Source organism: Lepidochelys olivacea, assembly GCF_965140295.1.
Source record: "Lepidochelys olivacea isolate rLepOli2 genome assembly, chromosome: 1".
Classification (NCBI taxonomy): Eukaryota; Metazoa; Chordata; order Testudines; family Cheloniidae; genus Lepidochelys; species Lepidochelys olivacea.
In genome coordinates, this window is record NC_140411.1 from 263,847,270 (window position 1) to 263,982,911 (window position 135,642).

At 42.5% G+C, this 135,642-nt stretch overlaps 2 protein-coding genes across 4 annotated transcripts; one reads left to right on the plus strand and one right to left on the minus strand.

Moving 5' to 3' along the window:
* Positions 1-2,818: 2,818 nt before the first annotated feature.
* UBN2 (ubinuclein 2) lies at positions 2,819-104,535 on the minus strand (the record flags this gene model as incomplete). 2 transcript variants are annotated; one of them, XM_084629500.1, is made up of 17 exons in its annotated part: positions 2,819-4,612; positions 6,894-6,983; positions 7,891-8,137; positions 19,502-21,040; positions 23,053-23,095; positions 25,102-25,152; positions 33,271-33,414; positions 35,459-35,572; positions 36,388-36,506; positions 37,967-38,096; positions 38,897-38,967; positions 56,168-56,666; positions 66,957-67,069; positions 68,852-68,989; positions 88,605-88,706; positions 96,760-96,852; positions 104,074-104,535. In XM_084629500.1, 17 exons carry the CDS (start codon positions 104,527-104,529, stop codon positions 4,563-4,565), a joined length of 3,999 nt encoding a protein of 1,332 aa, XP_084485626.1. In that variant the 3' UTR covers positions 2,819-4,562. The 2 variants fall into 2 exon arrangements, with proteins under 2 accessions (XP_084485626.1, XP_084485625.1); XM_084629499.1 differs by having other exon boundaries at positions 96,760-96,849; positions 104,074-104,529.
* A 290-nt stretch (positions 104,536-104,825) lies between these two features.
* On the plus strand, positions 104,826-116,017 carry LOC311515352 (uncharacterized protein). Of its 2 annotated transcripts, none has more exons than XR_014710115.1 (2): positions 104,826-109,207; positions 115,796-116,017. XR_014710115.1 is itself a non-coding variant. In XM_084618339.1 (2 exons), the coding sequence occupies exon 2, from the start codon at positions 107,810-107,812 to the stop codon at positions 108,776-108,778; it is 969 nt and encodes a 322-aa protein (XP_084474465.1). In that variant the 5' UTR covers positions 104,826-105,666; positions 106,860-107,809; the 3' UTR covers positions 108,779-109,527. The 2 variants fall into 2 exon arrangements, 1 of the variants encoding a protein (XP_084474465.1); XM_084618339.1 differs by lacking the exon at positions 115,796-116,017 and having other exon boundaries at positions 104,826-105,666; positions 106,860-109,527.
* The last annotated feature ends 19,625 nt before the right edge of the window (positions 116,018-135,642 follow it).

Below are 135,642 nucleotides of genomic sequence, written 5' to 3' on the forward strand. Positions count from 1 at the left end.
CCCCACCTTACTATACTGTCATCTGTGCCCAAATGTCCACCTTTCAGAAGGAAAACAGGATTCTTAGGAATACTGCTTTGTGTGTGAGAGAGCATACAGAATGAATGCCATGGTACAGCAGCTATAACATTACACACACACACACACACACACACACTTTTTACAAAAGGGAAAATAGTATAACAGCATAAAGTCATCTTGGCAAGTTTAAAATTTTTCTCCCAAATGCCTCCCAGCACTTTAGGATCTCTGAGAATAGTTTAAAGGAAGGGAGAGGGGAAAATAAAATAAAGAAAAGGCACTTAAACAAAGGACAAAGGCCTGAATCAAGTAAGTCATGGAGGGGTAACAGCCATTTCACCAGAGCTAGGACCAATCAGAATCTACCAACTTTTATTTTTAAACTTCTATAAAATTAAAATTGCATAAAGTGTTAATTAACCAGTCATTTACCTACCACATTTACCTTCTGGTTCATTTTAAGAAAACAAAACAGCAAGTGTCCCTATTGTGATCCCCATCTTAGCAAAAAATGGGGAGCTGGAGTCCGGGGTGTAAACCTTCCAGAGCTTTGCTTGACTGCAGGTGTTGCTTTTTCCTGCAATTCCATCTTCAAAGAAAGTCCAAAACTAAAATAGAAGAGGGATCACTGTGCCTTTAACAATGCACTCAAAAAAAAAAATCAAACACCCCATCACTCCTAATCCATCTGTGGGCAAAAACTACTCCAAAAACGAACTGTAAACTAGATTAAAATTTGCTAATAAATACAGCCAAAAGTTCATTTTACAAATGTAGCAGCAAAAGTGATAAAGTTAGTTGGAGTCTTAAGAGACAACCCCCAGAAGGTTATGGTTTGCACAACTGATGGCAGCTTGGGAGAGTTGAAGGATTTCTCTGCTTTCATGTCCTGGACCAAGTGGAGGAGGAGCGTGGAGGAAGTGTCAGGCAGTTGGAGTGGGGGAAAGGAACAAGACCCTGTGTGCCTGTTTCACCCAAAATCTATGCACCAAACAGCCTTGACAGGATTCAAACAAAAAGCAGAACCCAGGTTATTAAAAGTCACTTCTGATTAGCTGAAAACAGATGTTAAACCCACAGCATCCACTCATGACTTGGTGACTCAATATTACTAATTCATTTTAACAGCAAAATAATAGAGAATGATGGGCAAAAAATAACGATTTAGGTCATCAACATCTATCTTGGGGAGGCGGAGAACACAGCAATAATGATCCAAATTATTAGAAATTTTGCAGGTTGTGGTTCACCTAGCCTAGCTCCTTTCTCTATTTGCAAAGTTCCCAGAGGATTTAAAATTGCTACCTATGCCTTTTGGAGCTTTGGAACATGTAGCAGAAGGCATTACCCAAAGGGTTTTTAGCATCTAAAACCTGTGTTTGAAATTATTGCTTGCATTATTTGAGGCTCAGAGTGAGCTTGATAATCCAGCTCACGAACAATCCCCAAATTAAGGTCAGCTGCCCAGAAAGACAGCTCAACTGGCTCTTATTGCTTGTGAATACTGAGGGTTTAGTATGTACAACAGCTTATATATATTACCAAAGGCCCTTAAAAATAGTAACTCTTGAAAAACAGCTTAAACAACAAGTTGCTGTGCAAGAAGTGTATTAGTCTAATTTTGCACTGGGATGTTGCAGATATCCTTCACTGCACATCTGCTCATGCTCCCCCATTCTGCAAAGATCCCGGGAATTACTCTGTAGTTATCTTTTGACCTGGTCTTTCTGGGTTGAACAAGTGGAGCATAGAGAAGGCGTTGAAATACAGAATCTTTCTCCTTTGGGTCACTTGATTCCAAAGTGGCCCATAAGACTGGTAGTGACTAAAAATAGTTACTGTTTCAGTGGCCTATATGAAGTGAGTTTGTGACCTCAGTTCAGTTTCACATCATACAACTATTTCCAAAACTAGTACTAATATGCCTTCTTGTTACCATTCTCAACAAACAGGCCAATGATTGAATGGGCTGTGGAGACTGAATTCCCCTCTCAATCCTAGAGATGATGCTCTGCAAATGAGGCACACTTGCGGAAGAAAGGAAACTTGTGCTGTCATTGTCTGTGCTGTACGGATAAGGGGCTCCGATCTCCAGGACTGTCAATTGTGTACCTGTCACTAGATCTAGAATTTCACTTAAAAAAAATAGTAGTATGGAAGTAAAGGATGGCAATATGAGCGAGACACTTTGAGGGAGGAAGTATAGAAGAGGGCAGAGTTCTCTTGGAGCGGGGGGTCTTTTCCACATATTGCTGCTGGGTGGCTCTCCACTTCAGCCCCTCAGCTACATGCATTATTAGAAGTGTGGTACGTTTGGCATAGGTCAAAGAATTCTGGCCTCACAGAATCTGCTTCCTTCCTCCCTTCCTGGGGTAAAAGATCACACAAAAGCAAAACTTGGATGCTACCCTCTGAATAGTTAATGGAGTCTTATGCCTTGGAGAATTTTCATCTGAGTAGGAATGCCAGGGTCTGTATGAATATATACACCCTTTTTGAAATTAACCTTGATGCTAAGAGTTGTAATTTTGTCTAACCAACATGCCACCTACAGAACACTTACATTAGCAGAAAAACACAATTTGCCTAGTGCCACAGGGGTGAAATTCAAAACCTAATGGATCTTATTTTGGTTCAATCTGTCCTTTACAGAAATTCCTTGTGCAAAATCCTTTATTGCTGGGCTCAACCCAACATTCATTTATTTTTATATGATATATACAATATATATTATTTTAAATTCATGTTTATATATAATTTATATATATAAAATTAAAGAGATCTAAATAGAAAAAAGAATTGTTGTCTGGTCTTAAGAAAAATAGTTCACATGTCAAAGAAAATGGAAAGCTAAAAGTTGGTCTAGCAAAAACACTAGAGATTTAATAGCCAGAGGTCAAAGTTTGTACTTGGAAGGTGTGAGGTGACGGTCAGTCACAAGTACAATCTCAGATCAGAACTACTGGAAAGTTCAAGACAGACTAGAATTCCAGCATCTTTGATCACAGGGATATACTGGATTTGCAACAGAAAGGACCTCAAATCAGAAACTGTGATATTCCAGATCAGAAGATCCCATACTTTCTTACTTTTACCTTGCAATTTCTGCCATGCTTTTCTTTCCGCTTATAGAAAGATGGGACTCAACAATAAAGTTTTAATCTAAGAACCTCTTCTATCCTATTATCAAAAGTGCAATGTGTGCTAAACGTTTCCTAAACATACAAACGGACTACCCAATATATTGCTATCCAAAAATGAAAGCCAGCCTTGCTGTCTTGTAATACCATGCAGGGCAGAGTTCAGGTCATGAGTACCCCAGGCCAGAAGGGGCCAGGAACGCTAAAGAGACAACACATTCAGCCCCAGGAGGAGAAAAGGCACCCCAGATTGCTTTTGAACGATTCCTCTTTGGCTAATGCTTGAAGCAGTATAACTTGGCTCTGAAGTAAACCACATCCAGCTCTCCTGAGCTGAAGGGTTCACTACCATGTCTAGCTTTTGAAAGTAGTTGGATGGAAGAGGGAACGGATCCAGCAAGGATGAGGAAGTGCCCTTGTGTTTTATGAAGGATGTAGATTCTATACGGTAATAGCAGAGATACACAAGGAGAACCAATTGAAGAAATGAAACAAGTTTAAGGGTGGAAAACCATAGTGTCCATCTTCCAAAAAAATTAGGTGTGGGGAGATAAGAATGCTGTCTGATCTGAAACAAAATTTAGATTCCATTTTATGTAAAAAAGACAGAATTTTTTCTTTAAATACCAAACATTCTGTGCTAAAATTAACTTGGGAGTAGAAACTAATGTAAACCGCTCTTTACTCTTCTCCTGCCTCTCCAACAGGATTCTCTCTTTGAAAGGGAGCTCTGCCTGGGGAGTAATGAGACTGCTTTAGCCACAGTACCCACAAAACCAAACAAGGCCTGTATTCATTAGGCTTTTCCAAAGAGGTAATGTTGGACAAATGTCTGTATCAGAAACTATCTGTGGAAAGTTTATTCTTATTTACGTCAGACTGCCCAAGCAGCAGACCGTCTCTGGTCTGTACTACGTAAGGTCCACAACCATATGATACACTCAGGGCCCATTTATATTCTTTTGCATTCTTTTGCAGGGCCCACTTATATTCTTTCAAATTGTTAAAGTGGGTGGCTTCCTACCTCCCAGGATAGATGGAGAAATTTACTCCATCGCTCTTCATGCTTCCTCCTTATCATTAGGCATTACCCAGAAAGTAAACATTGTGCCACTGTGGGTTTGACAACTGAAACTTGCCAGTCAGAATAGATTTTAAAAGGCTGAGTTTCTTTAGGTAAGCTCAAACTATGATCAATCTGCATGAAAGCCTTTCCTCCTTTTCCTCCTCTATTTGATCGAGTATTTTCTTTTTCTTCTTTCCTCCCACCACAGTGCTTGGGATGAGAGTATGTAAACATTGACAGAAACAGCAGCCCTGTGACCATGTAAGCACTTTCCCAACTGGGCAGATTCCATCAGCCAATCAGAACCGCTTCATGCTCCCTTGCTCATCCAGAAGTCACTGGGTTTTCCGCTGTAACTTAGTGTCCCCTTTACTTTGGCCTCCATCTGGAATTTGGGGGTGGGGGTAGAAGGGGGAAAGAAGAGGAACAAAGAAACACAGGTATAAAGTTCTCTTGTGATTATGTGAGTTACACTATAAATAAAGCAACCCGCACTGCAGAATACTGAACTGTGTTCCTGTTGGTTGCCCCAAATATGTGAATTCCAGCAGCTAGTGAGAGTGCACAACTGTGACTTGCAGTAAATGAATGTACTTGTTTGCACCAAAGGCTGTGACTGACTGATAAGTTGTCTACAGGATGTGGGTGGCTTCTGGTTATTTTTTAAAACTAAAATTTAAATTGGGGATGCCCAGCTCAAACACTACTATAATGTGCTGTCTTCACGGAGTGGAGTCCCTCATTATCTTCTCACCAACTTATTTAATTTGCATTAAAATTGTTGATGCTTAACACTCAGCACAATACACTATTCTTTCTTGAAATAACAGCTAAATTGTCATTTGGGAGAGTGCTAAGTCTAATCCTCAGGTGTCTCTAGCACTCTTTGCAATAAAGCACATAAAAATCAACCTATGGTACTTATTGCCACAAGGACTTATTGAAGCAAACAGATGAGTAAGAAAGGTTTAACTGCTTTCACAGGCTCTTGAAACAGCCTAAAACCTGTGGAGCTCAAATAAATTGGTTAGTCTTTAAGGTGCCACAAGTACTCCTTTTCTTTTTTCCTAAAACCTGTGGAGCTGAGCATTGTGTGGGTGGAATAAAGAACACTCCCAGCTCCACTCTGCCCACTTCAGACCCCCATTCCCTGTTTGAGCCACAACTCATGAAGTAGCCAAGAAAATTCCATGTCCTAAATTGCACGATCCTTTACAACTGTGGAATGATTTTTCAGCCATGCTGAGCTTGTGGACTGTAACAGGGTGTAGCAGGGTCCCCCTTGGTCCTGCCTGTGCTCTGCTCCGAAAACCACTCAGAGACCCTCAGGTTCAGCAATCACTGGTGCAGTTTATTTACTGGGTGCAATCCCACCACCTTCTCACTCTACACAGCTTGGGGTTTTCAGCCTTGAGGATTCCTTAGCCTCAGCACCCGGAAGGGAAGAGCTAGTGGCTTCCCTCTCTGGCTTCCCCCCTTCCTTCCTCTGGGTTTGTATATAGCCACAGGCTAATAGTCTGGCAGCTGTTTCCCCTTTCCCAATTAGGTGCAGGTTTCTCTAACCAGCTCCAATTTACCTCCCTTAATTGGAGCTGGCATGACAGAGGGCCACTGTTCTAGACCAGTTTTCAGAGTAGCAGCCGTGTTAGTCTGTATCCTTAAAAAGAGAAGGATTACTTGTGGCACCTTAGAGACTATCAAATTTATTTGAGCATAAGCTTTCGTGAGCTACAGCTCTAGACCAGGGGTGCTCAGACTTCATTGCACCGTGACCCCCTTCTGATCAAAAAATTACTACATGACCCCAGGAGGAGGGACTGAAGTCTGAGCCCACTCAAGCCCCACTGTCATGGGCAGAGGGGCCAAAACCCAAGCCCCACTGCCCCAGGCGGGGGTTCCAAAGCTGAAGGGCTTCAGCCCTGGGTCGGGGGGTCAGTAACTTGAGCCCTACCACCTAGGGTTGACCCTGAGCCCCAGCAAGTCTAACGTCAGCCCGGGCGATCCCATTAAAACGCGGTTGCGACCCACAGTTTGAGAACCTCTGCTCTAGACCATACTGCAAAAAAAAAAAAAAAAAAAAAAAATCAAACTAATCCTCTCAGGGAAGGGAAAATATTTGTCTGAGCTAATCTGTCAGGAGTTTTCAACCTCCTGCTCCTATTGGAAGTATGAGGTGTTGTACGTATACAAAGGAATTACAGAAAAATCAAGAAGCTGGTAAATGGAAGTTCAGTGTCACCTCCAAAGGGGAAGAATGGCTTCACAAATAAGTCCCTCATTCATCTTGTAACCAATAAAATTATTTAATGGGTACTAATAATTCTGTTTCATTGCAATCTTTGGTCTCTAGCTTCCAGTGCAAGAAAGTTCACTACCTCCAAGATTTTTGACCTTTTGAGTCAATAGTAGTGACAATTTATGAATGAAAGACCCACCATTCCATTTCCACACATAAAACTGCAATAGCATGAGCACCATTTGCCATTACTGCAGCCTGAGAATATTCCAGCCACTTCCTTTGTTGTCTTCGTTATCTTCAGATCATCATCAATCTGGTCCCCAGTAAGGAAGCTGAAGCCCAGACAAATTCTCAGGCCAAAAACATAAATTTGGCCTTTAGGTTTTTAACTTCTGTGAAAGGGAGGAGGGGAAAAGGATTTCCTTACCTGTGTAAGCTTGCTGCAAATGAGCAGGCAGAGGTGAATGAGACAGTGTTGCTGCATGCTGGGCACCTGGCTGCAAACCCTTCAGTAAATCTGAATGAAATGAAAAGATTGGGGAAAAAAGCAGGAATTCAAATCCAATGTATACAAGAAGGCTGTCATGTTTAAAAACAGCAGCCTCTTATTTTCAGAGCTATGTTGATGGGCGCTACATAAATAACTAGATGCACATCAGCACATTCCCATTACTTGTTTTAAGCCATACCCCAAACCTTAAATGAGATATCAAGAATTACATGATAGCACTGTCACATGTGGGATAAAGGGCCAATGGGTTAACATCACCAAAAGCTGGTCCATTCAGCCATGGGTTTATTCAGTACCTGTGCTCAGGGCATGTTAGAGATGCAATCCTTCGGACTGTTTCAGTAAACAGAAAGGCCCTATTGCCTCCAATAATAATCCAAGTGGAAAATCTAAAGGCTTTTTCTACACTAGGAGATAATAAATCCTGTCTTGGTCAATATTCTCCCTTGCAGTTAAAAATGGTTCTAGTATCAGAGGCTCTGTGTGAGCTGCTACCGAGAGGAGCATGGCTCTGACCTAGACCAAGTGTCTCTGCATTACCAGTCTTTTGATTAATTGCTTTGTAAAACTTATAGCACAGAAACTACTGTAATAAAACTGTGTTCTCTCTTCTAAAAAGGTGGGACAAACTAATACAAAAAGTAAGTTCAAATCCCATTGTATACTATGAACATGTTAGTGCTGGTCATCATCTTGAAGAAAACTGACTAATTTTTAGAAACTGTGATTAATTTTTAGAATCATACACAATTACAGAATTATATAACACATTATAACACTGTACTTTGCCCAGTCCAACTTTAAAGTAACTCAAGCAATGGTGTTTCCATCACTTCCTTCCCAATTTGAGTTCGCAAGTGGTGAAGTAAGGACGCTGAATTACATTGCAGTGTGAATAACTAGCTTCACTTACTCTGAGCTAGGCTGTGGTGGAAAGCCGCTGAGGTAGATCCCGAGGTGGTTGTTACTCCAGCTGTGTCCGTCCCAAAGCCAAGCAGCTCCAAGGGAAATTGGAAGGGTACAGTCACAGGAACAAGGCCACCCAGCATCCCAAAAGGAGTCAATGGTGCAGATGTCACATTCTGATTGGTTACAGACAGGGGTGATGTCATAAGCGTCAGAGGTGAGGCATTTGCCAGTAATGATGCTCCTGCTGTTGACTGTACAGAGACAGGGGTTACAAATAACAATAAGCAATTTTTTGAAAGTATTACTGTAGCACCTAGGAGCCCTAGTCATGGACCAGGACCCACTGTGCTAGGTGCTGGTGCTGTACAGACACAGAAAAAAAAAAATCAGTTCCTGATCCAAGGAGTTTACAATCAAAGCCGTACTGAGACAAAACCAAGAACAGAAAGTTAAAAAAATTTAAAGAATTGAAATGTTTGTGTTATATCTGGTGTTCCTTAAAATACCAAGCTTAATTCCTTAAAACTATCTGCTATCAATGTTTGAGTTTTTCCTCACATTCTTGGCTTGTTATATAAGCACAATTTTCAATTTTATAAGATTCAGGCATAATGACATTCTTGTTCATCTCTTGTGATTGCCTTCAGTCTAGGCATAACACCATTTCTTTGCTGGTTGTACATGAGAAGGAGGGTAATCAGAGCTCTAAAGAGGAAATTTCCCATTAATGTTTTGCATTGTTATTTTTAATCTAGTAAGAGTAGCTCTGAATTTTTTGGAGATGTGGAACCTCTTCCCCTTCAAAATATATACTTTAAAAACACTGAGTACACTAGTAGATTTTTTATTTCATAACAAGATGTTTACAATAAGGAGTCCTGAAAACCACAACTATATTTAAAAATGGCTCCATTTCAAGAGATACATGGCACTGCAAATAAGTGGCCATAATCACACTAATGAGAATTTCAGAGGGAAGGCAGAAAAAAAAAATCTTGCTCAGAGAAAATATAATCTCTGCATACCATCTGATATCCAAATTACATTTGTGTTAATTTCATCTCCAGGATGGATAAAGAAGAGCCAGGAATATTCAGAATATTCCAAAATGCATTAATTAGCCTGCCATCTAAATACCAGCAACTGTCCAGCTCATTCACCAATCTTCCTCCTTCACCAAATAATTCTTATTCATTCAAGAATCAAGGTAAAAAGGAAAAACAAAAACAAAAAACAGGAGAGCCTGTCTGAATGGAAACCAACATGGACATGTAACAGGCATCTGAGTCACAGACATGTACTGAATATAGTACGAGGAAATAGGGTGTTTTCGAATAGTAAACTTGGATTAAATACATAATAGTTTTAAAAGGTGAACTGAGATCACCAAGATGTAGGGGAAATCTCCTTGAATGTTAGTAGAGACTCTGGTAGGAGAAACCAAGTGAGGACAGTTCTTGACAGAATGGTGAAAGCTTCTGCTAACTACATCAACAACAAAACTAAGATGAAGGTGGTTAAAGAAAATACAAAGCAAGCAAGTGGAATGCTAGCATACCTGGTGTCCCAGAAGGGCAAAGAAATAAGCCTGATTGTTTATGGAAAGCTTTATTTCTACTAATTCATTCGGACTAGCCTTAACAGTGAAAGATCCTAACTAGATGGAGGCCTACTGCATCCCACAAGAAACAACAAACAGGGATAACAATTGCTTTTCATAAAAGAAAGTACAATTCCTGCTCTGGAGTTGTCAAGGTTCTTTCCCCACTCTGACCTCTAGCGTACAGATGTGGGGACCTGCATGAAAGACCCCCCTAAGCTTTTTATACCAGCTTAGGTTAAAAACTTCTCCAAGGTACAAACTTTGCCTTGTCTTTGAACAGTATGTTGCCACCACCAAGTGTTTTAAACAAAAAACAGGGAAAGAGACCACTTGGAGACGTCTTCCCCCAAAATATCCCCCACAAGCCCTACACCCCCTTTCCTGGGGAAGGCTTGATAATAATCCTCACCAATTGGTACAGGTGAACACAGACCCAAACTCTTGGATCTTAAGAACAATGAAAAAAATCAATCAGGTTCTTAAAAGAAGAATTTTAATTAAAGATAAAAGAATCACCTGTAAAATCAGGATGGTAAATACCTTACAGGGTAATCAGATTCAAAACATAGAGAATCCCTCTAGGCAAGACCTTAAGTTATAAAAAGACACAAAAACAGGAACATACATTCCCTCCAGCACAGCTTATTTTACAAGCCATTAAACAGAAGAAAATCTAACGCATTTTCTAGCTAGATTACTTACTAACTTTACAGGAGTTGTAAGGCTTGCATTCCTGATCTGTTTCCAGCAAAAGCATCACACAGCCAGCCAGAACCCTTTGTTCCCCCCTCCCCTCCAGATTTGAGAGTATCTTGTCCCCTCATTGGTCATTTTGGGTCAGGTGCCAGCGAGGTTACCTAGCTTCTTAACCGTTTACAGGTGAAAGGGTTTTCCCTCTGGCCAGGAGGGATTTTATAGCACTGTATACAGAAAGGTGGTTACCCTTCCCTTTATGACAGGAGTCTTTAAAAATAACCCATATATCATATGCAAAATCACTTAAGTCAACTGTTTACTGCCTATATAATTATAATCACCAGTTCTCCAAAGACACAGAAGTCATATGATAATTCCCTGCCATTGCACAGGCCTTAGGCATTGGTGCACCTCGGTCCCTCCTATTCTCTGCCTGTGGCACATGGTCTAATTTTGGTTGTTGGCTTTAGTGTGTGAGTGTTGGTGGCCTGTGATATATAGGAGATCAGGCTAGATGATCTGGTGATCCCTTCTGACCTTAAACTTTATGACTCTAATCTCTTCCAACTGTTCTCTTGTGAAATGTCTGAGAAACAGAGCTGAGCTTTCTAGCACATTCAAAAGTAAACAAATCCAGGCTCTGGCAGAGCAAAGGGCAGGGAAGAACATTCTGGGACTGAAGACATATACAGAGAGAGTTCCAGCTCAAGTGCCTCTGATCTCACCTACAGCTGCAAGGTACAATGAAAGAGGTGAACTCTGGTAACTCAGACCCAAGCCATTTACAGCTTTAAAAGGTCAAAACCAACAGCAGCTCATGAAGTAGCAGTAGTAGAACGAGCTATCAACATGAAGCTACACTTAATAATCAGACTGCCATTATTTTGGACTAGCTTCAGCTTTGAAGTGCCAACACTGAAGTGCGGTGGAGAGTAGGCTTTTGGCGGTACATAAGGTGGTGGGCTTTTGGCAGTACATAAGGTTCTCTTTGGACTCCAAAGAGGATTCTTCTCTCGGCAACAATGGTGGAGCGGTACCCACTTCTGCCTCCATATGGTGCTGGGAGTCTGGGGACCAGTGGCATGCCAGAGATAGGGATGCTGGTATCAGGTATGGCTTGCTCCTAGATGGTGCTGGGGGCCCCAGTGCCAGGAAGGTTCCTGATGCACCCTGTTCCCTCCTGCTTCTGGACACTGGAGCTGGTAGGTCCCCCGCTGGGGTTGGCGGAACCAGAAGAGAGGGAAGGTCCCTAGTCACCTGAAAAGCCTGTGGGGTCAATGGCATTATCAGTCCATTAGCACCATGGTGGCTTCCTTGTGTTGATGGAGGGTCCCGCACCAGGCTCAACGCCCTCAGCGTTGGTCCGGGGGTAGAAGAGTGGCCCAGCCTGGGTCTCACTAAACTCTGTTCTCTCCACTTGCCTCTCTTCTGCACCAGCAAGTACCCTCTCTTAGTGCACTGCTTCTTATGCTTCTTCCTTAGCACTGGACATGGAGAATGGCAACAGGAAGAGCTCAATGTCAGGGGAGCACTTCACACCGATGCCAAAGTACTCTGCTCCAAATTGGAGTGGCTTGGCTCTGAGACAGGTCTGAGCGCGGCTTCCTCGGGGAGAGCCTTCAGTCTGATGTCCCCGTCTTTCTTGATGCAGGATCTGAAGTCCCAACAGATCAGGTACTTGTCCTTCACACGAGCGTTGCCTAGCCACCTTAAGCAGTTGGAGTACGGTTCACTCACGGGCATAGGCTTGCAGCCCAGGGATTGGGGCATGCCGATTCACTGGTGCGAAGATGACCCTCTACAATGGGAACTAATTATTCACACTAAATATATACACTAAAACTACTTGAACTATATACACTACAACTATGACAACCACAAATGTAGAAAAAGTCTGAAAATCACTAGCAAGAAGCCTTTCTGAAGTAAGGAGGATTGTTCCAACAACTACCATGGGTGGTAAGAAGAAACTCCGAGGGTGCGGGGCCAGCAGCACTCCTTATACCAGCGCATAAGTGTGTGGCTCCAGAGGGTGCTACAGCAGCCCAATGGATACTATTAAGGGAAAAATCTCCAGCAATGGTGCACACCCCCCTAAGATGGAAGGGACATGAGCAATCACTCAAAGAAGAAAAAGTACTTTTCAAACATGGCTGCTAGGTGCCAACACCACCATTGCCATAGATTTTATGGCCAGGAAGACCATATTTTGATCATCTGTGGTGACGTCCTGCACAACACAGCCCATCCTCCTTTTAGAAGGATATTCTGTCTTAATTTAGTTACTTCAAGCAACAGAGAATCCACCAATGGCTAATTATTCTAACTTAAAATTTTGTGCCTCACTTCAAATCTGAATTTGTCGAGTTTCAACTTCCAGCCATTTGATCTTTTAATGCCTTGTATGCTAGATTAAAAAACCCTCGACTCTCTGAAATCTTCTTCCCATGAAGATAGCTAGATAGCGATCAAGTTATCTGGATCCAACCATCTCTTGGATAACCTACATGGATTGATCATTAATGTTCCACCATAAAACTGATTTTCCAGACCTTGAATTGTTCTTGTAGCTCTTTTCTGAATCATTTCCAATTTGCCTTTTTTGAAGCATGGACATGGAACTGAACACAGTAGTCCAGTAATGGTCTCACTAATGCCATACATCCCTTCCTACTCTACCCAATATTCCCCTGCGTACATTGCCTTTGCTTTTAAGTAGCTGCACTGCATTGTGAGCTCACATTCAGTTGGTTATCCACCATGACCCTGAAGTCCTTTTCTTCAAGTCACAGTTGCCCAAAATACATTTTCCCATCCTATAAGTGACTTATATTCTTTGGTCCTGCATGGATTTAGCTGCACACATGTTTGAGTAAGCCCAGCTTACTATACAATCCACATTGCTCTAAAGAACTAACCTGTCCCCATTATTTACTGCTCCACTGATTTTAGTGTCATTTACAAACTTTACCCACAATCAAGTTTCCCTCCAGATCATTGATAAAGATATTGAATACTTACTCAAGATAGTTAAATCCAAAGCAGACTGCAGAGTTACAAAGGAATCTCACAAAACTGGGTGACTGGGCAACAACATGGCAGATGATAAATGCAAAATAATGCACACTGGAAAAAAAATTCCAACTAAACATACAAAATGATGGGATCTAAATTAGCTGTCAACACTCAAAGATCTTGGAGTCATTGTGGCTAGTTCTTTGAAAACATCTGCTGAATGTACAGCGGCAGTCAAAAAAATTAACAGAATGTTAGGAACCACTAGGAAAGGCATAGATAAGACAGAAAATATCAATGCAATTATATAAATCCTTGGTATGCACACTCCTTGAATACTGTGAGCAGTTCTGGTTGTCTCATCCTAAAAAAGATACATTAGAATTGGAAAAAATACTGAAAAGGGCAACAAAAATTATTAGGAGTAGCTTCCATATAAGCTTCCACATAAGGAGAGATTAAAAAGACTGGGACTGGTCACTTTGGAAAAGAGATGACTGAAGGGGGATATGATAGAGGTCTATAAAATCATGAATGGTGTGGACAAAGTGTTATTTACCCCTTAAGTCACCCAACGAAATTAATAAGCGGCAGATTTAAAACAAACCTAACGAAGTACTTTTTCACACAACACACAGTCAACCTGTGGAACTCACTGAGAGGGATGTTGTGAAAGCCAAAAGTAAAACTGGGTTAAAAAACAATTATGTAAGTTTATGGAGGATAGGGCTATCAATGGCTTCTAGCCAAGATGCTCAGGGACGCAACCCTACTCTCTGGGTGTCCCTAAACCTCTGGCTGCTAGAAGCTAGGACTAGACAATGGGATAGATCACTCAAATTGCCCTGTCTTGTTCACTCCCTCTGAAGCTCCTGGCACTGGCCACTGTCGGAAGACAGAATACTGCGCTATATGTACCACTGGTCTGACCCAGTATGGTCATTCTGATGTTCTTGTGCATAGTACTGGACCAAAAACAGATTCCTATGGGACTCCACTAGAATTACTGCCCTTGGTCTCAGATTCCCCATTTTCAATTCCTTTGAGAGCTATCAGTTAACATGTTTTTAATCCATTAAATAGGATTGATTTTGTATAGTGCAACATTTTTTAATCAGAATGTCAAGTGATATCAAGTCAAATACCATTTAGAAGTTTAAGTTACTTCAACTACCTTTGTCAATCAAGCACCCTGTCTGATCTGATGGATCAATACAGGATTGTGTATGTCACTTGGACCACTAAGGACAGAGTTCAAGACAGTTACATTGCTTTTTTCCCCACCTGATCTCAGATTGGTCATACAAGAAAACTTTGATTTTCTCAACAAGAGCTCGGTGGACAAAAGGAGACAAAGCCTCCATACTTAATCTGGAGAAGCTAAAATAATCAGAATGATCGCACCCATAAGGCATGAAGGTGTATGAACCACTGTCAACTTTCTGGTATCACTCATGGCTGGTTGGTTGTTTTAAGGGCAGGAGGAGGGTTATAATAAAATATAAACTTTCATTTAAAACAAGTTACTAGCTTCCCTCATTGTAGAGAAAACCTTCCCAATGTGAACTGCAATTCTGTCCTGAATCTACAGACAGACAACCACCACCACTGCAAAATGTGATCCCCCTTATTATTCTGAAACCTAGTTGTATTCATCCTTTAAATATTGCTGTAAATGCATCACTGCCAAACATAACACACCTCTACCCAAAGGGCTCATCAACTAAAGGCACAAGTGAAAACAAGAGAGGGGAGGAGACACAGTTAGGGTTTGGCCACGAAGCTCAAATGTTTCACAGAATATATTTTGGCTGTAGTACTTTCTTAATATAGAAGTTGAGGGGAGATTATTGTTTATTAATGGAAAGGGTATTTCAGACCTATGAGGTGGTGCAGAAAGCAGCAAAGAAGGTAGTGGAAGGAGATGAAGACAAAAAAGACGAGGGTAAAATTACTGAGAACCATTAAGGTGAAGAGAAGCTTGAACTTCATACAGGAAAATAGCAGGAAGTAATGCAGAAATTCAAGAAGCAAGAGACATGGTTAAGAAAAGGAAACTGCATTTTAGATTAACTGGAGCAGGAAGATATCAGAGTCTAACAAGCTGGAGAGAAGGTTACAGTAACTATGCGGACATTCAAATGGTCATCATTCACTATTTCACATTTTGGAAAAAAAATCAAGCCAATGTAGTTACGCAATATGGCTGTATGTTCATTAATTGGAAAAGACATTCCATAGGAATAAAACTTCCAACCTTCAGCAGGTAATAGTTTAATGGAGAAAGCATCAAGTATGAAATACCTATTCTTCCAGAAACCACAGGTTCATATTCTTACAGTCAGCTCAACCAGCCCCTTATCCTTCTGAGACAGATAAATTAAGCGTCAGGCAGTTTACTTTCTGTTGATCTGTAGAGAAAACCTTAATAATCAAGCTCCTGTCTGCTTCATGAGCATTTCAGTAGATTATGTGTATTTTTACATGCATTGTACTTTAACAAAAGTGCATGTGTCGCAGAACTGAAGCCTTTAATACTTTGTGTATATCTGTACACATACATAATACATGCTTTCATTAGTTGGAGTTATATAATGTTGTATATGGTTCTCTTGATTTGTTGTGCAATAAACAGCATGTTTTAAAAAGCGTATCGCTGCCTATGACAGATAGCATATATATCCATCCCCACAACAAGTCATATGTTGTAAAATGCCACAACTGTTTAACAGAAAGTAAAGAATCTTTCTAGGTGTAACTGTAGGACTAATTTTTGGTTTAGGCAGGCAGAACGTAATTACCCTAATTGGAATTTGGCCAAATAACCAGAGCTATTGTCCCTATTCTTCAAAAAGTAGCATGGAATCTTTAACGGTGATGAGTGGTCAAGCGTTCTATTTTACATCCCATTCAAAAGCTGACACTTCTACAGCAATCCAGCACCTCACAACAGGGTACTGTGCTACTGGTACGGTAACAGCTCAGTGGGAAGAATATCATGAATTTTTTTTTTTTTTTTTAAAAACACAGAAGCCTGGGTATTCTTTAATAAAAATTAATAACTGAATTTTGCTCTTATATAAATGCTTTTCATCTGTAGATCTCAAAGCAATTTACAAAAGGAGGTATCAGGTCTACCCAGCAAGCCAGTGGCAGAACCGGAAATGGAACACAAGTCCCAGTTTAGTGTTTTATCCACTAGACCACACAGTCTCCCAGAAACGAGTTGTTGGATCTCCTCTTTGGAAGTTTTTAATGCAAGTTCTGATCAGGTACGACCATTGTGGTTTACATCTGAGGAGATTACAGCATCAGATGGAAGGGGTAAAGGCCATACGGGAAAACTAAGCAAAAAAAATCATACAGCCCCAGCAAGCCCAAGTGTTCTACTACAACTAGAATGCATACGTCAGAATAAATCACTGAGAACAATAAGGGAAAATGTCAGTTTCAAGCTTGCAAGAGGATGACTAAACAGAAAGAATAAAGCTATTTTGAAAGCTGGGAGAAGGATCTTAGTGCATCTTAAAAAAATTCAAATAAACTGCTGCTTTAGGTTCTACGGATATGTTGTTAAAACACAACAAACTTTCTCAGAGCTCTCTGATCAATACCATGGGTACGCAATGGCAGTTCGTTTAAAAGGATTTCTTTGTTCACACTTTCAGAACAGACTTGGACAGCTGGCTTGCTGGCTGGTTTGTAAGTGCTACAAGTTTATGCTGGCTGGATGAGTTAATAAATAAGAGGAGGTTATTTACCTGTAACTGGAGGTTCTTTGAGATGTGTGATCCCTATTTGTATTCCAATCATGGATGCGTGTGCAGGCCATGCACTGGAGGGTTTTTGTAGCAGTGTCCGCTGACCCATACATCATGTGTCTCCTTGTGCTCCCAGCCGAGGTTATAACAGGCCGTGCAGGTCGATGCCTGTCGAGCAGTTATTGGAATACAAATAGGGACCACACATCTTGATGAACCTCCAGTTACAGGTAAGTAACCTCTTCAAGTAGTGGTCCTTGTATTTATTCCAATCATGGATGAGTAGCGAGCAGTAATCAGTATGGAGGTGGATACATGGATGCAGAAGGAAACGCTGTTTGCAGTACAGTACAGCACACAGCAGCGTCCACAGCCATCCACTGTGTCCTCCTCCAAAAAACAACAAGCCATATGGGTTGACGCCTCTCCAGTTCCCTCTTACCGCCACATGGCTGGAGTCAGAACCGCTGTTCCTCTGCGATCTTAGTGTTTACGCAAAGAGAACTTTTACTCTACCTCCTATATAGTTCTTTGTTGTTTTTCGTAGTGTGTAGATAGTTATAGTTTTCACTGGTTGGAATCTGATCTCCTCCTCCTCCCATGGACTGTGCCTTCCAGTCCTGGGTTTAAGAACTGTTTTTCCTGCCCTCACTCATTCTCTATGAATGACAAGCACCAACACTGTCTCTACTGCCTCAGGGAAGCCCATATTGCTGTTCGCTTTTCCCGCTGGAGAGCCTGGAGGTGCTTTCTGAAGTGAAGTTGTCGCACCTCCATAGCCATAGCCAGAACTAAAACATTCTTGGAATTTCTAAAATTAAAGATTACAATTTCTTAATTTTTTTTTTTTTAAAGATACTCTAATTCAAACAGGAATTAATTCAGGGAAGTCCTACTATGGCCAGACTAGATTATCACAATAGTCCTTTCTGGCCTTATCTATGAACCATAATCCTCTAATTCAGTGGATGGCCCCAGCATCACATCCCCTTCCTTGGTGGGGGTACCACATAGGGCAGGTGCTCCCTCAACTCCTCAATCAGGAAGAAAAAAAATGGGCCAGACTCCCCCATAAACCTCCAAATCCAGCATATGGTGCCTGTAAATCCCTTCTTACTGTGGCATAAACAAATTTCTCTTGCTGCCAGCTAATAAAGTGAGATCTGTAAGTGCTACAAGTCTTCAGCATTGCAGCACAGATTTAGGGTTCAAAGAATGCTGATGATGCTTTATGAAGGAGGCCATTACAGATGTACATAATATATCTGTTTTTACTTTTTTCTTAAAAAACAAACAAACAAAACCCTAGGACACTACATACAAAAAGCCATGTTAAAGGAATATTATTTAGGTTGCAAAGTCAAGCTCTCAAGAAGTGAGAAAAAGTCAAATGTATGGTTGTCTACTATGCAACTTTAAGTCAGCACAGTTGTGCATATGCATTACGATATAGTGTTTAATTACACGATCACAAGGTCTTTTATTTCCTACTTTCTTCAGTTCTTCTGTGCAGCAGGGATAGTAGAGGAAAGATGTGTCCCATGAATTTGGCACACAGAATTGTAAAAGCATAAACAATAGCCTATGGATAAGAGTGTGGAGAACCATATGCTAACAAAAGGTAGTTATTTACACTCCAGCTTTACTCAAATGTTAACCTGAGAACTGAAAATCTCAGACCTGAAGAGACGATTAATCTGAGAATCTGTTTTGCCCAAACCTGCCAATAACCTAATTATTCCTACTAAGTGGAACAGAATACTCTGGAAATTGTAAATTCTCTTCCCTGGTTAGTGGTACCAGAGCTTCCGCAAGTCTGGCCAGGGCATATTTTCAAACTCTCTCATATGAGCAACTATGAAGCGTTGTTTTTATTCATGTACAATCAAATCTTGCCCAAGCCCTTTTTACTTAGTTCATTTCCAGGATGTGTACACACTCCTGGGCTTTCATATGCCTTCTGAAAGTATTCCATAGCATAAATATTAAAATTATGCTGGTTATCCATCAATTTAACAGAGGTCATACTTGTTATTCTAACCCTACACAACTTAATTTTCATTGTACAAGTCAATCCTGGAAGAGTGGCTAGTAGATGTACTAGACACCCTTCTTTATCAGTGCCATTACAATAAAGGAAATCAAACACAGAAGGAATGGCCTCAGTTCACCAATGCTTAATTCCACTGCAATCTCCAGAAATACCATTAAGTAGTTGTAGTCCACAAAAATCTAATATATCTCTTCTCAGTATTCCAGAGAAGACAAAATCTGCTCCATTACACCACAGACGTGCCAATATATGTTGTGCTGAAAATTCCTTCCCTCCTGAACCCTAAGGTCAGTTGGAACCCTGCCCCTGTGAGGAAGCATCCCTTTCACCAGTGTGAAACCATTTCAGCATATGCATTAGAAAGATTTAGTGAAAACATGTTCACGACCAATATTCAATCACATTTATGGGAAAGGATAGTGACAAAAAGAAACTTCAAAGTAAATCACATTATGAGTCCCACAATTAAGTCTCATTAGATACATACCTGCACGCTGGCTGCTACAACTGGAGACCCTGAGGCAGAAGATGGCCTGTGTGGCGTTGACAATTGTTTAGTAGCACCCTGTGTTCCACTTCCTGCTCCCCCAGAGAGACTAGTCCTACTTGTTCCGCTTGAATTAGGGTTACTGCCCCTGCTGGCAGGTACATTCATTCCGACTCCACTCAAGTTATTTTTGCCAATAGTCCCAGAGGGAGAAGAGTTGGGCAACTTTGAAGAGGCCTGAGGGTTCTTTGCAGGCTGAAGGCCTGTGGTGCGACTAGAGGGCAGCAAATTCATTGTTGGAGACTGCCTGCTGATATTTACTCCGCTGGGCTGTTTATGAAGGGGGCTGCTACTGGAGTGACTACTCTGGGATACTAGTGCATTTGAACTGGAAGAAGTGTGTGATGTTGTGGGCCTGGAGGATGAGGTTGATTTAGATGGAAATTTAGATGATGCTGTGGGCTTGGGTGTGACAGAGGGTTTGGATGCTGTGGACTTGGGAGAGGCAGCAGGTTTAGGAGAGGCAGCCATGGAGAAGGGAGGCTTGAAACCCTGGGAAGAACCCTGCGACACCATAGTCTTGGCAAAACAGTTACTAGAGGTAGAGGTGCTGGATGTTGTCCGAGAAACTAGAGGGTGGGATACTTGAGAACCACTTCCAGATGAGGGGTTAGACAAAGGAAGGCGGTACATTACTGGCTTATCTGGACTCTTGATGACTGGGGATGAACAGGAGAGTTTGGGATTGCTACTCAGTTTCACCACTGGATTGGTCTGTGACTTACTAATAGTTGCTTGTAGAGGAGACACATATTTCTGTTGGACAGCTGAATGCTGGTGCATCTTTGTCACTTGTAATGTTGAGGAAGAACCACCTTGGCCCTCTGAAGAGGATACCACGATAGCAGCATCCTTGCACTTCTGAGAGGAGGAGGAAGTAACTGCTTGGGCCTTGGAGGAGGAAGAAATATGGGTCTGCGAAGAGGAAGCAGCTTGGATCTGGCTTGACCTCTGTAGTCCTTGCTGAAGTAGTTTGGCTGGCAAAGGTTCCAAGGAAACCTTGGGGTTTTGAATTGAAGAGCCAGCAATAAGGCCTGAAGAGATGCCCGTGTGAACTAAGTCCTGGGGCTTCTTTGGTACTGGTCCTGTGTGACCAGCGATAAGACTGGATGAATGTGGAGTCTGAGCTGGCTCTACCTTCTTTGAAGTTGCTAGAGGCAACTTACTCATGATGCTTGCTAGTTTCTCTTCTCTCAGCCCAGGGCGAGGTCTTGAGGTTGGTGTGTCTATGGTGGACCCCACGGGCAAGATCTTGGCTCCATTGTTGATAACTGCCAAAGCATCAGATATAGAATCCAGAGAAGGTGGGTGGAAAGAGAGGTCTTCATCCAGTGAGTCATCCAAACAGATGGTCTCTGGAGCTGATGTACAGATAGAGCTAGCTACTGTACTGATAGGTGCGCTGGAATTCAGTGTAGTAACACAAGCTGAAGTCACCAAAGATGTACAGGCTTTCTGCTCTTTCTTTGGACTGGAGTCCTGGTGGGGGGTTGGGGGTATGGGATAAAAATATAGAAAAACAATAGGAAGTCACAATGCCCTCTCCAAAGCAGATCAACATAACTTTATTTAGCAATGCTATCATTCTGCAAATCCAGAAGCAAAGCTCTATTGTTGTATTTTTCCTTTAAAGATTTCCTTTAATGCATTATCTGATACCTAGATGCTGCAGTACAGAATACCTTGTTCACCAGGTAATAGGGTACGGGAAGGGGAAAACATAATATTCAGTTATGAGGAACAGGTATTATGCTCTGCAAGCGATCATATTAAGAACACTGAATGTAAAAATGTGAGTTAAGTGGTAAGGCATTGGGAATGGCCTCCATGCCATCTTGATGCAAAATCCCAGATAATGACCATGCTATGAACAGGATCCAAGATCCTCGAAAAGTATTTAGGTGCCTAACTCCCATTGTTTACAATGGGAGTTAGGCACCTAAATACTTTTCGAGGCTCTGGGTCAGAGTTTGTAGGAGACCTATAAAGAAACTGACATTTAGAATATGTAAGGCACTCACCCCTTAATATCTAGATATCAATAAGGTTACACATTATGGCATACTGTCCCACCTTTCTCTGCCTGCATGACTGAACACACACAGGAAGAGATGGTGCAGCAAGGAAGTGGTTCTAGAATGCAACATTTTAAAATGGGTAGTTTCAGTCAAATTCAGTCCTGTGTACATAATGTAACAAAGTGACAACATGATCTACTGTACCAGGCCGACATATTCCTGGAGTATGTTAGCAGTATACTCAGTGTTGCTCACAGGAGCAAGACCTAGAGCTGTAGTTCCACTTGGAATATGAAAGAGTAAACTGTATTATAGAGGCTTACAGAGCTAGTCTTCAGTATGCTGAAAGTTAAGGCAAATCTGAGCTACAAACATAACTACAATGGAACTCAGATGAAATACAGTCAAGCCTAGTTAGAGGCTACATCAGCTTACTACACAACTTGTCCACCCAAATATGCAAAATTTTCCAGTGCTACGACCTAATTTAAGACGAAAATGAATTCACCAAAGCACATGCATTTTTAAAAAATTTGTAATACTTTAACGCATTTAGTACCTTCTTACAGCCCATTTGAAATGGCTTTATAACTTAAAATTACAATAAAGCCAAATAGTATATTACCCACTTTAAAGCCTATGGCATAAGTCTCTAGAGTGAGTAACTGCATGTGGTGCCACCACATGCAATTAAGTGCTGTTTGAAACAAGTAACCAGTGATTTTTAATTGATATAAAACAGGATCATTAGCAATATATTCATGATAAATGGTTTAGTATGTGAACAAAGATTGCATTGTGCAAACTGATGTTAACTGGATTCCACCATATTTCCTCCTTGTCAACAGAGCCATTAAGCCAAACACTTGAGAGGCCACAACGAACAGGAGGCAGATTTTTTAAAAATGTGCATATGCTCTTTTAGGGAGGTTACCAAATGGGTCCACTCAAAGAACCTGGATCAAGTGTGTGATAAAAAGAGCTGGTCAAAAAATGGAATTTCTAGCCCATAGGAAATTCTGAGATTCCAAAATTTGATTTAATCCCAAATTGGGATGAAAAATTGAAATCTCAGTATTTTTTGAGAAATGAAATATTCTGAAATATTTCAGTTTGATCTTACTGAAATTATACATTTCATTTTTACTTTGTTTTGACTTTCATGTATAATTTATGTCAAAACAGACTTTTGTTATATATTATAATTCATAATATAATAAGTTGAAACAAAATTTTGACCTTAATGTTAAGTTTCATTTTCTGTAGAAAATTTCGACAAAATCAATGTTCCCATGAAACATTTTGATTTCATGAAGTCAGCATTTTCTGACGGAAAACTGTTCCCTTGGAAGGTTTTCAACCAGTTCTAGTGATTTAGCTATGGAAAAAGGTTTTTTTTGTTTGTTTGTTTTTAACATGCACCATGTTCAACATCACTTCCTGAACATTTGTATGGGTGGCTACAATATTTACCTTCACTTTGGGTTTAGGTGCCAAAATCACCTTCTTCTTTGCCCTAAAGCAGAGGAGAGAGAGAGAGAGAGAGACACACACAAATCAAGAGAAAAGACAGAGGGTTAGTCATTCTAATTCTAAAAGACATAATCATCAGAGCAGTAAGTTCACAGGACCACAGAAGACTGTTCCTCCCCCAATCTAAACTGCAAAAGTCCCTGAGACAAAAGTTCAGTTAAGGATGGGACGGAATGGGCAAAAAGGAGGAAGTAGAGATGATATGTAGTGCAATATCATGCTTGTCATGCTTCCCTGTGCTTCCTTAGATACATCTAATATGCTTGCTGACTATTAATTCTGCCTCAAAAATACCAAGTTAAAAGAGACTCATTTTGCCCTTTTGAGGCAGAGAATATTTTTATTCCAAATTATAATAGAGACTACACAGTTTAATGTAAACTCATATTTCAGCCTATTTCAGTCACAACTGTGTTTGCCTACTTGGTAGCAGGTATAACTTTGTGCAATCTGGAGTGATCTATGATAGTTATACCCGTAGCTGAATGCCTGTACTGCTCCACAGGTGTGGCAGTTGGGAGAAGTAATTGACCAATGTGCAATCTTCCTCACACGATTAAGGAAACTATTCCATGCAAATTAGATATACAGTAAAGGTGGCGATTGGTTGAGTTATCACTGATATCACAATGGTCTAGAACTCTTGATGTGGCATAGATACATGCTTTGCTGTTACATGAGTTTAGTTGTAAGTCAAAATGACTGAAAACTTGTGAATTGGATGGTAATAGACTGCAAGTCCTAATGATGATTGAACCTGGTGATAATCTGAATAAAAAGAACTCTCAAACATGCTTGTAGCAGTTTGTCACTTTATATTGTCACTTTGAAGCCTAATGTCCGAGGCAACCATGAAATCTTATTACATAGATAAAAGTTCCTCATACACCTGCTATTAGATTGGAGAACAACCTATGGCATCTGGGTGCCCTGAATGTTTTCACATCTGTATTTTGTTATCAAACCATACAGGAAAAATAAATATTAAAAAGGACAAAAGAGCAATAAAGACTGAACTTCTGTCTGATTAGCTTATAAAATGGCAAAATGTCGATAATTAACTTTTGGAACTCTGTGATATTATTGAGGCAACCAGTTTAGTAAGATGCAAAAAAGTTTAAACATTTAAATGAATATGAATAGCATCTGCCGTTATACCAGCTCGAACAACAATAAGGGCTAACAACAATCCTCAGCTGCAAACTCTGAGGAGTACCATACTCCCACCTGCATCCTCCTCCACACACATACCTTTGCCCTTCCATTTCCTCAAAAGTATTAAATAGTTTAGTGCATTGTACTGTTTTTATGCCCTGCTCTGAAACAGGATACTATACTTGATGGACCATTAGTCTGTTATTTGTAAGATTAACATAGAATTTTAATTTATTTATTTTTGCTTATTACAGGAGTTACAATTTGCTTGGTGCTCAAAGTTATAAATGACTATTCCAGTTCTGTCTGAACTACAATGAGTTCTCACAGACAAGAGCAGCAGTGTTTGAGGGTTAGGGAAGGTAGAGTTTCACTCAAATCAGAGTGGATATCTTAGTAGATGCGTTTTTGTGGAGTGGAGTGAAGAGAGAAAGAGTGAAAGAAATGCCCACATGCTATAATACCTATTTGCCAAGGGTGGTGTGAAGTTTAGGATTCATAAATCACTGTGAAATCCTTGGATGAAAGGCATTATACCAGTATTAATATCTGTTTCAGCTGTTTAACCACTTCACACTTGAATTACGCAAACCACAGTGCCTCAAGAACACCAAAGTGGTAGGTCAGAGAGTTAAATCATTAAAAGACAAAATCCCATTGTATTCTAAAGCTCCTCAAGCAAAACAAACGAACAGCAGGAGGTAGAAGCAGTGAAAATAAGCCAGAATCAGTCTGAACTCCTAAGGAATAGAGCAACACACAAGGCTCACCACAGCTACCCAGACAACTGAAGCACAAGGAAGGGATACCAGCAGGTGCCAGCTTTGTACTCACGGAGCAGAAGTGAGATGATTGTGAACACTTCGGCTTTCTTTAAAGAGCATCCTGAAAGAGAGGGAGGGAGAAAGAGAAAGACATACAGTGATTCTACATGAGCAACTATGACATGGTTACTCGCAACTCATCTACTACTGGATTTTCAGATAGGCCATTTGTTTATCTGCCCCCTAAGCACGAAACAAGCAATTTATTTGTACAGTTGTCTTGGTATAGTTAAAAACAAACAGTCATCCATGAACGGAAGCATGCTGCAAAACAGATTATAATTCACATTCGATATAGATAACTACTGAGCTGGCAGAAAGCAATGTAGACAAATATTACCTTCAATGGGATAGAAGTATTGTATTTTAAAATGTCCCCCTCCCCTTGCCAAGGCTCTCAGTGCAACGTACAACCAAAAAATCCCATCAATACTTCAACACATTGTAATGGAGTAACACCATGGTCCTTGATTTAAATTAATTTTTGGCACTGCAAGGGTCTACACACCATAGTTTCCTTACCATGGGGGAGGAGGAAAGCAGAATCCAAAAGACATGCTAGCTCCCAAACATCTCAGCATCACGTACAGAATACCAAAAAATTGCTACTCACAATTACATCACTTAGGCTGCTTCGACATGGTCAAAAATTCACCAATGGAATCAACAAGTACAGCTCTACCAATGAGAGCAACAGTGGATGTTTTAATGTAGATAGGGTTCAGGTGTTATCTTGTCATCAGATCCTACTCTGAGATGGGTTGAACAACATGGTGGTAAAAATGCCTACATGCTGTCTACACTAGAACTTCCACTGATGCTACCATTGATGGAGCTGCATCAGCGGTGAATTACAGTCCCTCCTCCTTCCCGTCCCGTCCCCCCAGGCAAGGCATTTACACTAGGATAACGAAGCATTCTTCTGTATGGCTTCTATCAGGCAACTCACCCACCATTTCACCTAATCCTCAACAGCTGTCTAGAGCTGTGTGTGTAGAGGCACACCACAGCAGAAAAACATGTTTCCTAGTATATAAGAAGCATTGTAGCATGAGGCAGGTCCAAGAGCAGATCATCATACATCCCATAAGAAAACTCAAATCCCATACAAAAACTCACCCAAGTGTCTTTTCATTACAACTCCAAACCTCTTCCCTTCCTCAATTCCATTGTTAATTCTTTTGACTCCATTCTCTCGGCTGCTCTCTAGTCCTACGCTCCCTTTTACTTCCATCAATTTTACTAGTCTTCAACCTTGTCTCACATCCCATCTACTGTTCCTGCTCCCAAGCCACTGAACGCCTATAAAGAAAATCCAGGGAGAATATGAATGTCCTCCTCTACAAATTTGTTTTGTTCTGCTTAATTACTACTATCGTATTCAAACAGTTTTATCTCTCCTCATTCTCCTTCCTGTGCACTTTCTTTACCTTAAGATCCTTTCCTCAACTGAGACACACCAACCACCATCAACCTGGAATCTGGGGTGGAAATTACAACGTTCTCAAGATGCAAAGTAATGGGTCTATATTAAAGGAACTGAAATTAGAGGCAATACTCAAATGACAGGGCAGCATAAATTCTAAAGCAAAAAATGAACTGGAAATATTGAATTTTCTGAACAAAAATACTGTGCTCAACAATATATAAAAGTTTAAGCTAACTAGAACATTCAGTTTAAGACACTCAAAAAGAACTCTATGCAGTTCAAAGAACATGCACAGGCTGCAGCAGGGCTCCCATAACAGCTATGCTAGTACACTCAGCAAAAGCTAACTGCAAAATCCCCTCCAAGAAAGATGAAAGCCTCACAACAATGAAAAAAACCACTTTCTCCACCCCCCACCCACAACATACAATGCGGGTAGGGATGGTGGGGTTTCCAGATGAAGAAAAAAAGCTATCAGTAAACTGAATGTTTATCAAGTATATTTTACATTCATATAATGCCTTTCATCCTGAAAGATCCCAAAGCACTTCATCTATACACATGTACACCAATGAAATATAACCCCTGTGGGGGAGAAAGGCAGATGGCATATAAACACAGCACATCACATGACAGTGGGAGCGGGTAGGGGAGCGGTGACAGGTTTTGGCCAGTGACACTGGGGCAACCTACTAACCAAATGCCAGGAGATCTTTAGTGTCCAGGCAGAATAGACGAAACATTGATTTGAATGTTTCCTCTGACAGTCTCCCTGAAGCAGTAAACTACATGGAATTCAATGTATTATTTAGTTCATAAGAGCAAAGAACTGAGCTGAACCTGTCATTCCACAGAATCTAGATATTTCAGACCTCTTGTTTATATCCTCAAACCATTCTCATCTGGAATGTTACATGCTTATCCACCTATCCATGATTCAACATAAAGTGCCTCATTAATTTTCAGTTTATATAGTTCCTGCCATTGAACAAACACCAATCCAAAGCCAAAAAATGGCATAAATAATGGAACATACCAAGTATAATTACAAACACATCAAATAGGCAGGCTGGTTAATAAAAGAGATACTCCACATGTTAAGTGCTAATTGCTTATTTACACCACAGTATATGGTTTGTAAGAGGTCATCTTCACCATTGTCAGACAACAGGAACCCTCCCTCCCCCCACTTCTTCCTTCCTATGTACACCTTTAGATTAAAAGGTTCCATGGACAGCTTTCTGAATATAAAGGACTACAAAGTACTCTCCTTGGAGTCTGCTGATGCCCATTCTTACTTAAAGAAAAAAGTTTCTGTAAAAAGTTATATTGAAATTTCTTCCTCTTCCTAGTCACTATGTATAGCCTTGCCAATATTCCAGAAATTGTACAGATAGATATTTATCTTCCAGGGCAGTAGCAAATTGCACAATTTTATCTCCTACACAGCTGAATCAAATTTTTGTTGGCACAAATTTGTTTACTATACCCATTAGAATATACTATAGCTTGACTGCTGACCAGTCCACCAGATGTAGTAAAAAATCTCTGGCCAGCATCACCCCAAAACCTTATTTGCATGCACCCTCCTCTCCCCCTAAAATTATATTTTATAGCTCAATTAACTGAAATGCAAGCCAATCAGAATGTTATGTATCAAAAATGGTACAACATTCAAAAGTCAAGCTGTCACACCAGTATGAATCACACATAATAATGATCAAGTCTACATTAGTTATTCTGTTTCTTATAATGTCACTGCAATGGAACATGCGTTACAAGATCAATTTCTCCTGTTTTGCCTTAGCTTCTTTTTTCCACGGACTGGTAAGTATAGCATGCAACTGGGAGTCAAGAGACTTAAGTTCTCTTCTTGTCTCTTTCACTGGCTTGCTGCAAAACCTTTGGCAAGTCACTTAGCATTTCTGTGCCTCAGTTTCCCCATCAATAAAATATGGGGATTGCCTATTTCACAAGGGTGCTTATTAATGTTTAGAAAACAGATTTTTGGACAGAAATACAAGTGCATTCCCATAACGACAGCCATATATACCTGTCTTTGGATCTTGTCTATTTTGGGTATTTGGTCATCTTTCTGAACTGCATTACAACCTCACATTTCAGAGAAGGAGCTATGCCACACCAGAGTATTTTCATTCCTCTACGGCCCCTCAGACTGATGGACTGTTTCCTGCTAACTGGTGTAAAGAAATGCTCAACTTTCCCTTATAGGAGTGTTGGAAGAAATCGATCAGCTCAGCAACTGCTATTATCATCCGTGTTACCTGGCTTTAGACTGCTTTACTTATATAAACTTGGCTGCCTCTTATGCTCAGAGACCACCCTGGTTCCATCTGTGGGAGCTGAAGCAGCTGGGGGCAGAGATTAGAGATGATGGCAGGGAAGCATCCTGAAGTCAGATTATTTCCTGTACAAGGAATTCATGGGGTATACATAAAAGATAGGACTGAACAAAAATGATCTTTATCCTCAGAGACAGACACACCATGAACTCTTGTGTCTAGTTAGTGGTTCCTACAGTCAAGTATGCTATGTTCTTTGTAGATAGGACTGGCTTCAGGCTGGTCTTTCTGTATTCTCTGATTGCATCATTTCTTCCTGTCTCAGAGTAGCAGCCATGTTAGTCTGTATTCACAAAAAGAAAAGGAGTACTTGTGGCACCTTAGAGACTAACAAATTTATTTGAGCATAAGCTTTTGTGAGCTACAGCTCACTTCATCGGATGCATTTTCCACTGACTGCATCCGATGAAGTGAGCTGTAGCTCACGAAAGCTTATGCTCAAATAAATTTGTTAGTCTCTAAGGTGCCACAAGTACTCCATTTTTTCCTTTGTACATGTTGGGAAGCTGGGGATACCTGTGGTCTTCTGGGCTCATTAAGACTTACCATTGAGAACTATGACCATCATTCAACCTGGCTAGCCTTAGCAAATAGTCTGAATATGATACCATCATCAACAAAATGCTTAATTATGGGTGCTGGTCACCCTCAAACACATAGAGGCCCACCCCCTCCTCAAAAAGGTACCATTTGATGCTGGAGTGACAGTCAACCACCCAATCTGATTTGTCTATTTTGGCTGTTGAGAAAACAGCTATTCAGGTTTATAGGTAAACTTAAAATTAACAAACTGGGTAGATTGGTCCATTCTTTTTCTGGAACTGAAACCATGATTGAGAGTATTCTGCTGGTTTTAGAGCAGGGTCAGATGGGCATGCTGGACCTCTCAGCAATTTTGATATGACTGAAAGTAGGCTGTTTTGTGACTAAATCTTTGTTGATGTGTTCTAAAACTACCCAGGAGTGGGTGCAGGTCATATTTAATAGTGATGGAAAACTGTCATGTCTGATTTGATAGGACACATCCCTGATGTATATCACATATCTTCCACATTTTTCAGTATACATGAGCTCTCTTGGTGAAATAGCCTCTAAATGCAGGATACAATTGGGTCAGCATGTGGATATATAATTATGTATGTCTTTCTCTGTAGACTCAGCAAGCTATTTTTCTGTCACGTAATTACCAGATGAATATATAAAACTGCTTAGTCCTTAACTCTGATAAAACAGAAATCTTGTTGTTGGGAAGAAGTAATTGAGATGAGACGACTCTTCTCCTATGTAGCCCCACTTGTTGAGACCACTCATCTGGAGGTAGTAAGATTAAAAATCTTGAAGACACTTTTCAAACATTCATTGCATCGAAAGCCATATGTCAGAAGTGGTACAATGTTTTCAGTAGCAAAGTTTGCACAGGTTTCGCTTTAATTTATGCTAGGATGACCTTGCAACAGTACTCCGGTACTTAATTTTCCTCACCAATAATCTCTCCTGACCCTCTCTTACCTAAACTGTTGTCCTGTGTCTTGTCTATCTTAGACTGTAAACACTCCTGGACAGGGCATGTGCTTCACTGTTTGTAGAGTCAGATATATTTACAGCAGTATATAAATAATAAACACATTAATAATAGTAATAGACAGGTTTCAGAGTAGCAGCCGTATTAGTCTGTATCTGCAAAAAGAAAAGGAGTACTTGTGGCACCTTAGAGGCTAACAAATTTATTTGAGCATAAGCTTTCGTGAGCTACAGCTCACTTCATTGGGTGTATTTTCCACTGAATGCATCCAATGAAGTGAGCTATAGCTCACGAAAGCTTATGCTCAAATAAATTTGTTAGTCTCTAAGGTGCCACAAGTCCTCCTTTTTTCTTTTTTTTAGTAATAATAGACATACCCATGTAAACATGAAAGTTTTTATCCATTAGCACATTTACTCACTAATTTAAGAAAATCATTACATCCTCCCTTGTATTCTTTACATTGGCTGCTTATGCGATGGTAGACAAGTTAGAATAGGGGTGGGCAAACTTTTTGGCCCAAGAGCCACATCGGGGTTGCAAAACTATATGGAGGGCCAGGTAGGGAACGCTGTGTCTCCCCAAACAGTCTGACCCCCACCCCCTATCCACCCCCTCCCACTTCCTACCCCCTGACTGCCCCCCCCTCAGAACTCCCGACCCTTCCAAACCCCCCTGCTCCTTGTCCCCTGACTGCCCCAACCCCTATCCACACCCCCGCCCTCTGACAGGCCCCCTGGGACTCCCACGCCTATCCAATGCCCCCTTCTCCCTGACTGCCCTGCCCCCTTTCCACACCCTTGCCCCCTAATGGGCCCCCTGGGACTCCCACACCTACCCAGGCCCCCTGTTCCCCATTCCCTGACTGCTCCCTGCTTCCTTACCATGCTGGAGCCAGCCACGCCGCCATGCTGCACGGCAGGAGTGGCGGGCCAGAGCACCGGTGGTGCAATGTGCTGAGGCTGCGGGGGAGGGGGTACAGCGGGGGAGGGGCCGGGGACTAGCCTCCCCAGCTGGGAGCTTAGGGGCCGGGCAGGACGGTCCCACAGGCTGGATGTGGCCCGCGGGTTTTCCCTACTCTGGGTTATAAGCTAGTTAGTTGGTTACTTATTTTTTTCAGTCATAAGTAGTGTTGGCTTTTGGCTACACTTAGGACCTCCTTGAGTCTCAGATCATCACCCAAACTCTGACACCACCCACCTTTTAGAACTCCAACTATTATGTTTAAGCATGGCAGAATTCATATTTTAAAATAATTTTGATGGATAATATTGATGTTTACTTTTAAGCTTTTTACAAATATTTTTATCAATATTCACAGTTGCAGAAAGTATGGGGTGGGGTGTCAGTTATTTAACGAGAGTAAATGATGAGATTCAAAGGGTTAAAGCATTATCAATGTTAAAACAAATTGTCAACATCACATGTCAAAATATACAAAGTATATATCCTTAAATCAACAAAACATATATGTTTTTATTTTTCACTTGCTAGTCCATTTGTAATAAGCCTAATTCTGAAATCTAAATAACTGGATTTTAACTCTAAAAAGTTCTCATGCAGCATTTTTCTTACTTTTCCGATCTGTAAATTTTCATCATCTATGGAAATATTTTTCATTTTCTGTATGTATGGTGAAATCAACATTTATTCACAAAAATCTTATCCTTCCAAGACTAGTTATGTCTTAGAATTCGCAGGCAATTATGCCTTTTCTGCGATGGGCCCTAAAGTATGGAATTTACTCACCTCTTTACCATCTGACTCTGTTTATCTCTTCCTATTTTTAGAGAACACCATAGGACTTTATTTCAAACTTGCATTTTAGCCTCATTATTACCATCCCTTTTCCCTTCTGCATGGTACTTGGTTCATTGGTTTATTTGAATTTTAACAAGATTAAGAAATTGTTGTACTTTGGATGATGTGCAATGACATAAGTGCCTTAGCAGGGGACAGTTTAGAAATAAAAGTACAAAGGATTATTAATAAAATGTTCTGTGCACTCTCGCTATAATATGAGATCACTGACCTATTAAAACCATAATCTAGTCACACATTAAATTGGTCAGAGATTACACAGACAGCGCTACTTCCTATATCACCCTAAACATCACAGGAGAAGTCTCCCCAGCAATCACCCCATAATTTCCTGTATATCTCCAAAAAGATGCGCCTTGGACCATGCTCTGAAGGTTAGTAAACTCAACCTCTGGCAGACCAACAGAGAGAATAACTCTCCACTAAAAGCACTCTTCTGTATTTACACAGAATCTTGAGGGCTGGAAGAAACAAATTAATTTGTAAAATCTGTCAATCTTCCTACAACTCTGTTCCAATTCAGCTGGCACAGTTTAAAGCACAGCTGGTAACTTTACATGACCTTCACTACTTTAACAAGGTAATGCGAAAGATGCCTGCCAGCCACCCTTTAAAGTGACAATGTCACGTAGTATGGCACAATATTTAAGTATATTTAGAAGAGATTTACAGAACATAATTGAAATATTTTTAGGAACATTTCATTTCAATTAGGAGATGTGTTACCAAAACATTCCCCTTAAGGGAACCTAAATATTATAGCATCATGTTAGTATACAAGAGCAAAGGAGAAAACCTGAAGTAGCTACATTGTTCAAACCAGGTGAAATGCAAAAAAATAAACTGCACCAGTAATGAACGTTAGATGTTTTTAAACTTTCAGTTTCAATGACATAAAATGTTATCAGTAATAGGATATATACAGTATTTTAAAATTATGACAGTGTCCCTTTATACCAACTGTCTGTAGAAACATGTCACCCTAAGTGAGACTCAAGAAGCTGTTACACGGTGGCAATCAGAGATACTAAGCAAGTATCTTACCTAGCCTGCATCCAGCCTTTAGGCCAGAGTGGTTTCACCTCTGTCTCCATAAAGGTCTTGAGGTAATCCTCAGGAGACTGACTTCTATTTGGCTCTAGCTCATAGCATCCCAGCTTGATCTTGACAAGGTTACACAACAAAGCCCTATTGAGAAAGAGAGAGAAGCCAGGCATGAACCATTCAATGGACTGCAAAAGTCAATTTGAACGCTCAGCAGAAAGACTGAGGAATGGAAGAGTTGTTGCCATGTAATGGGCTGTTCACTGCACTCTGTGAAAAGAGCTCACGAGTCTCAGTCCACTTTTGTAGGAAAGATGCTAATGTAAAAGACAACCATTGTAACTGGCATTGATGACCCACCTCTCCACTTCCCTCTTAATTCCCTCCAGGCTTTATGACTAAGGCTACGTTTTAGTCCCGGATATTTTGAGTAAAAAAAGTCATGGACAGGTCACGGGCAGTAAAACTTTCACAGCCCGTGACCTGTCCATGACTTGTACTATATACCCCTAACTAAAACTTGGGCCGGGGGCTGCAGCGGGTGCTGGGGGAGGGTAGTCCAGGACCGCCACAGGTGCTGGGGGGGCGGGAGGGAGGCGGGGGCGGGCAGCACACGCCCTGGGAACCCTGCTGGTGCCAAGAGGGAAGGATTGGTGGGGCTGGCAGACTCCCTACCTGGCTCCGTGCAGCTCCCTGGAAGCAGCCAGCCTGTCCCTGCAGCTCATAGGGGGAGGGAAGGCCGGGAGGGGCTCCACACGCTGGCCCTGCCGCGAGCTCTGGCTCTGCAGCTCCCACTGGCTGGGGACCGCAGTCAGTGGGAGTTGCAGGGGCGGTGCCTGCAGACAGGGGCGGTGCACAAAGCCCCCTGACCCCTCCGCCTAGGAGCTGCAGGGACATGCCGGCAGCTTCCAGGGAGCCCCCACAAAGTAAGTGCCACTCTGCACCCCAACCCTCTGCCCCAGCCCTGAGCCCCCTCCCACACCTAAACTGCTGCTGCTGGGGGTGGAGGGACCGCAGTAGCCCAAGATTACCCCAACAGCAGCTGGTGCAACTGGCCTAGGGGCTGCCTGATCTGCTCAGGCAACCCTGGAGTGCCACTGCAGAAGTCATGGACTCCGTGACAGATATGCAGCCTGACTTATGACTGACTGCCTCTGTGCCCTCCAATTCTTGACATGTCCTCTTTTATATGGCATCCCCATGTCTGGAACGTTCTCCCTCACCTGGTCTGTCATGGCTCCAATTTCTTCTTAGAACAGAGGATGCCTAAAACTCTATTGATACACCGTATTCCACATCACAGTACATTATTTATTGAGACCACAAGCTCATTTGCGCAGGGACCTTGTCTTTTTACTGTCACTGAAGCACCTGACATTGAGCTATACCAAAAAAATTGCCTTTTTAGGCCTTGGTGGACAGACTGAATGAATGGGACAAAAACTGAACTCCCTTCTTGACTCTACAGGTAGTCTCTCTAGGTCAGCTTGTGATATATTGGCCACAGATGTAGATGGGCAAAGACCTCATCAGTGTCCAAGAGCTGCAAATCCAGCACTTTTCACTAGTGCTAGTTTCTGCTCTGAAGTGAATTTAAGTCTTGCCTAAACTGGGATATTTTTACCTTTTTAAATACTGATTTAGTGAAATCCATTTGCTAAAAAAACCAAACAATTTTCAGTAACTGTTAAATTTCCTGGAGTAAACAAGTCATCATTATGTCAGGTGAGGTTCTGTGCTGTCCAAAATCAAAACAGTGCTATGTGATGCAGCCCACCCCCAGCACATCTTCTTATATTAAAGTTTTTAAGGTAAGTCCTTGGGATGCAGCTTTTCAACTGTCTTCTGAAATTCCTACATCAGGGATATCCTCCCTTTGGCTGGATACAGGATTTTACGCATGGCCTTTTATACTGCTCCAGCATTTTTATGTGGTATAAAGAGACTGGAGTGGGGATTCAGGTCTCCCACCCCTCAAGTTTCAGAAACAAAGCTGCATGGGAAACTGAGATGCCTTCCTTCATACCTATCTTTTTTTTATAAAGCCATATTGCACCTGTCCCTTTCCAAACCTCTATCAAGTCTGTTTCTGACTGGGATTGTTTACTAGATGGTGCTGTGGCTCAGTGTCCACACAGGTGTGTTAAAAAACTTGTGCAAGGTGAAAAAGGGGAATGTTATGTCACACCTCACTGTATCATCCCAGTGGAATTTCTTTCTTGGCCCAATAATCCTCTTTCCTGGCTTCTCATCATCATCTTCCTCTGACCCATTTTTCTCTCGTTCATCTTCTGCTTGCAATCTAGAACAAATTTTTTGTGAGAGAATTAGGACTTAAAGACACAGACACATGGTGTATTCCCCTTAGAAAGGCACGAATTCTCTCTTACCAGGCTGTAAAAATAGGGGCGCAGCCCTCAGGTTCTCATTATACCGTTCCCAAAGAGGCAAACATTTGACCCTCCCACTCCATCTCTCCATGTGACTCGCACAACCTCTGGCTGCCAGGGCAAGTTGTGTAGACTCCTTCAGGACTGCTCACTGTCAGTCTAGTGCTGTGAATGTGATGACAGATGGAGGATTGGTCCTGCTTTGACCAGGGGGTTGGACTAGATGACCTCCTGAGGTCCCTTCTAACCCTGATATTCTATGATTCTAGTCTATGATTCTATGATGCTCACCAGTCAATTCTTACTCCTATACCAAAACCCAAGCCCAAATCAGTTTCCCTCATGCAGTGAAGAGATAAGAGTTTTAATAATCAGGACAAAAATAATCAAGAACATAAAAAAATACATCTCAATTCCATCTTCTTCTTGTTTCCCACTCTTTATATGTTACAGCCTCCTTTTCCTCCTGTCCTTAAGATCTTACCTCAAAGTCACTTAATGAGACTTCTTTTCAGAGTTAGTGGATAGTGTTACTTAATTAGCTGAAGGAATCAAAGAGTACTTTGCACTGTCCCAATTTCCCTTTACACCCCTATATGCATATGGTCTGAGTACACTGCCTTTGCAGTATTTATACCCCAGAATTGAGAAACATGGAAATTTAACCCATGTTTCCTGTATGAATCCCCTGGCCAAATACAAATATCCCGACTTCAAAAGTACGCACTTTGCATTCTTGGCTTGATTGCGAGCCTGACAGTCCTCCTGATACTTGAATAGTTGTTCAGGCATGACATTGCTGACAGCCAGTCTCAGCTTTTGCAGTGGATCCCTCAAACGGTCATCCTGGGAAGAGGCAACAACACCAAAGTAATCTTGGTACATGCACTGCAAAGGACATACCCAACATGTTTTATGAGCTGCTGCTCAGAGACTGCAATCAGACCTTAACGGTGATTTCTAATCAATATTCCCATCAAAACGTATGGAAACTTTAGAAACAGTTCAAGCAGTACCTGCTTATTGGTAGTAACAAAAAAGCATGGGAAATTCCAACATGGTTCTCTAAAATGGCACTGAACTACCACATTTTGGTTAACAATGATACAAAACAATGGTATACTGTTTAATTGCTAATACAGCTGAGATGTTCTTGAAACCGAAAGACCAAAAAAAAGGCAAATATCTAGAAAGAAAAACATTTCTATCTTTATGCATTTCTCACAGCATTACTTCTTGGTCTCTTCAGAGGACCCTTTTTACCAAAAAGGGGCTAAAAGTGTTTGATAGAAAAGAAAGAAAAATGGACTGAAGTGGGTACCAACACTTGCTAGTAAGTAATTTAAAATTAAAGTGGCCAAAAATTCCCAGTTGTATACAAGCCATTCGGGCAATATGCAAGACTGCCAAATTTTGAGGAATGATCATCTTCACAGCAAAAGATCTCCAGCAAATGTTAAGCTGATATTATATTATGCACCTACCATTTTCCCTCTCTTAATTATTTTATGCCTGGCCACTGCAACCATTTGCCGAGAAAGGCTTTAACAACATTCCTACAACCAGCAAGAGGACGTTTTAGCATGTAACATGTGGCATTTATCTACTCATCCTCCCACCCCCGGCCCCTCCTCCATACCACATAGGTGACAAGCCGTCTACCTCCATGAACGCTTCCAGATCCTGAACAAGGCTTGGTCCTGAGCTCTTCCACCACCAACTCTAACTACTCACACAAGTAGCAATGCATTAAACAGACCACCAGGGCAGCTCTACTATTCAATCATAGATCACAAAATACCTTAATTTACTCATCTTCACAGGGAAAATAGACACACCCATATTTAAAAGCAAAGCAACGGTGAAAATGGAGCACGAAAATCACCTGACAGTCATAATAAGTACAAAAGGGGGTTAAACTAGACGATTCTTGTAGTCCCTTCTAACCCTATGATTCTATGAAAGCAGCATATTTAGACTCACAAAAAGGGTTAAATTGGCTAACCTCCTATTACGATAATGGCTTATTTGCATGGAATTTTGTACAATCAGGTACCCAATTTTTTTGTCCATTCATTGTGTGTTATTATCTGTGTAATCTACCATTAGAGCAGAGCTAGACACCAGGCACAGCCACAACCTTCTTGACTTCTGATCTCATCTAACCTTCAAGATGAAGCAGTTCCATCGCCATAAAGGTCCTGAAATAATACCTGGAAAACTAGCTTTGCCTTCAGTCTCTCACACCCTGCCCTTACTGTTACATACATGACTCCTGCAGAAGCCACTCTCTCTCCCCCTTTTACCTGGACATTGAGGTGTAATTTCTTCAGACGCTTTATCAGTGTGTCCTTATTGCATGGCACAAAAGCCTCAAGATGGGAGTACACGTTGTGACGGACGATAGGACTTATCTCCTGTAATTGCAGCTCAATACTGACAGAAACAAACAAAGAGATAGCTAACTAGTGAGGCAATCCTGGGTGAGGATGGAAACTGTGCAGACACCTAAGGCGCTTTGTGTACATCACATACTCTAGTTATGCATACAAACACACATGAAGGGTGGAGTGTTTTTCTATAGGTGTGTCAGTAAGACTAATTTTTGCAGAGAGATTAAAGTCCATTAGCATATTTTTCTGAATGTACTCTCATTGTTAGCTAATCTAATAAATATTACCCTGGCAATACTAAACATGGTTTGTATGCCATTCAAATTTGCAATTACTATGCCAATTTCATGCCATGAATGAGTCAACTGTGGCTGTTACATTTATTCAGAAATAATTTAACATTTTCTAAAATATTTCTTTTTAACCTACACTATGATCATATAAGGACCGCCCCCCCCCCATACAAAATCACCTTCCCACACCAGACACTGTGCTGCAAAGATTAGAGAATTAGAATGGGCTAGGTTTCTCCTTCTTAATAAAATCTGAAATTATTCATTTTATTCAAACATGGGACTGTAGGGAAGTGATATGCAAACTTCCACAGAACTATGCTAACGAACTCAAGGCCAAGGGCACTGAAAAATATTTTACACTGGATAAACCATACAGATGCATCTCTGTATTGGAACTTGTCACCAGTACAGATCTTCCAGCTGGTCACTAACTGGCTGAGATTAACTTGTCTTCCCCACTTGTTTAGTTTCCTTTTTTAAGGTCTTTGTAGGAGTAATTTAAAGATAACATCCCAAAACATACAGAACTGAAGAGGTGAACACTTACTCCAGCAGAATATTGTTCATATCCTGCGTGAAGAATTTCTTCCTGCCTTCTTCATCAAACAGCTTGGCAGCCTGGAAGGAGAGCAATAAAAGTACTAAGAAATTTATAGCACATTTTACCCTAAAGATCTTTACAGACTTAAATGATATACAAACTACCTTTATGGCCATATATCACCCTGCCCTGAAATACACCCACCATAACAGTGTAATACAAAACCACTACATGACTATTTAGAATAGGAAGTGAAGAATATTACTATATCCAATTGAAACTGCAGGAGAAGTGCAGACAGGCAAAACAATCATTCAATTTAGACTGTGGCCAGGTCTCTGGGGTTAGTACCCCATTCTTGCTAAAAGTGCCAAAGGACCTTTCAATGAAAAGTTATTAGGTCCTTTGTTTTAATGTCTCCTCCAAAAGATACCACCAGCAATGATATCCTTCCCCCATAAAAAAAAATAAAATCAAATCATACTGGGTCAGTGGTTCACTGTTCACTTGAAGGGAAAAACACGACTCGATAAATTATACCAACAGTGAAATCCCTCATCTCAGTTCATTAAGGATTCTCTTCCTCCCTAGGATTACAAACCATCCCGATGAGTCGAAAGAATAGTAAATATGGCAGGTGACCAGCTTGGCTTAATGGTGAAATCCTAGCGGATCTTAAACATAAAAAAGAAGCTTACAAGAAGTGGAAGGTTGGACATATGACCAGGGAAGAGTATAAAAATATTGCTCGGGCATGTAGGAATGATATCAGGAGGGCCAAATCGCACCTGGAGCTGCAGCTAGCCAGAGATGTCAAGAGTAACAAGAAGGGTTTCTTCAGGTATGTTGGCAACAAGAAGAAAGCCAAGAAAAGTGTGGGCCCCTTACTGAATGAGGGAGGCAACCTAGTGACAGAGGATGTGGAAAAAGCTAATGTACTCAATGCATTTTTTGCCTCTGTTTTCACTAACAAGGTCAGCTCCCAGACTGCTGCGCTGGGCATCACAAAATGGGGAAGAGATGGCCAGCCCTCTGTGGAGCTAGAGGTGGTTAGGGACTATTTAGAAAAGCTGGACGTGCACAAGTCCATGGGGCCGGACGAGTTGCATCCGAGAGTGCTGAAGGAATTGGCGGCTTTGATTGCAGAGCCATTGGCCATTATCTTTGAAAACTCGTGGCGAACTGGGGAAGTCCCGGATGACTGGAAAAAGGCTAATGTAGTGCCAATCTTTAAAAAAGGGAAGAAGGAGGATCCTGGGAACTACAGGCCAGTCAGCCTCACCTCAGTCCCTGGAAAAATCATGGAGCAGGTCCTCAAAGAATCAATCCTGAAGCACTTGCATGAGAGGAAAGTGATCAGGAACAGCCAGCATGGATTCACCAAGGGAAGGTCATGCCTGACTAATCTAATCGCCTTTTATGATGAGATTACTGGTTCTGTGGATGAAGGGAAAGCAGTGGATGTATTGTTTCTTGACTTTAGCAAAGCTTTTGACACCGTCTCCCACAGTATTCTTGTCAGCAAGTTAAGGAAGTATGGGCTGGATGAATGCACTATAAGGTGGGTAGAAAGCTGGCTAGATTGTCGGGCTCAACGGGTAGTGATCAATGGCTCCATGCCTAGTTGGCAGCCGGTATCAAGTGGAGTGCCCCAAGGGTCGGTCCTGGGGCCGGTTTTGTTCAATATCTTCATAAATGATCTGGAGGATGGTGTGGATTGCACTCTCAGCAAATTTGCGGATGATACTAAACTGGGAGGAGTGGTAGATACGCTGGAGGGGAGGGATAGGATACAGAATGACCTAGACAAATTGGAGGATTGGGCCAAAAGAAATCTAATGAGGTTCAATAAGGATAAGTGCAGGGTCCTGCACTTAGGACGGAAGAACCCAACGCACAGCTACAGACTAGGGACCGAATGGCTAGGCAGCAGTTCTGCGGAAAAGGACCTAGGGGTGACAGTGGACGAGAAGCTGGATATGAGTCAGCAGTGTGCCCTTGTTGCCAAGAAGGCCAATGGCATTTTGGGATGTATAAGTAGGGGCATAGCGAGCAGATCGAGGGACGTGATCGTTCCCCTCTATTCGACATTGGTGAGGCCTCATCTGGAGTACTGTGTCGAGTTTTGGGCCCCACACTTCAAGAAGGATGTGGAAAAATTGGAGAGAGTCCAGCGAAGGGCAACAAAAATGATTAGGGGTCTGGAACACATGAGTTATGAGGAGAGGCTGAGGGAGCTGGGATTGTTTAGCCTGCAGAAGAGAAGAATGAGGGGGGGATTTGATAGCTGCTTTCAACTACCTGAAAGGGGGATCCAAAGAGGATGGCTCTAAACTGTTCTCAATGGTAGCAGATGACAGAACGAGGAGTAATGGTCTCAAGTTGCAGTGGGGGAGGTTTAGATTGGATATTAGGAAAAACTTTTTCACTAAGAGGGTGGTGAAACACTGGAATGCGTTACCTAGGGAGGTGGTAGAATCTCCTTCCTTAGAGGTTTTTAAGGTCAGGCTTGACAAAGCCCTGGCTGGGATGATTTAACTGGGAATTGGTCCTGCTTCGAGCGGGGGGTTGGACTAGATGACCTTCTGGGGTCCCTTCCAACCCTGATATTCTATGATTCTATGATACTGGTTCCTGCTGCAAATCCATTGCCTTCCTGAGCCCCGGTCTACACTAGGACTTTAGGTCGAATTTAGCAGTGTTAAATCGATCTAAACCTGCACCCGTCCACGCAATGAAGCCCTTTATTTCGACTTAACGGGCTCTTAAAATCGATTTCCTTACTCCACCCCTGACAAGTGGATTAGTGCTTAAATCGGCCTTGCCGGGTCAAATTTGGAGTACTGTGGACACAATTCGATGGTATCGGCCTCCGGGAGCTATCCCAGAGTGCTCCATTGTGACCACTCTGGACAGCTCTCTCAACTCAGATGCACTGGCCAAGTAGACAGGAAAAGAACCGCGAACTTTTGAATCTCATCTTCTGTTTGGCCAGCATGGCAAGCTGCAGGTGACCATGCAGAGCTCATCAGCAGAGGTGACCATGATGGAGTCCCAGAATCGCAAAAGAGCTCCAGCATGGACTGAACAGGAGGTACGGGATCTGATCGCTGTATGGGGAGAGGAATCCATGCTATCAGAACTCCGTTCCAGTTTTCGAAATGCCAAAACCTTTGTCAAAATCTCCCAGGGCGTGAAGGACAGAGGCCATAACAGGGACCCGAAGCAGTGCCGCGTGAAACTGAAGGAGCTGAGGCAAGCCTACCAGAAAACCAGAGAGGCGAACGGCCGCTCCGGGTCAGAGCCCCAAACATGCCGCTTCTATGATGAGCTGCATGCCATTTTAGGGGGTTCAGCCACCACTACCCCAGCCGTGTTGTTTCACTCCTTCATTGGAGATGGAGGCAACACGGAAGCAGGTTTTGGGGACGAAGAAGAAGATGATGAGGTTGTAGATAGCTCACAGCAAGCAAGCGGAGAAACCGGTTTTCCTGACAGCCAGGAACTGTTTCTCACCTTAGACCTGGAGCCAATACCCCCCAAACCCACCCAAGGCTGTCTCCTGGACCCGGCAGGCAGAGAAGGGACCTACAGTGAGTGTACCTTTTAAAATACTATACATGGTTTAAAAGCAAGCATGTGAAAGGATTAATTTGCCCTGGCATTCGCGGCTCTCCTGGATGTACTCCCAAATCCTTTGCAAAAGGTTTCTGGGGAGGGCAGCCTTATTGCGTCCTTCATGGTAGGACACTTTACCACTCCAGGCCAGTAACACGTACTCGGGAATCATTGTACAACAAAGCATTGCAGTGTATGTTTGCTGGCGTTCAAACAACATCCGTTCTTTATCTCTCTGTGTTATCCTCAGGAGAGTGAGATATCATTCATTGTGACCTGGTTGAAATAGGGTGCTTTTCTTCACGGGACACTCAGAGGAGCCCATTCCTGCTGGGCTGTTTCACTGTGGCTGAACAGAAATGTTCCCTGCTGTTTGCCATGGGGAGGGGGGAGGGTTGAGAGGGTAGCCACGTGGTGGGGGGAGGCAAAATGCGACCTTGGAACGAAAGCACATGTGCTATGTATGTAATGTTAACAGCAAGGTTTACCCTGAAAGAGTGTAGCCACTGTTTTATAAAATGTGTCTTTTTAAATACCGCTGTCCCTTTTTTTTTCCTCCACCAGCTGCATGTGTTTCAATGATCACAGGATCTTCTCCTTCCCAGAGGCTAGTGAAGATTAGAAAGAAAAAAAAAAAAAACGCACTCTTGATGAAATGTTCTCTGAGCTCATGCTGTCCTCCCACACTGACAGAGCACAGATGAATGCGTGGAAGCAAATAATGTCAGAGTGCAGGAAAGCACAAAATGATCGGAAGGAGAGGTGGCGGGCTGAAGACAGGGCTGCAGCTCAAATGTGGCGGCAGCATGATGAGAGGAGGCAGGATTCAATGCTGAGGCTGCTGGAGGATCAAACCAGTATGCTCCAGTGTATGGTTGAGCTGCAGCAAAGGCAGCTGGAGCACAGACTGCCACTACAGCCCCTGTGTAACCAACCGCCCTTCTCCCCAAGTTCCATAGCCTCCACACCCAGACGCCCAAGAATGCGGTGGGGGGGCCACTGGCCAACCAGCCACTCTGCCACAGAGGATTGCCCAAAAAAAAGAAGGCTGGCATTCAATAAATTTTAACGTTGTAAACTGCTAAAGTGCTGTGTGGCATTTTCCTTCCCTCCTCCACCACCCCTCCTGGGCTACCTTGGTAGTCATCCCCCTATTTGTGTGATGAATGAATAAAGAATGCATGAATGTGAAGCAACAATGATTTTATTGCCTCTGCAAGCGGTGATCGAAGGGAAGAGGGGAGGGTGGTTAGCTTACAGGGAAGTAGAGTGAACCAAGGGATGGGGGGTTTCATCAAGGAGAAACGAACAAACAGAACTTTCACACCGTAGCCTGGCCAGTCATGAAACTGGTTTTCAAAGCTTCTCTGATGCACACCGCGCCTTCCTGTGCTCTTCTAACTGCCCTGGTGTCTAGCTGCGCGTAACCAGCAGCCAGGCGATTTGCCTCAACCTCCCACCCTGCCATAAACGTCTCCCCCTTACTCTCACAGATATTGTGGAGCACACAGCAAGCAGTAATAACAGTGGGAATATTGGTTTCGCTGAGGTCTAACTGAGTCAGTACACTGCGCCAGCACGCCTTTAAACGTCCAAATGCACATTCTACCACCATTCTGCACTTGCTTAGCCTGTAGCTGAACAGCTCCTGACTACTGTCCAGGCTGCCTGTGTACGGCTTCATGAGCCAGGGCACTAAGGGGTAGGCTGGGTCCCCAAGGATAACTATAGGCATTTCAACATCCCCAACAGTTATTTTCTGGTCTGGGAATAAAGTCCCTTCCTGCAGCTTTTGAAACAGACCAGAGTTCCTGAAGATGCGAGCGTCATGTACCTTTCCCGGCCATCCCACGTTGATTTTGTGAAACGTCCCTTGTGATCCACCAGAGCTTGCAGCACTATCGAAAAGTACCCCTTGTGGTTTATGTACTCGGCGGCTTGGTGCTCCGGTGCCAAGATAGGGATATGGGTTCCGTCTATGGCCCCACCACAGTTAGGGAATCCCATTGCAGCAAAGCCATCCACTATGACCTGCACATTTCCCAGGGTCACTACCCTTGATATCAGCAGATCTTTGATTGCGTGGGCTACTTGCATCACAGCAGCCCCCACAGTAGATCTGCCCACTCCAAATTGATTCCCAACTGACCGGTAGCTGTCTGGCGTTGCAAGCTTCCACAGGGCTATCGCCACTCGCTTCTCAACTGTGAGGGCTGCTCTCATCTTGGTATTCATGCGCTTCAGGGCAGGGGAAAGCAAGTCACAAAGTTCCATGAAAGTGCCCTTACGCATGCGAAAGTTTCGCAGCCACTGGGAATCGTCCCAGACCTGCAACACTATGAGGTCCCACTATGAGGTCTGTGCTTGTTTCCCGAGCCCAGAATTGGCGTTCCACAGCATGAACCTGCCCCATTAGCACCATGATGCATGCATTGCCAGGGCCAGGGCCCATGCTTTCAGAGAAATCTGTGTCCATGTCCTGATCACTCACGTGACCGCACTGACGTCGCCTCCTTGCCTGGTATCGCTCTGCCAGGTTCTGGTGCTGCATATACTGCTGGATAATGCGTGTGGTGTTTAATGTGCTCCTAATTGCCAAAGTGAGCTGAGCGGCCTCCATGCTTGCCTTGGTATGGCGTCCGCACAGAAAAAAGGCGCGGAACGATTGTCTGCCGGAGGGAGGGGTGACTGACGACACGGCTTACAGGGTTGGCTTCAGGGAGCTAAAATCAACAAAGGGGGTGGCTTTACATCAAGGAGTATTTCAGGCAGGACTTCACGGAGGGTTCCAATAAGAAATGGTGCACCTAAGTTATTGTTCTTATTGGAACAAGCAGGTTGGTCTGGCCTCTGATTGATACATGGCTAGATTTACCTCGCTGCACCTTCTCTGTGAGTGACTGCAGTGTGACCTAGAGGAATGAGTCCCCTAGACGGGGGGGCTGGGGACGCAAATGAGTACAAAACATTGTCTTTTGTACTCATTTGTCTCTGGTCTATTTCTTGTTTTGAGCCACTCCATCTATCTTTTACATCTTTGGCTGGCAGCAGATGGTGCAGAAGAACTGCAAGCCATCCACATCTCATGGCTGCTCGGCAGAGGACGGTGCAGTAGGACTGCTAGCCATCCTCATCTCTTGCCTGCCTGGCAGAAGATGGTACAGTAGGACTGCTAGCAATCCGTATCGCCTGCCTGCTCACCATAAGATGGTTCAATAGGACTGACTGCACAACTAAAGAGAATGACCTGATCAAGTCACTCCAACTTTAGTCCCTGCGCACGTCTGCCCAGGCGCTCCTGGCCAACGTGGCCAGGAGCACCTCGGACATGACGATGACGGCTACCGGTCGTACTGTACCATCTGCTGCCACAAGGCAATGGGTTGATGCTGCTGTGTAGCAATGCAGTACCATGTCTGACAGCACCCAGGAGACATACGGTGACGGTTACCTGAGCGGGCTCCATGCTTGCCGTGGTATGGCGTCTGCACAGATAACTCAGGAAAAAAGGCGCGAAACGATTGTCTGCCCTTGCTTTCACGGAGGGAGGGAGGGAACGGGGGCCTGACGATATGTACCCAGAACCACCCGTGACAATGTTTCAGCCCCATCAGGCATTGGGATCTCAACCCAGAATTCCAATGGGCAGCAGAGACTGCGGGAACTGTGGGATAGCTACTCACAGTGCAACACTCCGGAAGTTGACTCTAGCCTCGGTACTGTGGAAGCACTCCGCCGAGTTAATGCACTTAATGCACTTAGAGCATTTTCTGTGGGGACACACACACTCGAATATATAAAACCGAATTCTAAAAAACCGAATTCTATAAATTCGACGTAATTTCGTAGTGTAGACATACCCTAAGGGGACCTATCTCCACTGCTCCTGATGGAATCCCTGTGAAGGAACCATGCAGACAGGAGCCACATCCACATCCTCCTCTATGGTGCTGTCCAGTGTTCTCTCCAGCTTTGGTTTTGTGGAGTGGAGATCCTATCTGTGCTCCCGCCTCCTGTTCCTGTATCTTCCTATTCCTAGCCCTATGGGGAGTGGGAGGGAAGATGACCTTGCTCCTACTCCTTTCCATTGATCTCAGTCTACACTGAAATTGAAGGTGTGATTGGCAGCTCTGGTAGGCATAGCTAGATTAAAGCTAACGTGGGTAAGAGACTAAAAATATGAGTGAAGACAGTGGCATGGGCTATAGCACAGGCTGTACAAGCTGGCCTGGAGACCTTGGGTATCTACGTTGCTAACCGATGCTGCTGTATCTTCACTACTATTTTTAGCACATTAGGCCACTGAAAAGAGTGTGCCTGTGAATGCCTGGAGCATTGTGCAAGTGTAATATTCTAATATGTGAGTCTATAGATAATGTGATAATCACACAGCAGTGCAATTGACTATATAGGGAATGTCAAATTTTTAAAAAATGAAAAACGTTCTCCAATCTATTTCCACAGTCAATGTGTTATTCTGACAATAGCAATTAAATTGCAGACAGATGATGTCTTGAGCTGACAATGTTATACTGAAATACCTGTTCTCATTCTTTTGTAATAGACACATGTATGTTTGAAAGTGAAATAGCTGATTGTTGGGATAGTGCATTTTGTACTGCATAAGAAAATAGGAGTTTAATATTCAATAATAAATCATTAAAAAAAGCTTTTTGTGTTATATGTTTTGTCCTTCAATCATGCACAGACAAGCCTATAATAGCAAACTAGTTTAAGTGCTGGACCGTGTTCACTGCTTTCTTATTGTAGAGTCTGGAAATCTGGCATTGTATCTGTATCTATTTTTAAAACCCTGAAGCACTTGTTTTGTAAAAGACTATTAAGAAACATTCATAAACTTTACAAGAACTTTCCTTATAACGTTGCCACAGGACAGTGGATTTAATAGCAAGCATTTCAACCCCAGTGTGTCTTTAAAAGGGTTAATTTTTGTGAAGTGGATTCCACACTAAATCATCTCATTCCTTTTGACAGCCACATTGATATGGTGTTTTTCCTCCCCCACTCTAACCTCACTCTCAGATATTTTGTATTAATTTCTCTTGCATCATTTTTAGCCTCGTATCAGAACACCTGCTGAGAAAGATTAGTTAGGGTGGTGAGAGGAGTTGAACTGACCAAGAATAACTGAAGTACTGTAATGACCCTCGGAGCCTGTTCCCCAGAAGACAGTACATGCTTGAAAATAACATCCCCAAACAAAGGTTCAAAGGTGATCTCAGCACTGTAGGTCTGCCAAATGGCACACATGGTAGTTTTCCATTGAAGAGATAAACATTTAGAGATTTGGATACATTTTATCACATAGATTTCTCTAGGATAATACTCAACTGTTGACTTGTAAGGATTATATGGTATTTGGACAACTACTCTCACAGTAGAAAAAGTCATCCTGCAGTCTCCCTATTAGACTGCTTCCCGGTAGACTTTTTTCTGTTCTATAAAGCACTAGAATTACTTGGAAATTAAATATTACTTGTCTCACAACAGTGGAGGTAGCAGTATGTGAGGGGGAAGGAATTACCTGATTTTTTTTGTTTTTTTAAACAAATTTGGGAATTTACTTTTACTTTAAAAAAAAAAAAGAAATGTTTAGTAGGAGCATGTCCTAATTTAAATGAATGTCACGGTTTTAAAAGATATTACACCTATGTTAACATCACTGTCTGCAGCCAATGTGATCCATAGCTGACCAGACTAGATAACTCATACTCCTACAATCTGAGCATTTATGAAAAGATGACTCAGCAAGAACTATTTAGCCTGTTAAAAATCTTCAGTTGATGGCTTTTTGAACTACATTTTAAAAAAGCTGTCATGTAAAACAAATCATTTAATAAACCCACTCATTTTTAAACTGACCACCAGCTCTTCTCCCCATCCTACAAACTTGTGCAAAAAACCCTAGTAACAACAGAGAAAACTCTTATAAAACTGCAACCACCTTAAAAAAAAAACAACTTTAAATATAGTCTGTGGGAACCATTTATCTCTGTGCCTTTTAAAATGTTTTTTCTTTCACTGATAATGTTTAAACAAGGTGACCACATTTCACTGTATGCCAAGGAAGCATCTTTCTTCAAATCAAATCACAACACAGTTTTCTTTCCCAAACATTTACTCAACTGATGTCCAGGCCACCTCCTATTCTTATAGGATAGGCTTGCTTTCCTAAGAAGTTACCACACTATTCAGAAAAACACCACAATGATCAAATGCTGAAGGATGAGACTGTGTGAGTTATTTTGAAAAGCCTTCTCCAGACCAGCTGGGTAACATAGTACACGGTGAAATGGAGGGTCAACTTGGGGCAGATCACCACCACATACTGGATCTGGACTGTGTTTATTTCTAGTTGTACTCTGTCAGGAGGCCTTGACTAAGTCACATAGTGAAGCCTAGCAAAATGTGGCATAAAAATGTACTAGGCTAGACACAATACTCACTTTTACCATGATGATTATGAATATTTTAATCACTCATTTAAAAAAAAAAAGGTATTAACCATTACCCTAGACCAAGTAAGAATTTTGTAAACTTATGCACAGAAAAAGGGAAGGAAGTGAAGGATCCTCAGAAAAAAATCATTTCTCCAAGCACCAGTTAAGAAACTCCAACACACTTGGGGAAAACAGTAAATTTAAGAGAGACTTTCAGGTAATATTTGATCTAAAAATTAGAATTTAGTAAAAACAAGCTTTTTCAAAATTTAAAGTCCAATAGAAAGGATTGCATTTTTGTATCTTAGATGGAAACATTTCTAAATAAAACATTCCTCTCTAATTTCTGAGTCCCAAAAATTGCAAAGTTCTGTTAGCATAGGAGAACTTGGACAAGTAATGGACGAGAAAGAAGCGATTACTAACCTGTTCCATAATTGTTGTTCTTCAAGATGTGTACTCCTGCTGGAATTCTGTGCCACTGCACAATGCAGAATGTGCACAGAATTAATGTTCCCCACAGAATTTGAGGTTTCCCCCCCAGCATGGTCGCCTAGGGCTGACAGCAGGAACCCTGGGTCGCCCGGAGGTGACAACGGGAGCATGATTATATCATGTTATTTTGACAAACAAAAGTATGTAGAATTTTAAAATACTGTGTGCATAATTTTTAATTTTGGAGCGCAGAATTAACCCAGGAGTAGATGTGTTGTACACGTCCATTGCACCCTCAGGTGTGTGCATCTCCAAGTGCACTGTTGTTGGAGATTTTTCCCTCAGTGGTATCCACTGAGTTGGCCTATGCACCCCCTGCCGCTCTGGATGGTGGTATACCCAACCCTCTTCAGTTTCTTCTTACTGAAGAGACTTCAATATAGAGGGGAAGGAGTTGGGCCATGGAACGGACATGTGCCACACATATCGAAGAAGAGGTTACTCGCCTTGTGCAATACCTGCCGTTCTTCAAGATGTGTGTCCCTACGGTTGCTCCATGTTAAGAGGTGCATGTGCACCTAAGCCCTTGATTGGAGATTTTCAGCTAGTAGTGTCCATTTGGCCTGCACATGCGCCCTAGGCCTCCTCATGCCAGACACCAAGGCTATATGGGGTGCACAGGCAATCCACCCTCAATTTCTTTTCTATCCCAGTGTCCCCCAGGGAACAGTCCTAAGGGAAGGGGAAGGACAGAGGGTAGTGGAGCATCAGTGGGGAGGCCAGCTTGAAAAAAACTCTGCAGTTACTGCACAAGGTGAATAACCACTTCTTCCTTGTGTAGTGTCCCTATGAGTGCTCTACTTTCCAAGGGGATACTGCTCAGAAGTCACCTGGAGGAGGGAGCTTTGGAACAGAGTCCATAACGGACGATAATACCGCAGAACTAAGTACCATACCATATCTGACGGCATGGATATGGGTATACTGTTTTGTACATGTGTATTTGGAAGCTCTCTCTCTCTCAGAAATTGGTTCCCCCCCACCCCACCCCCCTTTTTTTAAGTAATACCACAGATGTTGCCTGAGATCTGATTGAACGTGCTATCATCCTAAGGTGGGGGAGAGGAAATTGGACATCTGTGGAAATGCAATGAGATATCTATTCTGACAGAGTAGAGACAGAAAATCCCATGGACCTATCCACGGTGGAGATGAAGAGCCTGGGGTACCTTCCAAAATTGTCAGGTCCTATCTAATAGAAGGACAAAGCTCTAATATCCATGGTATGGAAAGATTCCTGCAGATAACTACGAGATTTTGGAAAAAATACTGGTAGATGGATGGATGAAGATGGAAATCTGACAGAACTTTTGGTAAGAATTCAGAGCATGGGCATAAGGAGACCTCACCCTTGAACACCATAAGGGAAGGAATGTGCCACTAAAGCCTTAATTTCCTGAATTGTACAGACTGACATTGTGGTAACTAAGCAGGCAGTCTTTGTAGATAAATGGAGCAGGGAACAGTTTTCCATCGGTACGAATGGAAGTCTCATAAGGTGACTGAGAATAAGGTTGAGGTCTAAGGTAGGGTTGGGCTGTCTAATGTGGGGATAGAGATTGCCCAACCCCTTAATTAACCTAGATGATGCTGGCTAAGCAAATACAGATAATCCCTCTACCAAGGGATGAAAACTGTACCAATTGTATCTTAGCCAAACTGATGGAGAATCCTAATTTCTTCAGACCCAGCAGGTAATCCAGGATGAGCGGAACTGGAACAGAATCAGGCTGAAAGGAGCAGTAACTGACCCAGTGAGAGAAGCTCTTCCACTTTTGTAGTTAAGTAGTGCAGGTTGACATCTTTCTGCTCAGCACCTGTACGTCTGCAGAGCAGGAATGCTCTAGCCCTCCCTGAAAACCATTGAGGAACCAAGCCCTGAGGCACTGAACAGCTAGGCTGGGATAAAGCATGCAATCCACATTCTGAGACTGGAGGTGAAGAACAGCTGGAACTTCGGTTGGACAGACAAGTACCAAAGTTGTCAGGGCCGGTTAGGCACTATAAGGATAACTATGACTCTGTCCTGTCTGATATGTTTCCATGGCCTGTAATTTTAGGAGTTTGGGAGGGGGAAAACGCTCAAAAAATACCCTTCTTCCAAGGTAGAAGGAAGGCGTCTCCCAAGGAATGGTGACCCAGACCCCCTATTAACCAGAAAAGATGGCACTTCTTGTTTTCAGAGAGGGCAAAAAGGTCGACCTGCGACAGTATATCTTTGGGATATACTTCAGAGAATCTGAATATCCAGCTCCCATTTGTAGTCCTGTGAAGCATCTGCTAAGGGCATTGACTATGGTATTCTGAAAGCCTGGGAGGTAGATCATGGATATATGGATCTGATGGGTTATGCACCCGAGTTTCATGGCTTTGGCACACAAGGAGGGGGACCTTGCTCCCCACTGCTTGTTGATGTAGAACATGAAGAGCATTGCTTTGCTCTTTCAGAGAATCTACGGAAAACAGAAAATGGACCAGGACATGACCTCTAGGCAGTGTGTGACCTACTATACCTATTCTTATTTGTAGGTGTGTATACATACACACACACACACACACACGAGATTGTAAGGTAGCTCTCAAGTCCTTCAGTTCTGCTTTTGCAGAACATGGCTACAAGGTGGGTGGTGCAATATCTTTTATTGGACCAACTTCTATTGGTGAGAGAGAGAGACAAGCTTTTGAAAGGTTGTGTCCCTCACCAACAGAAATTGGCCCAAAAAAAGATATGTTACTTGCCTCATTAGAATACATAATTCACCTAATCTGCTGGCTGAGGCGATTGCCACCAAAAAGGCTAGCTTCACTGAGAGATATAGCAAGGAAAATATAGTTAAAGGTTTAATTGGGAGCACCCATTAGTTTTGATAACACCAAGTTCAAGTCTCAAGGGGAAACAGGATCCTCTACCTGAGGGTACAACCTCTCCAGAGCCTTCAAAAACTTTATTGCCATAGAGTTGAAAAAGACAATGACTATCAGAGGGTGAAAAGCCAAAATAGTTGCTAGATGGACTTTGTTTGATTAAACTAATGTTTTAGGGATAACAGATAATCCGGTATATGATGCATTGGTAATCGGAGCAGGGAAAACAGATTTCTGCTGGGACAAGATGGAAAATCTCTTACCCTTTGCTAGATACATATATCCAGTGGATTTTTTTTTATGATTTAAAAGCATATCTTAACTCCTCTTGAATAAGTCTCTTCCGAGGAGGTTAGCCACAGAACGATCCAGTCTGTCACGTGGAGGGCCTGCAGTTTGGGGTGGAGGAGGTCCCAAGAGATTAGATGTGCGTCTGCTGGCAGAGTGACTGACTTTGATCAAGTGGAAAACCAGTGTTGCCACAGCCAACTGGCAGCTATAAGTCTGATCTATTGTATGGTCTTATCTGATTTTTAACAATACTCTGGGAAGGAGTGGAACTGGAGGAAATGCGTACAAGATCAGGTTTGTCCAGGGTAACAGAAAAGTGTCTGTGAAAGAGATTCCAGGCTGTGATCTTGTTGAGAGCAAAAACTGATGACATTGCCTACTGACTTTCATTGCAAAGAGGTCTACCTGGGGAGTCCCCCACAGCTGGAAAATGGACTTGGAAAGGCCCAGCAGAGACCACTCGTGGTGGTTGGTAAAACAATCTGCTTAACTGGTCTGCCAAATTGTACTTCATGTATGGAAGGTGAGAGGTTTTGAGGCTGATTTAACTGGTGATGGAAAAGTCCCATAGATTGATTGCCTCTAGCACAGAGTTGAGCATGCCCCTCCTTGCATGTTCACATAAAATGTAGCTGCCATATTGTCTGTAAGTACACACAGATTTCTTCCCTTGGTATGGGAATGGAAAGCTCGACAAGCCAGCTAAATGGCCCTCAATTCTGTCATTTATATGCAGAGTTAAATCCTGTGTAGACCACAAACCATGCACCTGCAGGGAACCCAGCTGAGCCCACCCCGAGGACAGAAGCATCTGTAACCAGGGTCAAAACTGGTTGAAGAGGAGAAAACACAACACTCCCCCCACACACACCTCTCCATACACATTTGAAGGGTTTGTACTTAGCCAGCTTTGATGTGGGAGGAAGGGAAGACAGAGTTTGCTACAAAACCTTGGTGGGCTCCACGATAGCTTCATTAATTGGAAGCACCACCCAAGAAGGTCCTGCAGTTGCTAAAATGTCTATCAGCCCGTGGGATGACTCAAACTTCTTCCATCTGGATATTCAAGGTGGAAGCCACTCTTTTTAAAAGGTCTTCATGGGCCAAACAGTCAACAGGTGGGGGTGACGAATCCTCCGAAACCACCATCTCATCAGGTGATGAAGAGGATGAAGCCAAAATTGGCAGAGGTAGACCCTCCCCTGGCTTTTCAAAGGGGAGATTCACCTGAGCAACATCCTCCTGCGTGGTACTGAGCCTGTTACCAGGCATGATCTCCTTGGTGGGATGGTACTTGACACCTACTTGATGCAGCAGAATGGAGTGGGTGTGGAAAGGACCTGGAAGTAGGTGGCAATTCTCAAGGGTTCCAAAACAGCAATTGGTTAGGCCCAGGAGCCTAATTACTTCCAGGCCATAGATTGCTACACATCAGCCAGGACAGTGCCTGCTCTGGGTGCCAGGGTGTTAAGACCTCAGAGGGGAATGATGAAATATACGACATGACTGCAAGACATATGAGCTAACCTCATAGTCCGAAGATGAATCAGCCTCTTCTGATCAAGGAGGAAGGGAGGCGCTGTTCATGTTCGTGCTGGTGATCAGCATTGGAAATCCTGGGATGATGGACCAGAGGAGTCACCAGCTTCACTCTTGATAGCACCACGCAATGAGGCATCCATGGTACCAAAGTCTGTATTGTAGTAGCTGGCAAAGTTTGACCTGTGGTCTTTGGTGCCAGATAAGAGGACTCTACACCACCTCAGACAATGGTACCAAGAGACTCAATAAGTCACTTGCAGCAGTATAAGCCACTGGAGTTGATGACACCAAGATTGCCTCTGGCTGACGGGTCAATGCAGACAGCACAGAGGAGCCTCACAGTGCCACTTCAGGAGCTGGATATGACAGTGCCTGTGCCAGAGTTGACAGTCCTGCCTGAGCGGACGATTGCCTCAGGAAGTGTCTCAGCTTCGAGTGCTCTCTACTTCCATTATCTGCATGCCTGCTGAACTTCGGTGCCACGGATTCTCCCTCTCCCTTTGGAGGCAGACCTGCAATGTTTCTTCCTTAGCACTGGGAAAGGTGACCAGTGCAGAGACTCACACAATACAGGTCGAGTGCTCCTCACTGAAGCCAAAGCACTCAGCATCCATTCCAAGCAGGAAGGCACAGCGCTTCTTGTATGAGGAGAAATTTAAGTCTGCCTGTCCTGTCTTTCTTGGTTCTAGGTTTAAAGTCCCTACAAAATTGAGACTGATTTCTGATGTGCAACCCCCCAAGACGCTTCAGGCAACAGGAATGCAAGTCACTCAGTGGCATCAGTTCCTTGCAGGATCAGCAGGGCTTAAATTCTAGTGACCAAGACATGCCCTAGTACGGTTTCCAGTAATGAGAACTGAAGTTTTTGAAAAACATTTAAAAGAAAAACTTATAACTATTGCTAACACTATAAACTACTAAACTAATAAAAATGTGTACAAGTTATATATAAATAGAAGGACAGAACTTGCAATAGCATGACAACTGTCATGGGCAGTAAGAAGGAACTGAGGAGGGGGAGCTCAGGGACAGCCCCACCCTCTGTAACACCATGCAGCAGTGCAGGGTAGCTGGGGATGCCTCAATGGGTCCTACTGAAGGAAAAAATTGACTGTAGTGCACTGGGTGCACGCACCCCTGAAGTGGAATGGACATTTAATCACTCAAAGAAAAACTGACTAGTTTATTTTTCATCCTTCAAATTGATATGCACACAGTAAACAAGCAGCATGGTGAAAAAAATCAATACTTTCAGTTTCAATAAGATTAAGATGACAATAAAATAACTTAGATTTTAAAAAAAAACCCTAAATCCTCAAAGATTTTACACCTGACAGTATCTTTGTGAATGAACTTGGACTCTGTCCTCCTTCCTACCTCCACAAATGAAAATGTTTAGAAATCATTAAAATTAGCAAAAGAATCAAAGTTCTAAAAATTACCACTGAAATCGAAAGGACATATTTTCAGGTGTCTCTCCCTAACACAAACTGGGAAAGTCTCTTTAAAAATATCACAGGTTTACTCCTTCCTGACTGAACTTGGCAAGAAGGGCATGAATAAAAAGACATTATTAGCAAAATAAATGAGCAAGGAATTAGGAGTTAAAGATGGAAAAGATTTAAGTCATCTAGTCTATCCGAGCCCAAACCTCACTAGTGCTGGATTTTTCTGTACAGAATATTCAACTGTTTTGTCTAGTCATTTTAGCTCAAGCAATGAAGTTACCACAACTTCCCTAGGGAAAGCATTCCACAAGCTATTGTAAGTTGAAATAAACTAAACAGAACAATATTTCCTTTATATTCAACCTACATCATCTTTGCTTAGTTTCATCTAATTAATCTTACTCATAGCCCCTGGGGGTCAACCAAACAATTATGATCCCTTCCTGATATTTCTACCAGCATTTTAAGGGTATGACATCACAGCTCAGGCTGTAACTATTACTCTCGGCTCTCAATGATCCTTGAATGCAATCCCCTACCAATGAGTTTACACTTACTATTCGTAGGTCTCCAATGCGCTTTTCAAGAAGTACAGGTAGGCCTTCTGGGAGGGCAGGCACCTGCTTTGGTGTCATGACCTGAGAGGTATTGGTTGGCTGAGTGGCACTTCCATTCTCTCCTGATGGCTCAGACGCTGGGCTGCCATTAGAGGTGCCGTCAAGCAGCTTGTCAAAGTCAATCTCTCCCAGAATCTCCAGGGCACTTTCGGTTTCCTGCAGGAGCTCATGCTCATTTGTGCTACCAAAAATGGAGAGGACAGGATCGGTAACCCTGAGGTTCAAGTCTGAGACATCATTTCCTGTGGTAGCAGAGGAGGAAGGGGGTTTACTAGGGGTGGAGATGGCAACAGTCACTGGAGGTTCTGGATTGGATTCTTTCTTCCTCAGGGCTTCCTTCTCCTTTTGGAACTTCCGGATCATGGCTGCCAGAGAAAGCGAGTCCTTGTATAACTTCTTCTTCTTCTTCTCAGATTTGTGTGAATTTAAAGCCATTACTCTGCAGAGAACAGAAACTTCTGTTAGAACGCATATAACTGCCAATGACAAAATCACTTTCTGTGGGAATTCACAACAGCTCAAAAATAACCAAGTAGGGAGGAAGAATAATAATAAAAATAACTAGTGTGGAGGTTTTGGAATTAACTGAGAAACTTAGCAGTAACAAGTCACCGGGACCGGATGGCATTCACCCAAGAGTTCTGAAAGAACTCAAATGTGAAATTATGGAACGACTAACTATGGTTTGTAACCTGTCCTTTAAATCAGCTACTGTACCCAATGACTGGAAGATAGCTAATATAAGGCCAATATTTAAGGGCTCTAGAGGTGATCCTGGCAATTACAGACTGGTAAGTCTAACATCAGTACTGGGCAAATTAGTTGAAACAATAGTAAAGAATAAAATTGTCAGGCACATAGAAGAACAAATTGTTGCGCAAATGTCAACATGGTTTCTGTAAAGGGAGATCATGTCTTACTAATCTATTAGAGTTCTTTGAGGGGGTCAACAAAGATATGGACAAGGGGATCCAGTGGACATAGTGTACTTAGATTTCCAGAAAGCCTTTGACAAGGTCCCTCACCAAAGGCTCTTATGTAAATTAAGTTGTCATGGGATAAGAGGGAAGATCTTTTCATGGCTTGAGAACTGCTTAAAAGACAGGGAACAAAGGGTAGGAATAAATGGTAAATTTTCAGAATGGAGAGGGGTAACTAGTGGTGTTCCCCAAGGCTCAGTCCTAGGACAAATCCTATTCAATTTATTGATAAATGATCTGGAGAAAGGGGTAAACAGTGAGGTGGCAAAGTTTGCAGATGATACTAAACTGCTTAAGATAGTTAAGATCAAAACAGACTGAAGAACTTCAAAAAGATCTCAAAAAACTAAGTGATTGGACAACAAAATGGCAAATGAAATTGAATGTGGACAAATGTAAAGTAATGCACATTGGAAAAAATAACCCCAACTACACATACAACATGATGGGGGCTAATTTAGCTACAACTAATCAGGAGAAAGATCTTGGCGTCATCGTGGATAGCTCTCTGAAGATGTCCATGCAGTGTGCAGCAGCAGCAGTCAAAAAAGCAAATGGGATGTTAGGAATCATTAAAAAAAAGGGGGATAGAGAATATCTTATTGCCCTTATATAAATCCATGGTAAGCCCACATCTGGAACACTGCATACAGATGTGGTCCCCTCATCTCAAAAAAGATATACTGGCATTAGAAAAGGTTCAGAAAAAGGCAACTAAAATGATTAGGGATTTGGAACGGGTCCCATATGAGGAGAGATTAAAGAGGCTAGGACTTTTCAGCTTGGAAAAGAGGAGACTCGGGGGGATATGATAGAGGTATATAAAATCATGAGTGGTGTGGAGATAGTGAATAAGGAAAAGTTATTTACTTGTTCCCATCAGAACTAGGGGCCACCAAATGAAATTAATGGGTAGCAGGTTTAAAACAAATAAAAGGAAGTAGTTCTTCACTCAGCGCACAGTCAACCTGTGGAACTCCTTGCCTGAGGAGGTTGTAAAGGCTAGGACTATAACAGGGTTTAAAAGAGAACCGGATAAACTCATGGAGGTTAAGTCCATTAATGGCTATTAGCCAGGATGGGTAAGGAATGGTGTCCCTAGCCTCTGTTTGTCAGAGGGTGGAGATGGATGGCAGGAGAGAAATCACTTGATCATTACCTGTCAGGTTCACTCCCTCTGGGGCACCTGGGATTGGCCACTGTCCACAGACAGGATACTGGGCTGGATGGACCTTTGGTCTGACCCAGTATGGCCATCCTTATGTTCTTATGTTAAGAGCAAAGTCAGCCTTGTGTGCATGCACCATGAGATTTTTACCCAATCAAAACATTAAAGACCTCATTTCCAACCAAACTGCTCCTTTTGCACGCTGCCCATTTCTTCATCATCCACCACTACTAAATCCTGCACACAATACAGTATTAATGAAGTAAAGCTTATCCTAATGAATGGTGAAGAGCAAATTATGGAGGAATCAGTAGACTCCATAGTTAAGACAGAGTCTAAACTTATATTCTAAAGCTATTTCCTGTATTGCCCTCCAAACATTTGAATGGTGACCAGTTTGCTTGTGATTTGGTATGTTTAACTATCATATGGCAGAAAATTTTCCAAAGAATTTTGAAAGTGTAGGATTAATGTTTATATCCTACTTAATAAAAATGAAGTTCTTATACAGTTCCTCAATTTCTCATGATTTTTTTAGCATGTTATAAGCAATAACAGGTTTTCATATTTAATTCTTAGACACTCACAATCAGGTCAGTTTTAATTCATGGAGAATTTCCCAAGAGTCAAATTAAGAATCTTTATCTTTGTGTACTATCCAGAGAGAATAGGAAGGATCAAAGTAAAAGATAGTTTAGTTACCCTGCCTGTTTGTTACAAATATTTAAGATTTTGGAGGACTATAAAAAGTTCTCCAGGATCAGAGAACAGAAAACATGACACTGTCCCATTGGATATATATTTTTAAGTCTCAACTAACAAAGACTAAATTGGTAGGAAGACTGGATAGGATGGATGCCTGGTGCAGAAAGCTAGGGACTGAGGAGGTTAACAGAGATTTACTGAGAAAGGAAACCTGATGTGGTTATGAAATGTAACGGGAGCAGGCAGGACAGAAGAGTCTAGTTGTGGAAAGAAGGGCAGGTGAAGTTGTAGGGAGCAAAAAGAAGATGTACATGAGAAGAAACAAGGCAAAAAGATGAAAAATAGTAGACTAAGAAGTAAATAAAGGAATGACAACAGATAGCAGAGGTAAAAATGAATAGGTGTAAAAAGGAATACACTGTAGTGAGAACATGAAGAATCAGAGGAGAAAAGTCTGCATTAGGAAAAAACATGCTGCAAGTGCCTCAAATGCTGTCTTATTTGGCATTATCAACTTGGAATTCAGTATCATCTTAGAGCTCAACATCAATGAGTTACTTGAAGTTGACGCTCAAACTCCACATTTAACGTGTTAGGATTTCACTAGTGCATGAATGCCTGAGTATCACAGCACTTCAAGCACTGAAACATTCAGCACTGAAATCTTTACACATGAAATCTGAAGATGATATACAGTTAGAAAACTACAGGGAATGGTATAGGAGAGGCATGGAGAAATGCAGGGAGGAGGAGACTGGAGGCATAAAGAGCAACAATACTGCTTTCCACCTTACCTTTCTAGCAACACTTTCTATATAGAATCATAGAATATCAGGGTTGGAAGGGACCTCAGCAGGTCATCTAGTCCAACCCTCTGCTCAAAGCAGGACCAATCCCAACTAAATCATTCCAGCCAGGGCTTTGTCAAGCCTGACCTTAAAAACTTCTAAGGAAGGAGATTCCACCACCTCGCTAGGTAACGCATTCCAGTGTTTCACCACCTTCCTAGTGAAAAAGTTTTTCCCAGTATCCAGCCTAAACCTCCCCCACTGCAACTTGAGACCATTATTCCTTGTTCTGTCACCTGCTACCACTGAGAACAGTCTAGAGCCATCTTCTTTGGGAACCCCCTTTCAGGTAGTTGAAAGCAGCTATCAAATCCCCCCTCATTCTTCTCTTCCGCAGACTAAACAATCCCAGTTCCCTCAGCCTCTCCTCATAAGTCACGTGTTCCAGTCCCCTAATCATTTTTGTTGCCCTCCGCTGGACGCTTTCCAAATTTTTCCACATCCTTCTTGTAGCGTGGGGCCCAAAACTGGACACAGTACTCCAGATGAGGCCTCACCAGTGTCGAATAGAGGGGAATGATCACATCCCTCGACCTGCTGGCAATGCCCCTACTTATACACGCCAAAATGACATTGGCCTTCTTGGCAACAAGGGCACACTGTTGACTCCTATCCAGCTTCTCGTCCACTGTAACCCCTAGGTCCTTTTCCACAGAACTGCTGCCGAGCCATTCGGCCCCTAGTCTGTAGCGGTGCATGGGATTCTTCCGTCCTAAGTGCAGGACTCTGCACTTGTCCTTGTTGAACCTCATCAGCTTTCTTTTGGCCCAATCCTCCAATTTGTCTAGGTCCCTCTGTATCCTCTCTCTACCCTCCAGCGTATCTACCTTTCCTCCCAGTTTAGTGTCATCTGCAAACTTGCTGAGGGTGCAATCCACACCATCCTCCAGATCATTTATGAAGATATTGAACAAAACCGGCCCCAGGACCGACCCCTGGGGCACTCCACTTGATACCGGCTGCCAACTAGACACAGAGCCATTGATCACTACCCGTTGAGCCTGACAATCTAGCCAGCTTTCTATCCACCTTATAGTCCATTCATCCAGCCCATACTTCTTTAATTTGCTGGCAAGAATACTGTGGGAGACTGTGTCAAAAGCTTTGCTAAAATCAAGGAACAACACGTCCACTGCTTTCCCCTCATCCACAGAGCCAGTTATCTCGTCATATAACATATATTTCTCACTGCATGCCTCTCTGGGCACCTGCCGTTAACCAATGTGAATGGAGCAAAGGAAAGCAAGGGCACGAAGAGACGGGCAAAATGAAAAAAGGAGACTAAAGATGTGAAGGAGACTTCATGACATGAAAAAGAGAGAAGGGAAGAGAAAATATAGCTGGTAAGGGGCCCTGGTCAGAGCAGAGATCCTGATCTTCATGGACTCCAGGCTCCTTTTGCACACACTAGAACCTCAGAGTTACAAACAGCTTGTGAACGGAGGTAGTTCATAACTTTGAAATGTTTGTAACTCTGAACAAAACACGATTGTTCTTTCAAAAGTTTACATTGACATAATACAGCTTTGAAGCTTCACTATCCAGAAGAAAAATGCTGCGTTCCCCCCCCCCCGCTTTCCCCCCCATAGTTTACAGTACTGAGTTAAATGTATTGCGTTTGCTTTTTTTTCGTCTCTGCTGCTGCCTGATTGTGTACTTCCAAATGAGGTGTGTGGTTGAATGGTCAGTTCGTAACGCTGGTGTTTGTAACTCTGAGGTTCTATTGTACTTAATTTTTCCTGCTTCTCTCTTCCCTGCTCAAGGTTTTGTGGCATTACGATGGATATTTAAACGTTAATTATGAATGCAAAACCATGGAAATTCCCAAACAAGAACTTCATTAGTTAACAGTTATGGTTTGAAGTGCTACTACAGAGTATTATTACAATTATTATAAAAAATAAACTGTGGAAATCACCAGCTAAGGTATATAATTCTGATGCCAAACTTCAGACATGTCTATAATGCCCCGCAGTTCAGACTAAGGAGACGTGGATAGCAGTGTGTACCAAAGTGCTGCTCTGTAACTCTCCCATGCAGACGCTCTGAGCGTGAACTCAAATCTATATTAGTGTGATCTCAGGACCTTTAAGACTGCACTCACAGTATCCTCATAGGAGAGATAAAGCACAGCTCTTTGGTATACACAGCTATTCGCATTTCCTAACTCCAAAATGCAGGGCAGAGTAGACATGCCCTCTCCATGCAATTTGTTAATGTACACCTATCTAGACTGCAAATTTCTGTCTGAGCAACAAGCCAGTCTCAACTCTGCATCTGTATTACTGCTCTGAAGTTGGGGAGAGAAGAAACTCAAAACAACCTTCCCATCCATAAGAAGTTTTAATCTCAATGACAACAGCCACCATAATGCATTACTGAGACTTGTAAAGTAGATGCACAAACACTATTCTGCTTTATAGCTATATACAGTCTACCAATCATACATAAGAACAGCCATACTGGGTCAGACCAAAGGTCCGTCTAGCCCAGTATCCTGTCTTCCAACATTGAAAATGAACAGAATAAGTACTCATCAAGTGATCCATCCCCTGTCGTCTATTCCCAGCTTCTGGTAAACAGAGGCTAGGGACACCATCCTGGCTAATAGCTATTGGATGATTTTGTTGGGGATTGCTCCTGCTTTGAGCAGGGGATTGGACTAGATGACCTCCTGAGGTCCCTTCCAACCCTGATATTCTATGATTCTATTGATGAACCCATCCTCCATGAATTTATCTAGTTCTTTTTTGAAACCTGTTAATAGTCTTGGCCTTCACAACATCCTCTGGCAAGGAGTTCCACAGGTTGACTGAAGTACTTCCTTTTGTTTGTCTTAAACCTGCTGCCTATTAATTTCATTTGGTGACCCCTAGTTCTTGTGTTATGAGAAGGAGTAAATAATACTTCCTTATTTACTTTCTCCATACCAGTCATGACTTTATAGACCTCTATCATATCCCCTCTTAGTCATCTCTTTTCCAAGCTGAAAAGTCCCAGTCTCATTAACTTCTCCTCATATGGAAACGGTTCCATATCCCTAATAATTTTTGTTGACCTTTTCTGAGCCTTTTCCAATTCTAATATATCTTCTTTGGGATGGTGCAACCACATCCGCACACAGTCTTCAAGATGTGGGCATAACATGGATCTATAGAGAGGCAATATGATATTTTCTCTTATCTATCCCTTTCTTAATGATTCCCAACATTCTGTTCACTTTGACTGCTGCTGCACATTGAGTGGATGATTTCAGAGAACTATCCACAATGATTCCAAGATCTCTTTCCTGAGTGGTAATAGCTAAATTAGACCCCATCATTTTACATGTACAGTTGGGATTATGTTTTCCAATGTGCATTACTTTGCATTTATCAACACTGAATTTCAACTGCCTTTTTGTTGCCTAGTCAGCCAGTTTTGTGAGATTTTTTTGTAGCTCTTCGCAGTCTGCTTTTGACTTAACTATCTAGAATAGTTTTGTGTCATCTGCAAAATTTTGCAACCTCACTGTTTACTCCTTTTTCTAGATAATTTCTGAATAAGTTGAATAGTACTGGTCCCAGTACAGACCCCTGGGGGACACCACTATTTATTTCTCTCCATTCTGAAAACTGATAATTTATTCCTATCCTTTGTTTCCTATCTTTTAACCAGTTACTGATCCATGAAAGGACCTTCCCTCTTATCCCATGACAGCTTACTTTGCTTCAGAAACCGTGGTGAGAGACCTTGTCAAAGGCTTTCTGAAAATCTAAGTACACTATATCCACTGGATCCCCCTTGTCCACATGTTTGTTGACTCCCTTAAAGAATTCTAGTAGACTGGTGAGGCATGATTTCCCTTTATAAAAACCATGTTGACTCTTCCCCAACAAATTACATCCATGTGTCTGACAATTCTGTTCTTTACTATTGTTTCAACCAGTCTGCCTGGTACTGAAGTCAGGCTTCCTGGCCTGTGATTACCAGGATCACCTCTGGACCCCTTTTTAAAAAGTGGCGTCACATTAGCGATCCTGCAGTCATTTACAAAGTCATATAGTATGTGACCACATAACTAAAGGCTATAACGCATATGGACAAGGGGACCAAATTATGATTGCACAGGTAACCTTCATTCTGCATTTGCTAACTTGAGTGCCTATCTTTGCAAACTTAACATTCTTTTAATGTCTTCACATTCTTTTAACTTTAAATTGAGTGTAATCCCTTTGGTTTTTAAAAAACCAAACTGAAAAAACAGACATTCCATCATGTGGAATCATATGGTCACCTACATGGTCATCAACAGAGTCAGATTCACAACACAGATCTCTGCCACTTAAGCTAACAGAGTTACTGATAGCACTATCAGATTGTCATCGTGTATATGGAAAGAAACACTACTAATGGGGTTCACAGATGTTTGCTGACAGCAGAGGTAATGGCAAGATTTGGGAATTTTGGGTTACATTCCAGGTTCTGGAGGGGAGTGCACTCTAATGGTCCCCTCAGGCCTAACTTCTTCTGCCCCATGCTCTCCAAGTTATACCTATCCCAATCCTCTCTTTGCCCTCTCCACCAGCTCTTTGTATCAGTATCCCCCCTCTAGCTTCTAATCCCAGTCTCAGTTTTCTCAGCTAGTAAATACTAGCCTCCCCTCTGAACAGCATGTTGGAGTCTTCATTCCTCCACCTCAGCTCCCACTCCCAGTTTCCCACCCCAGGCTCTTCACTACAGTCTCCTTACCTCCTTATCTAGCCAGTCCCAGACCCTAACCTACCACTGGCTCCTCATGTGATCTCTCTTTCCTATTGCAATGGCTCTGAATCCTAGTCTTCCCCCTGAACTGGTTCCCAGTCCTTTTTCATGTTCACATTTCCCTTCCCCACAGCTGGCTCCCAATTCCAGTCTCTCCTCCCACCACACAAGGCAAGCTCTTACTCCCACAATTCTATCCCAGCCCTGGTCTCCCCCAATCCTCTTGTCCCAATCTATTCTCTCTACTGACACACATCCCAGGTCCAGTTCTCATCCCCTCTGCATTTAAGTCAGAAGGCTTTTTCCTCCTTGCTGCCTGAGCCCCAGCAAGGGGAACACAGACTACAAAGAGAGACCGTCTCCCTTTTTTGAAGTCAGCTGTTCAGTGCCACTGCAGCCAGGAGCAGCAACTACAAAGCAAGTCTTGCTCAGCCTCTGCCGCCCTGCAGAATTTAGCTGTCAAACTCCAACAAGACTCTATTGAGCATGTATGAATTGAGATTTTTTTTTTCCCCCAAATCTTTAGAACTTGGACAAATGTGTGTGGTTTAATCACAGGAACAGCAAGAGACACGTCCAAGGCCAGGATGACATCCCTGTCAAATTTCCAGTCACTGTTCCAAAGCATGGTGGCACTAAACTTCTCAGTGACACAGCTTTTGGATTTGATTTGATGGGCAAAACAACTTACTTTTCCCTCATCTTATTTTCACAAACTACTGAACCATTTTTGCTGAAATTTAAACAAAAAAGCCAGCCTGAGGCAGGCACCCAGCATGGGAAATTTCAGCCCACGTGGCTAAAATTTGGCATACTTATAACTAAGCAAATGAAATGCAGAATGGCTGTGTAACCTTAGCTAAAGATGGCACTATGAGTAGAGCGCATAACACACTCCTTTTTGGACTAACAGCACAGAGAGTGTCATAACATTCTATTTCTGTATTTGTCTGTGTACATTAGGCTCTCTGAAAACCCTATCACCATGGTATACAAAAGCAGATAGTAATGGATGAGACAATTACACAAGTATATGTATATACACCACCTAGGTTTACATCACTCTTCAGATTTATGATTTCATCTTGCAGAAGACTGCTTAAATTCCTTATGATAAAGATCATGCTGAAGGAATACTGAAGATGGGAATGGTAGAGTTATGATAGCAATATATTGGCATTTTTTAAAATGTCCTATGTCCAAAACTTACATTCTGCATAACTACTTAAAGTTCTTCATCCAAAAAACTCCAAATCTTTAAACTTAACGGCATAATTTTGCAAGCCTTTAATACCTTGAATAATACATATAATTGTACTTGCTATTTGGAGAAGCACTTCTCCACTTTAAATGGTCAACCAATTAAGTTTGTTAGAAATTGCATTAAGATCAAAACTGGTAGTGAGAAGAGAAGAAATAAAGGGACCAAGGATTAAAAACAACTGAGGCCAAAGGAAAACAAGACTGGACGGGAAAACTGTCTGTGCTTGACTATTATATTTTGTTGTTGCTATGGATGGCTAACCTGCTATTTTTCCATTTACTAGGTACTGCAACACATTAAATGCCAGAACTTACATAGATAAGAGATGACTGCAACATGTTGGCGGAAGGGTCACAATAAGAGTATATATTGCAAACATTGGCTTTTTCAGGTTTGCATAATGACTTCAATGTCAAACAAAAAGTAGAAAAGATTATGAAACATTTGAGTTGGTTTTCAATAGCAGATTATTTCACTCAGAAGACCTACAATAGCACCTTCAGATCTATCCCCAATTCTCTCATATATAGCCAGAACAGTTGCACTTAGAATGGAAACTGTTCGTCAACCTTAACACTGACTTTAGTCATTCATAAACTTGCACCTTTAGGCTGAAAATTTTTCAGGCTTGTTCTCTATCTGAAGGTAAATTTGGAAAGTTAAACAATAGTTTAACCATTTCACTAGGAGCATGGGGGAAATAAACTCCCTCATCGCAGAAAGTTCTCATGTTTTCCCCCCTCCTCCCATTGTTCTAGCACCAAAACAGCTGGAGTCAAATAACTTTCCAGAGCTGTGAAAATTTAAACAGATAAAAATCTAAAAAAGCTTTTAAAAAAAATCGATATCCCTCAAAAATAAAAAACTCAAATTCTGCCTACACTATTTATGTTTAACTATATTCAGCAAAAAAGTAAAGACTGGCAAACAAACTCAACAGGGGGTGAGGGAACATTAAGCTATTGCTTCTCTTGTTGCTGTGAGGTGCCCTCTCCTTTAAAAACCTGACAGACAGACCTACCCCAGCTGCTTAGGAACTTTCATTTTCCGAGGCTTTTTCTCCTTCTCTGTCCCCTCCTCTTTCCGCTTCCGCTTCTTAATCCCGCGGTCCTCTCCTTCTTTTAGTTTGGATACCTAAAGAACCAAAACGGTGATAGTGTTACCTCTGCTCTACAATGTTATTATTATATAAAAAGTGCTTCAGCCTTATGTCTAGCAATTCAGAGCTGACATCACTACTAAGCAATTGGGTTAAAGAAGAAGAAAAAAAAAAAAAGTGAAGGGCACTCCTTCACCTGTTTAGCCAACCACGAGCTCAAGGTCCCAATTACATATTTTCTTATGTACTTTCTTTTTGCTTCTCACCACTTCAGATGACAAATTAGACATATTTCAGAGTGGTAGCAGTGTTAGTCTGTATCAGCAAAAACAACGACGAGTCCTTGTGGCACCTCAGAGGTTAACAAATTTATTTGGGCATAAGCTTTTGTGGGTTATAACCCACTTCATCAGATGCATGGAGTGGAAAATATAGTAGGCAGGTATAGATACACAGCACATGAAAAGATGGGAGTTGCCTTACCAAGTGGCGGGGGAGGAGGGGGTCAGTGCTAATGAGCCAATTCAATTAAGGTGGAAGTGGCCTATTCTCAACAGTTGAAAGGGCCTGTCTTCACTACTCGGGTAAAGTTGACCTAAGTTACACTACTTCAGCTACGTGAATAAGGTACCACCCTTGTGCTATTAGAGTGTATGGCAATACTGAAATATTAAGAAATGTTTTTAAAAATTTAAAAGATACATAAATTGAATATTCAACAGCAGCCTTGGAAAAGACATGTCTGGTTCCACAACTATTCTGCCAAGTAAAGAAAAATTCCAGACAGCAGGCAAAGACATCAGAGAAGATGGAAAATTCTAGGACGGACACAGAACTCATGCAATCCCACTGGCTCCGTCCAAAGGGTGGTATAAACAGATTCTAGAATGAGTTGTAACCAACCAGAGACAGAAACAGACAGCGTAAATTTTAATAAAACGCAGTCACTTTTCAGAACAGAACTAAATAAATATTTTGGGAATGTTTTTCCAAGGCTAATTTGGGCATTAGGAACAATTTTAATCTTGCAAATATATTTCATGAAATTGTAAATATCCTCCCTATCTAGAGGAATTCACATTGAATTTTATTTTATATGGCGATGTTGGTTTTTATTGAAATAACATGAGCAGACTTCAACAAGTTTTTAAAAATGGTATGGGTCCAATTTGTTTGCCTGCTTTAAACCGCTGCGTAGCTTTGGAAGGCTAGATAGCCTGCAGAAATCTCAGGTTATTTATGTTAGGAAACCTTGTGACTTCCCAATCCCTTATATGAGAGCAGCAAAATAATGAGACTGACATCACCTCAGGGGTGAAAGTAATATTAAATTCTTATCAGTACGGGGGCTTGACTCCAAGCCCCTGGAAGGGCCGTGGCCTTGGGTGGAAAGGGCAGGGCTGGGGGTCAGCCTCCCCCAGCCAGACCATCCACACTGGCTGGCCCACACCACCCAGGGCTCCAGGGGCGATTTAAAAGGGCCTGGGGCTCTGGCCGCTGCTGTGGTAGCAGCAGCTGGGAAGGCACCCTTTTAAATCGCCAGCCCTGAGGCAGCTTCCCCTTTTGCCCCACTGCCTGCCAGTAGTCCCTGCCAGAGCGTCCTTTGCCATGGCAGCGCTTTAACATCGGTTGGGTACGGGCCAGTACTGGCTTCTTACCGGTATGCCATACCGGCCCACTTTCACCCCTGCATCACCTGTATCTATTTATCAGCAAGCTCTCAGTCTTCTCATTTTGTTGTAGCCAGATTATGAAGCCTTTCCTGATTTTCAAATCAGCCATAAATTCCAGAAGGAAGAGAAACTAAGATCACTCACTTTAGGTGGCCGGTGCTTTTTGTCCTCTGCAAAGTCTTCATCCTCTGAATCAGATGCTTGGCGGAATTGCAATGTTCCCGTGTTGATGTAAAATCCCCCATATTTGGTTGTCAGAGATGCAGGAACCAATTCATCATACTGGGCAGGAAATAGAAGAGTCAGGTGATTAACCAACATCACCTTATTAATCGGAAACAATTCACTTACTTAAATACAATCTCTGAACATGAGGTATTAAACACAAACATCTTACATAACTTGCTAGATTTCAAATCATAAAACATACCAATGCTGCTGAAAAGTTATTTGTCAACGCTGTGGAGTGCTAGTGTCACAATACTAATCCACTGCTTTTGAAGCAAACTAATAAAAATTCATCTTTGGGAGAAGGCTAGGGTCACCACAGTGGTGATGACACACTATCCATGGAGTGGCAGCGGTGGCACACCAAAAAACACAAACTGTTAGGAGATGAAACAACAGTGGTCCATCTAGGTCAATATTCTGTCTCGGACAGTGTCTACTACCAGAAGATTCAGATGACGATACATGGAACCACGTAGCAGACAATTACGGAATAACTTCCCAAAGGTCAACATAGAATATTTCTTCCCAACTCCATCAGTTATTGAATGACTTACATCCTGCAGTATGCAGACTTAATATTTATTTAATATACTGGGATTTTTTTTCAAAATCTTACTAAGATCTTGGCCTCACCAAGGTCCACTAGCCACAGACTCCACAGATTTATTATATATTGAATAAAAATATTTCCCTTTATCAATTTTTAATGTGTTGCATTTCAGTTTCACAGAATTCACTCTTATTTTTCTAGTATAAGAAAGATACCTTCTCTATACCGTTCATTTTTTTGGCATGCCTCCATGATCCTCTCTCAGTTTCTCTCTAAATGGTCCTTATCTTTCTGTGCCTCTAATTATTGTCATCGCCTCTTCCTAGACCCTTTATTTCTGCTATATATTTTGAGATAAGGTGATCAGACAGAACAGAATATTGCAGGTAAGGGGATCCATGAATTTATGTACAGGATTTATAATATTTATAATCAATTTATGTTGGGGTTTTAGAATATTTTCAGTGTTAAAAGTATAATACTGAAAATATTGTAATATTTTATTTGCTTTTTTCTGAACCTCTGCTCAGTTTAGCGTTTGTTTCACTGAGCTGTCTGCAGTGATACCCAGGTCATCTTCTTGTGTAATTACATTTAATTACAGCGGCGTGTCTGAATAGTTCATATCATTATTTCCACCATCCTTTACTTTGTCAACATTAAATTACATTACCACCATGTTGTCCATTCAACTGGCTTTGACAGTCATCTGAAGTTCCTCACAATCTTCTCAAGTAGCCTACAGAACGGTTATCTGCAAAAGTTACCACCTTACCATTCCCAGCTCATGACTGTGTCATATACCACCAATGGTAGCATAAAACCCTATACCACCCCAAAATTAACCTTATGCAATATAATCATCGAAATGTAGGGCTGTAAGGAACCTTGAGAAGTCAAGTCCAGCTCCCTGAGCTGAGGCAGGACCATCCTTGAGAGGCCATGTTCGTAACTAGAGATTTACTCCTACTTGGTTTACCCTCACTCAGCCAGTTTCTAATCCACAACAGTATTTCTTTATTTTGTGTAGCACCTACACCATTATAGTTGATTTCTAGATAGATTGAAAAAAAGCAAAAAGCACAAATTCTACCTCAAAGTTTAGACTAAAAGACATATAGAGAAAGGGTATAATATTAAATGGAATAGTTGAGATGGTAACTGGTCGTGGTTAAGTACTATAATTTACTAAAAACTTAAAAAAAAACAAAAAACCATACATTACCCCCCTCTCCCACAGCCTAGTCATATGTTAGTCAATTTCTTGTAGATATTTTGCTAGCAGTGAATCTTCAAGAAGGCTCTGAATACAGAGAGTAGCAGTCTCGTTGATTCACTCAGGAACAACATTCCACAGAGTGTCATGAAAGAAGTGCTTGCAAGAGGACTGGAAGAGTGGGGCATTGAGCGGCAGCATGAAAGGACAATGAAAATGAGACAAGCATCTTAAGTTTGATGATGTGGAAGAGGGAGTGGAAGGGATGAGATGGTCAGCTTGATGAGTGAGAAATATGATTCTAGCGACAACATTTTTTATGGGTAGGGAGTGGTGAAAGAATGGGAAGTCTGTACAACACTGGTGACTAGGAGTCCAGAGAGAAGACATTTACAGAAAAAAGATTACAAGAACTATCACAACTGCAGTGTGTGGATAGAGAAACGGATTTCTGAACTATTTTGAAAGAACAAGAGACAGCATTTGGATGTGCCTTAGAGGTATGAAGCATAGGAGATGGAAAAGTCAAAGGTGACCTCAAGATACAGGCCTGAGCAACAGGGAGATTGGTGCTTGTCAAATATAAAAGAAATGGAGAAGGCGACGGCTTGCAAGAAAGAAAAGGAATTGCTCTTCGGCTGTGTCAGCTTGAGCTGACACACACCAATAAGAGGAAATGTTGGAGACAGGCCAAGATCCAGAATTGAACAGATGGAGACAAATTAGGAGCAAACAAGTGAACGTGAGTCACTGGGATGGAGATGGTAACTGAAGACCTAAGAGCATATGAGCTCACTTCATGAAAGGATAAAAAACGAGAAGGGGGAAAAAATCAAGAACAAAACAATGAAGGATGAAACTGAGGACCACCACCCAATCAAAAGAGGTAGTCCACAAAAGCCAGGAGATGTAGGTAAAGAACCAGGAAAGAACAGAATAGCAAAAGCTTAGGGTGGCTAAGATGTGGAGGGTATGATCAATGGTATCAAAAGCAGTAGAGCGCTAGAAGGAGGAGCATAAATTAAAAAACCTTAAGATTTGACTAGGAAGAGGTTGTTAGAAGCCTCGATGACAGCAGTTTCAATGGAATAAAGGAGGCAGAAACCAGACTGGAGGGGATCCAGTAGGGAGTTGGAGATGAATGTGGCAGTGGTTGTAAATCATAATATTTGATAAGGTCATGGGTAAAAAGAAAGAGTTAAATGGAGAAGGCACTGGAGAAAAAGGCAAGAGGTTAAATGAAGATGAAGGAGGAAACAGTAGTAGTGAGGCAAAAGGGAATGAGGAATCACTGAAACACACTGAGGTCACAAAAAAGATCATGCAAGTGTGAGGGGGAGGTGGTGTTAGAGGGAGAGAAAGTGGAAGGCAGACAGCGCAAAGAAGTACACTATGATGTCAATCCTCTCTTTAAAAAGTCCGCAAAATCTTGCTAAAAGAAGGTGCAGAGGGAAGTTTAAGGTGAGAATCAACAGTAGTAACAGGCAACAGTGACTTCAGGCATAAAAATCAACAAAGGGGGGGAACTTGTAGTGGAAGAAGTCAATGCAGCCATATAACTTTCTTCATAGACTCCTAGTGATCCAAGGAGATAAAGGAAGTCGGAAAAGAAAGGCTGTGAATGATGACTCTTTTTAGAGATGGAGTGGGCATTCCACTGGGAACAGGAGTAGATTTAGTGAAGTTAGAATATGTAAGTTCAAAGGAATGGGAGCAAGTGATGACAAGGGCAATTCTGCAGGGAGATTGGGGGAAGCCAAAGTTGGGACAAATGTCATCCCAGGCCAGAAAATGGTGGCAGTGAGAGAGAAGAAAGCAAAAACGGGGAGTGAACTGTTGAGGGTTGGGCAGGAAGTACTGACATGAGCGGAGAAGAGAGCTGTGTAAAAGAAGCGGGATGAAGGAGAAGAGCAGGAACTATACCACAGAAGGTTAGTGAATCAACCAGACAAACAGAAATTTTAAGGATTTCATTCAATATGTATAAAACCAAACAAGCAGAATATAAACTATCCAGTGGTTCAATAAGCAAATGGCTAACAAGATCAGTGAGACACAGATGGACAGAAAGATACCAGATGATGTTTCAACAGCGGCTTGCAAAAGTGTCAAAGGGCTTTTTGAAAGTCCACAAAAATTCATCCTGCTCAAAAAAATTCTAGTAGACTTGACTCTCCTTTACAGAAGTTATGCTGGTTTGTTCCCATCACAACACATATGTCTAATTTACAATTCTATATGTAATTTGTTTTCGACCACTTTACCCAACGCTGAAATAATGCTAACTGATCTATAACACCCATGATCACACCGAATGCCTTTTTAAAAAATAGGTACAACATTTGCTAACTTTTAATGCTCCACTGTATTAGCTGATTACAATGTGGATTACAAAATATTGGGAGCAGCTTAACTACTTCATTCTGAAGCTCCTTCAGAATTCTTGTATGAAAAAACATATGGTCCCCTATCAGTTTGTTCCTCCTTGTTCCTAATGTAAAGAAGCTGAATGATTTTCTGAAATGTCCTAATCCTCTTTATTTGCTGTCAGGCATGGGGAAAAATTCTTATCACAGGACCATAGCAGCTAAGACTTCAGATATGGTTGTCTGATGAGAAAAATAAAGAGCAACTAGCAAAAGACTTATTAAAAAAAAAAATTGCGGTTAATTTTTAAGTACATCAGAAGCAGGAAGCCTGCCAAAAATCAGTGGGGCCACTGGACAATCAAGGTGCTAAAGAAACACTCAAGGAAGACAAGGCCATTGCAGAGAAGCAAAATTAATTCTTTGTATCAATCTTCACTGCAGAGGATGTGAGGGAGATTCCCACACCTGAGCCATTCTTTTTAGGGAGGAAATATGAGGCCCTGTCCCAGATTGAGCTGTCAGTAGAGGTGGTTTTGGAACAAACTGATAAACTGAACAGTAATAAGTCACCAGGACTTCATGGTATTCACCCAAGAGTTCTGAAGGAACTCAAATATGAAATTTCAGAACTACTACTGTGGTATGCAACCTATTGCTTAAGTCAGCATGTATTACATGACAGGAGGATAGCTAACGTGAAACCATAATTATAAAAATGCTCCAAAGGCGATCCTGGCAATTACAGGCTGGTAAGTTTAAATTCAGTACCAGGCAAATTGGTTAAAACTATAGTAAAGAACAGAATTATTAGATACATGAACACGATTTGCTGGGGAACAGTCAACACAGCTTTTGTAAAGGGAAATCATGCCTCACCAACCTATTAGAAAAAAGAAAAGGAGTACTTGTGGCACCTTAGAGACTAACCAATTTATTTGAGCATGAGCTTTCGTGAGCTACAGCTCACTTCATCGGATGCATACCGTGGAAACTGCAGCAGACTTTATATACACACAGAGAATATAAAGATATATATATTATATATATAATATATATAAGATAGTGAGTTTGTGTGTGTGATTTTTGGGAGGGGGGTGAGAGAACCTGGATTTGTGCAGGAAATGGCCCAACTTGATTATCATGCACACTGTGTAAAGAGTTGTCACTTTGGATGGGCTATCACCAGCAGGAGAGTGAATTTGTGTGGAGGGGTGGAGGGTGAGAAAACCTGGATTTGTGCTGGAAATGGCCCAACCTGATGATCACTTTAGATAAGCTATTACCAGCAGGACAGTGGGGTGGGAGGAGGTATTGTTTCATATTCTCTGTGTGTATATAAAGTCTGCTGCAGTTTCCACGGTATGCATCCGATGAAGTGAGCTGTAGCTCATGAAAGCTCATGCTCAAATAAATTGGTTAGTCTCTAAGATGCCACAAGTACTCCTTTTCTTTTTGCGAATACAGACTAACACGGCTGTTACTCTGCAACCTATTAGAATTCTTTGAGGGGGTTAATAAACATGTGGACAAGGGTGATCCAGTGGATATAGTGTACTTGGACTTTCAGAAAGCCTCTGACAACGTCCTTCATCAAAGGCTCTTAAGCAAAGAAATGAATGATGGAATAAGAGGGAAGGTCCTCACACAGATCAGTAACTGGTTAAAAAGACAAGAAACAAAGGGTAGGAATATATGGTCCATTTTCACAATGGAGAAAGGTAAATAGCAGGGTCCTCCAAGGATCTATACTGGAACCAGTGAGGTTCAACATATTCATAAATGATTTGGAAAAGGGCAAACAGTAAGGTGGCAAAGTTTGCAGATGATACAAAATTAATTATCTTGAGTAAGTCCAAAGAAGACTGAGAAGAGTTACAAAGAGATCTCACAAAACTGAGCGACTGGGCAACAAAATGGCAGATGAAATTCAATGTTGATAAATGCAAAGTAATGCACATTGTGTTTTCCAAAATGATGGGGTATAAATCAGCTGTTACCACTCAAGAAAGATCTTTGAGTCATAGCGGATAGTTCTCTGAAAACATTACTCAATGTACAGCAGCAATCAAAAAAGCAATGTTAAGAACCATTAGGAAAGGGATAGATAAGATGACAAAAAATGTAATGCCACTATATAAATCCATAGTACGCCCACATCTTGAATACTGTGTGTAGTTTTGGTTGCCCCATCTCAAAAAAGATATATTAGAATTGGAAAAAGTACAGAGAGGGCAACAAAAATTATTAGTGGTATGGAACAGCTTCCATATGCAGAGAGATTTAGAGGATTGGGACTGTTCACTTTAGAAAAGAGATGGTTAGTGGGGGGATATGACAGAGGTCTATAAAATCATAAATGGAGTGAAGGAAGTGTTATTTACCCTTTCACACAACACACGAACCAGGGGTCAACCAATTAAATTAATAGACAGCAGGTTTAAAAACAAACAAAAGGAAATACTTTGCACAGTCGACCTGTGGAACTCATTGCTAGGGAATGTTTTGAATGCCTAAAGTATAACTGGGTTCCAAAAAGAATTTGATAAGTTCATGGAGGACAGGTCCATGAAGGGCTATTACCCAAGATGATCAGGGACACAACCCTATGCACTGGGTGTCCCTAAACCTCTAACTGCTAGAAACTGGGACTGGAAAAGAAGGGATGGATCGCTAGATAAATTGCCCTGTTCTGTTCACCTCCTCTGAAGCATCTGGCACTGGCCACTGTCAAAAGACAACATACTGGGCTAGATGGATGACTGGTTTGACCCCATGTGGCCAGTCTTAAGAAAGGTTGTCCCTCTCTTGGGTTGTGGACTCATTCTCAAAAGTTAAGAATGAAATCAATTACTGTTATGACTGTCTAAAGGCAGTTCTTCAGACAATCATGCACTCTAGGCATTCTGTTTTGGACTACTGTGGAAGGGCTCCTTATTTTTGTTCTTATACTGAGCATGTCTAATTCTCAGACAGAAATATTTAGGTTTGTCTCTTTATGTAAGAGAACTACCATAGTCTCAGTTCTGATGCAATCTAAACAAATATTCAAATATCTAAATATTATAGATGTCTATTTGGTTTTGAAATCTAGATCTGGTCATAGGCAGTAACACTGGTTTAGCCTTTTACTAATACTACCATTTGTTGTCTCCACAAATATTTTACTCGTTGTATCCCACACTCCAGCTTCAAGCCAGTAGAAGAAAAAAAAAACTGACAGGGCAGAAACATTCACACTGAGCTCTACAGTCACATCTGTATTAAGTCCAGGAGATGGTTTGGTGTATATATAGACACATGGGTTTGTTTTTGTTAAGCTCACTGTGGAAAATCTATATTCTTCCACTACAGTGCTGTAGGACACTAAGAACACATTTCCATCAAGCACAACTTAGCCTGAAATGCAGGTGGGCTTAGTGGTTAAAAGCTTTTATTAAACATGCATGTGCAATGTCATCTGTTGTAAGCTTGATAATATTCAAGTGTAACTTTATAGTTAAGCACCGACATAGCACATTCTCCTTTATCTCCTCTCTCAATACCTGTGTAATTTTTGTCAGTCTTAGACCAAGATCACAATCATTAGCCCACTGTATGGAGTCAAGAAATTGAAACCATGTGAATGGTAGTTGCTGGAGCCTGGTAATCTGGCAGCTTCAAGTATGTAGATCTGATTGTTCTGCACTTATAGCGCTAAAGATCCAGAAATATTTACTTTTCAGGTTTGCTGCCCCTAAGGGTAAGTTTTCAGAAATAATGGCCAGGATTGTCTTTCAGTACTATGAACAATGACAAAGCACTTTCTAAATTTTCAAAAAGAGATCCCCTCCTCAGAAAGAAGTAAGGAAGACTTCAGTCATAGTGGTAGTTATGTCCATCATGAAACACATGTCCGCAAATCTGCCTGTCTTGATCTCCTTAACTCTGACCGTCTCAGCCCCAGCTCAGTTTCTTAGGTATGCTCCAAATAGGTCACAATCACATAAATTTTGATCACTGCCTTTCATGCAACTGCAAGATCTCTAAAACTGAAGTTGCATTTAGTAACTGAATAAGTGACATAAATCAAGGTGATGAACTTCTGGATCTCATTTTTCATTTTACAGAAGTGAGAACTTTTTTTATGGACAAATTGCCATTTTCTGCTTCCACAGATTTCATATGCAGAGCGGTCACATACATGTAACACTTAGAAGAGAACTACTCTTTTCAGAAAGACTCATGCATTTGGCAAGTTACAAAAAAATCTGCTATTAAATAAATATTTAGATTTCCATGAATTGTGAGAAGTGTCCTCAGTTTTTCATATTGATTTAACATACTCTTCTGTACCACATGCAAACTTTAAGATTACTTGGACCAGGGCCGTCAGTACTGCCTTCTGGTGATTCAGGATTTTATTTGATTTTATTTTTATTTTTAAACCCAAGGAACTCAGGGTGATTTGATGTTTTCCAGACATTTCTCTTCGTAAAAAAAGTCAACTAAGTCTGTGGCTAATTTTTAAAAATACAGATGTTTAGTTTGGAAATTAATATTTGACACTATGTTAAGCTACCTGGCCCTGACAGCACCAAAGGCTTCAGTTCAGCAAGGTACTTAAACACATGGCTAACTTTAAGCACCTCAGGTGTCCCATCAAAGTCAATGGGAGTGCTCACGTGCTTGAAGTTAGATCCCTGCTTAAGTACCTTGCTGAATCTAGGCCTACAATTGCAATTATTATATTGGTAACGAACAAGTAGTACAGAGGACCTTTCCCATCTAAAGGGAATCAAATTACACTATAAAAATAGCAAATCAAATTGTTGTTTATTTTACTACAAAGCCTACTCAGGCTTGCTTGGCAAAAACAACTGTCTTTGAACTATCTGACTGTAGTTTGCAATATAGCTTTATTCTTCATCTTAAACTAACTGTCCGTGACATTTGCCAGGTTCTAGAAGCTACTAAACTACCTACTTTGTCCTCCTTGGGGAAAAGAAAAGAAAAAAAGAAAAGATACTTACTAGTAACTTACTAGAGGTTACTTACTAGTAACCTTTGTGCATTCACACTTACAGGATATTGCACTCCTGGCATCGAGGTACAGTTGTGCCCTGAAAAGCTGTCTCTATAGAGGAGTGCACAAGAGAGCTTGTGTGAGGGTAACAGTGCACTTTTTTTAGGCTTTGTCTACACCACAGAACTGTCTCAAAGAAGTTATGCTGTTTCAATTAAAGTGCTTTAATTAAACCGCTGTTGCATGTCCACACTATGATCCTTGTGTCTGGTGACAGAGCACATCCACACTAGCAGCTCTTGCATTGACAGAGAGCAGTGCACTTTGGGAAGCTATCCCACTAAGCAACTGGCCACAGGATACTTTGGGAAGAGTTTGCAATACCTCCTGGGGCAAGTACAGCGTAGCATGATGCAGGTTTCTCAATCCCATCATTCCATGGGCATCCTACTAGATTGCCAGCTGCTTTTCAGTTGACATGGATAGGGGGAGGAGGACAGGAGGGGTGTGTGCGTGCGCGAGAGAGAGCATGCGAGCGTCGGGGAGACAGTGTGTGTGTTCGGGAAGCGTGAGAGAGATTGTGTATGTGAGAGACAGTGTGTGTTGAAGCGTGTACGTTATGGGAAGAGGCTACTGAGCAGAGCTTAGGACTGATGTGCGTGAGGGAGGGGTGTCCCTGTCCCCCAGGTTTGGTTGCTTGGGCTGCTGTCTGAATTAAGCGAGAGCTTGCTGACACACTCTCCCCCAGTTCACCCCTCCCTCCGCACACTGGTCCCCAGCTCTGCTCAGCAACCTCTTCCCCTAACACCGCTCTCTCCCCCTCCTCCCCTCCAGCTGCTCACTTTGCCTGCCAGCTGATTCCACATTAATGATTTTGTGATTCCCTTTGAGTTCTCCCACATACTCCTCAGATACCAGGAGCTGCATCCTCATCACCTCTGAGAGCTCTCCACCCTGAGAAATGTCAAAGTTTCCCAGAGTTTTGAAAGGGGAGGGGTATAGTGAGCAGAGCGGTCACGGTGGACACTGGGGGAGGCCAGTTACGTCAACATAATGAACGGCAGAATCTACACTGATGCTTTGTCACTTTAACTTTGTCACAAAAAGCTTTACGCCTCTCATCGAGGTGGTTTTATTTTGTTTGCAAAACAGCAGAGTTTTGCTGCCAAAAGTAGCTTTGTAGTGTGTACACCTCCACTGTTTTGCTAGCAAAAGCTACCTTTTGCTGACAAAACTGTGTAGTGTAGACAAGGGCTTTCATACAGTGGACAACATCTCCCAGCTGAAAAGTCCTATGTTATGTAGGGCTTGGAGGTAGAGGGGAAGGTGGAGATGCAGTAACACAGAGGCAACTCTAGGAACAACAGCTACTGGTAAATAACCTCTTTCTCCTAGGAGAGCCTCTGAGTATTCTAATTTGCAGAGAGATTATCAAACAGTGCTCTACCAGAAGTGCACCAGGCAAGGATTTCTTCGCTAAATGCACGCTGTAGCACTGCATTCCCAAACTATGCATCAGAGCAGAATGCTAAATCCAAGGATCAATGTCTGGTGAAAGTGTACATTGAACTTCAAGTTGCTGCTCTGCAAATCTCCACCAGGAAATCTTAGCTAAGGCCTGCCACTGATACAGTGGGTCTTGCAAAACAGGTCTTTAAATCAAGGAGTACTGGTTTCCTAGCTGACATGTAGGAATGTTCTATACACCACCTATCCCAATATGAAAGTCTATTTGGTAATGGGTTCTACCTGGCATTTCTCCCTAAATGCTACAAGTAGCCCATTAGTATTTTCTAAAGAGCTCTCTCTCTTTTCAGGTTTAAGAAAAAAAAAAGTACCCTCACTACATCTACAGTATGTAGACAAGATTCTTAAGTGGGAATGGGATTGGGGGGAAATACATTGAGGTAAGTGGAAATTTGAGACCACCTTATGCATGAAGCTGGAATGGGGCTTGTCTTTGTGTACTACAGTATATAAGGTTGAGTGGCCATCAAAGCACTGATCTCATGCTTCTAGAAGGGGTAATACCGATCAGGAAAGCTAATTTTGATTAATAAATGTTGAAGAGGCTCATGCAAGATGCTCATACACAGGACCTATCAGCTTCATTAAAACAAAATTTAGGGGTCATGAAAGGAGAGGCAGGAAGTACATTTAACATAACTTTAAGGAACCTGGAGACTGTAGGATGAGAGAAGATGGATTTGTCCCCAACAAAATTGCAAGAAAGCAAAATATTGCTATCAAATGGACTTTTATGGAGAGTATGGCTAGGCCCTGAAACTTAAGATGTAGGAGATACTCTAGAACTGCAAGGATCTCCACTGGAGATGGAGTGAGTCCCTTACCTATGGCCCAGACAGTTAACTCTTTCCATTTTTGCATATTGCATTTTAGGATAGAGAACCTCCTGGATTGCAAGAGGGATGTCTGAACCCTCCAAAATCAGAAACTGTCTTCCAATTAGCCTCCGCACTGCAAGATGGAGCAGAATACGGACGCTGGACTTCAGAAAAGCGGACTTTGACTCCCTCAGGGAACTGATGGGCAAGATCCCCTGGGAGAATAACATGAGGGGGAAAGGAGTCCAGGAGAGCTGGCTGTATTTTAAAGAATCCTTATTGAGGTTACAGGGACAAACCATCCCGATGTGTAGAAAGAATAGTAAATATGGCAGGTGACCAGCTTGGCTTAACAGTGAAATCCTTGCTGATCTTAAATACAAAAAAGCAGCTTACAAGAAGTGGAAGATTGGACAAATGACCAGGGATGAATATAAAAATATTGCTCGGGCATGCAGGAGTGAAATCAGGAAGGCCAAATCACACCTGGAGTTGCAGCTAGCGAGAGATGTTAAGAGTAACAAGAAGGGGTTTCTTCAGGTATGTTAGCAACAAGAAGAAAGTCAAGGAAAGTGTGGGCCCCTTACTGAATTGGGGAGGCAACCTAGTGACAGAGGATGTGGAAAAAGCTAATGTACTCAATGCTTTTTTTGCCTCTGTCTTCACAAACAAGGTCAGCTCCCAGACTACTGCACTGGGCAGCACAGCATGGGGAGGATGTGACCAGCCCTCTGTGGAGAAAAGTGGTTCGCGACTATTTAGAAAAACTGGACGAGTACAAGTCCATGGGGCCGAATGTATTGCATCCGAGAGTGCTAAAGGAGTTGGAGGATGTGATTGCAGAGCCATTGGCCATTATCTTTGAACTCTCATGGCGATCAGGGGAAGTCCCGGAAGACTAGAAAAAGGCTAACGTAGTGCCCATCTTTAAAAAAGGGAAGGAGGAACTACAGGCCAGTCAGCCTCACCTCGGTCCCTGGAAAAAAAACATGGAGCAGGTCCTCAAGGAATCAATTCTGAAGCACTTAGAGGAGAGGAAAGGAAAGTGATCAGGAACACTCAGCATGAATTCACCAAGGGCAAGTCATGCCTGACTAATCTAACTGCCTTCTATGATGAGAAAACTGGTTCTGTGGATGAAGGGAAAGCAGTGGACGTGTTGTTCCTTGACTTTAGCAAAGCTTTTGACACGGTCTCCCACAGTATTCTTGCAAGCAAGTTAAAGAAGTGTGGGCTGGATGAATGGACTATACGGTGGATAGAAAGCTAGCTAGATTGTCAGGCTCCACGGGTAGAGATCAATGGCTCCATGTCTAGTTGGCAGCCGGTATCAAGTGGAGTGCCCCAAGGGTCAGTCCTGGGGCTGGTTTTGTTCAATATCTTCATAAATGATCTGGAGGATGGTGTGGATTGCACCCTCAGCAAGTCTGCAGATGACACTAAACTGGGAGGAGAGGTAGATATGCTGGAGGGTAGGGATAGGATACAGAGGGACCTAGACAAGAGGATTGGCCCAAAAGAAAGCTGAGGAGGTTCAACAAGGACAAGTGCAGAGTCCTGCACTTAGGATGGAAGAATCCCATGCACCGCTACAGACTAGGGACCAAAAGGCTCGGCAGCAGTTCTGCAGAAAAGGACCTAGGGGTTACAGTGGATGAGAAGCTGGATAGGACTCAACAGTGCCCTTGTTGCCAAGAAGGCCAATGGCATTTTGGGATGTATAAGTAGGGGCATTGCCAGCAGATCGAGGGACGTGATCGTTCCCCTCTATTCGACATTGGTGAGGCCTCATCTGGAGTACTGTGTCCAGTTTTGGGCCCCACACTACAAGAAGGATGTGGAAAAATTGGAAAGAGTCCAGCAGAGGGCAACAAAAATGATTAGGGGACTGGAACACATGAGTTATGAGGAGAGGCTGAGGGAACTGGGATTGTTTAGTCTACGGAAGAGAAGAATGAGGATTTGATAGCTGCTTTCAACTACCTGAAAGGGGGTTCTAAAGAGGATGGCTCTAGACTGTTCTCAGTGTTAGCAGATGACAGAACAAGGAGTAATGGTCAAGTTGCAGTGGGGGAGATTTAGGTTGGATATTGGGAAAAACTTTTTCACTAGGAGGGTGGTGAAACACTGGAATGCGTTACCTAGCGAGGTGGTGGAATCTCCTTCCTTAGAAGTTTCTAAGGTCAGGCTTGACAAAGCCCTGGCTGGGATGATTTAATTGGGGATCGGTCCTGCTTTGAGCAGGGGGTTGAACTAGATGACCTCCTGAGGTCCCTTCCAACCCTGATATTCTATGATTCTCTCTCTGAGCTGGGATGCAGAATCTTCCCTTGCTATTGAGGCAGACATCCAGAGATATAAGGCAGCAGGTATGGTGGTTCTCTGGGCCACCTGCAGAAGATCTAGACACCAGTGCCGATGAGGCCACATTGTGGCAATTAATATGATGTTGACAGTCTGACCTGATTTTCTTATGACCTCGAGGATTAAGAGAATGGAATGGAAGACATAGAAGATGTTGACTCCAGCCCACCAGAAACACATCCTTAAGAAGGGTTTCGCCCGAGTGCTCTTGTGCGATACACTTGGCATCTGGTCTTTTGTTCAGTCACAAATATATCTATTATTGGTTGGGCCCATCTGTGAAATAGCACACTGGCTGCTGGATTCAAGGACTGCTTGTATGGATGATCCTGAGACTTCCTGCTAAGCAAGTCTGCCCACACGTTCACCTCGCCTGCAAGGCAAAGAGCTACTGGGTGGCTTTGGATGCACCGCAGCCAAAGATATTTGTGGAAGGAAGAAGAGAGCTACAAATACACAGTACTCCTCCCTATCTGCTGCTGTGTTACATGACAGTGGTATGGTCTGTAAGCACACATACTACACACTGTTGCAGAGATAGCCGAAAGGCTTTGAGGACCCACCAAGTTGACTTAAGTTCCAGTATCTTGATAAGGGGTATAGACTCAAGTGTTTCCCAGCCTATGTCCTTGGCAGTCTTTGTAATGCACACCCCAGACCAGATTGGAGGCACTGGTGAGGATTATGATGTTAAGAGAGAGGAGAGCAAAAGGTATCCCCTGGAGGACATGGTCCTTGTGACTTATTTGTATTGCAGCAGTGCCTGTTCCCACTAATGAAGCTATTGGAACACTTGAGAAGGAACAGTCTCCTTTGAAGACCGTACATTTGGCATGGCCAGTGGTGTAAAAGTCTCATGTTCAGACAAGCAAAGGGTGTGAGAGAGTGATGAAACCATCAGGCCTAATAGTGTTGGGGGTGGGAGTGGGGGGGAGGAAATCACGTAGTACATACTGGTTATTCCCTGAGAATTGCCAGAGGGTCTTGAATTTGAAAACTTTCTTGTGGAAGACAGACTGGCCTGAGTGGAGTCCAAGACTCTTCTGATTAAAATGATTCTTCGTACAGGTTGAAGTGTCAATTTCTTCCAGTTAACAGTCCCAAAAAGACTGGAAGAAGTTGCATATGTAATGATCTCTGAGGAGAGGTCCTTCAGTGAGTTAGCCCTCAGGAGCCAGTCATCAAAAATATGGGTAGACAAATATTCCTTCATGTCTGAGATGTGCACCAGCCACTGTGAGGCACTTGTTGGGGCTGTAGACAAGTCAAAATTGGTAGCATACTTGATGTAAGCATGTTTGATTGCCAGATAAAAGCAGGCACTCTTTAAATTGTGAGCTGCACACCTATCCACTGGTATAAGGAAGAGATGTCCCCTAGAGAGCATCCTGAACTTGAATGCTTTTATATATCTGTTCTGAATTCTGAGGTCAAGAATCTCAGAAAGTTGCTCTTGTTGGGGGATCAGGAAATAGGATTTTATTCTCACTTTCCCTGAGTTTTCCTGCAGACACTGTTCAGTGTCCCACCTCTCTGACTCACTTCTTGAAAAAGGAAATCCACTTCTTCCACCAGGATGCTCTTATAGGATGGGTGTTTGAAGAGAAAGGTGAGGGTGGCAAGATGGTCATGTATGAAACTAGATGGAATCTGTCACAAATGGTGTCCAGTAACCAGCAATCAGAAGTAATCATGCAACAGGTGCTGCAGAAAGACAAAGTCCGAAAGTGTGAATGTATGGAGAGGAGATGTAGACTGGAGACATGGTACATGACTCAGACAGTCAAAATTGCTTTTTAGAAGCGGATGTTGAGGGGTGTGACAATGCACAGAGAGGAAGCCTACTTTTATACTGCTGAGGTTATTTGCCAGTAGCAGGTTTAAGAGGTGGCTGATATCACTTCTGGGGATGTATCCCTTGGTGTTGCCTGGGAGCTTGTCTTTGGAAGCAAAATGACAGGCAGAAAAACCTCAGAGTTGAGGAAGAGAACTGCGTTAATTGCAGGGAGTGGAGAGTGGCCATGATCATCTCTAGGTCTTCATCATTTTGTGCCTAAAAAGGGCAGTGCCCTCAAAAGGGAATTGCCCAATCCCACCCCAGGATCCAGGTAAAAGACCAGAAGCACCTCCCAAGAGCCATTCCTGTGGCCATTTTTCTTGCACTAGCATCTAAGGCAACCCAGGCTGCTCTTCAAGAGCATCAAGCAAGTATATAACTATTTGTGACCAGAGTCTTGGCCACTTCCTTCTGTTCCTTGAACAAGGATTCAAGGCTGGGGCTTATGGCATCAAACAAACCATAACTGTAGTGGGATATCACAGCTTTATAGCTGGCCACTTGAAGGCCTACTGAACCACGTAAGTAAGCTCTCCTGCCAAAACATCCAAATTTCATCTCTCTCTCTGACAGAGTGTTGCCCTTAAGTGTCCTATGTCTTGTTCCCCTTAAGTCTCCTTTATTACAGATACAATCATGGAGTTTGCCAAAGGAGGCTGCAGCAGGAACTGGTGTCTTTTAGGGTATATCCTATCACTATCTTGGATACAGGCAGGGCCAAAATATTTTTTAAAGACATATTTTTGGCTGGACTGAGAAGGCTGAAGCCAGTAGGCAGAGGCAGTTTCTCCCCGATCTGCACCTGTAATATGTTGAACAGGGGGAATCACAGGATTTCTCCAGTGCTGTGACCCCTTGCTTGCAGCTAGCTGGAGAAGTATTTGCGATTGCCCAATAGTTTCTGAAACATTAGTCAGAAGGGAAAAGAGATGAAGCACTTATCTGGTCCTCTGATGAGGTGACACCTGTATGTTTCTCTAAAGGGGATTTATATGGTTCCTAGGAAGAAACCTCATTGTATTTCTCAGATGAAGGACAGAATACCTGCAGATCTGAGGAATCTGGTGAAAGCAAGGAAGATTGCATTGACACCAAGTGAGGAATAGAGATGCTGGTAAAAGCACTGATGCTAGAGGAGGAGATTGTGCTGAAAGGAGTATTGGCATGGATGTCAGTGTGAAGGTCTATGCCAGAGTTGATCTTGCAGCCTCCAGCAGGTCTTTCATGGAGTCCCATATGTAAGGCCACAAGATGAGGTGAAGACTGTCTGGATCTAAGGCAAGGGAAGGGGACCAGAATCTTGAGGTCAAATTGGGGGACCCTCCGGTTTTATTTCTGAAAGAGTCCAAGGTACCCTGCAGCAGTTCCAGATTGAGACTGGAGAAGTCAGCGAAGTCAGGCAGCAAACCATGTGATGTGGTGGCTAGTAGCCTCCATGGTGCATTCCCCACTCAGGCATGGAGAGATCAAAGTTTTATCAGGACCTGCAGCAATGAGGAGTCCAGTTGGTGCTGAGATGTCTAGCTCTAGCGGCACGTGGAGAAGAGGTGACAGTTTAAGTACTGTTTAAGTGTCTTCCAGGCCCTCATGAGTCGAGAGAGCACTTCCTCCTTTTCTTCTGTTTATGTCTCTCTTGTAGGGAGATGTGCTTCCTCTTCTCCTTCCTTTTAGCCAGATGGGCCTCTGAGTGGATCTCAGTGCCAAGATAGGGACAATGGAGGATAGGTTTGGTGTCAGAGCAGAGGGCAGTAGTGCTGAGTGAGGGTAGGCAGCAAAATGTAGGAGCTGCCTGCATCACCACCAATGCTACTGGGACCTGAATAGATGGTGCTGATTTGGTCTTCGATGTCACTTTTAGTTTAGCCTGCTTTGAGACCTGACAGGTTCCCAAGACATGGGAAGGGTGTCTACACTGACCTGTCCTATGCTACTCTAAACTAACAATTTTCTTGTAAACATCAAGCTAGACTAAGGGAAGTTCTAGCCTGAGGAAATGAAAGCACGTTCAGTTTGCTCTCTGTAGTTGCAGCAAATGAACAGAGGTGGGTGGGAGCTGGCTGACCTCCTTTATACAAAGTAGGGCAATGCAGTCATCCTCACACGAGATCTTCTGAGCACCCTACAACAGACACTGCTATTTGAGGCAGTTCCACAGCAAAGTGAGAATTCACAGTGGCCCTCAAGCAAGAAATCAACTGTTGCTTGTCTTTCTAGCTACTCTAATTGCATTTGAGCACATAACTATCACTGAAAAGCCCAGACTTAATTTCTGCCTCTGATTAAAGTACTAACCAACATTACATTCAAAAGAGGCTTTGCATGACGTAGGCCAAGCAACACACTTCTCTTGGGTCCAATTTCCTTCTCCTTCCCTCTGGCTATGACTCACTTCAGTTCTCTTTGCTCCACTCTCTCTCAAGCCTTCTGGCCACCTTCCTCTATGAATAGCAGCTCAATATTGCTGGGCCTGATATGACTCAGCCTACACCCAGACTGCCACTATTGTCCTTGTCCTACAGGCAAAAAGCCCTGCATTTTTACTTGCCTGGATAGCACTTCACTTATCTGGGGCATCCAGGCAATAGGATTTCCCTCAGCCTGTTTGCTCCCTTAATTGTCTGATATTCAGTGAATTCCTCATGAGTTTACTGCTTCTGGTATACTTAAAGAATTTCCAGCTATTTGTTTTTATATCTAACTTCTGTTCAGATACCCTCTTAGGATAGGTCTACCCTACAAGCACTATAGCAGAACTACAGCATGGACACTTGCTACAGTCACAGAAGGGTTTTTTCTGTCACAGTAGTTAATCCATCCCCTTGAAAGGCAGTTAGCTAGGTCAATGGAAGAATTTCTCCATTGACCTAGAAGTGTGTATACCGAGGCTTAGGCTGATTCGAGGGTGTGAATTTTTCACACCCCATGGGCAACATAGTTAGACTGACTTAAGTTTTAGGTGTAGACTAGGCCATAGCCTAATTTCCATCTAAGATTTTACCTGGAGTGAGTTAATGCTTCTATTTACTTCACTTCGACTGGATGTCCAGTTTCTGAAGTTTGGGTTAAATAAGCTATTGAATCTTGCTTCTAAGCCATACTGGCTTATCACCAGTACTCCTTATGTACTTATTTCAATAACAAAACATTTAAAGTTAATGAAAACAAGGTGATTAGGTTCTCCTCCAAAAAACAAACATTCCTCTGAAGTGTTGGAAACCCAAACATACCAGCATTTTGCCAGAACAGGAGACGCAGTCAAACAAAACTAGTCTAATTTCACGAACAAAGCTGAGCGAAGTATGATAAAGTGAACTATTGATCAATAAGGAAGTCAATTTGATTTTTAAAATCTCTGGTTTTAATTATCTATGGGATAGTAAGGCAAATAATTAATTTTAATATACAGTGTACCTTTGTTCTTCTGATGCAATGATGCCTGTGAATGGCTATAAAAATTAATACAATAATAGTTTCTTGGGTGCCTGAAGTCATTTGTGTCTTTTGGATTCATACCATGCACACAGCAGAAAGTAAAAAGTATGTTCCCCTCACTCTCCTTAGAAATAAGTACACCGGACCCTCGCTGGAACGCACGCATATATAGCGCGAATTTGCATATAACACGGTCACGGCCATGGATCCCAAATTTAATTATTTTAATTACAGGTTTCAGAGTAACAGCCGTGTTAGTCTGTATTCGCAAAAAGAAAAGGAGTACTTGTGGCACCTTAGAGACTAACCAATTTATTTGAGCATGAGCTTTCGTGAGCTACAGCTCACTTCATCGGATGAAGTGAGCTGTAGCTCACGAAAGCTCATGCTCAAATAAATTGGTTAGTCTCTAAGGTGCCACAAGTATTCCTATTATTTTAATTGCAATTCATTTTAACGCAGTCCCCGCATGGATCCCAAATCCGGCGTTCTAGCTAGGGTCCGGTGTACTGCCTCACGTCTTTATTCCTGTTTAAATGAGATTTACTCACAGCTTCAGAGTTATCGATGAAAGGGTCTGTTTCATCATAGCCATAACCTATATCAATCAGATCCTGCAAACGATCCTTTCGATGCTTGTGAAACTTCCCACCCTGCAAAGAAAACAAAACTGTGGTAAGCCAGTCTGGGAATCACACTGTTCTGGTATCAAATGAAGTCTGTGACATAGAAACAAGAATCCTGGAAGGATGGCTCAATTTAGGAGACTACTAATCAGATAAGAGTTTTTCACCTCTTCGACACCTAGGACAACTCTGAACTAGTGAATATAGAAACCAAAAAGCCATTAATATCCAATGGCTATATTTTAAACTTATGCAAAAAAATTAGTTGGTGATGTGTGTAAATTCTTTATAACATCCACACCAGAAATCATGAGCAAAGCTGACATTCAAGTTGACCAAATGGCGGTTGACGCATGAAGGGACATATGAATCTTTAGCGCATCTGGCACATAAACATCTTGCGATGCCGGCTACAACAGTGCCATGTGAATGTCTGTTCTCACTTTCAGATGACACTGTAAACAAGAAGCGGGCAGCATTATCTCCTCTAAATGTAAAAAAATTGTTCAGCCAATTGCTCAAACAAGAAGTAGGACTGAGTTGACTTGTAGACCTTAATGTTTTACATAGTTTTTGTTTTATGAATGCAGGTTTTGTGGGTTGTTTTTTTTTAAAACAAATTCTACATTTGTAATTTCATCTTTCATGATAAAGAGATTGCACTACAGTATTTGTATTAGGTGAATTGAAAAATACTATTTCTTTTGTTTTTATAGTGCAAATATTTGTAAACAAAAATATAAAGTGAGCACTGTACACTTTGTATTTTGTGTTGTAATTGAAATCAATATATTTGAAAATGTAGAAAACATCCAAAAATATTTAAATAAATGGTATTCTGTTAACAGCGCAATTAATCGAGGTTAGTTTTTTTAATAGCTTGACAACCCTTATCATAAAGTATTATAGCTGCAGGTAGACAAACTAATTTGAACAAGACCGAAGCCCTCTTCTCCCTCCCTCCCCCCCCCCCTTTTTTTTTTTTTTTAAAGACAAGATGACTTGAGCATATCCCTTTCAATATGAAATGGCAACTATGGAAAAACTATACAAGGGCAAATTTAGCTTTTGGTTTGAGCTTTCTGGTTTTAATTTTGTAACACATTCCCCAACTCCTCCTTCATTCAAAGAGCAGGTCAAACTTGGAATAACTTCATGTCACCACACGTACAGAAAATTTTTCAAAGTTCTGAAAGGAAAATTAATTCTCTTTAAAGACGTACAAGGTATTCCTACAGGATTCTCACTCTTGGGTCTCCAATATAAATCATGCAGGAAAGTCTGCTAATTCTTACATTTTTGGCCTTCTGAGCCACCTCTAAGATGGCTCAAGAGCAATGTCCTTCTAAGCATGCTTCATCCCTGTCAAGGTTCCTCCCCCACTCTGAACTCTAGGGTACAGATGTGGGGACCTGCATGAAAAACCTCCTAAGCTTATCTTTACCAGCTTAGGTCAAAACTTCCCCAAGGTACAAAATATTACCCCCGTTATCCTTGGAATGGCCGCTACCACCACCAAACTAATACTGGTTACTGGGGAAGAGCTGTTTGGACGCGTCCTTCCCCCCAAAATACTTCCCAAAACCTTGCACCCCACTTCCTGGACAAGGTTTGGTAAAAAGCCTCACCAATTTGCCTAGGTGACTACAGACCCAGACCCTTGGATCTTAAGAACACTGAACAATCCTCCCAACACTTGCACCCCACCTTTCCTGGGAAATGTTGGATAAAAAGCCTCACCAATTTGCATAGGTGACCACAGACCCAAACCCTTGGATCTGAGAACAATGAAAAAGCATTCAGTGTTTTACAAGAAGACTTTTAATAAAAAATAGAAGTAAATAGAAATAAAGAAATCCCCCCTGTAAAATCAGGATGGTATATATCTTACAGGGTAATTAGATTCAAAAACATAGAGAACCCCTCTAGGCAAAACCTTAAGTTACAAAAAAGATACACAGACAGAAATAGTTATTCTATTCAGCACAATTCTTTTCTCAGCCATTTAAAGAAATCATAATCTAACACATACCTAGCTAGATTACTTACTAAAAGTTCTAAGACTCCATTCCTGTTCTGTCCCCGGCCAAGACGACTACAGACAGACACAGACCCTTTGTTTCTCTCCCTCCTCCCAGCTTTTGAAAGTATCTTGTCTCCTCATTGGTCATTTTGGTCAGGTGCCAGCGAGGTTACCTTTAGCTTCTTAACCCTTTACAGGTGAGAGGAGCTTTCCCCTGGCCAGGAGGGATTTCAAAGGGGTTTACCCTTCCCTTTATATTTATGACAATCCCCATGTATTTCACTGGATCCAACAGTTCAACACTTCAACAGTTTCTTTCAAGAGTGGCAAACAAGACCTCCCTAAAGTTGAATTATATACAAAACACTGATTTTATATATCTATATAGCTCCCATTACTCTAGTATCTGAGCGCTTCACAATCTTTAATATATTTATATTCACAAAACATCGGATGTAGGGAAGTATTAACACCATTTTATGGAGGGGAAACTGAGGCACAAAGGAACTAAATGATTCACCTGTGGTTACACAGGAAGTCTGTGGCAGAGCATGGAACAGAACTCCGGTCTCCAGATTAAATATTTGTATTTGATACATGTAGTCAACCATTTTCTTCCCTAAAACACTCTCATGGAAGAATTCTTCTTTTGGAAAGGAAGCAGATTGAGGGATGTCCTAATAATGATAAACTAAACATCTCCCTTGACGGTATGAACTGAAGCAAGACCAATAGATAAACATATGGAGCAGGGCTTCAATGACTACTTTGTGTGTCCCCATAATTTAAATATCTTTTTATAGCAGAAAATAGAAGCTGCCTTGATTAAGGACTAACAGAACCCTGACATTTTCCTTAAGACCCAGGCCAGCTATATCACTGCACTGAGAAATGCCATCAGGCAGTAATTTTAATATGGTCCTCTAGCAATATTACCAGGGAAAGATGTCCAAAAAAAGTTGAATAGTGCTTCTAGGGATCGTCATCTTCTCAAAGTAAAACTTTAATGGTTTTTCAGTATGAAAGGATGGGGCTGTCCTCCAGCCAATTGAGGATGCAGGCATGGGAAAGTGTAAACAAACATAACAGAAAGCTTGAGTGGAATAAAACAAAACTAGGGAGCAGTAAGTTACACTCAAACAAGTGAAGACATTTGAACTGTCTGTGATTGCAATTAGAGTGCTTCTCGTGGGCATGCTTGCACTCTGCTGCAGATGGTTTGCAGTCACAACTGTAAGACCCACTTGTAGACACCACCTGAGATATTGGAGTCTGAGACCTGCTTGTGGATACCAGATGTACCCAGGTGCACCGGGTTTGGACTTAAGTTGTCACAAAGTAGATTCTTGGGTTGGAATGAAGTGAAGTGTCCTAACACTGAGCCACTAAACAAAATTCTTAGCACACTAAGACTATTATTGGTGCTGGCCATCCAAACTTTAAAAAAAATTGTTTGGCCAAAAAAACCCAAACATTAAAGCTTTCACCTTTTCACATGCAAATTTAGCATCTGTACCTGTACAAATTAAGACAAGATGTAGCAATATACTACAATCTGCTGCATTTCAAAAATAAAGTAACAACGTCAAAGAAAATCCCTAGTCAAATCAAAGCCATTCACTGAAAAAGTCAAAAATTACAGCCATTTCAGCTAATTCAATCTAACATATACATATCACTCAAGGTATTGCCTATGTCTCTCAAAGTTATCCAAGAGACACCACCTACCAATGTGGAAATAAAGGTGGTGCTTTTAAGATGCAGAGAGACTGCACTTAGATTTCTAAGTTTCAGAATCAGAAGCCTATACAGTTTTAGCTGCAGATATCAGTGGCAGTTGAAGAGGAAGGACCAAGTACCTTTCAGCTCATTACTTTTTTTCCATAGTAAAGTATGCACTGTGTAATTATGTCTTTTCATATTAAATGTGATGTGCAGAAAACCATGTATTGAATTATTCTGAACACAAGACGACAATGAAAATACTTCATTGCACAATATGCACTCAAAACTTAATGCGTTTAACTAGTGCCTGATGATTCCATCCTTCTAAGTGACTTAAGCCTCTACATCCAAAAGAAAGAATAAGGTTCTGGGTCCACTCTCCCTCCTAGCATCTGTAATCTATGTGGTGTTGAAAGCTCAGCGTGATCTTAGAAGAATTACATGGATTGGTCATTTGGGTAGTAATGTGAATCACAGACCATAGACTTGATTTAGCCAGGGAAGGGAAGTGGCTGCATGGATCAAGTGGAGAATGGGGCCCATTCAGAGCACACTTTTTTGTGTTGAAGTCTAACATTTGCAGGAGTCAATCCACCTAGAAAATTCTGCCTGATCAAATGAGCAGCTATGTAAAGGTGTCCCTGTTCAAATGCTCATAGTATGCATCTACTTTTATGGAAAAATTTTCTACTGGCATGCTTTTTTCCTTCTTCTTCATTTGGTTCAATGAGATTTATGCCTGATTTTTATTTATTTATATATATTACACACACAGGTCTGCTTGAAAACTAGCCTACGCATAAGGTTCTGATGCTGGCTATTTACCAGCTGAATCAACTGGGTGTTCCGGCGAACCACAGCATCTAGATGAGTGATCCCCAAACTTTTTCTGTCGCCCTCTCCCTGCCACACCAGTAATGGAATCTATCAGAGCAATGGTTTGGGGCCAAGCCACAGTTCAGGGCCAGGATCGCAGACCAGCGCTAGAGCAGAGCTGGGGGCAGAGCAGGGCTGGGTGGTACTCCCTCCCTGAACACTATGGGGGCTGGCCCAGGCCCCGCTGTGCCTCCCTGAACATTCCTTCATGCCCCCTAGGGGCATTCTCAATATATACAAACATTAACCAGTTTAATTTTCCAAAAATAGTTAGTTTTTAAATCTCTACAACCAGAAAATAGAGACTCTAAGTTTTCAGAAAAAAGTTCTACTTCACTGAGTTAACATTTTTTTTTTTAAAGTTACAAGGGCAATGGGAGGTAAAAACTGAACTTAGGATAGGAGTTTAGTTGCACCTTTAAATACGAAGAAATTGTCTCTCCACAATATTTCAAGACATTATCAAGGAAATGCATTTCATAACATAATTATATACTGTATAAAAATATTGGTTTTAACAGTTTAAATTTTTCTCAAGTTTAGTAAGTGCCATCTTGCTCTTTTATTATTGGAGAGGGTAAACAATAGCTTTCAATTGCTTTTTTCTATACCAGACATTTTATGTACCTACGTCATCTCTCCTCATTAGATGTGTTATGGGGGATGAGATTGCTAAGGTATTGTACCTAAAAACAATTATCTCTGCATAATATATTGATATCAGACTGAATGTTTCTTATCCTATTAAGGAAACTTGCCTTTTTGATAGGAAAAATTCCAGAGAAGTCAGAAAAATCAGTTTACATAGGGACATTAATACCAAAAGTCTTTTTTCTAATGAAAGGCACCACACTGACAGCTCTGGATATTGAAGTCTTCTAAATACAATTAAGTTATTTTTATTGCCAGCTCATAATTTATCATCTAAGACTATCCATGTGAATTTAAGGAGCTGGCTGGGTGTGGTGTTAGATAACAACTCTTGGTTTCTACTTTGGCATTTATTAGTGGAAGCTTGTTTCAGGGTGGACTATCTAAAAGAAAATCAAAACAATTAAAATAAATTAATCATGATTTAAATTACCGAGCAGGGAACATTGATTTAAGTAACCGATTTTAATCTTGCTTTGCATTTGTACGTTTTAGCTATTTTCCGAAAGAAAAAGTTGAGTCTCATTCATTGGTAACCATTTCAAACATGCTTATTTGCAACTAAATGTAGTTTTTACACCAAATTCAGTAATTTCTTACTAACCAGAAGGATATACTCTATACACATTTATTTAAGCAATTACATAGCTTAACATATATTTGAATTTGAATTTTTTAAACAAGTTAGTAGATGGTGATTTTTTATTTACTATATGATTAATTTTTACTTATGATTTCTGTCAAGTTCTATTTGGATTGAAATTGGAAATCAAAGAAAAATGCACAACAGCATTTAGTTTATTTATTAAATATAATTACCTTAAAAAGGTGCCAGACACAAGAAACAAGTTTAATCAAAATAAGTTTTGCATTTAGAACTCACTGATTTATTAAACAAAGAAAATATCTGCAGTTAGTGAATTAAAGTAATTGTTTCTAGTCACCATATCCTTCAAGATTTTAGAACCAGCAGATCTCATCCTCTTATGCCTACTTTTTATTCACATTTGAAGAGGAAAACAAGCTTTCCTGCTTTTTCATTCCCAACCAGTTTTTCAACTCTGAATGAACTACTCATTGAACTGAACTGAAAAATATTCTCTGCACTGGCAGTTACTGCTGTCAAACTCTGGTTCCAGGTGCTTGGCCCATGACTTCCCCAGTTCAGTGGTTTGACTTTCTTGAAAAATTTCAGCACCAAACATACTATTTAATGTTTTAAGTGATGTTAATAGATTATAGTAAATTTATGTGTAATTTAACATATGTGAAATTATGACAACCTATTTAAAAAGTAAAAATTATTTTTATTTAAATTTTTAAAATCCTTTTTTTAAAAATCACTGATTTTTATCCACCCTGGCTTGTTTACATTACTATGCAGTGTTGTTCAAATTACTCTCAGTACTATGTTAGTGCTTGTCCCTAGCAGCCTGCAAGTTTTTTGTGATGTGGCAGCTGCCTGATAAAACTCATTCAAGACTGACATTTCTATTATACTTTCCAATAGAGGCATCCCAAAACAAGTATGGCTCTATCTTGCTGCATCTACGTTGGAGGTGGAATGTAGCAACTATTTAACAGTGCCCAATACTACTCCACAACAATTCAAGGAAAGAGAGAATACGGTATCAACACGGCTTACACAACCAGTGTTAGGAAAAAAGATTATGAGTAAGGCTATGATTCTGTCACAGAGGTCACAGATTTGGTGATTTTAAGAGATGTCCTCGAGTTCTTGAAAATTCCAATAACAGCATTAGAATTTATAAAAAATGAGAAATCACTTATTTCCTTTAACATCTGCAGTACAAGTGTTGAAAATAGCATTTTGCGAACCATTGTTGCCGGGGCCAACATTAGCGAGTAACAAGCAGGGCACTACTGGGTAACAAGTTAAGTTACAGGCAGTGGGGCTCAGGCTTTGGCTTTGAGAATCACGGAAAGCTCTGTTAGTAAATGACCATTTTACCCTCTAACAATTAATCTTGTCAGTAGATCTTGTCAAAATTATATAAGGTTTAATAGGCAATATAAAAGCTTCTGTATTGATTTAGTGAAAACTGCATTAGTATGTGTACACTTCTGTGATTTACTGTTTATTGCCCATATCCTGTCTGTGACTTTTAATAAAAATACCCGTGGCAAAATCATGGTCTTAATCACGATAACCACAGTGGTCAGTACCTACATTTTTATCTTTCATCCAAAAAAACTGCACCATCAGAATTTCTGGGGGGTTTTGTTGATGAAGCAGCTGCCTGACAAAAGGCCTTAAATAATGACTGACATCTGAAGACTTGGACAAGTGGACTGTGATGGTAGCGTGGGGAGAAAAATCCTCTTGCAGAGTGGTCTGCATCACTGGTACAAATAGAGAGAGAAGAGTACCATCTATTGTCACCATCCTTGTATTCTGCAGCACATATGTTTTTCCTCTGAGATTTCCCATCCAGTACTGAAGAGGTGCAATTGACTTCTTCCCTTGAGAGATCTACCATGAGTACAGACCACTGTATAAGAGGTGCAGGTATTTGCTTAGGGAACCCACCTAAGGATATGTTCCAAGGCACAGATAATATCTAGTTGAGTTTTTTTCATTAGCATAGTTATTAGTTATCAGACTGAAAGTGCGTCCATTACAACCTGAGCAAATTAAATAAGATGAGAAACCTGACTGATATAGTTATAAGAATCAGCTGCGAAGTCAAAGTAGCAACCATACCCAAAAAAACCTGAAAATGTTAGCAACTGATGTTGTTACTAATAAATGGGGTGTTACAGTAGCTCTGCTAAAATACTCACATATTTTGCCTCAAATTTCTTGGCCAGCATTTCCACCTCATACCGCTCACGTTGTTCATCATTAAATGGATCTTCTGAGTGGGCAGGTTTCTTCTGAGAGAAGAGAGGTAGAAATTACACTTTAGTTCATAACTCTTTTGCTGGCATATCTGAAATCAGGCATATTCCAAGGTACAGTATACCCATTTGCCCAAGTAATTATCCTACCTGGCAAGTCTCAGCATTTAGCAGAAATGGGAGAACTGTGGTTTGAGGAGCAACAAAAGGAAGAATTACCTCCAAGAATTACAACTTCCTTATTGTTTATCAACATCTTTGTGATGTGATATTTTGGGATGATAAAAAGATGAACTTGGTATATTTTCAGCATGGAAGCAATGCAAAAGAACTATGACACTCAAAGCATAGCCAAAAATGGAAAAGAGGGTAATTCCCTTTGCATTCTCTCACCATCTCCTCCTGGCTCCTCCGAACAATAAGGAGTCACAGTACATACTGTCCACATCCAGTTGTGAGCTGGAGCCAGTTTGCACGAAGCGGTGGTTAAATTTTGAAGCCGGTTTAGAACCAGTTGTTAAAGGGGTGGGCAAACTCCCTCCTGTCTGGCCCGCCTGAGCTCTCAGCTGGGGAGGCTCCCCTGAAAATCCCTTTTGAATTTTTACTCACCCGGCGGTGCTCTCGGTCTTCGGCAGCACTTCAGCGGCAGGCCCTTCACTCACTCCGGGTCTTCGGCAGCACATCCTTCAGTGCTGCCAAAGACCCCAAGCAAGTGAAGGACCTGCCACCGAAGTGCCACCGAAGACCCGGAGCGACTGAAGGAACCAGTTCTTCAGCTTTTGGCAGCTCATCACTGTCCGCATCTGCTGCTATGGCAGCCACAGGGACGTTGCAAACTAGAGATTATGACTTCACTGTACAAATAAGCAGGAAAGAGGTACTGGTTTCAAAAAAGCCATTTTCACCGAGCTGTGGAGATACTGACATAAGGACAGGGCGGGGGGGGGGGGGAAGAGGAGAGGAGTGGAGACAAGAATATAAGGATTTTTGTTTGGGAGTAAGGGATAGCAAAGGAAGCCGGATTACTTTCCTCAGACAAGATTTCATCAATAGAATGGGGGAGTTGTAACAAAAAATACTAAAATGGTCCACAAAATGTTTTTTCGGGCTAATGCAATCATTAATGGATGCCAACTAATTTTACTGAGCCTGGCCTTTCTATCCTAGTTTTATTTTAGCATTTCAGGATAAGAAAATTAGTGACATTCTAAACTTACAGAAAGATAAGTGCCTTCTCTAATTAGGACATGGAAGACCAAACTAGGACCAAATAGCTACAATTCTAGCACAACGAAGGATTGTGAACTGTTATCTTATTCAATGTGATAGGGCCACGGTGAAGTAGGTCTGCAAGGCCCACATTTCTAAAGTTCACAGGGCTTTTGAACCAAGTGCTTAGAGAAGAGGTAGAAGAAATTACTTATCTGGTATTGATACCATTCTGTAATGGTATCAAAAATTTACTGCAGGGCTAACTAAACTAAACCCCTTGGTCACCTTCATTCCTAAATGGAAAAATCATGATCTATACTTAAGTTAGAGAACATATCTTATACTTTAAATGTTACATGAAGACAAAACATTGGCAGCAGAGGTAACAACTTAACAAGCACAATCTTGCACTGGCATATCTCAGCCTTTTATTTCTAGGTTAATTTCCCTCCTGTTGGGACCCCTAAAAGCCACACTAGATTGTAATATCACCTTTGTTAGTTAATACCTCAGACTTCTTAACATTTAAGGACAACTACTACTGCAACTTACCAAGACATCCTGCTAATCACACACAACAATCTTTCATACTTAGGGTTAGTACAGCACATCTTGTCAGCGCTAAACTAAAAGCCTTGACAAATTAATTTCTCTATCTATCCAGAGGAAAAACAGAGCAAGGGCTGCATATATTTCTTCCATGTAAACCCACCATCTGTTTCTTTCTCAGGGTGGGAAACCCATCTCTAGGCCAGAAAGAGGAATTCACTCTTCATGGCCATTACATTTTTGGACTCTTTGCTTAGTATGCCAACAAGGGGTCAATTATTATAGTGACATTTAAAAGTTATAACTTCCTTTGGAAATATGTATGAGAAAACTGAAATGCCCTTCCACTTCTTGCAGTAATCTTCTGTCTCTTGGGGATTCCTCTCAGGCTATTCCAATTCTATCAGACACCGTAAGATGGAAAGGCGTATTCCCTATCTTGTTACGCAACACCAAACTTTCACTGGGAACAGTTATGGTGAAATTCAGCAACTCCTTATACGCAAGTGGACAGCAAACAAAAGCTTTCAAAAACTAATCTTCCTTGTGCAATAGTAATGTGTAAAACTCAACAAGTTTATATAAAGACCTTATTTTAAAATCTGATATATTGCTAAAAATTATGCTGAATTCTAAAAGATAAAACTACTACTTATAAAAAAAAAAAAGAGAGAGAGAGAGAAATACACTGCTAATAACAACGTTAATCTCTGCTGAAAAGGAAGAAACAGGCCCAAAGAGATTCTATTGAAACAGCCATAAAGGATAAGGGTGTTAGTTCTTAAGCCTCATTTTAATAAGGATATTTTCCTCATTGCATTAACTGGCAAAATGTTAGTGTGGCTCTTCTAGATGACAAATATAATCAGTTCTGTTTTAACATCATGAAAGCCATTTCCCTGATATTTTAGTTTGCTTTGAAAAATTACATCTGTGATATATACAGAAAAGTGAGAAGTATCAGACTGAAAGACAGCAGGGCCAAAAGAGATTACTATCACCCCAAGGCCTATGGCCCCTGTATCTTGCAGGGCTATCCTCTTGTCTCATATCTCTTTGCTTTAAGTGAAAAATTCAATACTAGTAGCTATGGAGTCACAATTGCGCCTCTATAATATAACAACTGTTTTCCCCCTTTGTTGTTATCCTCATTTAACTGAGCAGACTTTCACTCCTGTCTTTACCTTAACACTTCTTTTTTAAGCCTCTACTGTTCAACAGTTTCAAAAGAGGAAGGTTTCAGAGTAGCAGCCGTGTTAATCTGTATCCGCAAAAAGAACAGGAGTACTCATGGCACCTTAGAGGCTAACAAATTTGAGCATAAGCTTTCATGAGCTACAGCCCACTTCATCAGATGCATAGAATGGAACATATAGTAAGAAGAGTGTTAGAGTGTTAAAGGAATTGGCGGATGTGATTGCAGAGCCATTGGCCATTATCTTTGAAAACTCATGGCGATCGGGGGAAGTCCCTGAAGACTGGAAAAAGGCTAATGTAGCGCCAATCCTTAAAAAAGGGAAGGAGGAGGATCCTGGGAACTACAGGCTGGTCAGCTTCACCTCAGTCCCTGGAAAAAAAACATGGAGCAGGTCCTCAAGGAATCAATTCTGAAGCACTTAGAGGAGAGGAAAGTGATCAAGAAGAGTCAGCATGGATTCACCAAGGGAAAGTCATGCCTGACTAATCTAATTGCCTTCTATGATGAGATAATTGGTTCTGTGGATGAGGGGAAAGCAGTGGACGTGTTATTCCTCAACTTTAGCAAAGCTTTTGACACGGTCTCCCACAGTATTCTTGCAAGCAAGTTAAAGAAGTATGGGCTCGATGGATGCACTACAAGGTGGGTAGAAAGCTGGCTAGATTGTCAGGCTCAACGGGTAGTGACCAATGGCTCCATGTCTAGTTGGCAGCCGGTATCTAGCGGAGTGTCCCAAGGGTCAGTCCTGGGGCCAGTTTTGTTCAATATCTTCATAAATGATCTGGAGGATGGTGTGGATTGCACCCTCAGCAAGTTTGCCGATGACACTAAACTGGGAGGAGAGGTAGATATGCTGGAGGGTAGAGATAGGATACAGAGGGACCTAGACAAATTGGAGGATTGGGCCAAAAGAAAGCTGATGAGGTTCAACAAGGACAAGTGCAGAGCCCTGCACTTCGGATGGAAGAATCCAATGCACCACTACAGACTAGGGACCAAATGGCTCGGCAGCAGTTCTGCAGAAAAGGACCTAGGGGTTACAGTGGACGAGAAGCTGGATAGGACTCAACAGTGTGCCCTTGTTGCCAAGAAGGCCAATGGCATTTTGGGGTGTATAAGTAGGGGCATTGCCAGCAGGTCGAGGGACGTGATCGTTCCCCTCTATTTGACACTGGTGAGGCCTCATCTGGAGTACTGTGTCCAGTTTTGGGCCCCACACTACAAGAAGGATGTGGAGAAATTGGAGAGAGTCCAGCAAAGGGCAACAAAAATGATTAGGGATCTGGAACACGTGACTTATGAGGAGAGGCTGAGGGAACTGGGATTGTTTAGTCTACGGAAGAGAAGAATGAGGGGGGATTTGATAGCTGCTTTCAACTACCTGAAAGGGGGTTCCAAAGAGGATGGCTCTAGACTATTCTCAGTGATAGCAGATGATAGGACAAGGAGTAATGGTCTCAAGTTGCAGTGGGGGAGATTTAGGTTGGATATTAGGAAAAACTTTTTCACTAAGAGGGTGGTGAAACACTTGAATGCGCTACCTAGGGAGGTGGTGGAATCCCCTTCCTTGGAAGTTTCTAAGGTCAGGCTTGACAAAGCCCTGGCTGGGATGATTTAGTTGGGATTGGTCCTGCTCTGGGCAGGGGGTTGGACTAGATGGCCTCCAGAGGTCCCTTCCAACTCTGTTATTCTATGATTCTAAGATATATATATATATATATATATATATATATATATATATATATATATATATATATATATATATACACACATATACACACACACACACATAGAGAACATGAAAAGGTGGAGTAAGAGGCTAATTTATTGAGATGAGCTATTATCAGCAGGAAAAAAATATCTGCTGCTAAAACTCATCTTAAGTAATTAGCCTCTTACTCCACCTTTTCATGCGCTCTCTCTCTCTCTCTAGAGAGAGAATCTTCTTACTATATGTTTCATTCTATGCATCTGATGAAGTAGGCTGTAGCCCACAAAAGCTTATGCTCAAATAAATTTGTTAGTCTCTAAGGTACCACAAGTATTCCTGTTCTTTTTCCAAAAGGATGGAGGTTCTTTAATGGAAAAAATCTCACCATTTGATGGTTTCACACTGTTCAGGGGAGAGAAGACATCATGATCTATTATTATAAAGCAGGACTCTGCAGGGAATTGATAAACAGCACTGATTTCTAAGCGCATGTATAATTCTTGTCTTTTCCGATACCCAACGTGAAACATGTTCCTTTTCATCCCAGTGGTACTAAAATCCACTAACCTGCCAATATTTTTTAAACTAGTCTACATGTGAAAGTTTTACTGGTATAACTATCAGTGAGGGGCATTATTTTTTTAAACCATTATAGGTATACCAGTACTACCCCAGGGTGGACTCAGACTAGTATAGCTTATTCCCATTCCCTTAGAGGAACATCTATACTGATTTAATGCACCTTTAAACTAGTATATCCATATGCACACAGGCAGAAGTTTACACTTTAACTATACTGGCATAGTTAAAGCAATATGGTTATTTTAGTGTAGGCAAGACCCTTGTCAGCACAATCACTAACAATGGTCAAAACTCGTAATTCATACTCTCTTGCTTTCAAAGAGGGAAAAGAGATGTGGAAAGGAAGTATATGAGATTATCACCTACCAGCCAGATATGAATATTAGATGTTATCAGAATTAAGTATATTAAGACCTTCAGGAGAAACTGGGCTAAAGAAAAGTTGGGAAGAAGTTAACCTCCACAAACACAAAACTCTGAACATTTAACATCAATTTCCAACCCCCTCTCCCAACACTCCTTAATGTTCATACCAGAACAGTGAACAAAGATGACAACTGTAATATTCCATACAGCCCCATATGCAGTATACAGTTTTCCAGCAAAGTGCAGACCAGCCATTTAAGTAGCCTGAACTGGCACTGTATTCTCACAGTAGCTACTGTGAGGGATCTCACTTTGGAAAGCAGATCCCACAGAAATAATTAGGAATGAAGTTGTTTATTTTCTGTTATCCCTCTATATTTCAAGGAGAAAGTGATGCTATTCCTTCCAAACAGAGCAGAAGATCAAGGGGGGGGTGAGAAAGTAAGGTTGCAGTACCACCTTCTTGAAAGGCTTTGAAGGAGAGCCCGGGGCTTATCTACCCAATGCTCTGGTTTTCCAAGTCTAGTGGTGCTACAGACAACAGCATTTAAGCCTTTTGAAATCAATATATCCACCATAACCAGAATGATGTCAGCTACCCCCTTTCATCACCCCACCCCCCCAAAAAAGAGAAAACATACCCCAGAATTTTCTATATATTAAAAGAAAGAAAAGCAATAATTACAGGAGTCCTCTAGCGACTTCACTACTGCCAGAATATTATACAAAAAAATGCTCAGATATTATGGTGATGGGCAGCACTCAAGAACTGATAAGAATAAGATCGCCCTAGAGTATCTACTTTAGCATTGCGCCACATGCTGGTCTCTAGTGAGCAGCAGGTGCTGCCTAGCTCCCATAAAGATGTATCCACAAGCTTTTTTGTAATCCACTCCCCAGTGCCAAAGGGGAAGCTTTTCTTGGGGAGTTCAGGGGCCTAGCCCACCAGTTGTGGGGTGTCCCCTCCAGAATTCAGGGTTTTTTCCCACTAGGTGAAGTTTTCAGCAGTTCTAACAATCCAAATAAGCCTGAGTCTACAGACACATGCCTCCAGTACTGCTACTGCTAACACTGTACTTTTGCCAAGCCAAGACCCTGGCACAGCTCTGACTCAGTTTCATCCTGCTGGTCAAAACCTTGCAGACAACTGTGACCTGACAGGAGCGGTCAGTTTCACTCCGCAGCTGTTTGGAAGAGCTCACAACTGCTGGAAAGGCAACACTTGACCCACTCACAGGGCAGAAAGACCTGGGAGAGACATGTAGTAATAGCAAGGCCTCCCCCACGCACTGGGGCAGCATACTGGAGCCCAAGGAGGGGCTCGTGCCGCAGACACCAGCCAGCAAGTGCGGAGATGGAGCCCCGCCGTCCGCACAAGGCACAGGGCAGAGGAGCAGGGCAACTGGGCTCCTCAGCAGCGCGCTGCCCGATCCATCTCCGGCGGGGCCCGCCCCCAGGCTAAAAGTCGCTCAGCAACAACCGCCTTATCTGCGCCGCCGGGGCCGAGAGGCTGCGGGCGCGGCCGGCTCTGAGCCGGGCGGGGAGAGTGAGCAGGCCCCGCTCCGAGGGCGGGGGCGAGGGGGGGGCCGTGCGGTGGGCGCTGTGCGCAGGTCCCCGGGGCGGAGTTGGGGTCCCGTACCCGCGGTTCCCCGCACAGCAGCAGCTCGGGGTAGCTGAACTCCACGCAGCTCTCCTCGGTTGGGTCCTTCAGCACCACCTCCAGGCGGACCGTCTGGCGAGGCGGTGGCGCCTCCTGCGGCGGCGGCGGCTCCTGCCGGCTGCTCTCGCGCTGCTGCTGGGGCTGTTGCTGCGGCGGCGGCGGCGGCTCCGGCCGTGGGGGCTCGCGCTGCTGCTCAGGCCGGCTGGTCTCACGCGGCGGTTCCGGCCGGGGGCTGGTCTCGCGCGGCAGCTGAACCTGTGGCTCCGCCCGGGAGAGCTCGTGCTGCGGGTCGGGCGGCGGCACCCCCTCGCGCCCTAGCAATAGCTGCTGCTCCGGCTCGCGGCCCCCGGGCTCGCGCTCTAGGGACGGGCTCTCGCCCTCTCGTCGCCTCACGGGTGCCAGACTAATGAACGGCACCCGACGCGGCTCCGCCATCCTCCGACCCCCACCCCCCCCCGTTCACCGGCCCCCCGCCTCACCCGTACGGCGACACTCCCCCGCCGGCTCCTCCTCCCTCCCCCCCCGATCGGAGCTGCCCCCTACGTTCTCGCTGCTACCACCGCCGCCATTTTGGAGCCCCCCCACATAAATAGAAGCAGGCCGCTAAGCCGCGCATGCGCAAGACGACATGGGCCACGGGCGAACCGCCCCACGTCGCTGTTGTTATTGCTCATTGACTGCTACGTCACGGCAGCCCCAGCGCCCACACGCTGCTGCTGACGCCAGCTCCCGCCCACAGTTGCCTTGGAAATACGCACGCTGCCTGCGGCACGGCTCTTAAAGGGCCAGGAGCGCGGAGGTCACGGCGCGGGGGAGTCGCATAGAGCCAGCGGGACGGCGGGGGCGCCTCGGTGCGAGGCCTGCGTGGGGCACGGACCTTGGCCGCACCGTGGCCCCCATGGCGGGGCTGCAGCGCGTAACGCTAGGCCCGGCTGCCGGGCGCGCCGCCAGAGGCGTCCCCTCACCCCCCCCCCTTCCCCAGCGGGGCCCGTCAGGTGCGGGTGCGTGTGACGCGGCTGGTCCTGAGTCCTGACCCGCTTCACTCAGCTGCCCGGATTGGGCCTTCCTCACGGCGCCACCAGCGGAGCTCTCCCCCCGGGACCCAGCGAGCGCCGGCCCCGTTGGGGACTGCACACTTTGGTGTAGTAAAATCCTTCTCCTGCTACAGGAGCGCCGGCCCCAGGCCTACCCCTTGCGCAAGCCGGCCAGGAGGGCTCAGCTGTCATCTTTGAAGGCAAAACAGGAAAGTATCCCGCTGTAGAGGAAAGGCAGGAGAGAATGAGACCAATATGGCTGCAGCAGGAGCTCTTTAATAACCGGAAAATCAAAAAAGAATCTTACAAAAAGTGGAAACCTGGACAGATTGCCAGGAGTACAAAAGACTAGCATGTGGATGTCGGGATAAAACAGAAAGGCTAAGACACAGCACAGAGTTACAGCTAGCACGGGACATAAAAAGTAATAAGAAGTGAGCCTAAACTACATTAGGAGAAAGAGGAAGGAAAGTGAAAGGCCTTACTTCACTGGAGAGGCCTGTGAATAATGGATGACGCCATCACTGAGAAGGCTGAGGTGTTTAATACCTTTTTTCCCAGTCTTCACTGAAAAGGTTATGACTAGATGTTTAACACAATGTTAACAATAAGAGAAAAGGAACACAAACCAGAAGAGGAAAATAACAGGTTGAAATATTATGATAAATTAGATGTATTCAAATTGTCTGGGCCTGATGAAATCCACCTCAGATTTACTTAAGGAACTGTGTGAACCAATCTTGGAACCATTAGTTATCTTCAAGATCTGACTGAGTACTCCTATCTTTCCCCTTTTTTGTCCTCCCCTTTTGTAAATTAATAACAAAAGGAGAGGGTAAAAAGAGGGAAGATATGCCCACTTATGTTGCAAATTTAACACCAATAATTTGGGCTTGAATAGGGACCGGGAGTGGCTGGCTCATTACAAAAGCAGCTTTGCCTCTACTGGGATTGACACCTCCTCATCTGTTATTGGGAGTGGACTACATCCATCCTGATCGAATTGGCCCTGTCAACATTGGTTCTCCACTTTTGAGGTAACTCCCTTCTCTTCATGTGCCAGAATATTTATGTCCGCATCTGTAATTTTCACTCCATGCATCTGAAGAAGTGGGGTTTTTACCCACAAAAGCTTATGCTCAAATAAATCTGTTAGTCTTTAAGGTGCCACCAGACTCCTTGTTGTTAATGTTGAGAACATTAATCAAGGAACCAAAGGACGTGAAGAGAATGAATTCTTTCATTGGCTATATACCAGTGCTAGGAGCCTGGGCAAAATAAGTAGACTTGGAATTCCTCATTTATGAGCCTAAGTTTGATATAGTTAATATTACTGAAACTTGATGACATGAGTTGCACAACTGGAATGTTAAAAATCAATAGCTATAACCTAGTTAGAGATCAAGTGGGCAAAAGGGGAACAGGAATGGCACTCCCTCAGGAAGGGCATTGCCTGGTTCTGAGTTACTGATAACTTGAAAGAAAATTATCTTAAATGCTTGGGGCTTGCTGTCCAAACAGATAAAGCACACAATGGTACCTGCTACAGACTACCAATTCACACTAGGGAACAAGATGACTAACTCCTGATGAACCTCTCTATAGTGAGTAGGGGAAAAAGCTATGTGACCCTGGGTTACCAGTTTGAGTGTTAGCAGTCTCCTTTTGTCAGTGCTAAAACATCCTTGCATGAGGAACAAATTTTTAATAATTGGCTCTTCAATCTTGCAGAGAATGGTATAACAAGATCCAATGGCTGGAAGTTGAAGCTAGCCAAATTCAGACTAAATTTTTTAACAGTCAGAGGAATTAACCATTGGAACAATTACCAAGGTTCATGGTGGATTCTCCATCACTGGCAAGTTTTAAATCAAGATTGGATGTTTTTCTAAAAGGTCTGTTCTAGGAATTTTTTGGGGAAGTTCTATGGCTTGTATTATACATGAGGTCAGACAAGATTATCATAATGTTCCCTTCTGGCCTTGGAAGCTATGAAAACTCATGGAGCATGCATGAGAGCCTAGAGAACTGGAGAAGAGCAAACAAAATACCTATCTTTAAAAAAGGAACAAAGAGGACCCAGGGAATTATAAACCAGTCAGCCTGTCTTTGATACCTCAGAAAGATACTGGAACAAATTATAAACTAATCAATTTTGATAAGTACTTGTTAACATGGATTTATTAAGAACAAAGCATGCCAAACCTACTTAATTTCCTTCTTTGACAGGGTCAGTTGCCAAGTGGATGGGGGCCGGGGGGAAATACTATGTGTAAATATATTTTGATTTTAGTAGGGCTTTTGACACAATCTTACATGACAGTCTAATAAACAAACTAAGAAAATGTGGTCTAGATGAAATTACTATAAAGTGGGTGCAAAACTCGTTGCAAAACTGTACTCAGAGTACATAAACCTGGAAATCCTGGATGCCCCATCATCTCAGCCATTGGCATCCTGACGGCAGGATTGTCTGGCTATGAAGACTCCCTCCTCAGGCCATATGCTATCAGCACTCCTAGCTATCTTTGAGACACCACTGACTTCCTGAGGAAACTACAATCCAGCGGTGATCTTCCTGAAAACACCATCCTAGCCACTATGAATGTAGAAGCCCTCTACACCAACATTCCACACAAAGATGACTACAAGCCATCAGGAACAGTAGCCCCAATAATGTCATGGCAAACCTGGTGGCTGCACTTTGTGATTTTGTCCTCACCCATAACTGTTTCACTTTTGGGGACAATGTATACCTTGAAGTCAACGGCACTGCTATGGGTACCTGCATGGCCCCACAGTATGCCAACATTTTTATGGCTGACTTAGAACAATGCTTCCTCAGCTCTCGTCCCCTAATGCCCCTACTCTACTTGCGCTACACTGATGACATCTTCATCATCTGGACCCATGGAAAAGAAGCCCTTGAGGAATTCCACCATGATTTCAACAATTTCCATCCCACAATCAACCTCAGCCTGAACCAGTCCACACAAGAGATCCACTTCCTGGACACTACGGTGCTAATAAGCGATGGTCACATAAACACCACCCTATACCGGAAACCTACTGAGTGCTATTCCTACCTACATGCCTCCAGTTTTCATCCAGATCACACCACACGATCCATTGTCTACAGCCAAGCTCTACGATACAACCACATTTGCTCCAACCCCTCAGACAGAGACAAACACCTACAAGATCTCTATCAAGCATTCTTACAACTACAATACCCACCTGCTGAAGTGAAGAAACCGATTGACAGAGCCAGAATAGTACCCAGAAGTCACCTACTACAGGACAGGCCCAACAAAGAAAATAACAGAACGCCACTAGCCATCACCTTCAGCCCCCAACTAAAACCTCTCCAATGCATCATCAAGGATCTACAACCTATCCTGAAGGACGACCCATCACTCTCACAGATCTTGGGAGACAGGCCAGTCCTTGCTTACAGACAGCCCCCCAACCTGAAGCAAATACCAGCAACCACACACCACACAACAGAACCACTAACCCAGGAACCTATCTTTGCAACAGATCCCGTTGCCAACTGTGTCCACATATCTATTCAGGGGACACCATCACAGGGCCTAATCACATCAGCCACAATATCAGAGGCTCGTTCACCTGCACATCTACCAATGTGATATATGCCATCACGTGCCAACAATGCCCCTCTGCCATGTACATTGGTCAAACTGGACAGTGTCTTCGTAAAAGAATAAATGGACACAAATCAGACGTCAAGAATTATAACATTCAAAAAGCAGTTGGAGAACACTTCAGTCTCTCCAGTCACTCGATTACAGACCTAAAAGTGGCAATACTTCAACTAAAAAACTTCAAAAACCGACTCCAACGAGAGACTGCTGAATTGGAATTAATTTGCAAACTGGATACAATTAACTTAGGCTTGAATAGAGACTGGGAGTGGATGGGTCATTACACAAAGTAAAACTATTTCCCCATGTTTATCCCCCCCTCCCCCCACCGTTCCTCAGACATTCTTGTCAACTGCTGGAAATGGCCCACTTTGATTATCGCTACAAAAGGTCATCCCCGTCCCCCCCAAGCTGGTAATAGCTCATCTTAAGTGATCACTCTGGTTACAGTGTGTATGGTAACACCCATGGTTTCATGTTCTCTATGTACATAAATCTCCCCACTGTATTTTCCACTGAATGTATCCAATGAAGTGAGCTGTAGCTCATGAAAGCTTATGCTCAGATAAATTTGTTAGTCTCTAAGGTGCCACAAGTACTCTTTTTCTTTGTACTCAGAGTAGTTATCAATGGTTTGCTGTCAAACTGGAGGGACATATCTACTAGGGTTCCACAAGAGTCTGTCCTGTGTCTAGAATTAATCAGTATGTTTATTAAATACTGAGATGATGGAATGGAGAGTTTGCTTATCACATTTTTGAATGACACTCAACTGGGAGGGGTTACAAGCACTTTGGAGGACAGAATTAGAAGTCAAAAGGACCTGGATATATTGGAGAATTGATCTGAAATTAACAAGATAAATTTCAGTAAAGGCAAGTGCAGAGTTCTACACTGAGGAAGGAAAAAATCAAAATGAGCAAATACAAAATGGGAAATAATTGGGAAAGCAGCAACACTGAAGGAGAAGATCTCATAGTTATAGCGGATCACAAATTATTACTCGTATTCAATGTGATGCAGTTTCAGAAAAGGCAAATATTCTGTATCTTGTGTAGTAACAGGAATGTTGTGTGTAAAACATGGGAGGTAGTGGGAGGTTCCGTTTTATGTGGCATTGGTGATGCCTCAGATGGTGGATTGTGTCCAGTTTGGGGTACAACACTTTAGGAAAGTTGTAGACAAGAGAGTTCAGAGGAGAACAACAAAAAAGATAAAAAGTCTTGACCTATGAGGAAAGGTTAAAAAAACGGGGTATGTTTAGTCTTGAGAAATGAAGACTGGGGGGTGACCTGATAACAGTCTTCAAATATGTTAAGGGCTATCACAGAGAAGATGGTGATCAATTATTCTCCATGTCCATTGAAGGTAGGACAAGAACTAATGTGCTTAGCCTGCAGCATGGGACCCTTGGGTTAGATATTAGGAAAAACTTTCTAACTATAAGGATAGTTAAGTACTGGACTAGCTTATCAAGGGGGCTGTGGAATCCCCATCATTGGAGGTTTTTAAGAACAGGTTAGACAAACATCTGTCAGGGATGGTCTAGGCATAGTTGGTCTTGCCTCAGTGTGTTGGGATGGAGTGGATGACCTCTCAAGGTTTCCTGCAGTTCTGCATTTATATGATCCTGATAGCTGTTGAGCTCTGCTGGTATAAGGAGGTAAGCAAGAGCCTGGAATAGTATGGAAATAAAGCAAGGAAAAGAGTCCCTTATTATAGGACGGGGGTGGGAAATCCTGGCAGCCTTGGTGGGGACATATAAGTATGCCAAAACAAAACAAGCCAAATCCCACGAGTCCTTTCAAATTACTAACAAGGAGCAAAGCATGAAAATATCTTGTGTCCATACAATTCCTGCCCAGAACTTTTTGCACCTTCATTGTCACCATCACTTAGATACTGACATATCCTGGAAAGGGAAAGCCAGGGCCCAGGAGATAGATACAGAGTTGTAGTAAGAATTACTTTTAAAAGCTTGCCAGGTTGGCGATCAGAGAAAGGGGAGTAGGAGTCTGAAATATAGATTTTAAGAGACAATCAGCCATACACCTTTTCAGCGTTGTGCAACATATGATGTGTTCTTATTCTGGATAAATGGGGACAGGGTCGCTTGTCCTGTGTTTTGAAGATGAATATTGTGAAGAATGAATTTAGTTCTCAGTTTCCCATGTCCTCCTGCTCAGCCCACCTCATAGTCTTTCAGTTGCATAGATTAGCATTGTTTTTTCTCTCATCTGAATTCAAGTAGCCTGGTCAAAGATAGTGCAAATCATACTTCTTTACTTGAAAGTGTAAGCCGTTGCTTTGTTTCTGAGTAGAAAGAAGCAATAGGAAAAACACTGCTGATGGACTGTAACTCTGAGAAATGTAGGTTTTCCCTTTGAAGCTTGGCAATCTTTGGCCAGTGTTCCTATCCAAGTGGACTTCTCAGCCCTGAAAATTTGCAGCTTTCATCAAGGTTTTGGTAAAAGCAAGTTGTGTTTGGACTCCGGCACTACAATGAATAAACCATATGATCTGTAAAATCACTTTCCCTCTATGGTTTTCTTGAAACTTGAATCTGATGGGGTCAAATGGCATTGCTGTACTCCAGCAGTTCCCAAACTGTGGGTCGGAACCCCAAAGTGGCAAGTGGTTGGCAAGGGCTGGTATTAGCCTTGCTGGGGCCCAGGACTGAAGCCCGAGCTCTACTGCCTGGGGCCGAAGCCCTAGGGCTTGAGCCCTGAGTATGGGGGGAGCCCTCAGGTAACAGACCTCCCACCTGGCGCTGAAGCCCTTGGGATTCAACTCTTGTCCCACCGCTCCCCACCACCAAGAGCGGTGGAACTCTGGCTTTGGTTTTGCCCCCCCCCGCCCCCCACCAGGGGTGGCAGGGCTTGGGTGGGCTCAGGTTTCAGTCCCCGCTCTTGGGGTCATGTAGCAATTTTTGTTCTCAGAAGTGGGTGATGGTGCAATGAAGTTTGAGAACCCCTGCTCTATTCTCTGGACTAGCATAGGAAACCATCACATCAAGATCTACTGACCCTGCCTGATTGAAATTTTAGGGCTCCTTAGGTTCTGTGAGATTAAATTCCATATTTCACCGAACCTTATTGAGGGAAGAACTTGGTGTTCAGGTAACTGGTCTTGTGTGGGATCCATGGAACTTTGAGCAAGCTGCTGTGAACCCCTTTTGCTGAATACTTGTTTTCAATTTGACAAGGATGTGAGAGCCAATAGAAGCTTGTTTTTATTTAGAAAAAGGCACACGTGTTAAGATATAGATATTCAGGCCTGTCTGTAAAGGCCTATACTCTTAAGAATTTAGGTGTATTCTTACCACTTGGCTAGTTATAGAGGTATAAAAGAAAGAATCAAAATCACTGTCTGCCGGTGTAAGAGCCTTCTCTTACTGTGACAGTCTGAGGCCCTGTTCTTAGGCTAAGGCCTTTGGCTAAGCAAGAGAGGCAGCCATAAGCTGGGAAGCGACCGGTCACATCCTCACATTCCAACCTAGTCACATTGAAATAAGGTGCTATTGGGCTGTTAGGAATACAATCCTGTCCTGATAATGCCTATCGCCTCCAGAGAAAGGGAAGTGCCTAGAAAATGTAAAAGGAAACTTAGTTTGATAGCATCCTGTCTGGCAAGAACTCACTTATCAATAGCTGGGATGTAAAATCCTCACTTCTGTATTGTTTTATCATTATAGTTCCCACTTTGCTATTGTTTGTCTGTATAATCTGTGTCTGGTTCTGTGATTGTTCCTGTCTGCTGTATAATTAATTTTGCTGGGTGTAAACTAATTAAGGTGGTGGGATATAATTGGTTACAGAATCATGTTACAATATGTTAGGATTGGTTAGTTAAATTTCAGTAAAATGATCGGTTAAGATATAGCTAAGCAGAACTCAAGTTTTACTATATAGTCTGCAGTCAGTCAGGAAGTGGGTGTGGGTATGTGGGGGGGAAATGGGAACAGGGAGTGGGGGTGGGGAAATTGGAATCATGTTTTGCTAAAGGGGGAAATGGGAACAGGGGAGTGGGGGTGGGGAAATTGGAATCATGTTTTGCTAAAGGGGGAAATGGGAACAGGGGAATGGGGGTGGGGAAATTGGAACCGTGTTTAGCTAAAGGGGGAAATGGGAACAGGGACACAGGTAAGCCTCCGTGGTGTAAGAGCTGGGAAGGGGGACACTAAGGAAGGAAACTGGAATCATGCCTGCTGGAAGTTCACCTCAATAAACATCGAATTGTTTGCACCTTTGGACTTCGGGTATTGTTGCTCTCTGTTCATGCGAGAAGGACCAGGGAAGTAAGTAGGTGAATGAATAAGCCCCCTAACAACATGGATACTATCCTCTAGGTTGAGCAAGGTCACAATTTGTAATGCAAGTTTGAAGGCGCCCTTAGGAGGCTACCTACTGTAAAACTAAGTTGATAGGAAGGCAGAGAAATCACTGGTAAACTGGCTATCTAGATTCTTGACATTAAGAGAAGTGACAAATGCAGAACAGCTCAAATTTTTATTCGATACATGGTAGCTGGAAAACTACCTTGAATTTGTGTTCAATGTGGAGGTTGGGTGTAGAGTCATATTTGAATACACACTCTGGCCAGATTTTGTGTACAGAGTCTGAATGTCTATTTCTTTGACAGGAGAAAACAGGAAATAGTGTTGATGGTAAGTGATTGGACTACAGAAAAGTTAGAGGAAGTTACTTCTTGTAAATAGTCTCAAACAACCACTTGTTCTGAATTATGCCATTCCAGACCTTAATGAAAGTAGCAGTCTTCTACCTGCGAGGTTCTGGCAGGCAGAGGCACCAACTTCCTGAGTTCTCAGGTGGTGCTCGACCCCCCCCCCCACCTCTTCCCGCCCCCACCTTGCCTCTTCCTGCCCCTGCTCCTCCCCCAGTGTCTCCTGCATGCTGCTGAACAGCTGATCACCGGCAGGCAGGAGGCCCTGGGGGAAAAGGTGGGAGGAGCTGGTCAGCAGGGCCCACTAGCAAGCGGGAGGCACTGTGGGGAAAGGGGAGTAGCTGACTGGTGGGGCTGCCAATGGGTGCTGAGCACCCACTACTTTTTTTCCATGGGTGCTCCGGCGCACCCACACAGTCAGAACCTATGCCACAGGTCTTCCTGGTTGTGTTTTTTCCTTTTCTTGACTTGCATTACATGATAAGCTTACTGTTATTTGTTGTACACGTCTAATTTAAATTGTGAGCTTGCAGCAACATATTTCCTTATTCCTTTGGCACTAGATACTTGTAATCTTAGGTCTGGATATTTCTTTGGATTTAAATTGAAGTTACCAAGAACAAGTCAATTTATCTGATAAGGAGACAGGTTTCAGAGTGGTAGCCGTGTTAGTCTGTATCAGCAAAAAAAAAGAAAACTGAGGCATACTTGTGGCACCTTAGAGACTAACAAATTTATTTGGGTATAAGCTTTCATGGGCTAAAACCCACTTCATTGGATGCATGCAGTGGAAAATACAGTAGGAAGATTCTCCAACAAAAAAACTTCAAAAACAGACTCCAACAAGAAACTGCAGAATTGGAATTAATTTGTAAACTGGACCCTATTAAATTAGGCTTGAATAAATACTGAGAGTGGATGGGTCATTACCAGGGGTGAAAGTAAGTCTAGGGCCTTACCGGTATGGGCCTGGGCTGGGCTGGGGCCAGCTCTGGCCCCCGGAAGGGGTGGGGCCTCAGGTGGAAGGGGCAGGGCTGGGGGTCAGAGTCAGCCCCGGCCCACCGTGTACCAGCAAGTGCTTCCTTCCCGCTCCCCGGGGTAACAACGGCAGCCGGGGGCTCTGGCAGCGGTTTAAAGGGCCCCGGGCGGTAGCGGCAGCCAGAGCCCTGGGCCCTTTAAATCATCCCCAGAGCTCCGCCACCGCTTCCCCAGGGCTCCAGCTGCAGGGCTCCGGGGATGGGGCTCCGGCCGCCACTACCTCCCCGAGCCCTTTAAATCATCCCTGGAGCCCTGGGGAAGCAGCGGTGGGGCTCTGGGGCCATTTAAAGGACCTAGGGCTCCGCTGCCGCTACCGCCCCGGGCCCTTTAAATCGCCGCCCCAGGGCTCCGGCAGTAATTTAAAGGGCCAGAGGCTCCAGCTGCTGCTGGGAGCCGCAGGCCCTTTAAATTGCACCTGGGGAAGCCGATCCATCCCGGTATGGCACATGGGCTCTTGCCGGTACGCCGTACCGGGGCGTACCGGCTTACTTTCACCTCTGGTCATTACACAAAGTAAAAACTATTTCCCCATGCTAATCTTTCCCCTACTGTTACTCACACCTTCTTGTCAACTGTTTGAAATGGGCCATCCTGATTATCACTACAAAAGTTTTTTTTCTCCTGCTGATAATAGCCCACCTTAATTGATTAGTCTCGTTACAGTTGGTATGGCAACACCCATTTTTTCATGTTCTCTGTGTATATATCTCTTCCTACTGTATTTTCCACTGCATGCATCCAATGAAGTAGGTTTTAGCCCATGAAAGCTTAAGCCCAGATATATTTTTTAGTCTCTAAAGTGCCACAAGTACGCCTCATTTTTTTTTTTGCTGATAAGGAGAGTAGTCTCTTGTATAAATAGGACTTCTGTTTTGGGGGGTTTAATCATTTCATTTTTCAGGGTTTATTTTTTAGCAATTTTTGAGTTTTATGAAGATGTCCAAAAATTGGGGTTTTTTGGGGCTCTTTGTACATATGGTAATGAGTCATGCATATTATTACTTATTTCAGTATCATATACTGTAATGAGTAATCTCTTTGAGATGTTCCTTAGTGAACTTTAGTATAGTGCTTTAGTGCATACCAGCAGGGCCTATGTAGACCAATTAATATGCAACACATTAGTGCACGTTAGAAATCTCACCTCCATAGTGCACCATTTCCAGAGTTTATTGGATAAACACCAATTTCTTTTTTAATTGGGAGGGTTTTGTGGGGCAAACCTAAAGCCAGAAGCCTTATGTATAAGCCTAAGGTGAAAATTCTTCTCTTGTCTTTTAGATTGTCTGAAGGTTTTTCAGATTAATAGTTTCATTCACGGATTTATCCAGAGAATCACCTAAGAATATTGCACCAGCAGAGAGCCCAGAAGTGGTGAGATATGGTATATCTAGTACAGAAATTGAAGAGAAGACACATGGCAGCAGATGCAAGAAGAGTGGTCACTGGAATCAGTTGTTGCATGAAATATAAACAGAGCACAACTCTTTAAAGCAATTTAAACATTTTTGTTGTTGTTGTTCTTTAGAGATTTGTTTGCACCAGCAGGATATTCTGGCGGTTTACCATACAACAAAGTAGTTTGGAAAGAGGAAGTGGAAGCCTCTCTCAAAGTGAGTTGTGAGTTTTCTGTTTTGTCATCCACTCTATTCTTTGGAGTCAAATTCCTGTTGTGGGATACATTTTCTTTGCAAGTTTCAAGATAAACATTCATTGTAGGGACATAAACTATAAACAACAAGTGTAGTAAATGTACATGTCATGACCATTTATTTTTTTCTCCTCAGGATGCAACCATTCAGACTTTAACATTTAAGTGATCCAGACTGCATGCATCTGATGAAATGAGCTGTAGCTCACGAAAGCTTATGCTCAAATAAATCTGTTAGTCTCTAAGGTGCCACAAGTACTCCTCTTCTTTTTGCGGACACAGACTAACACGGCTGCTACTCTGAAACCAGACAGGATACAGATTCCCTTTTTTGCTTCTTTATTTTGAAGGTTTCCTGTCTGCATAAGACTTAGAGACTGAAATATCCAATGAATGAGCAAACCTTCTGGAGGGAGTTTGAAGTTCTCTTCTTGAAGGAGGCATCTGTTAAATTATAAGGAAGAGAACAGGAATACTTGTGGCACCTTAGAGACTAACAAATTTATTAGAGCATAAGCTTTCATGGGCTACAGCCCACTTCATCGGATGCATAGAATGGAACATATAGTTTACCAGCCCTCAAAAGAACAGTAATTTTGAGATGATTATGTAAAGTTGTCTGGTATTTCTCTGATGAAGGTGAAGTAAAATAATTCAGAAGGATTCTAGATAGATGCAGAGATACCAGACAGTGAGAAGGTGCAGAAAACCTGCAATTAGCCATGTATAATAAAGACAGTTTTATTTCAGGACAGTGGCTGTGAAACATAGCTCTCTCCCCCATACATGGTTTTGCATTCTGTAGTCTGGTCACAGCCTTACTGTTTGAAGGAGGAAGTTTGGACCTATGGCTCATTGGGCTAAGGTCAGAAGCCACTTGGCAGCTTCTGGTTAGAGCTCAAATCGTCAGTGACCAACAAGGAGTTTTGCAAGTAACAGCAGTTTTCATACATAGACAGGTATTGTAGCTTTAGAACACATTTTACCTTTAGAAGTGTATTTATGTTTAGCTGCTTCATTTGGTCAGGGAAGGCACTGCACATTGCTGCATTTGGAACACCCAAAATATGAGGCAAACCCACTGGTTTTGAAATATGAGGCAAACCCACAGATAAGCCTGTGAAAGAAGTAGCACCTTTGCTGTTGGATTTCTCCCATTGATGAAGGATAAGCTCCAGAACAATTCTCTATGGTAAAAAGTGACAAGAGGTTGGGTTGGGGTTTTTTTGGTTGTTGTTTCTGTGAACTGTAGATCACTGAAGACACGAAACAGGCCTGCTAATTAAGGTGCTTGTTGTTTCCGTTTGAGGGATTATGAACAGATCACTTAGGAAATCAAAAAGAAATACATAGAGAAAAAATACAGAAAAGGTTTTGCAAAGAAGAGCCCACTAACCTGAAAACATGGAAGATAAACATTGTTTTAAAAAAAGGCCTTCAATGAACAGGCTAGCTCAGGGGTTCTCAACCTTCTTTTTGAGGCCTCCCAACATGTCATAAAAACTCCATGGCCCACCTGTGCCTCAACAACTTTTTCTGCATATAAAAGCCAGGGCTGGGGTCATGGGGCAGCAAGCAGGAAAATTGCCTGGGGCCCCATGCCCAGGGGGCCCTGTGAAACTAAGCTGCTCAAGCTTCAGCTTCAGCCTTGGGTGGCAAGGCTTAGGGACCCAGGCTTCAGACCTGGATGGTGGTGCTTCATCTTTCTGCCCTGGGCCCCCATGAGTCTAATGCCGGCCCTGCTCGGTGGACCCTCTGAAACCTGCTCATGTCCCCCCAGGGTCAGGGAGCTCCAGACTCCTAGTTGAGAACTGCTGGGCTAGCTGATAGAGACATTTAAATTGAGCAACACATGCCTGTAAAATGCTGATTATGACCACTGTGGTGCTAAAATTCAGCTGAGCTGTCTACCTACATAGTGGTAGAAACTGTGAGTCAGAGTTGGTCATTTTCCAGTTTAGAAATACCAGGTCATTTTCAGGGACAGGAGGGATTGTGTCCGTTGGAGTTTTGTCTTAAATGCTGTTTTGTTTATTTGCACTGTTTCTTTAAAGAAGTTTGCCTGAAATGGATACCAGACTGGTATAAAAAGCTGTTCTATCAGACTAGCACACCTGGAGGCAGTCTGGTTGCAAATCTGGCTTTGAAATGTTGAAGCCAGGTTATTGTGTCTTATTTATATTCACAGTCAAGCGTTAAACGAAACTTACATGATACATGAGTCACAGTTTTGTTTTAAGAAGCCACCACACCCATTTGTAAGATGAATAAGGAGGATTATCCTTGATAAGGAATCCTTTTCAGCAAAGACTTGAAAATGGGAACTTCTGAATGCAAAGGCAATAGTTTTAAAAGAGAAGCTGTGAACATTCTCGCTTGAAGCCTGTAAATAACCCATTGTACAAAATATATATTGGTATGACAGATGTTTTCCCTTTGAGGGATCTTATGCAGGTAGAGTGGGCACAATCTTGCTTTTGAAACTAGATGAGAATAAAATTGGGCACATTCAGACCAGAACAGACTGCTTCTTAAGCAGCTACCTATTTCCTCTTCAATGTCATCTTTAACTGTTACCAGTACTTCATTAATTTCCCAAAGCAATTCAACACATTTACAAACTATTGAACAAGTAACAAGATTAGGAGGGCTATTAGGGCAGGAACAAACACTGAGTAGTGTTCTCCCCAAGAGAAAGGACAAGTTCAGATGAATATTTGTAAACTGTTTCCATGAGAACCAGAAAGATTAGTGGATCCAATTGGGAGCAAATGGAGCAGGGAATTGGGACTCAACTGCTGAGTTGTTTCCCCAGCTCTACCGCTGACTTGCTGTGGGATTTTAGGAAAATCACTCAACTGCTTTTTGCCTCCGTTTACCAATTTCTTAAACAGTTCTTTCATGCCTTTCTCATAGTGATTTGCAAAATGCTTTGAGTTACTTAAATGATGGACATTTTATAATGGCCAGATCCACAAAGATACTTGGATGCCTAAATCCCTGTTTAGGCTCCACTGCGATCCACATAACTGCCACTTGGTTGCCACCTAACCTTGCAAGCACTTAGCTGACTCATCACCTAATTTTTGCAGTAAAAGTTCCATAGGCACAGCCTCAGCAGAGCCTTCCCAAAAATGGGGGGGTGGGGGGAGGGGGAAGCAGGGCCCCTGGCCAAGCCGGAAGCCAGAGTGGGCCAGGAGCCGCAGACCCTCCACCTGCCCGGGATGGGGGTGCCAGGAGTAGCACCCTGCCCAGGGCATGTGGAGGGTTCCCAACTCCCCACGTGGCTCTTACCCCGACCCAACTCTGGCTGGGGCCTCGGAGCTGCAGCCCAGCCACGTGACCAGGCAGCTGTGAGGAGCCGCGGACCCTCCATCTGCTCTGGGATGGGGACGTGGGCCAGGGGCTGCTCTCGCCCCCGGCCCCCCCATCCCAGGCAGGTGGAGGTTCCGCACAGCTTAAACAACTGCCCTGGACTTCCCGGCCAGGCTCCAGCTGCCAGCCTGGCTGGGGGGCAGGGCCTTGGGGGGGATGAGGCGGGGTGGGGGTGGGAGGGCCATGGCCTCCTGGCCCCCCCATTCCAGCGCCGATGCCTAGAGGCACCTAAATTTCTGCCAGTGAGCAGGTACACTGCTGCCCAACTCTAGCTGACCAGGTGCCTATCTCACGCCTAAGCTCCAGCACAATCCATGAACCAAGGGAAAATAAGTGTTTGTCTGCTTAACTTTCATGTGGGACCCAACCTGGTAAGTGTGCTCAGAGGCTGCCCACTGAATTATGGCCCATTCAAAATCTGGGCACTGGACAAGATGGCGATGTCCACCTCAACAACTTTAGCCCCATGTTCAGAATAGTAACCTGGGATGTGGGAGCCTTAGGTTCAATTTCCCCCTTAGGCAATGAGGGAGAAATTATTTGATTTGGGGTCTCTCACTTCTCAGGACAATGCTCTAACTACTGATCTATGGCAGTGATTCTCAGACTTGTTGTATTGGTGACCTCTTTCACAAAGCAAGCCTCTGAGTGCGACAACCCCCCCTTATAAATTAAAAACATATTTTTATATTTATCATTATTTTAAATGCTAAATTTATAACCCTGTTATTTAAAATGAATGTACCTTTTCTCACCACTTTTAAATTAAGACTAAAACACATTTTATTGAATTGTTATAAGCAGAAAAGGTTTTTTTTAAATAGTTACCGTTCAATACTGGCTGTGCAAAGAAACTTGAAAATATCACTTTTCACAGCAGCACTGCCTTCAGAGCTGGGTGGCTCATGACCCCCACATAATAACCTCATGACCCCCAATGGGTCATGACCTCCATTTTGAGACCCCCTGATCTATGGTGAGCAGTTACACAAATACTCAGATTTATGTCAATGGGACTACTCACATAACTGCTCACCATTTTAAGTAAGAGGTTCACTGTCTAAAACCAAGGAATGAAAGGACTTATTTAATACATCACACTTAAATATAATCTTCCATGTGAGGATCTCAGTATACTCTACAAATAACAAATAAAGCCTCAACTGAATACCTCTGTGGGGTAGGGCAAGCTAAGCACAGTGGGTTTGCAGATTAAATTGAAAAAGAGAAAATTTAGGCTGACTAGCAGAAAACATTTTCTGATTATGAGATCTATTCAACTTTGAAATAGACCATAAAAAAAGTGTTGGAAGGCCCACCACTTCAGCAGGTAATTTATAAACAGATTAGACAAAGCTGTGGGTTGTATTATAGGAACAATCGCACACTGGTAGATAGAGGAGAAGGGAAATAGTTTAGCAGGAAAGTTAAGGTGCAGAAATCTCTTCAAGTGGCACTGTGGCTGAAACAGAAATGCAAAATGGACACATTGTATAGAACCTACCCTAGAATGACTGGGTACATTGAGTGGGAAAACTTGTATACCTTCTCACTGAGTTTATTCAGCATCTGACCTAATAGATCTTTATGATTGTAACAACCAGCCTTCTGTTCTTTCCCAGTTCACTGCATTTGTGACATCTTTGAATGAACAGGATAAGAGTAGGAGGTACATTACAAAGCAGAGCCATTTTACATATAAATTACTATGATAATCAGTATTGATGAGAAAGAAACACAAACTTCAGAATCATGTTTGACAGAGTTTTGTAACAAAATTTTTCTAAAGTTTGCTTGTGTGTGGCAGTAGATTAAGGACTAATTTTAAAGCCATTCACTTTGTGCTACTTGCATAAATTTGTTAATCCTGCAAGATGAGATATACCTTTAAGTTTTACATAACAAGTCAGGTTGCTTTTCCACACAGCAAGAAATCTCTCTACTGCAGTTACTTTGCACTATATGGTGCATGGTGTTCCACAGAATATTGGTCATTTGAGACTGATAGTGTATTAAAGGAACAGATGATAAAAGATGAGGCTCATTGTCCCTCCTGCAGCCCGTTTAAAATGTGGTTTGAAGATTCTGACTTTGTAATGTAATTCCTACATCCAGGGAAGCACAGCCCAGAGACTGCACTGGATCAGTTATCCCATTTTTCAGCTAGGTTTGATTGACACATGAAATGGTTATGTATTAACTACTTGCATACAGAAAAGGAGGACTTGTGGCACCTTAGAGACTAACCAATTTATTAGAGCATAAGCTTTCGTGAGCTACAGCTCACTTCCTCAGATGCATATCGTGGAAACTGCAGCAGGCTTTATATATACACAGAGAATATGAAACAATACCTATTCCCACCCCAGGACAGTGGGGTGGGAATAGGTATTGTTTCATATTTGCGAATACAGACTAACACGGCTGTTACTCTGATACTTGCATACAGTATTTGACTATCTAATAGCTCAAGGCCTTTTATCTTTTTAAAATCCATGTAAAAAAGAAACAGTTTACAGAGATGTCAAGGTATTTATACAGCACTGTGTATCCTACAGGATTATAAATATGTTATAGACCCCTTGGACACAACACTATATGTAGGGTTGAGTTGATTTTTTTTCCACTTAAAACGGTGATTCAGCCTCCTTATGTACGTGTCTTTCCTAAATTTACAACACTTACTAATACAGAATGAATTTTCTGAAAATGTATAAGTAAATATTAATATAGCTTTTGAATTAAAATTAAAAATAAGCCCTCTAAGAATGTCAGTAATTGCCTCACTGGTCAGAGATGTCAGACTCCTGGCCTACTTGATGTGCTTACATGGTATGTTCAAATTGAAAATGAAAGCTTAGATTTTGCACAAACAAAAAGTTAGTTTCTAGCCCTTTTGGTTATAAAGGGAACTTTCCAAATGTGATCTGAATGCAAACCAATACACTGTCTTCCTGAGTCTGCAAACAATCTGAAACAATGACTAAGAGGTACAAACTCCTCCATCTCTACTAATCTTACTGAATCCTGTATCATCCCAATCAAGAAAAGAATTAAAGGATAGCAATAAAATTAAAGCCAGTCAGCATGGTTTTATGGAAAACAAGTCTTGCCAAGCAAATCTAATTTTATTCTTTGAAGAGATAAACAAGCTTGGTTGATCAAGGTAATTGCATAGAGGTAATACAGACTTTTGTAAGGTGTTGACTTCGTACCACATGGCATTGTGATACAAAATTACCGTACACAATATCAGCAAAAGCACACATTAAGTAGATTAAGAACTGGCTAACTGACAGATCTCAAAAAGTAGTTGTTAATTGGGATCACTGACTGGAGGGGTTTATAAAGGGGTTCCACAGGAACTGATAATAGGACAGACGCTATTTAACATTTTTATCAATGATTTGGAGTAAATATAAAATTACTGCTGATAAAATTTGCAGATGATACAGAGTTTGGCAGATTGGTAAATAACGATGAGAACAGGACAGTCATACAGAGTAATCCGAATCACATGATAAACCAGACCCATTCAAACAAAATGTATTTTAATACAGTCAAATGCAAGGTCATTCATCTAGGAACAAGGAATGCAAGCCATACCTACAGAGTAGGGGACCGTATTCTGGAAAGGATTTAGGGATCAAAGTGGAGCAACTATGAGCTTCCAGTGCTAGGCTGTGGTAAAAAAGACTAATGCAATCCTTAGATGTATAAATGAGACTAGTGAGTAGGAGTAGGGAGGTAGTTTTACCTCTGTACACAGCATTGGTGAGACCAATACTGCATAAAACTGGTGTCCACATTTTTAAAAGGATGGGGAGAAGTTGGAGAGGGTGCAGAAAAGAGTCACAAAAATGATTCAGGGGCTGGAGAAAATACCTGACAGTGACAGGCTTAAGGAGCTTGATCTATTTCTGTTATCAAAAATAAAATTGAGAGGTGACTTAATTATTGTGTGTAAGTACCTTTACAGGGAGAAAATACTGGGTATTAAAGGGCTCTTCATCAGAAAAAAGCATAACAAAAAACAATGTCTGGAAGCTGAAGCCAGACAAATGCAAATTAGAAAATAGGCTTAAATTTTTAACAGTGAGGGATATTAACAGTGGAACAAAGCACCAAGAGAAATGGTGGTTTCTCCATCTATTGCTGTCTTCACATCAAGACTGGATGCCTTTCTATGCTCTAGCTAAACAAGTTTTGCTTTAACAAGTTATTGAGCTCAGTAGAAGGGTAACTGGGTGAAATTTAATGGTGTGTAACATATAAGAGGTCATACTAGATTATCTAATGGTTCCTTCTGGCCTTAAACTCTATAAATGTTAATTCTAAAGCCTCTTGATGATACTTTAATGCCAATATTAGCTACATAACAGCTGATAATTTTAATGGATGAAATGGGAAAGGGGCTTGAAGTGAAGCCTAGGAGGGTGGAACTTGGAGTTGATGCAAGGAAGGAAGCGCAGAGACAAGAAAAAAAATATGAGGTAGAGAAAGAGAATCAGAAGAGAACAGAGAGGGAAGAGAAAGAAAGAGTAAAAAGTGGAGATTACTTACCTGTAAATAGAGGTTCTTTGAGATGTGTGGTCTCTATCTGTATTCCACATATAGGATACGCATGTGCACCATGTGCCTTAATCTGGAATTTTTAGTAGGCAGAGTTCATTGGTCCACACATGCACCATAGCTCTCCTTATGCTCCAGATCAAGGGTATAAGGGACAATGTAGGCTGACACCTCTCCAGTTCCTTCTTTTACCACAAATTCAGATAATCCTCAGCAGAAGGGACGAAAGGCTGGTAGTGAAATACAGATAGGGACCACACATAGAATCATAGAATATCAGGGTTGGAAGGGACCTCAGGAGGTCATCTAGTCCAACCCCCTGCTCAAAAGCAGGACCAATCCCCAATTAAATCATCCCAGCCAGGGCTTTGTCAAGCCTGACCTTAAAAACTTCTAAGGAAGGAGATTCCACCACCTCCCTAGGCAACGCATTCCAGTGTTGCACCACCCTCCTAGTGAAAACGTTTTTCCTAATATCCAACCTAAACCTCCCCCACTGAAACTTGAGACCATTACTCCTTGTCCTGTCCTCTTCTACCACTGAGAAAAGTCTAGAACCATCCTCTCTGGAACCACCTCTCAGGTAGTTGAAAGCAGCTATCAAATCCCCCCTCATTCTTCTCTTCTGCAGACTAAACAATCCCAGTTCCCTCAGCCTCTCCTCATAAGTCATGTGTTCCAGACCCCTAATCATTTTTGTTGCCCTTCGCTGGACTCTTTCCAATTTATCCACATCCTTCTTGTAGTGTGGGGCCCAAAACTGGACACAGTACTCCAGATGAGGCCTCACCAATGTCGAATAGAGGGGGACGATCACGTCCCTCGATCTGCTCGCTATGCCCCTACTTATACATTCCAAAATGCCATTGGCCTTCTTGGCAACAAGGGCACACTGCTGACTCATATCCAGCTTCTCGTCCACTGTCACCCCTAGGTCCTTTTCCGCAGAGCTGCTGCCTAGCCATTCGGTCCCTAGTCTGTAGCTGTGCATTGGGTTTTTCCGTCCTAAGTGCAGGACCCTGCACTTATCCTTATTGAACCTCATCAGATTTCTTTTGGCCCAATCCTCCAATTTGTCTAGGTCCCTCTGTATCCTATCCCTGCCCTCCAGCGTATCTACCACTCCTCCCAGTTTAGTATCATCCGCAAATTTGCTGAGAGTGCAATCCACACCATCCTCCAGATCATTTATGAAGATATTGAACAAAACCGGCCCCAGGACCGACCCCTGGGGCACTCCACTTGACACTGGCTGCCAACTAGACATGGAGCCATTGATCGCTACCCGTTGAGCCCGACAATCTAGCCAACTTTCTACCCACCTTATAGTGCATTCATCCAGCCCATACTTCTTTAACTTGCTGACAAGAATATTGTGGAAGACCGTGTCAAAAGCTTTGCTAAAGTCAAGAAACAATACATCTACTGCTTTCCCTTCATCCACAGAACCAGTAATCTCATCATAAAAGGCGATTAGATTAGTCAGGCATGACCTTCCCTTGGTGAATCCATGCTGACTGTTCCTGATCACTTTCCTCTCATGTAAGTGCTTCAGGATTGATTTTTTGAGGACCTGCTCCATGATTTTTCCAGGGACTGAGGTGAGGCTGACTGGCCTGTAGTTCCCAGGATCCTCCTTCTTCCCTTTTTTAAAGATTGGCACTACATTAGCCTTTTTCCAGTCATCCGGGACTTCCCCCATTCGCCACGAGTTTTCAAAGATAATGGCCAATGGCTCTGCAATCACAGCCGCCAATTCCTTCAGCACTCTCGGATGCAACTCGTCCGGCCCCATGGACTTGTGCACGTCCAGCTTTTCTAAATAGTCCTTAACCACCTCTTTCTCCACAGAGGGCTGGCCATCTATTCCCCATGTTGTGATGCCCAGCGCAGCAGTCTGGGAGCTGACCTTGTTAGTGAAGACAGGCAAAAAAAGCATTGAGTACATTAGCTTTTTCCACATCCTCTGTCACTAGGTTGCCTCCCTCATTCAGTAAGGGGCCCACACTTTCCTTGGCTTTCTTCTTGTTGCCAACATACCTGAAGAAACCCTTCTTGTTACTCTTAACATCTCTCGCTAGCTGCAGCTCCAGGTGCGATTTGGCCCTCCTGATTTCATTCCTACATGCCCAAGCAATATTTATATACTCTTCCCTGGTCATATGTCCAACCTTCCACTTCTTGTAAGCTTCTTTTTTATGTTTAAGATCCGCTAGGATTTCACCGTTAAGCCAATCTGGTCGCCTGCCATATTTACTATTCTTTCGACACATCGGGATGGTTTGTCCCTGTAACCTCAACAGGGATTCCTTGAAATACAGCCAGCTCTCCTGGACTCCTTTCCCCTTCACATCTCCAAGAACTTCAAGTTACAGGTAAGTAACCTCCCTTTATTCTTCCTGTGATGGTCCTTATGTGTGTTCCACACGTGGGAGATTAACAAACAGTGGTCAAACGAGGTGGCTGCGAGGACACAGAGGTGATAGCTGATGTTAATACTGCTGTCCCCACAGCTGTATCTGTAGTTGAAGATTAGACCAAAGCATAATATCTTGTGAAGGTGTGCACAGAGCTCCAGGTAGCTGTCCTACATATCTCTAGTAGATGTACGTCTCTCAGAGATGCAACAGAGGTTCCTTGTGCTCTGGAGGAATGATCCCACACTCCTTTGGGGGAGGGATGTGAGCTAGTTGGTAGCACAGGATAATACAACCTGAGATCCATTTTGAAAGTCTCTGCACAGAGGCAGCAGAGAGATCAAGGGATCTAGCTATGGTAACAAATAATTTAGGTGTCTTTCTAATAACTTGTATTCTTTGTAGCTAAAAGGCCAGTGCCCTTCAGACATCCAGAGAATCTCTTCATCCAAGGCACGTGGTTTTGGAAAAAATACTAGTAAGCTGATGGTTTGACTCATATGAAACTTGGAAACTACTTCAGGGATGAATTTTGGGTAGGGACACAGTGAGACTTTTCATTATGGAAGGTAGTATATTGTGGGCCCACCATGAGTGCTCTCAGCTTGCTGGCTCTTCTGGCTAATGCTATGGTGATCAGAAAGGCCATTTTCATAGACAGATGGGCCATATAGTTTGTGGCTAGAGGATCGAAGGAAGGTCTGGTGAGAGATGAAAGAACAAAATTGAGGTCCCATTGGGACGCAAACTCCACCCATGGTTGAAAGGATCTAAGGACCCCCTTTAAAAATGTAGTTGTGACAGGATGAGAGAAGATTGTGCGATTATCAACAGGAGGATGAAAAGCATTGATTTCTGCTAAATGAACCCAAAGAGAACTAAAAGAGAGACTTGAAGGCTTAAGGGTAAATAGGTATTCCAGGACAGCAGGGATCCCAGCACGTTCTGGAGATAGCTGGCCTTGCTGAGCCCAAGAGGAGAAATTCCTCCATTTAGTTGAATAACATCTTCTAGTAGAGTCTTTCCTGCTTTGGTTAAGGATGGATTGCACCACTCTGGAACATAAGTGCTCTACATCTGAGGCCCATCCAAATACGGGGCTCTGAGCTGCAGTAGTTCCAGATTAGGGTGTCTGAAAGTGTCCTTGTGGTGTGTTAGAAGGTCCAGAAATGGGCAGGTATTAATGGGCGGTTGAGATGAAAGCTTCATTAGGTCTGTAAACCAGAACTGTCTCAGCCAGCTGGGTGCAATAAGGATGATTTAAGCTCTGTCTTGATGGATTTCCCAAAGATATTAATGGAATGGGAGGGAAGCCATACCTCAGGTGATTTATCGTTTTCTCCAGTTTTGCCTCATCACTGTTTGATGAAGTCATTTATGACTCCTGATAATCTGAAAGATCTTTTTTGAACTTTCTTGTATTTTGGATATTGAAGAAGAAAGTGTTTCTGCTTCAGTCTCTCCTCTTTTACATTAGCTGTACAATAACTCCTCTCAGTGTTTAGGCTGTGTTTTGTAGCTATCAGTTTCCATTTTGTGTTTGACTTATCCCCTTTTCCCTCCTACATCCCATTCTTTGTTCCTCCATTCCTCATATCCCTGCTCTTTCCCTCTCTACATCCCTCCACTTCCTTTGGGTTTTTTTTAATCTTAGAAATATTAAACACCAAACAGCAGCAAAGAACTGTTTACTCACCCTGTAGAGCAACTGTGGTTCTTCAAGATGTGTATCCCTATGGATGTTCCACTCTAGGTGCACTTATGCCCTCTGCACCTTTGATTGGAGATTTCTCATAGCAGTGTCTATTCGGCCTGTGCATATGTGTTACTCAGTCTTATGCTCCGTAATGCTGTTATATAGCATTGTGCGGGTGAACTTGCCCTCAGTTCCTTCTCTACAGTGAAGCTCCATCAGAGAACTCGGAAGCAGAGGGTAAGAAGGGTGGATAGTGGAGCACCCATAGGGACATACATCTGAAAGAACCACAGTTTCTGCACAGGGTGAGTAATCATTTCTTCTTCAAGTAGTGTCCCTATGGGTGCTCCACTCTAGGTGACTACTGAGCGGTTTCCTCTAAGGAGGAGTGGACTTCGGAGTTGAGTCCAGTATAAAAGAAAGTATAACCAAGCCAAATGCAGAATCAGAAGCAGAATTGTGAGTTACTGCATAATGCTCAGCAAACATATGTATAAAAGTACAAGTCACGGCTCTCCATATTTCAGTGATGGGAATATTTTTGAGAAAGGCTGCAGAGGTGAAAACAAACCTCAGAGTGAATTCATATGAACAAGGATGCTTGAATATTACAAGATTGGTAGCAAGAACAAATGCAGTCAGATATCTACTTGGAAAGTCTGTTTAGAGATTGCAGACCCACTTGATCTGTCTGCGATTGAGCCAAATAATTTGGGAGCCTTTCTGAAAGGCTTAGTCTTGTCAAGATAGAAGGCCAGGGCTCTCCTGACATCAAGTGTATATAACAGCACCTCTTCTTTACCTACACAAGGTTTAGGGTGGAAGATTGGAACATAAATTGGTTGGTTAATATGGAACTTGGAAAATATTTTTGGTAAAAACTTGGAATATAGTCATAATGTGACCTTGTCCTTCAAAAATATTGTGAAAGGGAGATATGCCATAAGGTTCCCTATTTCCCCAACTCATTGAGCCAATGTGATGACTACAAGAAATGCTATTTTCATCATTTCATACATGGAGTGTGTGAGCAGGAAGCCTTCTGGTCAAATGGTGATCTTGTAGTGAATTTAAGAACCAGACTGAGGTCCCAAACTGGAGTAGGATGCTTGACTGGTGGAAAGAGATTTCCAAAGCCCCTAAGAAACCTCATTGTCATTAGATGGGCAAATACAGAATAATCTTTCTTTGGAGAATGGAAAGCCATGATGGCTATTAGGTAGACTCTAACAGATCTCCACAAGAGCCCTGAGTTCTAGGGTGTAATCCAGTATATCTGGCAGCGATGAGGTTGTTAGTAGAATGTGTTTGAAGTCACACCAGCAGACATATTTTGTCCATTTCTGGAAGTAAGTGTAGCATGTAGACTGTTTTCTGCTGTGTAATAGCATTCTTTTTACTTCCTCTGAGCAGTTTATTTTTAATCCCGTGAACCATCGAGCAGGAATGCTTTGAGAGGAAGAAGTCTGAGATTAGGGTGAAGGATCTTCCCGCCTTTCTGGGAGAGGAGATGAAGAATGGCTTGGAAAGTGATTGGTGAGTAAACAGCCAGCTGTATCACGTAAGGAAACTACGCCTGTCTGGGCCAGATCAGAACTATTAGAATAACTCGGCCTTGTCTTTTTTTATTTTGAGGAGAACTTTGGATATTAGAAAAGTTGGGGGAATGCGTATAATAGACCCGACAGCCACTAAAGGTGAAAGGCATCCCCCAAGGATCGATGACCCAGGCCACCTCTGGAGCAGAACCAGATGCATTTCTTGTTTATCACCATGGCGTACAGCTCTATTTGAGGGATGCCCCATTGCTGGAATATGTGGTGCAGTATGATGGAATCTATTTCCAACTCGTGGTCTTGAAAAAAGTGCCTACTGACTGTAACTGCAATCACATTCTGAACTCCTGGAAGATAAGATGTTGTGATGACAATCTGATTGCGTATGCACCAATCCAAGCTTGATAGCCTCAGCGCAGAGAGAGGGGGATTTTGCCCCTCTTTGTTGTTTGATGTAGAACATGAATGACATGTTGTCCATCATGACCTTTATGTGTTTGCCCCTGATTAGTCGTAGAAACTGGAAACAGGCATATCTGACAGCCCTGAGTTCCAGGAGGTTGATGTGCAGAGTGGTCTCTTGAGGCATCCACCTGCCCTGGGCCGTGTGAGTGTCCAGAGGTATTCCCCGCCCCAGCACAGGTGCATCCATTGTTACAATAACCATTGGTGAAGGGTAGGCGAAAGGTACTCCTGCACGAACATTGTGAGGATCTTTCCACCAACCGAGAGATTCCTTTATGAAGATGGGTATGGAAAGTAGTGTACTTAGACTGCGTCTGTTTGGTAAACAGTCCTGAGCCACCCCGAAGGCAACACATTTAGAATTTTGCATGATCTACAATGAAAATACCAGCTGCCATGTACCCCTATGGCTGAAGACAGTTCTTGGCTAGAGATTGAGGGCTGATTTGGCTATGTTGGATATACCCACAAATCTGTGCATTGGGAGGTACTGAACTGAGATGAGCTCTTGTGAATTCTAACTTTTGAACCGGGAGGGAGTGAAGGGTCAACATGGATTTTTGAATGTTTAATTGTAGGCCCAATTTGAAAGAGAGGTCTGTGGTGTCTGAAGTTGCCCGGACGTTATGTCCAGGAAGCAACCTTTCAGAAGCCAATCATCTAGATAACGGAACACCAGAATTCCTTTTCTGAGGGGATGTGCCACTGTCACTCACATAACCTTCCAAAAGATCCTTGGAGCAGGTGATAGGCCAAAAGGGAGCACCCTGTACTGAAAATGATCCTGACAGACAGTAAAATGTAGGAATTGTTTATGTGAGATGGGTGGATCACTATATGGAAATATATATCTCCTTGGTCTAGTGACAGAATTATTGCTGCAAGTGTCACCATTTTGAATTTTTGTGCCTTCACAAAGGTGTTGAGTATACTTAAATCTAGGATAGGTCTCCAACTGCCATTCTTATTTTGGAATAAAATCCCTTTCTTCTGTGCTGCATGGGACTGATTCTACAGTTCCAAGAGTAGGAGAGAATATATTTCTTGTTGTAGCAGGTTCTCATGAGAGGGGTCCCTGAAAAGGGATTGGGTAGGGAGGCTCACAGGCAGAAGAGAAGTTGAATGGATGGAGTACCCTGTGGAGATTATCTCCAAAACCCACTTGCCAATAGTTATGGACTCAAAAGCCCGCCAGAAGTGGTAAAGGCAGTTGCCAAAGGGAGGAAGGCGGGTGAATCGATGCAGCTAGTAAGAATGGGGATGGTAACTCAAGACCTCAACCAACCCATCAAAATTGGTGCTTGGAGATGGAAGGCTGCGAGGTTGAAGGTTGAGAAGTGGGTGGTTTTCTTCTCTGAAACCTCTGTCTCTTATGTTGAGGATCATATGATCTCTGGGAGCTCGACAATTGGGCAGGACAGGATCTCTGCTCTGTCTGGGACTTACTGAACTTTCCCTTATGGGCAGGTGTATAGACCCCGAGAGAACACAAAGTGGCCCTAGGGTCCTTTAACACGCACAGAGATTTGTCTGTGCTGTCTATGAACAGTTTAGTACTATCAAAAGGTAGATTTTTAACCATATTTTGGACCTCCTTTGTAAATCCTGAGAGCTGGAGCCAGGAGTCCCTCCTCATAACTACTGCTGTAGAGACTGAATGGGCAGCAACATCAGCAGTGTCTAGAGAAGCCTGCAAGGATGTTCCAGTGAGAAGATGTCCTTCTGCAATAATTGCCTGAAATTGCGCTCTATGTTCAGCTGGTAGGTACTCAATAAAAGAGTTCAGCTAGGTATAACTTGTATGATTGTATTGTCACCATTAATGCCTGTTTCTGAATTGTAAAGTAGCTGATAAATACAAATGTCTACCAAAGAGGTCAAGGCACTTATGGTCCTTGTGAGAGGGTGTAGAATTAGCATGAGTGTCCAAGATGTGCCTTCCATGTTTGTTAACTACATCAACCACCAAAGAGTTAGGAGAGGGATGAGAAAATACAAATTCTGAGTCCTTAGATGGAACATAGTATTTCTTATCCACTCTCTTCTATATGGGCAGAATTGTGGCTAGGGTGTGCCAGATAACAAGGCCCTGCTGGACCTTGCAAAGGTTAACAGGTCGGGTAATGCGGGTAGATTAAGCTGTATGGAAGACGTCAAGCTGCTTATGATGTGGTTCTTTAACCTCCTCAAGAAGGATCTGCAAAGAGTCCACAATTCTCTTGACTAGTTCCTGAAACTGTTTAAAATGATCTACCAAGGATGGAGGAGTTGGCATAACTGCTTCATCCAGGGATGAAAAAGAGATGTTGGCTAGTGGAGAGACATCTTCATCAGCTCTAGCTTTCTGTTTCACAAAGGTTTCTTCCTGAGGTTCCAGTCTCCTAGAGAGGGAAGGTGATGAAGGCTGTCTATCACTGTGACAGGTGGTGCTAGAGGGCTAGAAAACTGCTGATGATAGGATACACAAGGGTCAGTATGACCAAGGAGGCCAAGGAGACGGTGCATATGACATGGGTGGAAATAGCCATGGGTGTTCATACCAGCAAGATGGTGGTTGCGGCAATCTCTCACGAGTGGCACCAGTCTCTTCAGAGACCTCAGGAAAGGGGTCTCTATAAGAATGGAGAGGAGAGCCCTGCACAGATATTTGGAAGACTGAGGCAAGATCTTCAGAATTCACCTCTTCCAAATCACTCTGTACCAGTGGAGCACTGGAAGAAGCATGAGATGAAACCATCAGTACCAAGCAAATGTCCAGAGATCTGGAAGTCTGTGGTACCGAGAATATGTCAGAGCAGAGCAGTGGTGAGTCAGGCATCTTGAATACAGCAAGTGAATGCAGCACTCTTGGGGAAAGTGAAGCTTCTGCGTACCAAGAATGTTGTCAGTACTGCATCCATGGCCTGCGCTGAAGCGATAGTGGCTGAGGAAGTTGACAGTACCATGAATCTCAACTGCTCCGAGAGGAGTCCAGACAGATCTCAAGTGGATCAGATCTCAAGTGGACAGATCTCAAGATCTTTTTGATACCGAGAAGAAGTAGAGCTCTTCTTGCTACCTCGGCTCCACTGACAGTACCAGTGACCTCTTGGAGCCTGACTTTAGGTCTGACAGCACTTGGTACTTGAGGAACAAGCAGTCTCGTAGGAACCAGGTTGGAGAGCAATGAGTGCTAAAATGGATGAGTCATTGGAGACCATGACTTCTTCAAGGTAGAATTCCTACCCGGAGAACTCAAAGGATGGTCTTTGGGAGTCATACAAGAGGAATCTTGGACCTTCCTCTTAAATACCCTTGAGGAATGAGGCTTGGATTCAGTGGACTTACTCAGAAACTGGCATACAGGGAGTGGGGGGTGGTCTCCTGGCCTGGGTCAAACGCTGGATGCAGTGAGGTCTCCATCATAAGGGGTCAAAGTTTGATCTCCTTGTTTTTTCTGTCTCTAGATTTTAATGACAGAAGTTGCACTTTTAGGAAATATGATATTCCCCAAGGCACTCACCTGTATTGCCTCCCGGCATGACAGGCAATGTTTGAAACCTGGAGAACTGGGCAGATCCTTCCAGTAAAGTAAAACTCCGGGATAGAAGAAACTATCTATAAAAATGTTTTTGTAAAGGTTTTTTTAAAACTACTATGGCTGTGATGCACTGTACCTCAAAGCAGCACCCAGTAACTTCGGTATTCATCATCTGTATATGGTTGTGATATTGCATTCAAAGCATGCCTTGTAAGACATCATATGAAAGGTCATGATCTGCTAAAACTCATTGTTCTCTGTGTGTGTATATATATATATAAAATTGTGTATGAAGTTATGAGATTTTGCTATATAGTTGTTACTGAAATATGTTGTGAGTCTGGGACATGACCACAGCTGGCTCTCCAGTGGCAACAAGGGGGTGACCCACCCCCAAATGGGAGTTAAGCGACCACCACGAGCCATTGAACAGCAGGAGAATTGTAAACAAGAGAATTACAGTTCTGTAAGAGACAGTTGCGTAAGCACCACACAATGAAGGTTGCTCAACTCTGTGACTCAGCAAGACACACCAGGACATGTCTGGGCCAGTGTCTTTCCTGGGACATGAATCGAGAGTATAAATTAAGGGCCAGTGGCATCATGAGACCATCTCTTTCCTCCCCCACCTACTCTGAAGGCAAGAAGAATGCTGGGAACACAAAGACTTTGAACAGGGGAGATTGGTCCAAGACTGAGAAGAAAATTCAGCCTGTGTATTAGGAACTGTAACCTGCCTGTGACATCCAGTGGGGTGAGAAAAACTATTTGATTCAAATTTTGCTTAGTCTGAAAGGTTAGGATTTAGAATGAGTCTTTAAGGTAAAAAGAACAGGAGTACTTGTGGCACCTTAGAGTAACAAATTTATTTGAGCATAAGCTTTCGTGGGCTACAGCCCACTTCATCGGATGCATGCAGTGGAAAATACAGTAGGACGATTTTATATACACAGAGAAAATGAAACAATGGGTGTTACCATGCACACTATAACAAGAGTGATCAGTTAAGGTGAGCTATTACCAGCAGGAGAGAAAAAAAACCTTTTGTAGTAATAATCAAGATGGGCCATTTCCAGCAGTTGACAAGAACGTGTGAGGAACAGTAGGGGGGAAAAATAAACATGAGGAAATAGTTTTACTTTGTGTACTGACACATCCATTCCCAGTCTTTATTCAAGCCTAATTTAATGGTGTCCAGTTTGCAAATTAATTCCAATTCAGCAGTCTCTCGTTGGAGTCTGTTTTTGAAGTTTTTTTGTTGTAATATTGCGACTTTTAGGTGTGTAATCAAGTGACCAGAGAGATTGAAGTGTTCTCCGACTGGTTTTTGAATGTTATAATTCTTGACGTCTGATTTGTGTCCATTTATTCTTTTACATAGAGACTGGCCAATGTACATGGCAGAGGGGCATTGCTGGCACATGATGGCATATGTCACATTGGTAGACGTGCAGGTGAACAAGCCTCTGATATTGTGGCTGAGGTGATTAGGCCCGATGATGGTGTCCCCTGAATAGGTATGTGGACGCAGTTGGTAATTGGCTTTGTTGCAAGGATAGGTTCCTGGGTTAGTGTTTTTGTTGTGTGGAAATATTGGACGCCCCATCAACTCAGGCATTGGCACCCTGACAGCAGGATTGTCTGGCTATGTAGATTCCCTCCTCAGGCCCTATGCTACCAGCACTCCTAGCTATCTTTGAGACACCACTGACTTCCTGAGGAAACTACAATCCAGCAGTGATCTTCCTGAAAACACCATCCTAGCCACTATGGATGTAGAAGCCCTCTACACCAACATTCCACACAAAGATGGACTACAAACCATCAGGAACAGTAGCCCCGATAATGTCACGGCAAACCTGGTGGCTGAACTTTG

Bases quoted from the DNA above. Each gene is read 5' to 3' on its own strand.
- LOC311515352 (XM_084618339.1), top strand. From the start codon at position 107,810: ATGGCAAACCTGGTGGCTGCACTTTGTGATTTTGTCCTCACCCATAAC.